Source organism: Macaca mulatta, chromosome 9, assembly GCF_049350105.2.
Source record: "Macaca mulatta isolate MMU2019108-1 chromosome 9, T2T-MMU8v2.0, whole genome shotgun sequence".
Taxonomy (NCBI): Eukaryota; Metazoa; Chordata; class Mammalia; order Primates; family Cercopithecidae; genus Macaca; species Macaca mulatta.
The window spans coordinates 69,315,784-69,437,679 of record NC_133414.1 but is presented as its reverse complement, the minus strand read 5'-3'; the positions used below and the strand labels follow the sequence as shown (position 1 = coordinate 69,437,679).

Genomic DNA, 121,896 nt, shown 5'->3' with positions numbered 1-121,896 from the left:
AGCACAGTTTGAACACTCAGCAGTCTATGAGTGGCTGAAGTATGGCTGCTGGGATTGGCCATGACTCCCCTGTTGTTACAGGCTCATACTCTTAAGTTAGGGTTTCAATCTTGTATACCTATTAAGTTAGGTTATGGTTCGTCCACAAGGACTCAAATAGAGAGCAACAGAGTCCTTCTCAGACCATTTTTAGTTTACTTTCACACTATCTAACTATATTTTTGTACCCATTAACCATCCCACTACCCCCACCCCCAGCCCTACTACCCTTCCCAGCCTCTGGTAAGCATCATTCTATCCTCTATCTCCATGAAGAACTTTATTTCTTTTCCTTTTTTTTTTCTTTTAAAGAGACATGTTCTTGCCCTCTTACCCAGGCTGGAGTGAGTGCAGTGGTGCAATTACAGCTCACTGCAGTCTCCAGCTCCTGGGCTCAGGGCATCTTCCTGCTTCACCCTCCCTACTAGCTGGGACTAGGGGCATGCACCACCACGCCCAACTGAAGAACTTTATTTCTTAAAGTTCCTTATTTCTCTCAGATGACAAGAAATCTGGAGATGAGATGTGCTGTAATGGGTAATATTAGTTTAGCTGCTTGATAAGATCACGAAGTATCCCTTCCCTTCTATCTTTTGCCTCCCCATCTTTAGCATGTTGCTTTTTTTTTTTTTTTTTTTTTTTTTTGAGACGGAGTCTGCTCTGTCACCAGCATGTTGCTTTTATCCTCAGGGTTGCAGAAGTTTTCCAGGGGCTCCAGGAACCATTGCTTCATTACCGGCAGGAAGAAGAAGGTGGGGTAAAAGAATGAAGAGTGGGCCGGGCACGGTGGCTCATGCCTGTAATCCTAGCACTTTGGGAGGCCGAGGCGGGTGGATCACGATGTCAAGAGATCAAGACCATCCTGGCTAACACGGTGAAACCCTATGTCTACTAAAAATACAAAAAAATTAGCCCAGCCTGGTAGTGGCACCTGTAGTCCCAGCTGCTCGGGAGGCTGAGGTAGGAGAATGGCGTGAACCCGGGAGGCAGAGGTTGCAGTAAGCCAAGATCATGCCACTGTACTCCAGCCTGGGCGACAGAGCCAGGCTCCGTCTAAAAAAAAAAAGCAAAAAAACCCCCCAAAAAACAAAAAAAAAAAAGAGTGAAGAGTAAAGAGGTTTCTCCTAAGACTTACCCATTTGTTTGGAGAAGAAGAACCCTTCACTGGAACATCTGCTTATATCTTCTTTGTCAGAAATGGGGACATCTTGTCACTCAGATGAATCACTTGCCAATGAGAATAATATTACCTGATGGGATTAGATCAATTTTTTTTTTTTTTGAGATGGAGTCTCACTCTATCACCCAGGCCGGAGTGCAGTGGCATGATCTTGGCTCACTGCAACCTCTGCCTCCTAGGTTGAAGCGATTCTCCCAGCTCAGCCTCCCGAGTAGCTGGGATTACAGGCATGCGCCACCATGCCCAGCTAATTTTTGTAGTTTTAGTAGAGATGGGGTTTCATCATATTGGCCAAGCTGGTCTCGAACTCCTGACCTCAGGTGATCTGCCCATTTTGGCCTCCCAAAGTGCTGGGTTTACAGGCGTGAGCCACTGTGCCCTGCCAGATCAATTGTTATTTGTCCTTTGAGGCTGGGGTCAAAACTCACTTTTCCTAAAATAGGGGGGGATCTCTGCTGCTCCCTGAACCACTTGGGGTTCTGTGGTGAGGCAAGCATGGAGGGTGGGTAGTTAATTGGCAGTATCTGCTGTAATAGCTACCCATTTTTTTGTTGCTTTACCTTTTCCCCTTGCTTAGCAGGATTGGTAATCCTCTTATCATTTATTTTTACCCACTATTAATTTGAAAGTTTTATAATTCTAAGTAGTGATTGCCTCTCTGTTTCTATCAGTCACAATTAAATCGCTGTTTCTTTGCTACTATATTGCTTGTAACATACTTAAAAATAGCAATGTACTCCTATATATATCTGGAGAATTACTGCTGCCATGCGCATATAGAAAAGCCTGAAATTTCAGTAGATTAATATGATGAAGGTTTATTACTTAACTATTTCACGGTTTGATGTGGGTTGGGTATTTCTTCTGTGTAACTTGCTTTCAAACATTGGCTCATGGATCAGGCTGCTTTTTTCCTTGAAATTCCACCATTTATTTCCAGCTGGGTGGACAAGAGTGAAAATGTGGAGAAGGCACACCAGCTGCTAACTGTCTTAGCCTGAAAATGGCACAACGAATCCCTTCCCTGACATTCCGTAGACTAGAATTCAATCACGTGGCCCCACAGAACTGAAGGGAAGCTGAGGAATGTAATCAGTCATCTGTGGGCTGAGGAAGAGACATGGGGTGGTGGACATTGCATTGTCACTGTTCTAAATTGTCATTCTGGCCATCCACACATTTCATTCTTCTCCTGCCTCTAAAATACACTCACCACCTCTTACAGGGGACGCCTTCAGGTCCCAGCCAGTCACTGCATCCAGCTCAAAGTCCACTGTCTCTGGGGTTCTGCACTCGTCTCCATCAGGTCTGAATGTGCTGAGGAGACATCATTTAAACACCTGTCCCCCGTAAGGCACTGTACACAGTATTGGAGCAGGGTCAGAATACCCACTAAGGAAATGCCACCTGGAGAAGTGGAGAACGTGAAAGTCACAGTCTCCAGTCTGTAGCATTTCTGAAGTCCTACAGGTCAGGACCATGAAGTTTCCCTGCCTTGCAATGAAGATAACTCCTTGAGTGAACATTGACTCCAGCCTGGATGAGGCTTTTTGTCTATAATTCCCCTTGGCCTCCTCTGAAGTGAGTGTTGAGGATCACACCCTCTAGACCAGTGAAGCCTTTGAAACCTGCCTGCTGGTCATCAGACTTGGATGCCCAAGGGCCATTTAAGACATGAACAACCAAAGATTTTTTTAATCCAGGCTCAGAAACTTAGATGGCTTCTGTTTGCTTCCATGTCCCAGTAACGGCATCTAAAATTCTTTTCTAGACATATTTCTCAACTTGACGTTCTTCCTTTGCCCCTTCACCTTTGCGCCTCTCAGTTTCACCTGAAGGACATCTTCCTTGAAGCTTTTTCTAAAAATAAGTGTGAGAGATCACACTTTTTTTTTTTTTTTTGAGACAGAGTCTCACTCTGTCGCCCAGGCTGGAGTGCAGTGGTGCAATGAGAGATCACATTCTTAATGTGGCTGTGTCAGTCTGGTTTCTCCGAGGAGTAGAGACAGGATGGGATTAATCATACAAGGTTTTATTAAGGGAAATGTCTGGGAGAGAAAAAGGGCAGGGAACTGGAGGAGGCTGAGGGAATCATTGCAAGCTTGACCTTGAGTGAAGGAGAGGGCAAGGGACGGTGGGTGGAGGTGTTATAGGTGGTTGTGCAGTCCAGGGAAAGCGATCTTTTGGCAAGGAGGTGGGCGTCTCCTGGGAATGAGCCTGGCATCTTCAATAAAAGGCTGAGCAGCCTCTGGGAAGCAGGGCCTTGGGTAAACGCAAGGGCACAGGAGTTGCGGGGCTTAGTCAGTGATGCTCCCTGTGGTTGAAGGTGGACGGAGCACATCCTCATGGTCACCACAAGAACTTCACAGAGCCTGACCTGCAGGTGCTATGTGCCCTTCATCACTTTATTCACTTTAGAATTTTCCTGTGCTCTGTCATGCAAAACCTTTAAAAATTCCATCTCTTGCAATGTGGGTCCTGCTATATGATGAGATGCTTTTTCCAATCCTACAACATCTCAAATTTCTGTATTTGCTCTATTCCCTTTTCATTTCAGCTTGCAAAGCACTCAGTTCTTTCTTGAATTCGTTTCTTTCTCTTAACATCTTGCCAAACACAGTCACTAGCAACCAACACTTATTCCTCACGTTCTATTTTTCAGCCTCCTCCCTTAGAATGAAAAGTTCAGAAAGCATGGCGTCTGCCTTTGAAGTTACAGTGTCTAGCTTTTAAAGTGAATGTTTTGCTGCTGCATAACATGGATCTCTAGCCTGTTAAATATCACTCACCACCCAACTGCTAAGGCAGTAACACAGTTTATATTTCTGTTTCAGCAGCACCCTGCTTCTGGGATACATTTTCATTTTAGTCCTGTAATCAGCGGAATCTGCTGCAATAGGCAAACTGAGAAATCTCAGTGGCTGAATTTAACACATTCTTATTTCTTGCTAGTGTTACAGTCTGTTGTGGGCCAGGAAGACTCAGGGCCCCAGGCTGCCTCATCTCACTCCACCACCTGATTCCTTGTTTCTAGCCAGTGGACGTGAAGGAGAGAGTGCAGAGCGGGCCCACTATCTCCTAACTGCCTTGGCCAGGGAGTGACACAAGTTTCTTCCTCCAGAGAGTGCTGCAATGTCCCTTGATGTTCTTGTAGCAAAGTCCAAAGTTGTACTGCTCACAACACAACAGCCAATAAGTTGAGAGACAAGGTGTGGGGCAAGGAAAGCAACTTTATTTCGGAGACCCAGCAAACCGAGAAGATGGCAACTAGTGTCCTAAAGAACCTCCTAAGCTAATATGAATTTTGGGTTTCTTTTATGTTAAGGGAAGGGGGAAGAGGTAGGGGGTTGAGATGGAAGGGTGAGTAATGACTGTGGACATCTGGGTGGCAGCGAGGGTAAACTTCTTTGTCCTTAATCAGGTCACAATGCTCTTATAAATTTTTAACATGACATTGTTACTTGTATGTACACCCTCTTTGTCTCTTGAGGGCTTCGTTTTGGGGAGGGGCTATTATCATCCATGCTTTAAACTATACACTAAATTCCTCCCATTGTTAGCTCGGCCTATGTGCGGAGGTAAGCAAAAGCAGTTAACCTAAAAGATATCGCTGCCCGGGGCCGGGAGGTTAGGAGTAAATTGGAGCTAGTCATCCTCGGCCTCCTTTTCACTGTACATTCTCTCTGCTGGAGATAGAGAGCTCAGTCTTGGATGCCCACCCCTGCAGGGTGGTGTGGCTCTTGCATTTCTCTCTAGAGGAATAGGGAGTGGGAGATGGTTGTGGACCTGCCAGCAGGCCAGTGTCTTACTGGCATTCTTTTTGTAGATGACAGTGTTCTGTAGTGTGATGTGATGGTTGTGTACCACTCGGCAGCTTAGGTCATTCCTTACTGATTGGAAATCAAACCTGTTTCTTCTTCCTTCTATTGTGAAGCAGCAAGTGACAAGCACATCCAATGGCTCCTAGGGGCAGATGGCGAGGTCTGGGTCTGGATCATGGGAGAAGGCCCTGGTGACAAGCCCTACGAAGCGATCTCTGAGGAGCTGATTGCAGAGAGGGCGCGGCTGCAGGCACAGAGGGAAGCTGAGGAGCTCTGGTGAGGGGTGCTATGGGGTGTTGGGTGGGGCCTGGGCATGGAAGCTATGCTTAGCCCCATACATGGCTAATTCTTGTATTTTTAGTAGAGACAGAGTTTCATCATGTTGGCCAGGCTGGTCTCAAACTCCTGACCTCAGGTGATGCACCCGCCTTGGCCTCCCAAAGTGCTGGGATTACAGGCGTGAGCCACTGCGCCTGGTCTTAATGATGGTATTTTAATTGAGAAATTCTAAAATCATGTAAACAACACTGAAAACTATACAAAATAAAGAACAATTCACACCCACCCCCTAAGGTAACCACAGTGAATGTTTAGTTAATACATGCTTTGTAAATTGTTTTATTCACACCTTGACAAATTGACTTATAGATCCAAAACGCAACTTAAGATTACTATATGGTACAGGTATTTATTATATGATATGAGAAACCCAACTTATTGATCTTATTGATGGACATTTGGATTGTTTACCATTTTTTATATTATAAAAATCCTCTGGCAAGCATCTTTTACATGCATCTTTGTTTTATTATAAATTTATTATTTATTTATCATTTTGTTTTGTTTTTTTGAGACAGGGTCTCACTTTGTTTCCCAGGTTGGAGTGCAGTGTCATGATCAAGGCTCACTGCAACCTTGATCTCCTGGGCTCAGGTGATCCTCCCTCCTCAGCCTCCTGAGTATCTGGGACACAGGTGCATGCCACCAGACATGGCTAATTTTTTAAATTTTTAGTAGAGATGGTGTCTCACTATGTTGCCCAGGCTGGGCTTGAACTGGCTTCAAGCGATCCTCCTGCCACTGCCTCCCAAAATGTTGGGATTACAGGCACGCACCACCATGCCTGACCTACATGCATCCTTGTACACTTGTGTGAGTGTAGAAAATCTAGGAAACGGGGTTTCTAGCATAGTTTTTCTGGCTTCCAGAACAATTGTGCCGATTTACACTCCCATGCTTGAGACTGCCTGTTTCTCCCCGTCTTTGCCAACATTGGATTCTGATAGACCAAGGAAAAATTGCTCATTGTTTTTATTTCAAGTTCTATTGTCATGTGGTCCTTCAGTTTTTCACACAAGCTTATACCTGTGGTGCTCTCTTGGTAGGAGACAGAAGGAGGCAGAGATCACCAAGAAGTTCCGGGATGCTCTGGCCAACGAGAAAGCCCGGATCTTGGCAGAGAAGTGGAAAGTGGAGATGGAAGACCGCAAGGCAGCCAAAGTCTTGGAGGAACGCATCCAGGAGGAATTCAAGGTGGGCCAGTGCATAGGGCCCCTGTGTGCGGCCAACTGATTAGCCCCGAGACCACTGGGACTGGCCTCTGGTTTGGATCAATCCTTGGCCATTTGTTGGTACTGGGTGCTTTATGAGAATAGAAATCTGTCATGTCTGAGCAGGAAGGACATTGACACACCATTTGGGCCAATCCACTTCTTATTTTACAGATGAGGAAACTGAGGGTCAGACAGAAGAGACTTGGCCAAGTTCACAGGTAGTAGTGGTTAGGGATAGAGTCAGGATCAGAACTGGGGACTTTTGCATCCCAAACCACTGGTCCAGAAATGAGGCCTTGTTTGTAATATTCAGGTAATAATAACACTCTTCTGGAAATATTTATGAGGATTCAAGGAGATGATATAGTCACATTTTGTGGTCTAGGATAAGGAGTTATTGGTCTATTGACAGGTGCTGGTTAGAACAAATAGTAGGTTTTCTGGTAACATTGAGCTTTTTTGTTTTTTTTTTTGAGACGGAGTCTCGTTCTGTCGCCCAGGCTGGAGTGCAGTGGCCCTATCTCCGCTTGCAGCACTGCAAGCTCCGCCTACCAGGTTCACGCCATTCTCCCACCTCAGCCTCCCCAGTAGCTGGGACTACAGGCGCCCGCAACCACACCCAGATAATTTTTTGTATTTTTAGTAGAGACGGGGTTTCACCGTGTTAGCCAGGATGGTCTCGATCTCCTGACCTCATGATCCACCCACCTCAGCCTCCCAAAGTGCTCGATTACAGGCGTGAGCCACCACGCCCCGGTCAACATTGAGTTTTTTAATGGAGGTCTAGAGTCATCCTAGGGACATGACCTTATACTGCTAGAAGCCATGGCCAGAGTTTGATGGAGTTGTTACCTGTGTGCAGAGAGTCATGCAGCTGTCAATATACTCATGGCATTTTCCCATTTAAAAAATTTTAAAACTTTGTTTCGCCCCCATACTAATTAGATAGTGAGGACATTGGCCTTTTCTTTTCTTTCTTTCTTTCTTCTTTTTTTTTTTTTTTTGAGACGGAGTCTCGCTTTGTTGCCCGGGCTGGAGTGCAATGGCACAATCTTGGCTCACTGCAACCTCTGCCTCCCAGTTTCAAGCGATTCTTCTGCCTCAGCCTCCCGAGTAACTGGGAGCACAGGCGTGCGCCACCACTCCCAGCTAATTTTTGTATTTTTAGTAGAGACGGGATTTCACCAGGTTGGCCAGGCTGTTCTCGAACTCCTGACCTTGTGATCTGCCTGCCTCGGCCTCCCAAAGTGCTGGGATTACAGGCATGAGCCACCATGCCTGGCCAACGTTGGCCTTTTCAAATCATGTATGTTGCAAATATTTTTATCAGCATTGTTTTTTTCTTAAATTTGGTTTCAGTATTTTCAGATGTACATAGGATTAAACTTTTAATTGGCTAAATCTATCAGTCTAAGTTTTCTTTCATTATTTGCTTCATGCTTAGAAGGATCTGTGACATCACAAGCTTTTAAAAATCTACATTGTTTATATGTCTTTCCTGATTTTATTTCTCTCCAACTAGTTTTCCTTCGCTTTGGAGGGTATTGTAATAGAGGGCTCTTACTTTATTTTCTTCCAAATGGTGAGCCAGTAGTTCCCATATTATTTATTATGTAATCTGTCTTTTCCCTTCTCATTTGACTTGCTGCCTTGATTGGATTCTTACTTTTTACTTACTTGTGGGCCTTTTTGTGGATTTTTCTTCTCTGATTTATTATTCCTGAGCCAGACTTAATTGTTTAATTCTTGTAGCTTTAAAATAAAATTTAACATCTGTTAAGGTAAGAACCCTACCATTACTCTTCATTTCCAAAATGTCCTTCGCTAATCTCACCCATTTTTTTTTTTTTTCTGCCAGGGAAACTTGAATTATTTTGTCATTATCTCCCACCCTCTTAACAACAAAGACCTCGGTGACTTTCATTAGAATTGCATCAATTTATAGCTGTCTTTGTGAAAAATGGACATTTTTACACTACTGAATCATTGAATCTTCTTGTTCAGAAGTATAATATGTTATTCAAAGCTTCTTTTTGTCTTTGCTAATTTTTTTTTTTTTTTTTTGAGACGGAGTCTCGCTCTGTCGCCCAGGCTGGAGTGCAGTGGCGCAATCTCGGCTCACTGCAAGCTCCGCCTCCCGGGTTCACGCCATTCTCCTGCCTCAGCCTCCCGAATAGCTGGGACTACAGGCGCCCGCCCCTGCGCCCGGCTAATTTTTTCTATTTTTAGTAGAGACGGGGTTTCACCATGGTCTCGATCTCCTGACCTTGTGATCCGCCCACCTCGGCCTCCCAAAGTGCTGGGATTACAGGCGTGAGCCACCACGCCCGGCCTGTCTTTGCTAATTTTTCAAAACACCTTTAAAGGTGCTGACCACCTTTTCCCAAACTTTTTCAATAACTTTTATCTATATACCCATATGCTTCTACTTTTTGGACCTTGGTAAAATTTATTTTCTTTAAATGCTATTTTTCTTTGAGATAGGGTCTCACTCTGTTGCCCAAGCTGGAGTGCAGTGGCACAATCTCAGCTCACTGTAACCCCTGTCTGGGCTCAAGTGATCCTCTCACCTCAGCCTCCCAAGTAGCTGGAACTGCAGGCATGCACCACCATCACACTCAACTATTTTTTGTGTTTTTTTGTAGAGACAGGATTTCACCATGTTGCCCAGCTGGTCTTGAACTCCTGAGCTCAAGCCAACCACCTACCTTGGCCTCCCAAAGTGCTGGGATTATAGGTGTGAGCCACCACGCCTAGCTATACATTTCTTTTTTAGTTAAATTTTAGGTTTAATGTTGGTTGTTGCTATTGTGAATGAGATTGTACCCATTATTTTTAAACCTATTGCACTTGCTAGTTATATATTTGGATCCACAGCCTGTGGTTGAGACCCTCAGTGAACCTGAGAGTCTGGCCAGATGGCCTAGTGATCCACCATGAGTGTTATTATTCTCCTTGTTTAATTTTCCCATGAGTTGTAAATTTTTTAGCAGATTTTCCTGAGTTTTTATTATTAATTAATTAATTAATTTGTTTGAGATGGAGTTTCGCTCTTGTCGCCCAGGCTGGAGTGCAGTGGTGCAATCTCGGCTCGCTGCAACCTCTACCTCTCAGGTTCAAGTGATTCTCCTGCCTCAGCCTCTCAAGTAGCTGGGATTGCAGGCACCCACCACCACGCCCAGTTAATTTTTGTATCTTTAGTAGAGATGGGCTTTCACATATTGGTCAGGCTGGTCTTGAACTCCAGACCCCAAATGATCCACCTACGTTGGCCTCCCAAAGTACTGGGATTACAGGCATAAGCCACCGTGCCTGGCCTCTTGTGAGTTTTGTTTTGTTTTGTTTTGTTTTTTGAGACGGAGTCTCGCTCTGTCGCCCAGGCTGGAGTGCAGTGGCCGGATCTCAGCTCACTGCAAGCTCTGCCTCCCGGGTTTATGCCATTCTCTTGCCTCAGCCTCCCGAGTAGCTGGGACTATAGGTGCCCGCCACCTCGCCCGGCTAGTTTTTTGTATTTTTTAGTAGAGACGGGATTTCACCGTGTTAGCCAGGATGGTCTCGATCTCCTGACCTCGTGATCCGCCCATCTCGGCCTCCCAAAGTGCTGGGATTACAGGCTTGAGCCACCGCGCCCGGCCTCTTGTGAGTTTTTTAAATGGAGTATAATGTGGAAAACAGTATTTGGAAACAGTATTTACCCTCCACACATTTTATTTTTTTAAAATTTCAAACATGAAGAAAAGTTGAAAGAAAAAATAAAATGAATACTCACATATTCTCTGTTTAAATTCACCAATATTAACATTTTAACACATTTGCCTTCTCTCTCGGGCAAATGTGGTAAAATGTTAATAATTAGTGAATTTAAATGGAGAATATTTATATACTCACACTCATATACACTTTGTTGTTGCTATTGTTTTACTAAACAATTTTAATGGAAGTCATGGATGATGATACTCTAACCCAGGGGTTGGCAAACTATTTTCTGTAAAGGCCCAGGTAGTAAATATTTTAGGCTTTGGGAGCCAGCTGTCTCTGTCACACAACTACTCAACTCTGCTGTTGTAGCACAATAGCAGCTACCGACAATACAGAAACAAAAGGATGTGGGCTGGGCACGGTGGCTCACACCTGTAATCCCAGCACTTTGGGAGGCTGAAGCGGGTGGATCACTTGAGGTCAGGAGCTGACATGGTGAAACTACTAAAAATACAAAATAGTAAAAATACAAAAATTAGCCAGGCCTGTAATCCCAGCTACTCATGAGGCTGAGGCAGGAGAATCGCTTGAACCCGAGAGGCAGAGGTTGCAGTGAGTGGAGACTGAGCCACTGCACTCCAGCCCTGGGAGCCTTAGTTTGCAGATTCCTGATCAAAACCTAAGAAGTTCAGCATGCATCTCCTATGAAGAAGGACATTTCCCTCCACAGCCACAAAAGTCATTATCACACCTATTGAAATGAACAATAACTCCATGATAGTATTTCAAATCCAACCCACAGTGGAGAGATACTTAGTTTATGTTGCTGGGTTTTGCATATGATTATTTAAGTCTGCTGGGGAAGAAAAGCAATTATTTTTATCTCTTTCCTAACCATGAGAGCACCTGCTCTAATTTCTGGCCTTCCTCTTCCCCAGATGGGGGCTGAGCTCCAAATACTGGAAGAGTGGCTCTGTGGAGCTGGAGTCCTGGGGCTCAGCTCAGGAGGAGATCATGAAGGGATTAAGGTATGCGTGGAGGTTTTCTGCTCAGTGGTCTCCTTGAGAACCTCAGTGACAGAGTGGGTGAGAAATTGTGGGATGTTCTATGCTGGGGCTCACGAAGGATCACTAGGGCCATCTGGCCAGACTCTCAGGTTCACTGAGGGTCTCAACCACAGGCTGTGGATGTTATTGCCAAGGAAGGTTATGACTATTATGTGTTTGTTTTGGTTCAAATATTAATTTGCTAAATGTGAATGTTTAAACTTTATTAGAAATAGTGATCCTGATTTGGTATGTCTTCATTTTGAAGAGCCTCAGAAATGCCTTGGAGAAGCTCATTAGGGCAGTGTTAACAACATTAGAACAAGCACTGTGCAGTTGAATGGTCCAGGTTCATGAGCGGAGGTATTTTCTGTTCGCTCTGGCTGTAAGTGCACTGCCCTTTTGCTGTGTGGAACTCTTCATCACAGGAAATAGTTAAGCCTAGGCTGAAACATGATCTGAAAGGTTTCTGTGGTAGGTTAAATGGGATTTGTGGCAAATTGTTTGCCCCTCCTCCCTTTGAGAGGTGGGATCTAGTCCCCCTCCCCTTTTGGCTGCGCCAGCCTTATGACTAGCTGTGATGTGTAGAATGCAGTAGTAATGACTGATACAACTTTTTTATTTTTTAATCCGAGATGGAGTCTCACTCTGTTGCCCAGGCTGGAGTGCAGTGGCATGATCTTGGCTCACTGAAACCTCTGCCTCCTGGGTTCAAGTGATTCTCCTGCTTCAGCCTCCCAGGTAGCTGTGATTACAGGTGCACACCCACACAACAGCTATTTTTTGTATTTTTAGTAGAGACAGGTTTCACCATGTTAGCCAAGTTGGTCTCAAACTCCTGACCTCAAGTGATCTGCCTGCCTCAGCCTCCCAAAGAGTTGGGATTACAGGCATGAGCCACTGTGCCCGGACTGATATAACTTTTGAGGAAAGACTATAAGAGAGCTGCAGTTTCTACTTTTCCCTCTCTTGTGATGCTCACTTTTGGAAGCTGTCCTATAAGAATCCCTACTACCCTAGACTACATAATGTAGGGAAACCCAAGCTAGCCACGCAGAGAAGAAGAGACTACATGGAGGGGCACTGATGCACCAGACACATGAGCGAAGCCTTGGTTCTGCCAGCCCATTCCAGTGAATGACCCCAACCAAGTAATTGACCTCAACTGATACCACATGGTGCAGAAGAGCCATCCAACCAAGCCCTTCCTGAATTATTAACCTGCAGAATCATACACAAATAAATGGTAGTTGTTTTAGACCACTGAATTTTCTTTTTTTTTGAGACGGAGTTTCACTCTGTCACCCAGGCTGGAGTGCAGTGGTGCAATCTTGGCTCACTGCAAGCTCCACCTCCCGGGTTCATGCCATTCTCCTGCCTCAGCCTCTCAAGTAGCTGGGACTACAGGTGCCCGCCACCATGCCCGGCTAATTTTTTTTTTTTTTTTTTGAGACTGAGTCTTGGTCTGTTGCCCAGGCTGGAGTGCAGTGGTGCCATCTCCGCTCACTGCAGACACTCCGCCTCCCGGGTTCACGCCATTCTCCTGCCTCAGCCTCCTGAGTAGCTGGGACTACAGGCACCTGCCACCATGCCCGGCTAATTTTTTGTATTTTTAGTAGAGATGGGATTTCACCGTGTTAGCCAGGATAGTCTTGATCTCCTGACCTCATGATCTGTCCACCTCAGCCTCCCAAAGTGCTGAGATTACAGGTGTGAGCCACCATGCCCGGCCTTAGACCACTGAATTTTCTGGTAATTTGTTATTCAGCAGTAGACAACCAAAAACAGCTTCACCAAGGGATTTATGCATGGGTTAGAGATTGGCTTAGGTAACCAACCTTCCTTTCCTCCTTCCTTCCTTCCTTTTTTTTTTTTTCCACATAGGGTCCGGCTCTGTCACCCTGGCCAGAGTGCAGTGACGCAATCTCAGCTCACTGCAACCTCCGTCTCTTGGACTCAAGCCATCCTCCCACTTCAGCCTCCCAAGTAGCTGGGACTACAGGCATGCACCACCGTGCCTGGCTAATTTTTGTAATTTCTGTAGCGATGGGGTTTCACCATGTTGCCCAGGCTCATCTGGAATTTCTGAGCTCAAGCAATCCACCCATCTCAACTTCCCAAAGTGAGATTTTTATTGTGTCTTTCAACAGTAAGGTTCTAACATTCTGAGTTTTGCTTGTAGGAATGTACCAACAACCTTCATTTAATACTTTCTTTTTTCCTGAGAATGTAAGGGGAGGCTGTTTGTTGTGGGGGAAGAGGGGAGAAATAAACTACCGGCTCTCAAAAGCTTACAGGGTGCCAGGGGAGAGAGAGACAACTCCATGAGCAACGCTTAGTCCCAACCACCCCCCCGGGGAGTATAATGGAGGGCAAAGAGTAACTTTAGAGGTCTGGGCATGAGCAAGCACAAGAGACAGAAAGGAGAGCTGTAGAATGATGAATGGTCTGCTGGAGGGAGAGAAAAAAATTTCATGATGGATGGAGCCAGACATAAGCCTGGAAAGGAAGTAGGGTGTGGAGCTCTTAACTGCTACATTAAGGGGGTGGACTTTACTCTGTGGGCAAAGCAGTATCTTGATACAGAGAAGGGTGTGGTCAGATCAAGTTTTAGGAGCACAACTGATGGCAATGATGTGATTCAAGTGATGAGTTTTCAGGCAAGGAGACTAGTTAGGAGATTTTTGCAATGGTCAAGGCCAATGAGCGAGGGTCTGGACAAAATCTATGACAATGAGGAAGGAGAGAAGGGGATGGATATAGCAAAATGGTGGTGGTGAAATCAATAGGGCTTGGCATCAATTAGATGTTGGGGTGAGGGAAAGCAAAATGCAAAGGCATCCAAATCCCAGGCTGGGAGATGGGGAGATGGCAGTATCCTCCCACCATGGGGAGCTGGGGAGGGTGTGCAGGTTTGCAGGAAGGAGAAAGTGCTTAGACTGGCTCCACTGAGGGATTTTTACCCCACAGAGAAGGGAGATAGGTGGAGGCTTGAGGAGAGCTGACAGCTTGGGTGAGAAGCTGGGTGATGGAGAGAGATGGGCTGGGCTCAGTTTCGGCAGCTCATGTTGAGGATGTAGGCAGGTTCTGCTAATTCTCCAGGTCATGGAAAAGGTAATAATGACAACTGCATTCGAAAATGGAAAAAAAAAATTCCGGAATTTTTGTATTGGGTTACAGAGGGAACTCTGAAGATGGAGACAGCTGGAAACCAGTTTTTAAAAACCATTCTGCTGTGGCTGGTGCCATTTGAATGTAATTTACGTGCATATAAAAGTGTTCCTTTAGAAAAAAGGAGATCCTGAGGCCAGATAAAATTTGCATTTCTTTCCCCCATGCTTTCTTAACTCCTAAAATTGCTTCTGGACATTTCTCCTCTGTTCAAGACCACAGAACACGGCTCAATAAACATCCTGTGCTCTCCTTACGCCCGGGGTCCTGTGACCTTCCTTCTCTGCTTTTAATCTCCCTCCCTCCTCCCACGCCTACCTCTTCCCGGTTTTACTCTTAAGGAACAGACGTGGTTGATACTGTTCAGTTGTATATATTTTTTTTCCATTTTCTATTCAAGGCCACTCTCTTTTTTTTTTTTTCTCCTTTAAGTTTGGAGTTCATTTTGGCCACTTAATGAACTCCTATACAACTTTAAAATCGATTACTGCTTTATTTCCAATAAGATTAGAAGTGGTGGGAAAATTTTCTACTTCTCAATTTTCTCTTGAAAAGTTTAGACTTTACCAAAACTTCTCTAGGCAAGGCTGACGCCGACAAAACAACATGATGTGGTGTACCCAGTCCCTCCTGGGGATCATCACAAACCCTGTCTTCTCTTTACCTGATTGATAACTCATGCACTTGTCTGGTCAGCATTTATGGAGCACCTGATATCTGCTGTGTCCTGTGCTGTGAGCTGGCAATGGAGGAATGAACAGCATAGGCTTGGTTCTGCCTATGATAACACTGTGGTGTTATTGGGGCCAGACTAACAACAAAATGAGGATGCCTTTATCACCTGAAAAATGATGAGGTTCATAAATTTGGAAAGGGGAGCTTTACTTCTCATAAAGGGTTGCAGCCTGCAGGTGGCTATTCGGAGAGGCTGGGAAGCGCAGCTTCTGGTCAGAAGCTGGTAGCAGGCACTCTGAGGCAGGGAAGAATGAGACAGGAGTTTATGCTGACCAGGTTAGCTGAGTCTACATATTACAATTAGGCCCTATACATCGAAAGGCAAAGCAGAGGGCATGAAGGCCCTCAGGATGCATCCTCTGTAGACTGGCCAGAACCACTCTGTGGTTGGTGGTCTCTTATCAGGAAGGAAGGCTGGTCAGTTGTTGTGTCAAAACCATGAAAAGGGAGGGGCAGCATCAGGCTGTTGGTTGATATCAGTCTTTCAAAAGGGCTGGTTTCTGTTTAATCCTTAGGGAAGAAAGCCTAATGGGTGGTTACAGAGGCAAGTCTGACCTCCTCTCCCATCATGGCTGTGAACTCAGTTTTTAAAGTTTCTCAGGGGTCCCCTTGGCCAAGAAAAGGTCTGTTCAGTTGCTTTAGGGGGCTTAGGATTTTTAAATTTTTTTTCATCTTCCAGAAAAGGTCTTTGTCTTGATGACATTTTCCACAGGACTGTGGCAGACCCTGGCCTCTGTGGGTTCCTGTGGTGTGCTGTTACTGATGGGTTATGAGGAGAAGGGAGATTGAATAAGCTGGACAGCTCAGAGGGCTTTGGGCAGCCAGAGCAAGGCGATTAATTCCCAGGCAGAAGGGGAGTGTTTGCATATCTGGCCTTTTGGCTGCTAAACCTCAGAAAAATGGACTTTTCTTTCAGTGGTATCCGATGGGTCGGAGAATTCTGATAGTTGCAACAACAATGAGAATTTTTAGGCAATTTCAGCTTTGAGCATTATTTTAGCAAGACCACATGTAATGCTGTTTATTTGTAGTTGCAAAATGTTTTCCTTTGTCATCCCCATCCTTGTGAAGAGCTTGCCTTTATCCCAGTAAATGACCAGTCATTTTCCTCTGAGACGGGTGGTTGCTGTAGGCCTCTGGTTCCCTGGGTGGTGTCCTACTCTCCAGGTGAAGAAGAACTGATTGAATGTGGCCCTACCATTTAACTTGCTGCTTCCTGTTAGTCACAGCCAGTTGAAGTAGGACCACTGCATTGTAATCTGAGGTGGCTAAGGGCCACTTATCCGCCATATACCAGTCATACACTTTCCCACTGTATGCCAGTCATTTCCTGGGCTCCTATCTCCTTGTTATGGGCTGAGTTATGTCCCCGCTAAAATCCATATGTTGAAGTCCTAACGCCTGGGACCTCAGAATGTAACTATATTTGGAGATAAGGTATGTACACAGGTAATTAAGTTAAAATGAGATCGAGTGGGTTAGACCCTACTCCAATGTGACTGCTGTCCTTACAAAAAGGGAGATTTGGACACAGACGGGCACACACTCAGAGGGAAGGCTGTGAGTGACACAGCAAGAAGGCAGCCAGCCAGGGAAAAGGTCCTCAGCATGAAGCCAACCCTGCCACAGCTTGACTTTGGATTGTAGCTGCCATGATTGAGGAAATAGAGTTCTGTCGTTTTTAAGCCCCCTCAATCTATGGTGCTTCGTTATGGCGGCCTGAGCAAATGGATACGTTCCTTATCTGCACAAGGCAGTGGCAGCACGCAGTTGACGTCTCTCTGGCTCTGACAGGCCTTGACTGTATTTTCCCTGAGACCTGCTTCTGCCTGGAAGACCCCAGCGGGTCAAGGGTGGGTCCTTTGGTATATTTAATTGGATCAACAAGCAGATAAAAAGAGATAACTATGCATTTTTACTCCGTTATTTTAAAAATGACAAGATTTTTGTTCCTTCTGACATGACATAGACTGGGGACTTTTCTCCAATTCAATGATTAATTTTTTAATGCTAAAAATAGACAAAATTCTGACTTCCTTATGACCTACTCTCTAAGAGCTGGGAATTAAGGGCTAAAGAAGGTAAGTGACTTCTTCTAATGGTTCACCAAAAACTTTTTCATCTGTTTTTTCCAGGCTACCACCTCCCTCCCTCTGGCCAGAAGAAGAGGGAAAGTTGAAAGGGAAACGTTGGGGTGTTGGGGTATCAGGCAGAGTAAAGGCAGCAGGAGGGAAATGGGGAGATTAAGGAGAGGTCTGAACTCTGAATGGTGGGACCTGCAGCCAGGGTTGCCCCTAGGGTGTACAGAGCTGGCAAATATTTCCCTTTGCAGTCTTTGTTTATATTAAAAATCTGAGTCACATAAAATCAGCCTTTTAGCACTATTTTGGTGACCCAATCTCATGTGATCCTGTGCTAAAAATACTGTGCTGGCCAGCAGGATTCATCTATTTGCTAGGCTACCTTCTGGAACCAGGACCCCCACGCTGGGGCCCAGGATGACTTCATAAATAGGAATCCTGGAGTTCTTTGGGACATCTGCTCAATCCCTTGTTAAGGGAGATGATCAGAGAGCACCCTGAAGGAAAGAAACAGGGAGTCAGGCTCATGTAGAATCTATTCTGGGCCTAGGGCACCTTAGCTGGACACCCTGGGGGTCTGACTATTTCTGGCCAGTCCTGAGGGGAGACTTGAGGAGGAAATTTACAGGAAGGTGCTTTAAAGCATGGGTTTCTGTGAAGCATGGGGCTTAGGCCAGGAGCCCTGCTTGCTGCGGGCAGTCCTGCCTGCAGTCTTTTCCCCTCCAATTCCTGGAATGCTGCGGATGATACCACCCAGGAAGGACAGAGGAGAAGACACTGAATAATCTCAGAGAAAGGGCCTCTAGATACTTGCATCTGAGAGTCCTGCAACATGGCTGGTTCCTCCTACGATTGCCCTAGAGCAAAGTCCTCCTCTCAATGAAGCCTGGAGCATGCTCTCTGAGTTTCCTATTCAGATATTTACTTCTCTCTTGAATATGAATAGTCAGGGAACATCAGACAGCTGGGGAAAACCTTTCACATGTATGACAGGCACCAAATCAAACAAACTTAACCACACGCGCACACAGAGGAAACAGACCTAAATCAGAGTACGTGGGAAGAAAAAGCTCTAAAATCCTCAGAGAAATGAGTTACTGCATTCATAAAACAAGTGCAAGATGCAATGAAGAGAAAAGAACAACCTAAGAATAAGAATAAGAGCTTGGAAATTACACATGTGATAGCTGAAATAAAAAACTCAGTAGAAGGTTTGGAAGATAAGGTCAATGAAATCAACCAGGAAGTAGAACAAAAAAGACAGCAGATGGAGCTGGACACAGTGGCTCACGCCTATAATCCCAGCACTTTAGGAGGCTGAGGTGGGCGGATCATCTGAGTTCGGGAGTTTGAGACCAGCCTGGCCAATGTGGTGAAACCCCATCTCCCTAAAAATACAAAAATTAGCCAGGTGTGGTGGCATGTGCCTATAATTCCAGCTACTTGGGAGGTTAAGGCATGAGAATTGCTTGAACCTGGGAGGTGGAGGTTACAGTGAGCCAAAATTGTGCCACTGCACTCCAGCCTGGGTGACAGTGAGACTCCATCTCAAAAAAAGAAGAAGAAGAAGTAAAAAAAAGACAACAGATGGAAAGCAAGAGAGGAAAACGTAAGGCAGTTAGAAGATCAACTCAAGAAGACCATTATTTGACAAATAGGAGCTCTATAAGGAAAAACAAGAAATGAGAAGAGAAGAAATTATCAAAGAAATCCTAAGCAAAGATGAATTAGACTGGAAAGATAAGAAGCTACAGACTGAAAGTACCCCCAAGTGTCCAACACAATCAGTGCAAGAAAATCCACACCAAGGCACATCATATTAAAAAGTTCAGAACATCGGTGTTAAAGAGACCCCAGGGGCTTCCAGAGAGAAAAATAAATGCCTTGTGCAGAAGAATGAGAATCAGAGTGGTAGTTCTGGATGATAGAAGACAAAGAAGTCTTTAAAATTCCGCAGGAAAATTATTTTTAATCAAATTCTGTGCTCAGCTAAATTGGCAGTTACATGTAAATGTGGCATATAGACATTTTCAGACAAGACTCAGAAAGTGTCTCTATGCATTCTTAGCTGAGAAGTGCTAAATGTTGCTGCAAAATGGCGGAGTGTTCAAGAAAGAAGCAGGGGCTCCAACTCAAGGAAGGTTGAGAGGTGTGTCGGTGGTGGGTGGATGGAGAGGAGGCTTAGGTGGTAACCAGTGCAGATGGGAGAAAAAAAGATGGCACCCAGGGTGGCGTGTCCCTTGGAAAAATAACTTTTGTATTGTCTGTTATAAGAAAAAGCACTTGGTTAAACACAGAGAATGACTTACTATATCTGGGAAAAATTTGGGAAAATTCAATATTCAGCTTCGAGATGTATTAACCCAGGAAAAACCAGAAAAAAGGACTGGAAAGAAAAGGCTTCCATACCTAGCATATTTTACTGAATTTAAGTTACCATTAATAGCAAAACATATAATTATTTAAGAGGAAAAAATTGTTGCTTATTAAAAAGCAAGCTGTAACTTGTAAAACACATCCAAATTTCAGAGATGTTACAAAGTTAAAAAAAATGTACTTTTTGGAATTGATGAAAACAGCATGCTATTTGGCTTTGCAGCAAACTATTTTGATGCTGATTATTGATTTAACCACAAATTATGAGGCAAATTTATTGTGAGGCTGAGGAGAGAAAAAGTATGGAGTATGGGTGTTCACCTGTGGGAAATGTAAGTGCTAAATATGCATGTGCCAAAAAAGAAAGGCAAGATTTAACATCTAGATTGATAAATTGATAAATCAAGGGTTAGCAGCATTAATCAGACATATGGACATAGCCCAACAAAGGAACAGCTAACATAGTTGAAAATGGTGGCCTCCAGCATTGGTTTAAGGTTGGTTGGATTGGGTTCTGGTGAAGTTATTTAGAGACTGCTGATTTTCATTAGCAGCCTGTGGTCCATAATGCACATTTAGCACATACATATTACTTTGATGTAAACAAAGGTAGAAGAAAATACACACAGACACAACCTTTTTAGAGCTCAGGAGTGGGACAGAAATGGGAGATTTAGGGCCCTCAAATCTACTCTCCCTTTAAGATACTTTATCCAGACTTAAGGTTAAGACATAATCATACTCTGCTTCACGGGCTTTCAGGAAGAGACCAGGCGCCCCTCACTGTGTCCTTCCTCCCTCTTCCTCCAAAATGAAAGTACACCTAAGGATGGCACGGAGTCCTCTTTTTCTTTCTTTCTTTTTTCTTTCTTTTTTTTTTTTTTTTACAAGATGGAGTCTCGCACTGTCACCCAGGCTGGAGTGCAATGGTGCGATCTCAGCTCACTGCAACCTCCACCTCTCGGGTTCAAGCAATTCTCCTGCCTCAGCCTCCTGAGTGGCTCAGATTGCAGGTGCACGCCACCATGCCCGGCTAATTTTTGTATTTTTGTATTTTTTGTATTTTTGTATTTCTTAGTAGAGACGGGGTTTCACCATGTTGGCCAGGCTGATCTCAAACTCCTGACCTCAGGTGATCCGCCCACCTTGGCCTCCCAAAGTGCTGGGGTTACAGGCGTGAGCCCCCGCACCCAGCCAGGCTGGCACAGAGTCCTCTTACCTCTGCAGTAAGATGTGGAGTTAACACATTGTTCCACATTTCTTTCTTTCCTTTCATTCCTTCTTTCCTTCTTCCTTCCTTCCTTCCTTTCTTTCCTTTCTTCCTTCCTTCCTTCCTTTCCGTCCTTTCTGTCCTTTCCGTCCTTTCCTTCCTTCCTTCCTTCCCAGGCTGGAGTGCAGTGGCACCATTTCGGCTCACTGCAACCTCTGCCTCCTGGGTTCAAGCCATTCTTGTGCTTCCTGAGTTAACTGGGTCTTGTTTTTTTGTTTGTTTTTTGTTTGTTTGTTTGGTTTTTTGAGACGGAATTTTGCTCTCGTTGCCCAGGCTGGAGTTCAATGGCACGATCTCAGCTCACTGCAACCTCCTCCTCCCGGGTTCAAGTGATTCTCCTACCTCAGCCTCCCTAGTAGCTGGAATTACAAGCAAGCGCCACTACGCCTGGCTAATTTTGTATTTTTAGTAGAGATGGGGTTTCTCCATGTTGGTCAGGCTGGTCTTGAACTCCTGACCTCAGGTGATCCGCCCGCCTCGGCCTCCCAAAGTCCTGGGATTACAGGTGTGAGCCACTGTGCTCAGCCTTTTTTTTTTCTTTTTTAACTTTTATTTTAGATTCCAGAGGTGCATGTGCAGGTTTGTTACAACGGTATGTTGTATGATGCTGAAATATGGGTTATGATTGAACCCATGACCCAGGTAGTGAGCATAGTACCCAATAGACACTTTTTCAGTCATTCCCCTTCTCCCTGTCTCCCACTTACAGTAATACCCAGTGTCTGTCATTCCCATCTTTATGTCCATGAGTACCCAGTGTTTAGCTTCCACTTATAAGTGAGAACATGCAGTGTTTGGTTTTCTGTTTCTGTGTTCTTTCACTTACTGTAACGGCCTCCAGATGCATCTATGTTACTGCAGAGGACGTGACTTCATTCTGTTTTATGGCTGTGTAGTATTCTGTGGCATTCCACCTGTTTCCACCCATTTTCTCCTCACCACCACCTTGTCAGTTAGGTGGCATGATCACCACCACCTTGTCAGTTAGGTGGCATGATCACCACCACTTTATTACTAAAACACCAGGGTTCCATCCAGGTCTTGCTGCTTGCGGCACAGAAAGTCAATCACCTAGATGATGAGTATTGCCCAGGAGGAAGGCTTTAATCAGGTGCTGCAGCACAGGAGATGGGAGCTCAGCCTCAAATCCATCTCTATCTCCCTAACTGACTAAAACTAGGGGTTTATGTAGCAGGTAAGAAATGTAACAATGTGTACAAAAACAGGAACTAGGGAGGAGCTAGGAAGCAATCATCTCATTGAGGGGTCAGGCGTCTCATAGTCTGGTTGTGGTGATCTGGTGAGTTTCAGTAATTTGATACTTTTTGGGAGGCCTGAGGGATCCTTTCCTGAGGAAGCAATTCAAATAAAACAAATAGAAATTTCAAGCTTTAAGACCAGAAGGGACAATTTATGTGTTTGTCCAAAACAACTGTCTATGGGACTACTGGGTAATTTCAATTTCATACATGTAGGGACTGAGGCTGGAGAGGCCACTGCTGCACTCTCAGCCCCACCCACTGCAGAATCCCAGAGGTATTTCTTTCTTGTTTTTCTGAAATGTTGTGGTCATCTCGTGTTGTTCTGTCCCCATGACATTTCAGAGGAAAGAGGAAGAGGAGAGGAAGCGAGGAGAAGAGCAGATTCGCCTCCAGGAAGAGCAGAGGGCAAAGGAGCTCTACTGGACCCTGAAGCGGGCTCAGCTGCATTGCCAAGCCAGTGAGAAAGAGGAGCGAGAGTGGGAAGAACAGTGTGAGTAGAGCTTGTGCCTCAGGCAGGGAGACCAGTTGTGCCTCCCCACCTACCTCCTCCCACTGCTGATTTGCTCAGTCGTCATTTCTGTTCACTCAGCCACCCCATCAGCCTTTACTGGGGCCCGTCTGTGTGCTCAGTCCTGCTAAGAATTTAGAGGGTAAGTTAGGCTTCATCCTTGAAGAGCTTACCTGCCTGTTCGGGATATTTCTTTTGTTGTTGTTGCTGTTCTTTTTTGAGACAGAGTCTTGCCCTGTCACCCAGGCTGGAGTGCAATGGTGAGATCTTGGCTCACTGCACGTTCCGCCTCCCAGGTTCAAGTGATTCCCCTGCCTCAGCCTCCCGAGTAGCTGGGATTCCAGGTGCCCGCCACCATGCCCAGCTAATTTTCGTATTTTTAGCAGAGACGGGGTTTCACCAGTCTCTACTGGTGACCAGGCTGATCTCAAACTCCTGACCTCAGGTGATCCACCCACCTTGGCCTCCCAAAGTATTGGGATTACAGGCGTGAGCCACCGCGCCTGGCCAGGGATATTTCTTGTATTAAAAAAATAAAAGCCTAGCCTGGGCAATATGAGACCCTGTCACTACAAAAAAATAAAAAGTATTAGCTAGGCATGGTGGTGGCATGCACCTGTAGTTCTGGCTACTCGGGAGGCTGAGGTGGGAGGATTGCTTGAGCCCAGGAGGTTGAGGCTGTGGTGAGCCATGATTGTGCCACAGCACTGCAGCCTGGGTAACAGGATGTGACCTTGTCTCATATTCTACCTTTACTGAGTTGCCAATAATTTCCTGGCTCTGTGCTAAGCCCTGGGGATCCAGGGATGAGGAATCACAGTCCTCATCCTGTAGAAACTCATCAAGAAGAGCAGCAGACAGATACATAGACTAAGGGCTTGGAGGGAGGACGTGGCACATACAACGTGGTTGTCCTAGTGGGTCTCCAGAAGGGGTGTCATGAAGTGAGGCTTGCTGGTGACACAGGAATAAGCAAAAAGACTGGGAAGGGGACTTAGGTGGAGGCTCCAGCATGGGCAAAGGCTTGGTGACAAAGGAACATGTCATGCCTAGGAAGTGTGGGGTGGTGAGAGTTTGGGGAGTGTCAGGTTGGTGAGAAGCTAGGTGGGAAAGGGGAGGTGGAGCTAAGTTTAGAGGGCGGTGCTTATGTGCCTGGGATTTGTTTTATTTGGGTATGCAGGCCCAGAAATGAGGCTTGTAAAGGAAGATGTTTTTACTCACAGGTCCCTAGAGACAGGAGACACGGCAGGCCATGCAGGGCCACATGGGGAAGCGCCAGGGTGGGTCAGGAGGCAGAGGGAGTGGGGGAAAACATGGGCAAAAACATGGGCAAGAGTGTTTACTGTGATTTCCTGGGGAAGGGGAAGGGGAGGCAGGCTAGGCAGGCTTAGGATTGGCCAGTGTAAATAACTAAAGTGAGCTCTTGGGTGTAGGGGCTATCTCTAGTTTTGCATCACCTGGCTGTGGGGTGATTAAGGCAGGGAGACAGTGGCTCAGAGTGTGAAAGCCCAACAAGGGAGGTAGTTGTGGGATGGGCTTCCGATTGAATGGTTTGCATATGAAGGTGCACTTGCAGGCAAGCCCTTTACTGTCCCTAGGAATTGGCTATTCCTGGGAGGGGCAATCTCTCCAGAATCAGAAAGGCCTCAGATGTCAAAAAATCAGAAAATACAGAAAATGAAAAGGCATGATTAATACACGTGGACAGTGGGAAACTCCCAAAGGCGAGTGACATGATCTGGCAGGGTTTTGGGAAGAGAGCAAGGAGGCTGTTGTGATGGTACTCTTGAGTGATGATTGCAACTGGGGCCATACGGGGAGAGCAGAGATGTGAGGTGTCTTCTACTGGCCAGCCTTCTGGTCCTATCTTATGCCAGATTCATTAAATAGACTTGAAAATGGAGATACAACTTACATGCCATAAAATTTAGCCTTTTAAAGTGTACAAGAGTATACTAGTGGTTTTTAGTATAGTCAAAAAGTTGTGCAATCATTGCCACTATCTAATTCCAGAATATTTCTATCACTTCAAAAAGAAACTCTATATCGATTAGCAGTTACTCCTCCCCCCACCATATCCCTGGAAGTTACTCATCAATTTCTGTCTCTAGATTTGCCTATGATGGACATTTTATATAAATAGCATCATACATTATGTAGCTTTTGATGTCTGACTTCCCTTAGTGCAATGTTTTCAAGGTCCATTCATGTTGTAGCAGATATCATTCCTTCCGTTTCATGGTTAATAATATTCTAATGTACGCATATACCACATTGTTGTTCATCCACTTAACAGTTGAACATTTGGGTGGTTTTCACTTTTTGGCTATTTTGAATAATGTTGCTATGAACATTTGTGTACAAGTTTTTGTGTGAACATATATTTTCAATTCTCTTGAGTATTACCTATATGCCTAGGAGTGGAATTTCTGGGTCATATGGTATCTTAGTCTTCTATTTCTATAACTGAGTATCTGAGACTGAGTGACTTACAAAGAAAATAAATTTATTTCTTATGGTTCTGGAGGCTGGGAAGTCCGAGGTTGAGGGGCTGCATCTGGTAAGGGCCTTCCTGCTAGTGGCGACTCTTCAGAGTCCTGAGGCAGTGGAGGGCATCACATGGAGATGGAAGGTACACTAACAGCCAAACTGGCTTTTTTTTTTTTTCCGAGTCGGGGTCTTGCTCGTTGCCCAGACTGGAGTGCAGTGGCGTGATCTCAACTCACTGCAACCTCTCTCTCCCAGGCTCAAGCGATTCTCCTGCCTCAGCCTCCCTAGTAGCTGGGATTACAGGTGGGTGCCACCACACCTGGCTAATTTATGTAATTTTAGTGGAGACAGGGTTTCATCATGTTGGTCAGGCTGGTCTGGAACTCCTGACCTCAGGTGATCCACCTGCCTCGGCCTCCCTAAAATGTTGGGATTACAGGTGTAAGCCACCATGCCTGGCCCAAACCGGCTTTTATATAGGCCTGCTCTCTTGATAGCTAACCAACTCCCATGATAACCCATTAATACATTAATCCATGAAAGGATTAATCCATTCTTGAAGGCAGAGTCCTCATGATCCAATCATCTCTTAAAGGTCTCACCTCTTAACTGCCACACTGTTTTCCAAAGTGACTGCACCATTTTATGTCCTTACCAGCAATGTATGAGGGATCTAATTCCTCGGCATCCTTGACAACCCTTGTAATCTTTTGTATTTTTTATTATGAAAGCCTTTCTAGTGTGTGTGAAGTGACATCTCATTGTGGTTTTTATTTGCATTTCCCTAATGACTAATGATGTTGAACATTTAAAAAATGTGCTTTATGGCTGTTTATATATCATCTTTGGAGAAATGTCTATTCCAATTCTTTACCCATTTTTGAATTTTTGTTGTTGAGTTGCAAGAGTTCATTGTATATTTTGGATATTAATTTCTTGTCAGAGATATGGTTTATAAATATTTTCTCCTATTCTTTGGGCTGTCTTTTCACTTTCTTGATAGTCCTTTGAAGCACAAAAATTTTTAATTTTGATGAAGTTCAATTTATCCATTTTTTTGGTTGTTTATGATTTGTGTCTTATCTAGGAAACTATTGCCTAATCCAAGGAAGGTCACACTGGCTTGCACCTCTCTTTGTTCTAAGAGATTTATAGTTCTAGCCCTTACATTTAGGTCTTTGATCCATTCTGAGTTAATTTTTATGTGAGGTAGGTTTCCTACTTAATTTTTTTTCATATGGCCATCCAAGTTGTCCAAGCACCATCTGTTGGACAGACTATTCTTTCTCCATTGGATGGTATTGGAACTCTTGTTGAAAATCAATTCACCAAAAATATGTCTGTTTCTGTACTCTCTCGCTCTCTTTTTTTTTTTTTTTTTTTTTGAGACAGGGTCTCACTCTGTCACCGAGGCTGGAGTACAGTGGTGTGATCTCAGCTCACTGCAACCTCTGCCCCATGGGCTCAAATGTCTATCCTCCTGTTATGCCCAGACTGTTTGTTCCCCAAAGAAGACCACCAGAGTCCAGAGTCAAAGCCAAGCGGCAAGGATCTTTACTACAAGTTCGAACCTGGTCCCTCCTTTACACAGTATACAAGAGGGCCCCGAACAATGCGAGCGTTTGCTTTTTATAGCCCGAAAGTTGCAGGGGAACAAAGAAATTCTTTTGGCTCCTGCGCTTTCAGTAACCTTGAACGGCTGTCCCCTTATCGGAGACTTTCCAGGTGGTGTTTGTACTGGGCTCAGGGAGTTTGAGAGATATATGGTGGTGGGATGGGAGGATGGGATGTGTTTGTGCTAGGCTCAGGGAGTTTTTAGCCCGGGGCTGAGGAATGTGCCCAGCTCCTTTCACTCCCACTTCAGCCTCCTGAGTAGCTGGACCACAGGCATGCACCACCATGCCTGGGTTTGTTTTTTTTTTCGTATTTTTATTACAGACAGGGTCTTGCCATGTTGCCTAGTCTGGTCTCGAACTCCTGAGCTCAAGCAATCTGCCTGCCTTGGCCTCCCTAAGTGCTGGCATTACAGGCGTCAGCCACCGTGCCTGGCCTGTTTCTGTACTCTCAATTCTGTTCCATTGATTTATATGTCTGTTTCTTATGCCAGTATGACATAGTCTTGATTACTGTAGCTTTGTTGTACATTTTGAAATTGGGCAGTATTGGACCTCCGTGTTTGTTCTTCTTTTTCACGATTATTTTGGTTATTCTGAGTCCTTTGTATTTCCATTTCCATTTTAGAATCAGCTTGTCAATTGTTGCAATAAAGGTAGCTGGAATTTTGATAGTGATTACATTAAATCTGTAGACCAATTTGGAGAATATTGCCATCTTAACAATATGCAGTCTTCCAATTCATGATCACAGAATGTCTTTCCATTTATCCAAGTCTTTAAAAATTTATTTATTTATTTATTTATTTATTTATTTTGAGACCGACTCTCGCTTTGTTGCGCAGGCTGGAGTCCAGTGCTGCAATCTCGGCTCACTGCAAGGTCTGCCTCCCGGGTTCACGCCATTCTCCTGCTTCAGCCTCCCGAGTAGCTGGGACTACAGGCATCCACCACCACGTCCAGTTAATTTTTTTGCATTTTTAATAGAGACTGGGTTTCACTGTGTTAGCCAGGATGGTCTCAATCTCCTGACCTCATGATCCGCCCACCTCAGCCTCCCAAAGTGCTGGGATTACAGGCGTGAGCCACCACGCCCGGTGTAAAAATCGTTTTCAATAATATTTTATGGTTTTTGGTGTAGAAGCCTTGCCTTTGTTTTGCTAAGTTTATTCCTAATTGCATATTCCTTCTGATGCTATTGTAAATAGAATAGTTTTCTTAGTTTCATTTTTGGGTTATTTATTGCTAGTGCACAGAAATGCAATTGACTTTTGTATATTGATCTTGTATCCTGTAACCTTACTAACCTTGTTTATTAGCTGGAATGTATATTTTTGTGTTCCTTATGATTTTCTACATACAGGATAATTTCATGTGCAGATAGAGATAGTTCTTCCTTTCCAGTCTGGATTCCTTTTATTTTGTTTTCTTACCTAATTGCTCTGGCTAGAACTTCCAATACTATGTTGAATGGAAGTGGCAAAAGGCATCCCTCTCTTGTTTCTGATGTTAGAAGTAAATTTTTAGTCTTTCACTGTTTTTTTTTTTTTTTTTTTTTTTGAGACGGAGTCTCGCTCTGTCGCCCAGGCTGGAGTGCAGTGGCCGGATCTCAGCTCACTGCAAGCTCCGCCTCCCGGGTTCACGCCATTCTCCTGCCTCAGCCTCCCGAGTAGCTGGGACTACAGGCGCCCACCACCTCGCCCGGCTATTTTTTTGTATTTTTTTAGTAGAGACGGGGTTTCACCGTGTTAGCCAGGATGGTCTCGATCTCCTGACCTCGTGATCCACCCGTCTCGGCCTCCCAAAGTGCTGGGATTACAGGCTTGAGCCACTGTGCCCGGCCTCTGTTTTGTTTTGTTTTTTTGAGACAAGATCTCACTTTGTCACTCAGGCTGGAGTGCAGTGGCATTATCTTAGCTTAGTGCAGCCTCAACTGCCTGGGCTCAAGTGATCCTCCTACCTCAGTCTCCTGAGCAGCTGGAACTATAGATGCACACCACCACATCTGGCTAATTTTTATATTTTTTTAGTGATGAGGTTTTGCCATGTTGCCCAGGCTGGTCTTAACCACCTGAGCTCAAGAAGTCTGTCCACCTTGACCTCCCAAAGTTCTGGGATTACAGATGTTAGCCACCATTTCATATGATGTTAGCTGTGGGTTTTCATACAGAACCTTGGGTTGAAGGAGTTCCATGCTTTCTTAGATTGTTGGGTGTTTTCATGATGAAAGGTGTTGGATTTTGTCAAATGCTTGTTCTGCATCTGTTGAGATGATCATGTTTTTTGTTCTTTATTTTATTAACATGGTGCATGCCATGGCTGAGTTTCATATACTGAGCTAGTCTCACATTCCTGGGATAAATCCCACTTCTTTATAGCGTATAATCCTGTTTATATGTTGCTAGATTCCATTTGCTACTATTTTGTTGAGGATTTTTGCATCTGTATTCATAAGGGATATTGGTCTGCAGTTTTATTTTCTTTGATGTTTTTGTCTGGTTGTGGTATCAGGGTAATACTAGCACAAGCTGGAAAGCACAAGTTGGAAAGCACAAGTTGGAAAGTGTTCATTCCTCTTCTATTTCTCATGATGAACTTGTAAAGAGGAATTAATTTTCCTTGAAACATTTAGTATAACTCACTAGTGAAGACATCTTAGGCCTTGGGTTTCTTTGTGGGAAATTTTTTTGATTACAGATTTAGTCTCTTCACTTGTTATGAACCTTTTTCTCTTGAATAAATGCTTCTTGAATTCCTGTAAGCCTTTGGTTAATTTCTAACAATCTGAGAAAGTTGGTTCTGAGGATTTTCCAGTGTTTTCATTGTTTTATGGCGGAGAGGATTTTCAGAGGTCCTTAATTCACCTTTTCCATTGATACCTTTTTAAGTTGACATGTAATTAATTTGGTGCCAGTCCTAAAACACCCAGAACTTCTGGGACAAATTTGGGGCCATAACTGGGCAGTTGGGAAGGTGGATGGGTGGAAAGTATTTAATTTTGTGTTGAATCTTTTTTTATTCCAAGTGACCTAGCATGTAATCAAATGCTGGAAAAGGAATAAACCAAACAGAATCTAAAAAAAAAATTAAAATTTAAAATTTAATTTTTATTTTGTACAATTTTTGCACCATGAGGCAGTTGCAAATTTTAAGACACCAGTGTTCCTTTTGCTTCTCAGCATTGATGTCCTCAATCAGATTTTCCTAGGTCTCTTGGGCCCTGGCAGACAGAAGGCTGTGTGCCCAGGCCCAGAGCAGAGATTATCCTGTATGCAGATGTCTCAGAGTAGCAATGCCAGCACAGTGCAGTGCAAACTTCATCTCTCAACCAGGCCTTCTGTTTCTCTCTCCTAGGGACTTACTGTTGTATTTACAAAAGAGCTTGAAAACTGGGCTGTCTTTGCTCTCCAAACTCCCTTATGGCTGCTGTTTTCACACATGTTTATGCTGAAGCCCATCGGGTAAAGAAGGTGTGAGCAGCTGGCTCAGGTGAGGAGAGTGAGGGGCCCATGGTCCCTGGCCCCCTGAATCCTCCCCACATCCTGTGGCTTCAGGGACCCCTCTGTGAAACCCTTTGGGCTGTGTGTAATATATTTTCAATACTATTGCCCTGGCCTAGTGGCTGCCTTTAGCTTGAGAATTTTTTTTCTATTAAGGACAGTTCCCTTCCTACCTGAGTGCTGCATTCAGAAGCTCTTTGAATCTATGAAAGCCTAAGAGATTGTGCTATCCACATAGAGCCAAATCTCAGGCCCACCCCAGCAGTGTAAGCGGGGGCCAGACTCCTCTGTCCTCTCCTCCTGGAGCACCAGAGTGGCGAGTCCACCCAGTTCTTCAATTTCTGCTTAATAGCGTGTTCAGGGAGTAGTACTGTCGTTGGTTTGTGGGAGGTGGAAAATGATTGGTTCCCTCTATTTGGAACAAGAATGGAATCACACTATGGAAAGCATGTGTATGCAGTTGAAATTACAGTGGGATTTTGCTTTTAAGTCTCAATTCCTTGTTACTTGGGTATTGGCGTGCCCTTGGGCGGGGGAGCGGAAATGTGGGTGGGGTCTGTTTGTATTCAGGACCATGCCTCCTTTTCTCTGTTGACTACTTCCAGCCTTGGGACCTGTTTCACTGTTACTTCTTCCTTTCGGAGTTAAAATTATACAAGTGCAACATTGTGGTCAAAGCTCATTTTTTATCTGGGGCAGGCTCCTAGGCGATGCCTCAGGGGCATATGCTCAGGAGAGAATGTTCCCCTTGCTTATTGATAACGGCTGGGCAGCTGCTGTTGAACTGTTTCATGCCCATTCACACGTAGGTTGGAGTTGTTTTAAGAATTGCCAAATATTGCTAAAAACTGTGCCCTCACTAAATTCATCTGAATGCCCCAAACCCTGAGAGTTCACAAAGCCTTAGGACATTCATTCTCATGAGCCGGGAACAGCCTCACAGCAGAGCATTGGCATTCCTATTGTATTGATAAGGAAACTCAGGCTCAGACTCAGTAGAGAGGTCGGGGCATCAGGCACAAATGAAGGCTTTTCTTTTTCCTTACTTTTGGCCTAGTGTTCTGGCCTGCAGGTTAGGTATCTCGAAAAGCAGCCTGTAGGAGGGATGTCTTTGGTCATCGGCCTCACAGGCCTCCGGTGGTCCATGCACAGGAAGTTCTTCATGGGTTCCGTCCTGTGGAGTCTCTTAAACATACTGCTGGGCATTCCCAGGACTGCCGAGGGGTGGCTGAGGTTGCGGGAACACTAAGCAGACATTACATTCTATAACAAGTTTGTTTGAAATGACAGAATAAAGGCAGATGGAGGCTCTATCTTTACTGAAGCTCAGTGCTGGTGGTAGCTCAACATTGATCTTACTCACTGAACGTTTCCCTGCAATGCTTCCTCCTGCCGCTTGGGGGATATGCTTGTCATTTGCACCCAGTAAGACTGAGGAGCAAAAGTATATGCTTGGCCTTGGGTATCCTTGGGTTCTGCATCTGCAGATTCACTCAACCTTTGACAGCAAATATTTGGAAAAAACCAACAATAACAACATGACAATAAAAACAAAAACAAAAATACAGCATAGAAACTATTTACATAGCATTCATATTGTATTAAGTATGATAAGTAATCCAGAGCTGATTTAAAGTATATGGGAGGGTGTGCCTAGGCTATAGGCAAACACTACACCATTTTATAAAAGGGGCTCAAGCATTCGCAGATTTTGGTATTCATGAGAGATGGGGAATGGAGGAGGGGTTTCCTTGAACCAATCCCCTGAGGATGCCGAGGGACAACTGTACATCAGTTGAGCTCCTACTGTATGCCAACCATTGTGTTAGACATATTTCCTCCCCTCAAAAATCTCAGCCTGGAAGAAGAGGCTTACATGCCTGAGTTACAGTTCAATAGGTAGATGTGCCAACATAGGTTTGTATAAAATACATGGGGAGGCTGGGCACAATGACTCATCCCTGTAATGCCACGACTTTGGGAGGTTGAGGCAGGCAGATCACCTGAGGTCAGGAGTTCGAGACCAGCCTGGCCAACATGGTGAAACTCCATCTGTACTAAAAATACAAAAATTAGCCAGGCGTGGCTGTGTGCACTTGCAATCCCAGCTACTCGGGAGGCTGAGGCAGGAGAATTGCTTGAGCCCGGGAGGTGGAGGTTGTGGTGAGCTGAGATTGTGCCATCGTACCCCAACCTGGGCAACAGAGCGAGACTCCATCTCAAAAATAAATAAAATAAAATAAAATATATGGGGAGAGAGTGAATCCCTTTCTGAAGGGAGAGCATTTGGAAAGGCTCTGCAGAGGAAATGGCATTTGGTTCAGGGAAAATGGGTGGGCGAAGAAGGTGGGACAGGGTGTCATAGCAGAGCAAAGCAAGGTCATTGTGTGCATAGGTCATGGTACGTGTTGCAGTGTGGTGGCAGCCTGGGGTTCCAGTGATGAAAAATGAGGCTAGAAAGATAAGATGAGAAAGTTAAAAAAGAATTCATTCATTTAAATTCAGGACAAAAGAAGAGGCAGATGGAAAGAGGAGGCAGAGCAAAGGTTTATACTGACAAAAAATCATGAACCATTACAAAGCGGTCACCAGAGGCTACTGCAGTGTGTGGGAAGGAGCACTGGACTGGGAGTCCTGTCCTAGCTCTGCCCACTTACTAGTGTGACCTTGAGCAAACTCTTGCTCCGTTGCTCAGTTTCCTCATTTGTAAAATGGGGTTAATTATGTTGAGCTGAGGACTTTTGGGAGGGTGAAATGAGAGAGAGGAAGTAACGGTGCTTTCTAAGTTGTAAACATCTGTGTTCATGAAGTGCTCTTCTGTTTTAGCTACACAATGGGATGGAAAGTTAAGAGCGGGGCTGGTTTCCCATTAGGGATGGAGAATGGAAATCGTCTGGCCCAGGAGCTGCTTGATTGCGCATTAAGGTTCTGTGTGGCAACTGAAAATGGGAAAGCCTCTGAAAAACAAAGAAGATGTGATCATTCAGGCCCCGTGGTTTTAGTTCCTCATCTTAGCCTTTCTGAAAGAATGATGAGTTAAACTCCAGAGCCTGTCATTCAAATCCAACAAAACCATTCTGCACTCAATTAATTTAATATGAAAGATATAGTGGGCCATTAATCTATGGGGGAGCAGCAGTTTTTGATAAAACACCCAAATTAAATTCTCCAAGTTAGAAAAAAAGGAAATTATCCCATTTAGTATCACTTGAATACCGTTAGTTATTCAGTTCAACAGAGAATTCAGTCAGTTATTCAGCAGAGCTCTGGCTTCTGAGACTCTGAATACATCAGGCAGAGAAATTCATTTCATAGTTTTTCAACTGTGAACTTGTAGGAGTGTGGAGTTAGATAACATCTAGTTGCCCAGAGATTTAGAGATGAGCCAGCCTGACTTGAGAAATGATATTATTTGTAAAAACTGGACATTTGTCATTGCTGCAGTTACTAGGTTAGATTTTGGAGGATTTTGGATAGGATACTAGGTTAGATTAAGCAGGATTTTGGAGTCATTAGAGGGACTTGTGTTCACCTCTGCCTCCTTGACCTGTGTCATTCTGGTTGTGGCCTTTAACCAACAATCTGCACACTGGTTGTCTCGCTTCTTGCCAGGTTGTTGACAGAGCGGAGTGGGAAATGTGGGTTCAGGCCCAGCTTGGGGTCCAGTGATGTGGGTTCCATTCCCTTTCCTCTTAAGAGTGTGCACCAGAGTCGGGGTCAGTGATACTAAACTGCTGTAGGCTTGAGACAGGTAGAGCTGGAAGGGGCTTATAGGGGTAGAGTCTGGACTGGGAGTGGAGTGGGCACAGTAGAATTTTGGGCTGGGAGGACAGCTGAAGGAGAAGACAGACGAAAGGCTTTCTCTATCCCTTCATGGGAATGGGACATCGTGCAGTTTCTCCTTGGACATAGCTGGCTTGAAGTGCTCCTTAAATTCTAGGTGGCACATATTTTTGGTATTATAACTTGGAATAATGCTAGCCTGAGCTCCCATGTGGCCGATTCGTGTCCTGCTTAGGGTCCTCTTTCCTCTTGAATTGCTCAGGAATCTCTGGGGGCTTTATGGTTCCCCAAGCTCGGTCATTACAACATTCATAGGGGTGTGAAGTGCTCTGGTCTTAAGGAACTCCTGCAGTGGCTCCTGGAGGCCACAGGGGGTCACTGTTGGCAGCCATCAGGCATTGCTCGCAGGGTTCAGGACCACAGGAGTGGTTGGCTGCCGACCTCAGAAGCCTCAGATAAGGGTTGAGAGAGCCCTATCTCTAGGCCCAAGTTTAGCTGTGGTCGAACTTTGCTTACCTCATCTTGAGTGCCAAGCCCATTCTTCCACCAAGGGACCATGGCTCCAGCAGGCCGAGTCACAAAAGGCCTGTGTGATTCCCTTCAGCACCTCGGCTGCCTGTTTTCCCTCCCCAGGGGTCTGAGGCTTTTCCTACTCGTACTTGTTTTTTCCATTCTCTGACAGGAGCCTGTGACTCCACACATCCCCTCCGCTCTCACATCACTTCCCCACCTCCACCCAGGGACGGACTCTTTCTAAAGGCGCCATTTCAGCCTCTTTATCTCACAGCAAACACGACAATAACAGACAATATTTAATAAACCTAGCCCATGCCAGGGCTTTTCAAGCCTGCTATGTACTGTCCCATGTACGTCTCAGAGCAACTCAGTCAGGCCCCCACTTTATAGGCAAGGAAAGAAGGTGTAGATAAGGTAATTCAGGTTGCCCAAGATCACACGGAGCAGAATTTAAATACATTCACATTCACATACAATTCAAATCTTTACTGATGCCTTTCCCCATATTATAGGATTATTCATTAATTTTCAGGGACATTGTTCTATTCACACAAGGGATTACTACAAATTAATGTTGCTTTGAAGCATGGAGTTTTTCTGCAGGATGTAACTGGATCATCTGAATTCTGTAGGACACTGAGCTTTTTCGGTCTGGGCAGGGGAGTAGGGTGGGCCTGAGATCTCTGAGCTGACCCGGTTGGTCTGAGTTGGTGAACACGGCTGCACAGAGGCAGGCTTGTAGCTTGGTGGGAGTGTGGTGGAGCTACAGTGCAGAATGATGTGTGGGGGGATGTGTGTGTGTGTTTGTGTGTGCTGGGGAAGGAGCCCACTGAGCTGAGAAAGTAAGGAAAGTAGGCAGGGCACTTCTCAGGGTCTTACCTGGCAGGCCAAGGTGTTTGTATTTTATTCTGTGTGCAGTGGGAGCCACTGAAGGCTTTTGAGGAAGAAAGTGGTAAGATTAGAGCTGGGCTTTAGGAGAATGGGTTTAGTCTTTGTGTGACAAATGGCTCAGGGCCCCACCTGTCTGAATTCCAAAAACCCGGCTCCCTAGTCTGCATATAATTTCCTTCTGCAACCTGCCTGCCTGTCTGTCACTGAATGTCACTGTCTCTCAGGGGCTGTAATTTTCCAAAAGTCATGGTCCTTGTAGGGCACGAGCTTCTAGTTTTTAGTTTGCAGTCAAATGTCTGCAAAGCCCATCCCGGGGCCCCCTGACCTTGTTGGAGCCTTTCGTCACAATACAAGGCAGGTATCATGGTGTTCTTAGGGTCTGGAACTCACAGACCTCCCTTTTGAGTTTCAGAAGCCACAACATATGGATGTCTTCTCAGGGCCACTTGGCAGACACAAGACCCTTCCTTGAAGAACACAAAAAAATGGAAGGCCAGAGGGAGGGGTGTCTTGGAGTCTTGTAACATAAGGAGTGACAAACCACTGAAACCTCAGTTTTCTCTCTGGAACGGCCTCCTCCCTTTTCTTTCTCTGGAAAACTCTTATTGATCTTCCCACACCCAGTCAAATTATTTCCTATGATGTCTGCTGGCTCCCTAGTAGCATGCGAGGCTGCTGCTGCCCCTAAACTCTGACAGTACTTCATTGGTCTCTTTTTTAAATGCTGCTCACTACTTTCCTCATTATGCTAGAGATATTTGTTGGTCTTATTTTCCCAGCTTGCCTCTGAGTGCCTTGAAAGAAGGATTTCCTTCACTATTATCTCTGTATCCAACTCAGGGCCTAGTGCAGCGCTAAATACTTAATTGTGTTCCATCAGTCATACAAAAATATGTATCACCTGCCGACCGTGTTACTAGAATACAGCAATGAATAGACCAAAGCAGACTCTCCACCTGCCCTCGTGGAGTTCACAGCCTAGTGGATATTCTGCATGGGACACCCATGGGGCCACTTCCATAAATACCTTCTGAGGGACAGACTTCATGCTGCCTTCCTCAGATCTGGGAGATGTTCTGTTCCCAGAAGGCGTTCTTTGACAACTTGTGAAGTAGAAATGCTTTCTTTCAGGAACAGGGCAACTGACCTTTATCCTGTGAATACTAACAGCGCAGTTCTTGGTAGGTGCCTGCTATGCATGTGTTGAGTGGCATTGGAGTAGAAACAGACTAAGATTTTACTCTGAGAAGAGAAGGTGACCCACTGGGGCTGGGGCATTAGCCTGGTACAATTAGAAGAACAAAGCCAGCAAGAGGTTTTTGCAAAATAGTTGGATTTTAGAGGCAGATAGGGGCCTGCCAAGATGCAATGAGACTACAAAATAATTGGTTTTAATTCCAGAATTTGCCTGTAATGGGTTTTGTTCCCTGTCCCACATTTTCCTGGTCCCAGACCTCCCTTTGAGATTTAGAAGCACAGATGTCTTTTCAAGGCCACTTGGCTGAGACAGGACCCTTCCTTGAGGAGCACAAAAAGATGGAAGAGGTTGTGCATGGTGGTTCACTCTTATAACCCCAGTACTTTGGGGAGGCTGAGGTGGGAACAAGAGTTCAAGACTAGGTTGGGTAATATAGTGAAGCCCTGTCTCTACAAAAAATTTAAAAAATTAGATGGGCATAGTGGCGCACACCTGTAGTCTCAGCTACTCAGGAGGCTGAGGTGGGAGGATTGCTTGAGCCTAGGAGGTCGAGGTTGCAGTGAGCTGTGATCGCACCACTGCACTCCAGCCTGGGTAACAGAATGAGACTTTATCTCAAGAAAATGAATATATATACTTATATTAATACATGTATATGTGAATACAGAGGGCTAGAGAGCTGGGTGTCTTGGAGTCTTGTAAGCTGTTGGAGTTATCAAAAGATCCTCTTCCCCCTCCCCACCCATACACTCACCTACCAGCTGTCAAGGTCATGGGAAACCAAGAAAGGGCTCCAGAACTGGGACACTAGTGTTTCCAACAACTCATCTTGCAGTAGGAGGAAGGATGGTTCCTGGCCTGGTCCGCTTACCCAGTTGGGCAAATTGCTGTCCTTTCTTGGGCCTCAGTTTCCACATGAATAACATGAGGAGGTTGGGCCAGATGGTCTTTCAATGCTTCTTTGTTTTTTAGTAGGAAAGAGCTCTGGTGTCAGATACACAGGGTTTTAAATCGAAGGTAGCTGCTTGAGTGATGGGGCCATGGAGGGGGGAAAGAACTGTGTGGGTTTTAGAGCCGGGCACACCTGGGTTTCTGTCCAGGTTCTGCTCCTTATTAGCTGATTTACTTTGGGCAAGTTACTTAACCTCTCAGAGGCTGGTTTCCTCACCCATAAAGCAGAAATAGTGATGTGCCCTCCCTGGGTGGTTGGGGGAAGTCCCTTAGATAATGCAGGGAAGGCACCAAACCCAGGGCTTGGCACTGTCAATGAGGGTGACGGTGGTGGTGTCTGGAGATGCTGGCCACCTTGACAGGTGAGCTGAGTGGGCAGAGGATTTGAGGAGCTGCTCTGAGCAGGACACTCCCAGGAAGAAATACACAGGGAGATGGAAATTTCCACTCCAAGGTGGCTTGGCCATTCTAGGATGGCGTCACAGGAACAACTAGACAACCCTAAACTGTCAGGGTATCTTTACCTCTGTAGGGACAGGCTTGCTCTAGGGCTGCTGCTAGGGCTGGGCGGGGCCTGCCTGTGATTCTGGGTTCTGAGCTTCCTTGCAGCCAGGTGAATCCTCAGGTTCTTGGACTATTAGGTTGGTGCAAAAGTCACCGTGATTTTTTGCCACTACATTGCAATTACTTTTGCACCAACCGAATACATCCTGTCCCAGCTGGCCTAGTGCACTGCCTGGGCTGCGGATCTGGGCTAACGCGCTGTCTTCCTGTTTCCAGTGCGCCGGTCCAAGGCGGCTGATGAGGAGAGGAGCCGCCGAGCCCAGCGCGCCCGAGACGAGTACCGACGCCACTCGCTCCGTGCTATCCAGAAGGGCATGGTCGCCGGCCTCAGCTCCATGTTCCGGGAGCTCGGCCAGAGCCATGAGCAGGAGGCAAGACTCTACCACCACCTCCCCGGGCCGGGTCCGCCGCAGCCCCTCGCCCTGCCGGTCAGGTGGGTCGAGGCTCCGCGTTGGCGTGGTTGGGGCAAGGGCCTTGGATTAGGGCATGGGGCACCGGGGTCCCAGTCCCGGTTCTGCCCCAGATTTGCTGTGTAGTTTGGGGCTAGCATTTCCCCTCTGGACCTCAGCCCTAGTCTGGGGTAGGAGAGGGAGGAGAGGTGTGGGAGTTGGAGATTTGTAATAACTTTGGAGTTCTGAGAGCTTTGACCTTTTTTTTTTTTTTTTTGAGACGGACTCTTGCTCTGTCGCCCAGGCTGGAGTGCAATGTTGCAATCTCGGCTCACTGCAACCTCTGCCTCCCAGGTTCACGCCATTCTCCTGCCTCAGCCTACGGAGTAGCTGGGACTACAGGTGCCCGCCACCACGCCCGGCTAATTTTTTTGTATTTTTTAGTGGAGACGGGGTTTCACCGTGTTAACCGGGATGGTCTCGATCTCCTGACCTCGTGATCCGGTCGCCTCGGCCTCCCAAAGTACTGGGATTACAGGCCTGAGCCATCGCACCCCTAGGAGCTTTGACCTTTTTAACGTCAAGGATTCCTTTGAGAATCTGAAGAAAGCTGTGTACCTTCTTCCCCCTCAAATTTGCAGATATAAAGACCTAGAATGTTTGCATACAGTTTGAGACTCTAAGGGCCCCAGGCTAAGAACTTGTAATGAGCCCTTAGATGGGTGAAGCATGGCCGGGCAGCCTGGACACAGGGCTTGATGACCCTGAGTCCCAGGCAAGCCGGTTTTTCTCTAAGTGGAATAGTAGGTTTGCAGTTTAGCATGGTTGGATGCAGGCGGGTCCTCACACACATTTGTGTCCCCTAAGGGTTTGCAAGGGCACTTAGATGACTGTCCGAAATTGCCAGGACCAAAGGTTAAGAGGTTGCAGGGAGCCTCTCTTCCCTCTACCCGCCCCCACCTTAGGCCAGCCCCAAGGTTTGGCCTCTCTCCTCTTGGGTGCTCTGGTCCCCAGATCATTGCTGAACAACCACTGTCCCCAGGAGGGCCAGAGGCTGGGTGGTGAGCACCTGCCGGCTCCCTTAACCTCAGTAATCTGCAGAAGAGTCCAGTCACCCCCAGATAATGAAGGGGTGTCTGAGTTTTGCTTTAATTGGGGTTTGGGGTTACTCATAACTTTATTTTCCCTCTGCCTACAGTGTAGGGACAGTTGATGATGTCTTCATTTCTTCCCTCCCACCTTCTCACCGTTTCCTTTCTTGTCAAGTATAAGATTCCCAAACCAGAAGGTTTAAAAAGGTGTACTGAGAAATGGCTGCCTCCCTCTCCCCCTCCGTCTACTCTGTTCCCCCATCTTCCAGAGGTCACTACTGTTCTTAGTTTTTTATGTATCCGCTCACTTTATTTTTGCAGTTACCATCATGAAAGGCCTTATTCCTCCTTTTTTTTTTTTGGGAGAAAAATTGGCATTTTATGCATGGAGTTCTATACTTTGATTGCTTTCCCTCATTTAACTAGTTTTTAGGAAGGCTTTTCGTATCAATTCTTACATTATCTATTTAGGGGTTTTTTTTGTTTTTTTTGTTTTTTTTTTTTTACAGGTGCATAGTATTCTACTGCACAGTGTGTTGTAAATTATCTTTTTATTGTGTTGTCTTTTCCTTATTGATATCTAATAACTTCTTACGTAAGATTAGGGAAGAGGATTCTTTTGTCTGTGATAAACATATTTTCTCAGTTTGGCACTTATTTTTTGATTTTCATGATGAAATTTTTTGTCGTGCAGGAATTCTTGATTGTTACAAGGTCAAATTTTCTTGTATATTTTCTTTTTTTTTGAGACAGAGTCTCACTCTGTCTCCCAGACTGGAGTGCAATGGCGCCATCTTGGGTCACTGCAACCTCTGCCTCCCAGGTTCAAGCGATTCTCCTGCCTCAGCCTCCTGAGTAGCTGGGATTACAGGCACGCACCACCATGCCCGGCTAATTTTTGTATTTTTAGTAGAGACAGGGTTTCACCATATTGGTCAGGCTGGTCTCAAACTCCTGACCTCAGGTGACCCACCTGCCTTGGCCTCCCAAAGTGCTGGGATTACAGGTGTGAGCCACTGCTCCTGGCCTCTTTTATATTTTCTAAATTTGAGGGCATAGTTAGAAAAGCCTTCTCCCCATCTATGCTTTTTAAAACAAACCTAGAAATTTTCCCTCAGGCCCATTTGATGGAGCCACATGGACCATGGTGCAGCCTGGCTCTGGGCTGGCTGTGTGCAGCCAGTAGGGGAGCAGTGGCCTCACTCCCGAGTGAGCCTCAAAGGGGACAAGCAGCTGTGCACACAGGGCAGCAGGCCCAGGCAGTGAGAAGGTCCAGCCTCTCTCCTGTGGCGGCCCCATGGGATGGGTCCCTATGGCCTCACTGCTCTCACCTCTCTGGTGCCTGCCAGCACACCTCGTCTGTCTGTGCTGAGGGCAGATGCGTGCCGCTGATGGGAGGACAGGTTCAGATTCAGGAGTGAGGCTTTGGGCCAAGTGGCCTCCTAGAATACATATCTAGTATTTATATACTTTTTTTGTTTTGAGTTTTGAGTATTTATTATCCTTATTTTAATAAAATTTATTTAATTGTATATTTATTAGATTTAAATTTTTTTAAACAAAATTTGAGACCGAGTCTTGCTCTGTCACCCAGGCTGGAGTGCAGTGGCGGTCCGATCCCAGCTCACTGCAATCTCTGCCTCCCAGGTTCAAGTGATTCTCCTGCGTCAGCCTCCCAAGTAGCTGGGATTGCAGGTGCGCACCATCACACCTGGCTAATTTTTTGTATTTTTAGTAGAGACAGGGTTTGACCATGTTGACCAGGCTGGTCTCGAACTCCTGACCTCAGGTGATCTGCCCACCTCAGCCTTCCAAAGTGCTGGGATTACAGGCATGAGTCACTGTGCCTGGCCTATTACATTTAACTTTTAATGATGGCTATGTTTAACTGGCTTAGAAAATTCCTGAAAATTTAACAGTCAGCTCTTGTGGACCAATACACAAGCTGTTCACATATCTTTTTACCCAGGCCCTACTCTTTACTGCTGGTATGACTTTGGCTAGTAATTTCACTGCTAGAATCTATGCTAAGGAAATTATCTGCAAATTGGAAAAAGTGCAAAGATGATTATCATAGCATTATTAATAATGGCAAAAAGTCAGAAGCAATGTAATTGTTTAAAGTGAATTTGGGTTAAGTCAATTCATTGGAATGTTTTGTGGAACTAAAAGTGACTTCTTTGAAGGCTTTATAACAGGGGAAACGCCATAGATTAGCTGAAAAAGAAAAAAGAAGAAGTGCAAACTATCTAATTTATATAGAATGATCAAAATTTTAAGGTATATAAATGTAGCATTTATGTTCTGGGGGAGTCAGATTCCCTGCTTAGAAACGAATTCAAATCGACTGCTTAGAAACAGAGGGACAAGAGTGTGTGAATTTATTTTTTGCTGTTATATATAACTTCCTATTGCCTTCTAAGGAAAGCGAGTCCTAGAAACTGGAGGAGTTTTTCCCCACCAAGCACAGCTATTTTTTGGGGGATGCAAATGTGGAGGAAGAGGCTGGGTGAAGCAGGCTGCCCTGCACTGCTTAATGAAGAAGAAAGACATTTGAACTTACTGAGAAGGAAGAGTGTGAGGACTGGGAACATAGGCCGGCTGGCTGTAGGGCTGTAGAGGGTAAAGGAAAGTCCAGAGTGGCAGTGAGTGGGAAGACAGGGTGTGGAGGCCAACTCTACCGATGACGGCTGTAAGCTGCGATGTAACCTCACCCTCTGTCCTTCTGACATCTTTTCTCAAATCTACAGTGTCTGCTACTGTGTGTGTGCATGCGTGTGCATGTGTGAGTGTATTCAGTTTAGGGCGAGTAAAGAAATGCCCTGTGGATTTATTCTGGGCTTGTAAGGAGGTACGCTGAGCACAGTGTCAAAGTGTGGGTACAGGGCAAATACGGAGATCACATGAGAGGACAGCTGACATTGATTTTATGAAAAACAAGGATAACCGTGAATTCTAAATGCCAGTACTATTAGGTGGATAACAACAACAAAATAAGAATTTACCAGGCCCCTGTCACTCAGTTGGAAATGGCGAAGAGGCTGTGGTTGTTCAAGGTGGGCTGTTGCCTTGTTCCTCAGATGCTATATTATTATTATTATTATTATTATTATTATTATTATTTTGAGACAGAGTCTCACTCTGCTGCCCAGGCTGGAGTGCAGTGGCACGATCTCAGCTCACTGCCTCCTGGGTTGAAGCGATTCCCCTGCCTCAGCCTCTTGAGTAGCTGGGATTACAGGTGTCTCTCACCACGCCCGGCTAATTTTTGTATTTTTAGTAGAGATGGGGTTTCACCGCCACTCCTGTGCTTTTGTAAGGCAGCACCAGGACAGTGAACAGAGAGAGAAACCGGAGAACCTCAATTTGCTCTGGAAATGGCTGAGATTCCCTGCCCAGAAAATAAAAAGTATATGACAGAGGAAACGGAGGCAGAAGGAAACAAAACAGCACATTGGTAACTACGGATGGAATGGGTAAGGGACTGAGGGCATGGAGGGCAGGAGGAGGAGGGGCACGGGAAGAATTTAGACGAGGGAGTAGACCAGGCCAGACTGGTCTCGACTTCTCAAAGTGCTGGGGTTACGGGTGTGAGCCACCGCGCCTGGCCCAGATGCTGTACTTTTGTGCCATGATTTCATGCACCGTGGTGTTACTGCATTGTACTTCACCACATAGTTGTGGGTGCCTGTCACGTGTCGTGTGCTGCCAGCTCTTACTATGCTTTCAGTGTAGCCCGAGTGCAGTGGGGTCTCACTTCGCCACAGTCTGTGTACGCATCTGGGAACCGCAGTTCAGACACGAAAACAGTGACGATCTTGGCTCACCTGTGAGAACTTTAAAACGTATCTACTCCCTCGTCTGAACTCTTCCCGTGCCCCTCTTCCTGCCCTCCATGCCTTCAGTCCCTCATCCATTCCATCCGTAGTAACCAATGTGCAGTTTTGTTTCCTTCTGCCTCTGTTTCCTCTGTCATATACTTTTTATTTTCTGGGCAGGGAATCTCAGCCATTTCCAGAGCAAATTGAGGTTCTCCGGTTTCTCTCTCTGTTCACTGTCCTGGTTCTGCCTTACAAAAGCACAGGAGTTGTGGCAAAGGCAGGCATCCCCTCAGAGGGCGGGGAGGGAGAGGTAAGGAGGGGATAAGACCCAGAATTCTTTCTGAGGGAGAGAAGGGGATGGGACACACTCAGTTACTTTCCATCAGGAGCCTCCTTCATCCATGCTGGTATTTATGCCCTGGCCATGCTCGAGGGAAAATGTGCCTTTTCTTTCCCTCAGACACCCCCTCCCAGCCTCTTTTCATTCCCAACTGTGTGGCTGTTTTTTGAAGCAATCGGTAACAGTTTTCTTTTAAATAAACAATAACAGGTGGTACATTATAATCTGCAAAATGCCTTCAAGTACTTGGGCTGTTTTAATCCTCTTTGTAGGCATGGATGTGGGCACCGTGCTTATTCATTCTCTCATGGCTCTCTCCTGCCCCTTCTTCCACCCCCCTTCCTCCTCCTCCTTTTACCTTCCTCTCCCCTTCCTCTTTCCTTCCTTCCCCTCTTCTTTCTTCTTCCTCTGCCCTTTCTCCCTCCTTAATCTTCTGCCCTCCCCACTTTCTCTCTCTTCAGCAGGACCTGGGAGCGCCCGCTGCGCCCAGTCTCCAGAGATGTCATCGTCCGCTGGTTTAAGGAGGAGCAGCTGCCTCGCGGAGCTGGCTTCGAGAGGAATACCAAGTTCATCGCCCCCTGGTTCCATGGTAGGACCATTTTTCTGGGCCCTGTGCCAGATGATTTCCACATCCTTGCCTCTCTCTGGGGTTGGGGAGGGGTGCTGAAGGACTGTTATAATCAGGGGACAGAGGACTTCATGCAATCTCCATTCTGCCCCCGATATCTCCCAGCGGGAGTCCAGGAGGCTGCAGGCCCCAGGGATGCTGAACGAGCACTCCCAGTTCTTCTGGGAAGGGATGACCATGGCTCTTGCCCACTGCCGTCACCTCGCAGCCTCCGTAGCCATCAAGGGCTCCTCAGAGGCATCTTCTTTGTGGTCATAAGACAGTGAGCCCTGAGAGTTGCATGAGTTCCTGGTGTGTAGGACCCCCATCCCCGGATCCTGGCCACAGCCTGTCACACTATAGGCTCCAGATACGTGCTTGTTGATTAGATGACAGATGGCTGAATGAAGAGGTCAGCATCACCTAAACATAGACTATTAGGGCAGGGTGGCTCCCTGAAAGCCCCTCCTTGCCCACCTTATTTCCAAAACTCTGGCCTTTTTTCTGTTCCTCAAACAAGCCATCCTCTTTCCCGTCTCAGACGCTTTGTGCTTGCTGTGGCTCTACTCACGTTTTCTGTTCTTCGGCAGCTCTTTGCATGGCTGACACATTCTCATTTTCCATCTCAAACATCCCCCTCCTCAGAAAGGCCTTTCCTGAACTTTCTTACCTACATCAGCCTTCCCCAGTGTCCCTCAGCTCACCCTGCTCATTTCCTGGAGAGAGTGTGCCCAGTTGGTATTTATCAGATTTTCTTATTGTCTATCCTCCCACCTGAATGTGAGCCTGTGAGGTTAAGGACCTTGTTTATTTTCCCGGTCCCTGGCTTAGTAAGTATCCATGGGAAGAATGGATGAAGGTGGGAAGAAAATGTCTGGGTTGGGATTAGATCCCACGCTTTCCGGTTCCAAAGAACAGCCCTTGCTTCTCTGCATTGAAAATCTAGAGCCACACATGTGAGGGTCAGGCTAGCCTTCCCAGCCGGTCTTAGGCTTGGTGAGGTCAGGGACCTTATGTCTTAGGCATCTCTGTATTCAACCCACACCCCTGCCTCTCCCCCAGGGACCAAGTACAGAAATACCTCCAAGACGAGCTCGCCACCTTCCCCTGTTGCCACTGCTGTTGAGCTCTCCAACCCAGTGAATAGCATCCATGTCACGTAGGTCAGATTGGATATGCCTCGGTCACAAATGCTTCTGAAGTCTCAGTGACCCCCACCAGTCAAGGTTTATTTCTTACCCATGTTACATGCCCTTTAGGAGTTGGTTACAGACTTTAGTCTGGGCCTCAGCCTGAAGGAGCTGCCTCTATTGAAAATGCTGATGGTCGGTCGGGTGCGGTGGCTCATGCCTGTAATCCTAGCACTTTGGGAGGCTGAGGCGGGAGGATCACTTGAGGTCAGGAGTTTGAAACCAGCCTGGGTAACGTGGTGAAACCTTATCTCTACTAAAATATAAAAAAAATTAGCTGGGCGTGGTGGCAGACCCCTGTAATCCCAGGTACTCAGGAGGCTGAGGCAGGAGAATTGCTTGAATCTGGGAGGCAGAGGTTGCAGTGAGCCGAGATTGCAACATTGCACTCCAGCCTGGGCAATAAGAGTGAGACTCCGTCTCAAAAAAAAAAAAAAAAGGAAAAAAGAAAACGGTGATGATCTCACGACAGAGGGAAATGAGGGACTTGGAGAACCACACATTGGCTCCTAAAGCTTTTGTAGGGCACTGACGTGAGGTTGTCGCTCACATTCTGTTAGCCAGAGCCAAAGTGGCGTCCGTGTTACAGTGGATAGTTTTGAAGGATAATCTAGTCTGTTGTGACCACCGTCCACTTTGAGACCTCTTTCTTCTCCCAGGTCACCACACATCTGGAAGAAGGTTGGACTGGCTCTTTAGGGCTCAGAGAGAAGACAGCACTCATGGCTGACTGAGCCGTGTGTCCCTGGAGCTGGTGCTGGGGATTCTCTGCCTCTCCCTTCTATCCCAGTTATGTGTCCCTGTAGCCCCGGTAGAGCTTCCATTTAAGTCACCACTGTGCTTTTTATTCAGACGTTACTATGGTCACGGAAGAGCAGCACTGGCATCTTAGGGAGCTGCGGAGTGTCACTCAGGAGTGGCACGTGGGTGAGGGTGGGCAGCTGTGCCGGGTGCTCCAACTGCCTTTGGTAGCCAGTGGAGAAGGTACGACCGAGGTGCTCAAATTTATTTTTAGCTTTGTTTTCTTCTTTGACTTTTTTTTTTTTTAAGGTAACTTTTATGTTGTCACAGAACCAACAGAACCAAGATTTAAGTCTCATAATTTATGTAGCTAATTTCATGTTCTTCTGACAGTTCTACCATAAAGCGTGCAGAAAAGTTGCTGTTACACAGGCTGGAGCTATTTGGTGACAGAATTTTCATTGATCTGTGACAGAAGGAAAGAAAAAGGCTCACATATGGAGGGTGGCCAAGTAACTTTGCTTAGAAAGGATTGTGTCATATTCTAAGATTATATCCTTTCCTCAGTTTTAGTGTTAAAATGTCCTATCTTTTATGAATTGATGGTGATAGTAAGTCATGGTTAATTTTATATATTGCCTTTGCTTGAAAAAGCAAAAAGTTAGCAACCCAGGACCTCCCCCACCGCTGCTTTTTTTTTTTTTTTTTTTCCAACTTTACTCACTCGTAAAATCCCGAAGTCTGGAACAGTGAGTGTGTTCCAACTTCTCTTTCAATATAGGAATTCCCTGATGGAGGGGTTAGGAGTTCCTCTGTACCAATTCCTACAGGGGCAGGTGGCCTGCACCAGTCTAATTGTTAAGGAGTTTTTGCTGCAAGTTGGCAGGGGACCTGGCTCTCGCTGGGCTTGGTTGGGCATCTCAGCTGGGGCATCTCTGTACCATGGAACTCTTACGCTCTTCCTGGGACCAGTGGGCCAGCTCAGGCGTGCTCTTCTCATGGTGACAGGACAGACATCAGAGAGCAATTGGAAGCATGCCAGGCTCTTGAGCCCTAGTCTTAGAGCCAGGACCTTGTCGCTTTGCCTTAATACCTCACAGAACTGAGGAATGGGAAAATATATTCTGTCTTTTTCTTACAAGGAACTGCAGAGTCCTATGTCAAAGGGTGTGGCAACAGGGAGGGAAGAAGAATTTGAGCCAATAATGTAATCTGTCAGAATCCCAATACAAGTCTTTTCTTTCCTGGATAGAAGAGTCTTAGTTAATTTAGTTAGATTTCAGATGCAGGTTAAACATGACTACTCGGATGATTTCCTTCCCTTTCCTCAAACACATGTGGATTTGTGCCAGTGTTATCCAAACAGCAAGTAGACAGAGAATCTGAAGATATGGGGTCCATTCTAGAACTTAGCAGCTCTGTGTCCTTGGATGTGTCCTTTAAATTCCCCATCTGTGAAACTGGCGTTGTAACATCTACTTCACAGGACACTTAGGAAGACTGAGCCAACAGCAGTGCTTTGTCCACCATAAAAAGCCACGCCAGTGTGTTTCCTGATGTTTCCTGGGGTCTGGGGTCAACCACCAGAGGCTCTACCTCCTTTGGGAAATCAGGTTTGGGGAAATGGGCTCAGAGGGCAGAGTGAGAGGGCACCGGCAACAGGCTTTTCTCTGGGACCACAGGGTTCTAGGTAAAGTCTCCTGGGTTACAAAGAGTGATGGTAACTCCTTGTTTCTCCTTTGTTCATTGTTATGTTCCAGGAATTGTGAGAGAGATTTGTAGTTATAACTACTTGCGAGAAGTGCCAGTACATACAAGCTTGGCTTTGGGGGAAAAAAATCTATTTTCGAAATTTGACATGTATCTACAATTATTAAGAATGTTTTCTGTCAGAACATTGGCTCAGTCAGAACCCATTTCTCTTCCTGAGCTTTACTTCTACAAAAACAGTCACAATGTGGTCTATGATTTATTGTCTGGGCGACAACCTATTGGCTGCCTTGCTGCTTGCCCTTAGGAAGGCTTGGCACAGAATGGGACTACCCGGTGGGTGATGTCGTTGGCATTGGTAAATTATCTCCATGTGACCCTGCTCAGGTGCTGGGAGTAGATCTCACATGTGGCCTCACCTGGGCTTGGGTGGGCCTTTGGCTATCCTCTGTGGGGTGTTAGTGGCATGCTTCTTCACGAGCAAGCACAAAGGGGGGACCCCACCTGGGAGGAGGCACTCCCTAGCCATGTAGACAGTTCAGGGATCCCAGCAGTGATGGGCAGCTTTCCTGTGAGATGCGAGAGTTCCAAAGTAGAATGGACACTTCTTCCCACCTGCTTCCACTGCGACCTCAGAATCTATTCAGAGAAGAATGCTGAAGGTCACAGAGCTGCTGGGGTCTAGAATGGGCCCCACATCTTCAGACTCGTCCGGATTGCTGTTCGGATGACAGCACACAAACAAAACATTGCTGTGTTTGAGGGAAGGGAAGGAAATATAAATCACAGAAGTCATTTTAATGATTACTTCGGGAATGTTTATCTTGGAAAGGAGAAGCTGTGGGGAGGAATGGGTAGAGGAACAGAACCACCCGCTCAGTCTCTGGAGCTCTGTGTTGAGAAAGGGGGATTACTGAGAAGGTCAGAACTGGGCTCTAGGTGTGTGAGGTTGTTTTTGTGTTGCTGTAAACAAATACCCGAGGCTGGGTAATGTATAAAGAAAGGTGGTTTAATGGACTCACAGTTCTGCAGGCTGCACAGGAAGTAGCACCGGCATCTGCTTGGCTTCTGGGGAGGCCTCAGGGAGCTTTTACTCATGGCAGAAGGCGAAGCTGGAGCAGGCACGTCACGTGGCAAGAGTGGGAGGAAGGTGGGTAGTGGTAGGGGCCACACACTTTTAAACAACCGCATCTCATGAGAACTCACTCACTGTGGTCAGGACTGCACCAGGCCATGAGGAATCTGCCCCCATGACCCAAACATCTCTCACCAGGCCCCACCTCCAACACTGGGGATCACGTTTCAACATGAGATTTGCGGGGGACAGGTATCCAAACCATATCACTGGGGATGGATGGGGATTCTGAAGAAACACATTTCACTTTAGTAGAAGAAAGAACATTTTTGATGGCTGCAGCTTGCTATTGGGCAGTCTTGATGGGGACTGCCCCCAGAATGGGGAGTGGAGGGCCTTTATACCCTCTGCTCCTGGCCTCTGCCATGCAGTGTGGTTCTAAGGGCAAACACTGCTGACATTGCTCCACGACTGCTGGCCCTGCCCCTGCCAAGCCACTGAAGTTTGCTCAGGTTGTCATGAACGTTGGAAAGGTTGGCCAGGGCCTGGGGCTGGCCACAGGGTGGGTGCCTGGGAGTCTGTGGACTGAGGACTGAGGATATTCTCCACCCTGTGACTGTCGGACTTCACCTTGCTCATTTCTCTGTTGATGTGTTCATGGTGTAGAAACTGAGGTGTAAGCAATGGTGATCCCCTCCTGGATAATCCTCCCAGGAGCCCTGTGGATGAGGGGCAAACCCACTGGCTGTCCTGCAGGGAGGCAGCCCCCAGAGAGGTGGAAAGGACTGTGTCCTGGGAGGCAGTAGCTGAGTGGGAATGGAGTTGGGGGCTTGGCCCCTCTGACTGCATGCACTGGGAGGGAGGTCACCTCTCTGAGCTGCACGGAGTACGAAGGGGTTGGACAGGCTGGCTGCTGCTGACCTTTGCCATCCTCGGGCATGATGCTGCCACGCAGTCCTGCATCCCATGGCACTGCCAATTACTGCATGAGCTGGTCGTGGTTAGCCCTTCACAGGTGACCCCACTGAGGACCAGAGAGCTTGAGAAACTATCCCACATTTGTCCAGCAGTCAGCAGGGAAGCTGGGATGAGAAACAGGGTTTCTGGCTCTTAGTTTTACCTATTCCATTCTGGCTGTGTCTTTGCATATACTGCCATCCAGGGATGGAAACTGGGATGGAAAAGTGCCCTCTGTGCATTTACAATCCCTTACTATATATTTGGTGAACTTCTTTTAGGCTCGGCCTGGGTTCTTTATTTTAAATCTCACCTCTCCTCATTCCTGACCTTGGCAATCAGAGCTGGCACTGGTTTCCTGACCCAGCTTGAGGGAAAATCTGGGAATGCCCTATTTGGTCTTTGGGATTACTCCCAGGAACTAGAATTTCTGGAGCTAAGAGGGAGAGAGTGTGCCAGTCCAAACCCCTGTTCTTGGCTTCTAGGATTAGTGGGAAGACAGGAAATGCTGGTGAAGATTTGGAATCTGTTGAGAGGTGGGAGTTAAGATAGAGTTTTCGGGATCTTGGCAGTGTGGACTCAGGCACTAAAATTCACGTTTAGCAAGGAATTGCTGAAGACACCAGGAGTGGAGAAAATAATAACACCCAGTTATTATTTTGTGGTGTTGTGAGGATTAAATGTATCAACATTTTTAAGTGTTTAGAACATGGTGTCATGCAATAAATGCTTTGGTTTGTTATATGGAATAGACAAACGTGGCACATCAGGAACCGAGGCACATGCAAGGTCGTTCATCTCTTTATGGCATACAAAGTTATGTCACTGCTAAAACTCAGAAATAAAGAAAAAGACCTGTGCACAAAAGAAAGATGACAATGATTTAGCCTTCCAAAAAACAGTGCAAGTCTGAATTTTCTTCTATTATGAGTATGATACCCATCTTGAAACATTTTTAAAAAGTCATTAGGTGTAACGCAGGGGCCATTTGGAAGGTTGGTTAGCATGTCACAATCCATCATGGCAAGCGAGATTGCTAATTTTCCTCTCTTGGGCAGAATTTAGAATGGAAATTTTCTACCAACTCTGATCTCAAATGCAAAACTTTCTAGAGGAGAAGAAAAAGTAGGTCAGCTGACCCACTTTTCTGTTAAGTTCTTGCTTTAGCGGTTCCAACTAAAAAATAAAGGAATATTTTCCTTCCTTTTTTTTCAAGTGTGTGCTGGCTATCTAGTCTCAAGAAGAGACTACAAAGAAGAATGAAGCTATTTTTGCTTTAGGAAAGCGTAGATTGTAATGGCGTTCCTGAGATTTTAACCCTTTCCTATCAGCTGTCTGTAGTTCCAGTGTCCACTCTGCTTCCAAGCCCCATATCCTGTATGGGGCTGTGTCTGTCTGGTCCACGAAAGTACCTTTTGGATCAGTGGCATCCCTGGGCAGAGGACATCGGACTTTTTACTTCTTGTCAGGTGTACATTGACTGGTATCTATGGGATGTGGTGGTTAGCCTCACCTGTGGGATCACACTGGCTTTTTGTGTTTTAACTAGTAATTTGGGAACACTTACTTTGCACTGGCCTTGTGTCAAGTAAACCTTGAACATCCAGTATTCCACTTACTTCCCAAACAACTCTCTGGACTGGGTAACAATGGTGGCCATTATGTACATAGTGCTTACAGTATGCTGACGCTCTTCTAAACATTTCTCACATGTTCATTTATTTAATCCTATGTGACATCACCAGGCACTTGCTACTAGCATTAGCCCCATTTCACAAATGAGGAAGCTGAGGCACAGAGAGGTGAAGTCAGTTGCCCATGGTTATGTTTATAGTAAGTGGGGGAGGTGGGATTCAAACCCAGGTGATCTGGGTTCAGAATCCATGCTCTTACCCGTGATGCAGTGCAGCCTTGCTGCCATCTCACAGCTGAGGGGAAGGTTCAGTAGCTGTTCCAGGGCACACGGTGCTCTGGGGAATCAGTTCTTTTTTAGTCCAGGCGGTCTCCTTGAGGATGGAGAGGTGGCCATTTTTTTTAGGAGGTGCCCAGCTGTCTCTGGGCTGTGGAGCCAACACTGCCCTGCCTTACTGCTAACCAGGAAAGTGTCTGCTCCTCCTGAGGCCGGTGCCACCCTCATAGAATTGCTGAAGAGTGCCATCTGAGTTCCTATACAGTCTGCAAAGTCCTTATGCAATAATTAGGGCAAAACAGGGAATTGAGTGTTTCAGATTGTTGTTACCTAGACAGGGGCAAGAGAAGGCAGACTCACTGAGTAAAGGCATGTAAATAATTTGTTGATTATTACTGTCAAGCTTGTGTTGAGTGCTAAGTACAGGGTGTGTGGTAATGAACAAAACTGATGCCTTCCCTACCCTCATGGAACTCACATTCACTTGTGAGAAACAACAACAAAAAATTCAAACTGATGTAACCTGAAAGGGAATTTTCAGCTCATAAGACGGAAAAACCCACAGATAGGTCTAGCTTCAGGCTTTGCTTGATCCAGGGAGCTTAGGCTTTTCGGCAACCAGCCTCTCCCCATCTCTCAGCTCTGTTGTTTTCTATGTTGTTTTCATTCCCAAGCCTGAGGTTGCATGCCTGCATTCTCCCAGGCTCAAATCCAGCAGAAGAAAGGGACTGCTTCTGTCTCAACAGCCCCAGTACTAGTCCCAATAGTCTGCCTTGTTGGGTCTGGGTTGGTCACATGTTCACTTCTGGACCAATCACTGTGGTCAGGCAGGTGATCTGCCTTGATTAGCTAGCCCTGGGTCGTATGGTCATGCCTAGAGTAGGTAGATGGAGAACACCCTATTGGAACTGCATAGACTGAGAGTATGTGGCTTCCCAAAAGGTCACAGTTCCCTTGCCAGAAGACAGCCACTGAATGATACTGGGCAGGCAAGACCAATCTATGTCCACCACAGAGGGAAAAATTACCTGGCTTCTGTTCTAGCGAAGCTGTCAGTCTAGTCAGTGAGACTGACATTAAACAATCATGCCATCAATTTATACATCCAATGGAGGTCAGTATTATACAGGATCTTGCTGTAGCCAGTTTCAGAAGTCATTTTCCTGGGTGATACCATTCTCTCATGAACAGCAGCATTGGTGATTAGAACCTGGCGGGTCAGCTTGGAGCAGACATTCATAGGCATGGATATTGCCTCTTGTGCATAAATATATCTGGGACCAAGAAGCTCGTCTAGTGAAACCCTTGTCTCCGCAGTTAGCCATGGTTAAATTTCATTTGGCGTTATAAAAAAATGAAGGCATTTGAGCTCATTCATCATAATCTCTGTGGCTTTAGGACGCTTTGAGATACTGTTGAGAATGAAGAGCTTAATAATTCCAGCCTCCTTAATGATATCGTCTGGAAAGTATGGCGGTAAGAAAGGAAAGTCACAAAAATGAATGAGAAATAGCTAAGTGGTAATGGAGGTGTTGTCAGCCATTGAGGTGTAGCTGCGGTGAAAGCTTTAAGAAATATGCACGTGAGATAAATTGAGATCCATAAAAAGTGAAACGTCGTGGCTGGCCTGCCTGCATTTCTTTCTTTTGAGGGTGAAGTCCTAACTGAGAAATAAAAAGAGCTCATTTGGTTACTCAGGTTCAATTCTGAGCTAATAATTTCAGGGAATGGAATGGAGGTGGAGGGGCTGGGGACAGAATTCTGGGTTGGCTTTGAGGATTTGCTAACTTATGGATTTATGGCTCTATTATTGCAGAGTGTTTTCTGAAAGTATACTTACAATGCCTTTCCTTTTCCAGGGTGCTGCTGATTAGTGCTGATGAAGTAAATATTGTAATAGTGAACGTGAAGTTGTTGGCGCTCTCTGAGAACGTCTGTATGGAATCCAGGGAGACAAATAGGGGAGGTGTCAGGAAAGATGCACCGGGATTTGTGCTCAGGGCACAGTAAAAGAGGAGTTAGGCGCTGATGGGGCCACCGGGGCTGCAGTGGCCTGCCTGTGATAGTCAGTGCTGGCACAGGAAGGGTGAAAGCAAGCCTGGACTTGTCAGGCCAGTGTTCCTCTGCTCTTCTGCATTCCCTGCCTTCTCATCTTTACTCACTGCAACCTGTAACCATGGGAGAGAGGGTAGCTACCCTGAAGGATCTCTGTCCCTGTGTCATAGCCCTGTCCTATTCTGTAGAGGCCCAACTGGGAGTGCTATGGTCAGTATGGCAGCCTCAGGTGCTTGGGCCCGGGGGAGCTCTGGACACCTGCAGATGGGCCCAAATGCGTCTCTCCTGAAGTCTCCATCGAGGCCCCCAATCTAAATGCTGGGCTTCTGCCTCATTTCCCTTAATTATAAGTCTGTTCACTTCTGCCACTGACTTTGGACTTTGTGGCTTAGGCCAAGGCCTGGCTGCAGCAGCCACTGTGGTCCTATCATCCATTATCCACCTGAGATTGTTTCACTTAATATGGCCAATAACTGTGGGTGATACTAATGCAATTCCATCTGACTGCTTAAGAGAGGTTTACGTGTTCAAGATCAGGCCGTAGTGGCAGAGAGATGATTGGAAACTGCTTTGTTTGGCTTTAGCACCAGCTTTCAACAGGATAGTATACTTCATCTCTTAGTCCTTGGGGATGGATTTACCCAAACTGAAAAGACCCTGTCCTGGAGTCTGGGCACACTTCTGTTTTGCAGATGTTTGCAGCCACTCCTTACCTTCCACATCAGGCTTCTTTGGGCATTGCTTCTTGAACTGTGGTCAGTCTTAAAATTGGTCAGGGCTTGGAAGTGCTATCTTGGCTCATCCAAAACAGCAGTCTGCTGAGAGACTTCAGTAGGCTTTGTGGCAGGAGCAGGTTATACAAATCCACACCTTGCCCACACATTCTCCAGGACATCGTGTATGGAAGGCTGATATCGTTGGGCTCTGTGTTCCCACCCAAATCTCATGTTGAATTGTAATTCCCAGTGTTGGGAGAGGGACCTGGTAGAAGGTGATTGGATCATGGGGATGGTTCCCCCTTGCTGTTCTCATGATAATGAGCGAGTTCTCATGAGATCTGGTTGTTTAAAAATGTGTGGCATCTTCGTTTTCACTCTCTCCTGCCCCCATGTGAGATGTGCTTGCTTCCCCTTCACCCTTCCGCCATGATTGTAAGTTTCCTGAGGCCTCCCAGCTGTGAAGGTCATGGAAAATGGCCATGCTTCCTGTACAGCCTGTGGAATTGTGAGTCAATTAAACCTCTTTTCTTCATAAGTTACCCATTCTCAGGTAGTCTTTATAGTAGTGTGAGAATGGATCAGTACAAAGGCTCTGGATGTGGAATCTGGATGTGGGTATGGGGAGGACAGGTTGCTTACAGTCTAATAAGAGTACAAGCCTTGTGAATATGACTGACTTAAAAAAAAAAGGCTGCACCCCATCCCAGCTCTGCCATTTATTAGCTACGAGACCTTGGCAAGTAACTCAATCTCTCTTAGCCTTATTTTCCACTTTACAAAAATGGGGAGAATGAAAGTATCTATCTCAAAGGATTGTTATGAGGATTGAGTGAGCTAGTGCTTATCACACTCTCAGCACAGTGGTTAACATAATGCTAGGATTCCATAAATGCTAGTTATCAGATTGTAATTTTAATTACTGAGTGATTTATTCAACACTCTTTATTAAAGGTCTACGTTCCAGACACTGTTCTAGACATGAAAATGTAGTAGGGGAAAAAAACCCCACAAAATTCTTGTTCTCATAGATCTTGTGTTTGCAAAATTTTGATAATTTTAAAATAAACTCTTATGGAAGCCATGTTTCTTGCATAAATTATACCACACACTATAGTTTTCTTGTTCTACAACTTTTCTTTTTATTCAGTTGTCAATCTATTAAAGAGATTTCTGGTCATGTCCATGTAAGTGATTCTCAACAGGGTGACTGTGCTACCAGGGGACATTTGACAGTACCTGAGGACACATTTGATTATCATAACCGGGACGTGCTTTTGGCATCTAGTGGGTAAAGGCCAGAAATGCTGCTAAACATCCTGCAGTGCACAAGGCAGCCCCCGGGACAGGCAAAATGTCAGCAGTGTTGGGAAACTATGTCTGTATTTTTATCTACATCTCCCTCAGACTTAAATTTTTTTCTAGGAGGAAGTGCAACAGATGGAGCTTCTTATTTACTTGTTTTTATAAGTGATCTCATCTTACTTTGGACCTACATTTCCTGTTGATGACTAAAAATAAATAACTTAAAATTTCCAATTAAAGATAATCCTATGTCTGGTGTAAGAGTCTCAGTTTAACTGTGGTTTTCTAGCAAATATTCAATCATTTTAAGCTCAGCGTCCTGCTTCTCCTTGCTTGATGGGTCTCTCCAATGTCATTTCCCTTCGTCAAATGTTGTCTGGGTACAGGGAAAGCTCACAGCCTTGGGAGGATGCCAAAGAAAGGCCCTGGTCAGTGGCTCATCTCTGAGCTGTGTCCTGTTTTAGCACATCTACTGCTGATGGTCCACAGCTGGTGGAAGGATGGTCTGATCTCCAGTACAGCGGGGGTCTGAGGGTCCCCTTCTCTGCACTAATCATCCCCTAAACATTACCTGACCCTACCTTGACTCCTCCTGGGGTCTCTTTGCTATATAGCTGGGATTACAGGCACGCACCACGAGGCCTGGCTAATTTTTGTATTTTTAGTAGAGACGGGGTTTCACCATGTTGGTCAGGCTGGTCTCAATCTCCTGACCTCGTAATCTGCCCACCTCAGCCTCCCAAAGTGCTGGGATTACAGGTGTGAGCCACTGCACCCAGCCGAGTCTTGCCTCTTTTCTTGGTGGCCCCTTGGGGAGCTGGACCGTTTAAATTATTTCTACCTCTTAAGAAGTCCTAAGTGCTGAGAGTTGAGTTTATTGGCCATCTCTCCCCTGCCCACACCCATGGCTTATTATCGTCAGAAGACACAGGCTGTTCCTTATTAATTTACTTATTCTCCTTCATTTTCATTCCCTTTCCTCTCTAATAAGCAGCCATTCCGATAGGCTTCATGTGTATCCGTTGAAAGGGTTCTTACATATGCATTGTGTATATATCACCCACAGGGAAGTTGTTCTGCTCCTTTCTTTTTCACATGATGATGATGGATGTGATTTGACCTTGATGTTTTCTGTGGCTAATTTTTACATGAAATTAGTTTTCTTGAGTTTTTCCAGTAAAACGAGGGCCAGGGAAGCATTTTTAACTCCATGGTGCTGCTGCTTCTGTTGTTTTTATGTGGTGTTCACAAATAGGGCAGCTTGCTTTCTGGAGTCTCCAGGCTCTGTCCCTTCCCCATGGGTCTAAACTTTTTCTTTCCTCTATTTGCCTGTATTTTGCTCAATTTGGATTTCACTCACAGTGGTGGCAGGTGGCCCTAGGGGGTCTCACGGTGGGCCCCTTGCACTCACCCAGGGTTGGGGAGGGCAGAACTCTTCCGAGTTTTCGCAGCTACTCTCAGTTGGTCTCCTGCTTTCCAGTGAATTCTGTTGACTGCTTTTGGATCCATTAGCCACCCTTGTTGTTTATTTCTTCTTTCTCCTGGGTAGACACTGGTATCATGAAGGTCTTGTGTTAGTGGTTTATTCCCACCACCATTATTATTTGGGGTTTTCTCAGCCCATTTGAGCTGTTATAGCAAAATACCTGAGACTGGATAATTTATTTTATTTATTTATGTTTATTTATTTTTGAGATGGAGTCTCACTCTGTCGCCCAGGTTGGAGTGCAGTGGCGTGATCTCATGTCACTGCAACCTCCATCTCCCGGGTTCAAGTGATTCTCCTGCCTCAGCCTCTCGAGTAGCTGGGATTACAGGCATGTGCCACCACACCCAGCTAATTTTTGTATTTTTAGTAGAGACGCGTTTTTGCCATGTTGGCCAGGCTGGTGTCGAATTCCTGACTTCAGGCAATCCGCCTGCCTCAGCCTCCCAGAGTGTTGGGATTATAGGCGTGAGCCGCCACGCCAACTGGATAATTTATAAAGGACAGAAATTTATTGCCTTACAGTTCTGGAGGCTGGAAAGTCCAAGATCAAGGCTTAGGCAGGTTTGGTATCTCTGAGGGCTCAGTCCCCACTTCAAAGATGGCACCTTGAATGCTGTGTTCCCTTACCACATAAAGGTAGAAGAGAATGAACCTCCTCCTTCATAAGGGGTCTAATTCCATCTATGAGGCCTCCACCCTCACCACTTAATCATCTCCTAAAGACCCCTTCTGTTAATACCATCGCATTGGTGATTAAATGTCAACATACGAATTTTGATGGACATAGACCATAGCAAGGCTCATGAGGATACCACATGACTAGTTTTGTTGTAAACCTAGTCCATGGACTTCGGGTTTTGTTCTTTAGTTGCACTGCCTGTTCTTATTTGGAGATTTGGAGAGATTTTAAAATGATGTTGCTGCCCCTGCAGATATCTTTGCAGAATCTACTCCCCTTACCCCATACTTACCTATGTTTACATGAACAGTGAGGTGCTTTAAATATCATTTGTGTTTCCTTATCTCACTAAGCACCATACAGTTAGACGCATACTGTGTGTGGCTCTGTTATTTCCAACTGCTGCACAGTACTCCACTGGGTGTATCGGCCTAATTTCACTGATTGACTCCCCAAGTCATAGATACTCAGATTGCCCACAATTAATCATTGAGTTCCTTTCACTGGATCCTTATGAACTTGTGCAGTATCTTTCAGCAGTGGAGCTGTTGGGCTGGAGGGTGCATGTGCACTTTATTTAACTAGGCGGGGCTGATGGCTCTCTGGAAGGCTGATCTAGTTTCCACTCCTCCAGCCATATATGAGGGTTGCTCTACCTGTATGCTCCAAATCCCACACTAGAATGTGGTAGAACTCCTGATCCCCACCATTCCTCACTGGAACTTGGTGAGGCTGGGAATCACCATCCTTAGACCTCTCTCTACACATACCATTTCTGTTTAGCTGTGGCTACATTATGCAGGCACAGGGTAACTGATAGACTCTCCAACAGAAACTGGGGTACAGGACATCCTGCTTTCAGCTACCTTCTCAGACTCTCTGGCGTGTGGGTTGCCAAAGAGGGATTAAGGACAGTTCCTCCAGTTCTTCTGTACCTCTTCCCAACTGTAGTCTAGAAAAAGCTCTTTCCTTCTCTTTCCTGTCTGGCAGGGACTTTCATAGGACCTATCCTATATCCCCTCTAGAATAGGTCTATAAAACTCTATGTTCAGATCTCCAAGTATTGCTCTGAATATAGAGGGAGTTTCTAGAATGTGAGAGTCACTTTTTATATTTCTGCCATTCCTGGCTTGCAAGACTACTGACTTTCTAGCCCAGAGTCTCAAATCTGGCTACATATTAGAATCAACTGAGAATATTTTCAGCCATACCACTGCTTGATGTAGCCCAAATAAATTAACCAAACTCGCTCTAGGTGGGACCTGGGCATCAGCCAAGGCTGAGAACCATACTTCAGGGACACAAGACAGCCAGCATGGAAATTGAAAACTCATTAGTGACTCTGTTGTTGTTCTAGGTGGTAACCTGCCCTGCCTCCAAAGGACATTGACCAATTTTGAATGAATGCTATAGCAGTAATGTGTGAGAAGCTGCAGAGCAACAATATTAAGTTATTTTTAATATTAAATATTGAATATTTACCATATATATATACACATATGTGAAGGGCATAAATAAAGCTTAAGTGGGAATAGCACCAAATCCTAAATCCCTCACCTGTGTGCTTCTCTCCATTGTAACCTTCTCTCTTTAACAGATACGATGCCTATGCTGAATATTTTGTCCATTATTTCTTTGCTTCATTTATTGCTATATATTAATCTCCAAATGTTTAGCATTGTGAGCTTTTCAACCTAATATAAATGGAGTCACAGTGTATTTATTTTTCAGTTATTTGCTTTTTTCATGCTTCATTGAAAACATTTTTTTTCTCCTTCCATTTTTCCACCTCTATTATTTGGAGATTTTACCACTCTCAATGTCTATCTTCCAGTAGTTAATTTAGACGATTTAATATGTACACTTAACAGATTCTAAAGTTAATGTGGTTGTCCCTTGGTTTCTTTGGGGGATTGGTTCCAGGAACACCTGTGGATACCAAGATATGCAGATACTTAAGTTCTTTATGTAAAATGCCATAACATTTGCATATAACGTAGGTGCATCCTCCTACACTTTAAATTATTTATAGATGACTTATAATACCTAATATGATGTAAATGCTATGTAAATAGTTGTTGTAATGTATTCTTTTTATTTGTATTTTTAAAATTGTTTTCTTGTTTTTAATTCATTTTTGGTTTTGAATTTTTTTTTTTTTTTTTTTTTTGAGACAGAGTCTCACTCTGACACCCAGGCTGGAGTGCAGTGGTGTGATCTTGGCTCACTGCAATCTCCACCTCCTGGGTTCAAGCAATTCTCCTGTCTCAGTCTCCTGAGTAGCTGGGACAACAGGCCTGCACCACCACGCCTGGCTAATTTTTGTATTTTTTTTTTAGCAAAGACGGGGTTTCACCATGTTGGCCAGGCTGGTCTCAATCTCCTGACCTCAAGTGATCTGCCCACCTCAGCCTCCCAAAGTGCTGGGATTACAGGTGTAAGCCGCCATGCCCGGCCTGTTTTTGAGTATTTTTGATTTGCACTTGGTTGAATCTGCAGATGCAGAGCCCACAGAAAGGGAGGGCTGACTCTGTGTATCTTTACCCTCTCCCTAAACAGAATTTTGAAACTCCTACTCCCTACTGCTAAGATATCATCTGTATTATGGTTCCATCTTTTTCAAAACCTCAAATTATCCATTATTATTATTGTCTTGTAAGTCAACTTTTTTAGATTGACCTACAGTATCTGTGCTCATCATTTGTTCTGGTATCTTAGATTTTCTATCCAGGATAATTTTTTTTCTTCCTGAACTACATCCTTTAGAATTTCCTTTAGAAATCAACCAGCTCAAATTATTTTCTGAAGTTTTTTTTATTTTTTCCTTTTCTTTGAAAGGTAGTTTCATTAAACACAGTTATTTTTCTCTCAGCATACTGAAACTTTTATTCCATTGTTCTCTGGCTTTTATGGTTGCAACTGAGAAGTCTGCTGTAAGGCTAATTATTTATTCTTTGTAGTGATTTGCATTTTCTCTCTGGTTGACAAAAGAAGAATTGAATATCTTTGCCTAGTTTTATAGTATGTGTCTGTGAAAATTGTTAACTATTCACTCTTAAAATATTGCCTCCTCTCCTCTCCTGTGGGGCTCGGATTCTATATATGTTAGACTTTCCATTCCATCTGCCATGTGTCTTAACCTCCTGAGATTTAAATTAAGCTTCTCTCGTGTTAGATTTATATAAATGCCCCATGGATGTGTCATTTCTGGTCCTCACTCTGACTTTTCACTCATCTGGTCCCTTCTTCTCCCTCACACCTCATTACTACTCCTCACTGCTTACACAGAATCTATCCGACCTTCAAGGCCCACCTCACATTCCTGTTCAGTGCCTCCACAGAGCCTTCCCTAATTTCTCAACCTCTTCCTTCTTGTTTATTTCACAGCATTTACCATCCTTTGCATGAGACAACATGGTATAGAGCAGAGAGAGCACTGGACTTGGAATCTGAGGACCTGTGTTCAAATCTGCCTCCACCACTTAATAGATTCTCTGTGAATATTAAGCTCTGTGAATTTGGGTGAATCCCTTCTTTTCCTGACATTCAGTGTCCTCAGTTGTGAACTGGTGATGAGGGTTGGTAGGAAGACCAAAGGAGAAGGGTCACAGAGGCCCCAGATGGTGCCCAGTGCTGGCCGTGACATAAGCGTCTCACAGGAGCTTCAGTGTGTCCCTTTACCTCTATGCCTCAAAATGGAAGCCATTTCTGGGAGGGTAGGGGTCAGAGAGCCAGATATCAATGGTACACTGTGAAATGTAGCCATGAAGCAATTCTTAAGTGAGGAAGCCCTCACTGAGCTGAAATCCTTGGCTCTGAACCATAATCCTTCAATCTATATTCCACACTTGAACATTCTTGTATCTTTCTTCTGTATAGGAAACATCAGTGGCTGTCCACTGCCTTCAGAATTAATCCTTTCAGTGGTGTGGAGAGCCCTTTGGAGCTTGACTGCTGCCTATCCTACACCTCTGGCCGCTGCCCAGCTCCCACCTAACCCCCTGCTCCAGCCACAAAGAGCCATGTGCTAATGACTTTTACAATCTTCCCTCCTTGCCTTGCCCACTCTTGTCCCTTTCTGGACTCAGTCTAACCATCACTTCTGCCCCTGGGCTCCAGAACTGGGTGGGGCGCCTCCCCTAGGTGCAGCCACAGTGCCTGATTCAATAGCTTATGTGGCCTTTATCACCATTGCTTACAGTTAACCTTTTATTTTTATATTAAAAAATTCCCATCAGTCTTCATTTCTGTCCAGAGTCAGAGCTTCTGGAAGGCAAGAACTGTTTCTCATTCACTGCTGACTCCCAGGTGCCCAGCTTGGGGCCCGGCTTCTAGACGGCACTTCATACATATTTATTAAAGAGAGGAAGGAGAAAAGGAAGAAAAGGAAGGAAGTGGGGAGAGAAAATGTTCCTGGAAACTATAGGAGAAACAATGTTTACCATTGTCTGGGAATGAGAACTGGCTCAGAATCCATCTTCAGTTGCATTCTCCAATATTCATTCTAAAATTGTCACCCTGGAGCGTTGGCTGGTTAGGCTGCATCCCTTAGCCAGGCCCACTCGTTAGTAGTGAGAAAGTTTCAAGGACTCTGACAGTATGTTAGCTCCCTAGCTGGAAGGGGTGAGGTGGGGCCCTCCCCTGTTTCCTCAGCCAGGAGGTTGTAGAGTGCTCAGAAGAAGCAGAGGTGGGTGATGATTCATGCTTATTTCCCAGACACTCTGCAGTTGGCTGAGAGGCAATCCAGGGGGAGAGAGAGATGAGAGGGTGATATGGTTTGGCTGTGTCCCCACCCAAATTTCATCTTGAATTCCCACGTGTTTAGGAGGGACCCAGTGGGAGGTAACTGAATAATGGAAGCAGGTCTTTCCTGTGCTATTCTCGTGATAGCAAATAAGTCTTATGAGATCTGACGGTATTATAAGGGGGAAGTTCCCTACAGAAGCTCCTCTCTTTGCCTGCTGCCATCCACATAAGATGTGAGTTCCTCCTTGCCTTCCGCCATGATTGTGAGGCCTCCCCAGCCATGTGGAACTGTAAGTTCGATAAGCTTTTTTAATTTGACTAGTCTCAGATATGTCTTTATCGGGGGTGTGAAAATGGACTCATACACAGGGCAAAGTAAATGGGGAAGGAAAACATAGCTTCTCCTTGCAAGCATCCTACACTAATTCTCTAGAGGGGTTGGGTTTTCTACGGAATACTGTTTGCTATCCTGAACTATGAGGTTATATTACCTTTGGCTTTGTGCCAAATTGCAATTTTGATTTCCAGGCAAATGTGTTAGGCCATTCTTGCATTGCTATAAATAAATACCCTGCCGGGCACAGTGGCTCATGCCTGTAATCCCAGCACTTTGGGAGGCTGAGGCAGGTGGCTTATGAAGTCAGGAGTTTGAGACCAGCTTGACCAACATGGTGAAACTCTGTCTCTACAAAAAATACAAAAATTAGCCAGGTATGGTGGTGCACGCCTGTAATCCCAGCTACTCAGGAGCCTAAGGCAGGAGCATTGCTTGAACCTGGGAGGCGGAGGTTGCAGTGAGTCGAGATCGCGCCACTACACCCCAGCCTGGGTGACAGAGCGAGACTCTGTCTCAAAAAAAAAAAAGAAATACCCAAGACTGGGTAATTTATTAATATATAGAAAAGAGTTTTAATAGGCTCCCAGTTCTATAGGCTGTACAGGAAGTATGGCCCTAGCATCTGCTTGGCTTGCAGTGAGGCCTCAGGAAGCTTCAAATCCATGGTGGAAGGCAAAGGGGAAGCCGGCATATCACATGGCGAGACGGGGAGCAAGAGAGAGAGAGTGAGGGGGAAGATCCTACAGACTTTTAAACAACCAGATCTCACAAGAACTCACTCACTATCCTGAGGATAGCATCAAGGGGATGGTGCTAAACCATTCATGAGAAATCACCTCCCACTAGCCCCACCTCCGACACTGCAGATTACAATTCAACATGAGATTGAGAGAGGACACACATTCAAACTATATCAGCAATATCAAAGAGGAGGCAGAATTCACAGAGACCTGGACAGTCTCCCAGAAATGGCCCAGCTAAGTTTATGGCACAGGCTTGGGCCCCCTAGGAGGAAGTCACCTTCAGCAGCCCATGTTTGAGAGAATTGACTGTGTGTGTGTCAGGGGTTGTGGGGCAGGGGGGACACAGCCTGACAGTCCTATGACCATTGCAGCTACCAGCACCAGGCAGTGTGTAACACTAACACATGTGTAGAATACTTAGTGCATCCAGTGCAGCTAGTTATATTGTATTAGATATTTATTGTGATTTTTAAGCACTGTACTAAACATATTCATGTATTAACTTATTAATTCTCAAACAGCCTTAAGATGTAGCTGTTGTATCACTAACACTTAATAGATGGGACGTCAAACTTGGTTTCAGAGAGGTTGAAGTCACCTGCTCTTAAGACCACCCATGGAGTAAGTCCCTGGGCTATGATTTGTGTCCGTGCTCTTGATCACTGTTCCAGAATCCCTGCCAATGTCCCAGGCATGGAGGATGTAAAGATGAGGTATCTGTGTCCATCAGGTCTTCCGTGAAGCAGAAGAGGAAGAGATTGATTGGAGGAAATGCCTGTGAGAGACAAAGAGGGGAGGGTGTGGGAGAAGGTAGGGAGAGTCTTCAGAACATGGTACACATCTGACACCTGTGGAGGGAGAGAGGGAAGAAGGATGACTGGTAAGGGAGCCTGCTCCTGGAGTGCAGCCCAGAGAAAAATCTTGGCCAGGCTGTTTGAGAGCCCCAGAGCAAAGACTGCCTGCTCGAGGAGTCCTGCCTTGGGTAGGAATGGTGGCTCTAGCACCCCTGTGCCCTGCCCTTGGCTGGAAGCACCCTGGGGAGAGCATGACCCCATGGAGGATCCTGAAGGGCACAATGCTGCTCCCAGAAACAGGTCTCTGTCTTGGAGGGAGCCCTGGGCGGCTTGCTCCCATGGCAGCCACAGGCCCCAGCCTTGAGCTGCTCACAGCCTATTTACTAATCTACTGTAAGGTTTTGGTAGGATGTTACAAAAACCCAAATATGGGCCGGGCGCGGTGGCTCAAGCCTGTAATCCCAGCACTTTGGGAGGCCGAGGCGGGCGGATCACAAGGTCAGGAGATCGAGACCACAGTGAAACCCCGTCTCTACTAAAAATACAAAAAATTAGCCGGGCGCGGTTGTGGGCGCCTGTAGTCCCAGCTACTCAGGAGGCTGAGGCAGGAGAATGGCGGGAACCCGGGAGGCGGAGCTTGCAGTGAGCCGAGATCGCGCCACTGCACTCCAGCCTGGGCAACAGCGTGAGACTCTGTCTCAAAAAAAAAAAAAAAAAAAAACCAAATATGAGATATCCAAGAGAATCTCCTGGGAGATAAAGGATTTCCTGGTCAGCTGAGCAGGTTGTACACTGAACAGGGGGACCTGAGGGGTGGGGATAGTTGGGGATAACAGAGGATTGATGTGCAGGCACCGCCTTTCTCAGTCAAGCTGTAAGCTTTGTGGGTTTGGCCCAGAGAGGCATGTTTTTCTAATTCAATTACTCAGAAGGTCATCTTTTCCTAACTTGCACAAAGGTAGAGTGTAGGCTGCCCATAGCCCATGATTCTGGGGAGAGAAGAGGATGGGGCTTTCGATGAGGAGTCAGGGTCAGCTAGAGTGAAGGGGGCTGGGATGTGGCCTCAGTCCAAGGTCGGCTTGTGGGAAGCAGCCAGTACCTAACAGTGCAATGAGCCCAGAGAGGTAGGTTGAGGCGGGGCATAGAGCCTGCTGTCTGCTGTGCCTGAGCTTGGGCTCTGCTGGAAGTCGGGGGAAGCTGCTCAAGGGTTTTAGGTGGGTGAGACACATGACATCGTCACTTTGGTATTACTGGTCATTTTGGTATGTTAAAAAGTCAAGTCCCCAAAATAACATGTGTTGGCAAGTGTTGGAGGAAAGAGACCCTTTGCACATTCTCTTAAGGTATGAAAATACTTAAAAATTAAAGTAGAAGTACCCTATCATCTCAGCAACCCCATTACTGGATATTTATCCAAAGGATATGAAATCAGTATGTTGAAGACATATCTATACTGCCATGTTGATTGTAGCATTATTCACAATAGCCAAAATAGAGAATCAAGGGAAGTATTTGTTTATTTATTTATTTATTTATTTATTTTTGAAATAGGGCCTTACTCTGTTGTCCAGGCTAGAGTGTAGTGGCATGATCGTAGCTCCCTGCAGCCTTGAATTCCCAGGCTCATGTGATTCTCTCACCCCAGCCTCCTGAGTAGCTGGGACCACAGGCATGTGCCACCATGCCCAGCTAATTTTTATAGATTCAGGGCCTTGCTATGTTGCGCAGGCTGGTTTTGAATTCCTGGGCTCAAGCGATCCTCCCACCTTGGCCTCCTAAAGTGCTGGTATTATAGGCCTGAACCACCACACCAGGCCCAACCTAAGTGTCTATTAACAGTTGAATGGATAAAGAGATGTGGTATATGAGCGCAATGGAATAGTATTTGGCCTTTAAAAAGAATGAAATCCTGTCATTTGTGACAACGTGGATGAACCTAGAGGACATTATGCTAAGTGAAGTAAGTCAGGCCCAGAAAGACAACTACCTCATGATCTCACCTATATGTGGAATCTGAAAACGTTGAACTTCCAGAAGCAGAAAGTGGAATGGTGGTTACCAGGGGCTGGGAGAGGCAGGCACTGGGGAGATGTTGGTCAAAGGACATAAAATTTCATTTAGACGGAAGGAATAAGTTCAAGAGATCTATTGTACAGCATAGTAACTATAATTAATGATATATTGTATACTTGAAAATTGCCAAGACAGTTTTTGTTTGTTTGTTTGAGGCAGAGTCTTGCTCTGTCACCCAGGCTAGAGTGTAGTGGTATGATCACAGATCACTGCAGCCTTGAACTCCTGGTTGTAAATGGTCCTCTTGCCTCAGTTTCCCAAGTAAGTGTGCATCATCATGCCCAAATTATTTTTAAATTTTTTGTGGAGATGGTTGTCTCCACAAAAAGTGTGGAGACAACAATTGTGGCTATGTTGCCCAGGCTGGTCTTGAACTACTGGGCTCAAGTGATCCTTCCACCTCAGTCTCCCAAAGTGCTGAGATTATAGGCATGAGTTATTATACCCAGCCAAGAGGGTAGATTTTTAAGTGTCTTCACCACAAAAAGTAAGTATGTGAGATAATGCATATGTTAATCTTAAGTAGATTGATTTAGCCATCCCACAGTGCATACATATATCAAAATGTCATGTATACCATAAATATATACAATTTTTATTTATCAGTGAAAAAGTAATAAACATTACAATAAAGACACTTGTTTAAAAGAAAAAAAAGTTGAATCGTATTTAATTTGACTGTAGTTTCCCACCCTAGTAACACTCCCCTCCTCTCCAACCCTAGCCCCGCCTATGCCTCAGCTTGAGGTGCTTGGAGTGGGGATGAGGGTTATGTCTTCTGGTCCTTCTTCCTCCCAGGCCCTGGCCCTGCCTCTGGCTCCCCTTACTTATCTCCCTACTGCAGCCTCTTTTAGGGCCCAGGTGTTCAGGTGTTGGAGCAGGGAGGTAGGTGAAGGACAGGGCCAAGTTTTGAGGGATCCTGGACTTTCCCTTTCGGTCCTCTTTTGGCTGTCCCAGCTTTTCTGCATGAAGCCTCCAAGACCTTCGGGGGGGCAGCACTGGGGCGCATCCTCCCTCTTGCATGGGACAGTGTTTATTTTTCAGGCACCCTGTGGCGAAAGGGCTCCTCACCTCCTTCCTTCTCTTACTCTTCCTCCTTTTCTGCTTCTAGAGCTTGGCTGGGGAGGGATGACTGGCTTGGATGCCTCTTGCTGTAAGTCCTGGGCAAGGAGGAAATAGGTGACCCCTGATTGCACTAACTATCTTTAAAGGGTAGATCTTTGGCAGTGTGGTTGCCTCTGTGTCCTCTGCCTTGGGCACAAGGGAAGTCTCAAGTGTGCCCTGTGAGGCCGGAGATTGATGGGAGGGGAGCCTGACTGTGACTGGCTCGGGAGTGGCATTGGGTACTGGGGAGAAGTCACAGGTGTGCAGAGCCTCTCAGGGTTGTGGAGATAGGCAGCTCGGCCACTCTATCCCCATGCCTATCACTGACAGTGTGGAAAGGGTAAGTCCATGGGTGAGCAAAGGGACAGTGTGTTACAATTCACCTCTCCTCCGGAATAACCGATGACAACAGGATCCATCATCTCCACAGCTATTCTCCGTGTATGAAATGAGTTTGAGTCCTTTATTCAACTTGAAAGTCATAACATACCTTTTAAGTATTTGGGTTATGATCATCTAAATGTCAAAGGACATTGGAGATGTTGAGGGCTTGGCTGAAAATTCCATAGCCAGGTCGGCAGAGGTAGGGGGTGGGGGTAACCCAGGTCTTCTGGCGTCCCCTCCTCTTCCCACCTACCTGCCTCTGGAACCTGCTCTACATCACCGCTTTTCCATCACCCAGATGACAGCAGCTCCCTGAGAGCATTTCAGGGGATTGCTACCAGCATATCAATGACTCCAAGGCCAGCCAGACTTCCAAACTGTGATGAAACCACATTGTGTAGGACTGCAAGTCCTTAGAAAGTTTTGATCGTTGAGCTGAAGTGAAGCTTGATTCTATACCCCTATTAAGAAACTTTTTGCCTGGTGTTCACAGGTATTTGGAAGAAATCTTTTTACTTTTTAAGGGAAAACCCTGTTTTTAGGTGCTCATTTATGGTACTAGAGAAATAAGTGAGTTAGTCATCAGCAGCCATTCTGGACTAGTCTTTAAAGCAGGCCTCTTAAGGCTTTTCACAAGCCTGTTGACTTATATTTATAATCAATAATGCTATAATCACAGCTCACTACTAATTCGTTGCTTACTCAATTAATCCAAATCAGCATGGCTCAATGTGGAGGAAAGCGTGCTCAACTCAGGTCCTAATAGAAACTCTGCCCCCAGGCTCACGGCGGGTGGCGCTGGGCCAAGACGCCCTCTCTATGGAAGGAGGAATGTGCTTGGCCAGCCCTTGGGGCTCTTTTCTTTCTGGCATCTTGGACTGTGTGGATGGCATGTGCACTGAGCCACAGGGTGCGGGGCAGGGAAGAGTGGAGGATCATGGGGAGGCAGTTGCAGAACCTGCTGTGTTTTTTTTTTTTTTCTTCCTATTTTAAATCAGGAATTATTAGCCGAGAAGATGCAGAAGATCTCCTGGAGAACATGACTGAGGGAGCATTCCTGGTCCGGGTCAGTGAGAAAATCTGGGGTTACACCCTTTCCTACCGCCTGCAGAAAGGGTTCAAGCACTTTCTTGTGGATGCCTCTGGGGATTTTTACAGCTTCCTGGGAGTGGACCCCAATCGCCATGCAACGCTCACGGATCTCATTGATTTCCATAAGGTATCCCTCATAGGGATACCATTCGGGGCGGGTGGTGGGGCGAAACTGGTGGAAACTCGAGCTGAAGAGAGAGCTAGAGCAAGAGAAGCAAGGCTGCTTGCTGGCTCTGGGCTGTGGGGCTGGAGGGTCTCAGAGATGTAGAGTATTAGGGCAGAAGATACCAGAGGTTGTTCCCACCAGGCCCTAGGGCCCACTGTTCTGCTCTCTGTTTCACTCTCTGGGGCATGCGGGCACCTCTTACCCTGGTCCTCAGGCCTCTTCTCACCTTGGGTACCTGAGTGCTCCCTCCTGTTAACACAAGGACTGGATGATCATCCCTTTCTCCAAGCCTGGGTCTCATCTCCAACTCATTCCCTAGAACATCTCTCATGAAGACCTCCAAGCCAGGCCTTTAGCAGCTTCTGAGAGTTAGCAGAAGTGCAGTAGGCAACCCTGTGATTAGAGAAGCTTTTGTAGTGGTGGAGTTACCATGTCTCTTATTTGAACTCCAGCTTAACCACTTACTTAGTACACGTGTGACCTTCAGCCAGCACCTTAGGCTCACCAAGCATCAGTGTCCTAGCCAGTCAAATGGATGTAAATAATACTTTAGCTTGGACCTTGTGAGCATTAAATGAAGTCAAGTATGTAGCAGCACTTTGTGACTGTGAAGTGCTTATGGAAAGTGTTGTTTCTCGGCATTCTTTTTGTTATTTGTCCTCCCGCCATGGACCCTATATTGGGAAAGATGTTGTCTTCCAAGCAGTGTATGTAGTAAGAAGCAACGTTTATGTTCGTGTGGCGGTTGGCATCATTAGTAACTGGGAGAAAGCTGGAGGTGGAACTCAGTGACCTGGAACGGCAGGACGAAGGATTCCGAGGGGCAGAGTGGTGGTAGCTCAGGCGTCCGACATCTAACCAAGTTTTGCGGGTGTAGATAGTTTCACAGAATGACTTGACGGTCTCACTGGGGTTTTGCTATAATAGGGACTCTTAGGTTTGTATTGCTTTTTCTTCGTCTCTTCATGGAGGTCCCTAGAACTTCAGGGACAGCCCTGGACCTTATGAATAATACCCATGGAGAATCACCCATTCACAGATACTCGGGCACTGGGTGTGGAGTACTGCCTGGAAACTGGACTAACCAGGATCAAGGTTGATTTCTACGTGTTGGGAAGAGCCTTCTAACAAACAGAGGAAAGAGAAAGGGAGGGGATGTGAGGACATTGGCACGTTCTCTGTGTCAAGTACTGACCCTGTTGCTCTACATCCATGCTCTTATTTAATCTTACCAATAGATCTGTGAGGGAGGCATCTTTTTATTTATTTATTTTATTTCTTATACGTTAAGTTTTAGGATATACGTGCAGAACATGCAGGTTTGTTACATAGGTATACATGTGCCATGTAGGTTTGCTGCACCCATTAACTCGTCATTTACATTAGGTATTTCTCCTAATGCTATCCCTACCCCTGCCCCCCACCCCACAACAGGCCCCGGTGTGTGATGTTCCCTGTCCTGTGTCCAAGTGTTCTCATTGTTCAATTCCCACCTATGAGTGAGAACATGAAGTGTTTGGTTTTCTGTCCTTGCGATAGTTTGCTGAGAATGATGATTTCCAGCTTCATCCATATCCCTGCAAAGTAAATGAACTCATCCTTTTTTATGGTTGCATAGTATTCAATGGTGTATATGTGCCACATTTTCTTAATATAGTCTATCATTGATGGACATTTGGGTTGGTTCCAAGTCTTTGCTATTGTTGAATAGTGCTGCAATAAACATACATATGCATGTGTCTTCATAGTAGCATGGTTTATAGCCCTTTGGGTATATACCCAGTAATAGGATTGCTGGGTCAAATGGTATTTCTAGTTCTAGATCCCTGAGGAACTGCCACACTGTCTTCCACAATGGTTGAACTAGTTTATGCTACCACCAACAGTGTAGAAGCGTTCCTATTTCTCCACATCCCCTCCAGCATCTGTTGTTTCCTGACTTTTTAATGATCACCATTCTAACTGGTGTGAGATGGTATCTCATTGTGGTATTGATTTGCATTTCTCTGATGACTAGTGATGATGAGCATTTTTTCATGTGTCTGTTGGCTGCATAAATGTCTTCTTTTGAGAAGTGTCTGTTCATATCCTTTGCCCACTTTTTGATGGGGTTGTTTTTTTCTTGTAAATTTGTTTAAGTTCTTTGTGGATTCTGGATATTAGCCATTTGTCAGATGGGTAGATTGCAAAATTTTTCTCACATTCTGTAGGTTGTCTGTTAACTCTGATGGTAGTTTTTTTTTGCTCTGCAGAAGCTCTTATGTTTAATTAGATCCCATTTGTCTATTTCGGCTTTTGTTGCCATTGCTTTTGGTGTTTTAGTCGTGAAGTCCTTGTCCATGCCTATGTCCTGAGTGGTATTGCCTAGGTTTTCTTCTAGGGTTTTTATGGTTTTAGGTCTAACATTTAAGTCTTTAATCCATCTTGAATTAATTTTTATGTAAGGTGTAAGGAAGGGATCCAGTTTTAGCTTTCTACATAATGGCTTGCCAGTTTTCCCAGCACCGTTTATTAAATAGGGAATCCTTTCCTCATTTCTTGTTTTTGTCAGGTTTGTCAAAGATCAGATGGTTGTAGATGTGTTGTGTTATTTCTGAGGCCTTTGTTCTGTTCCGTTTGTCTATATCTCTGTTTTGGTACCAGCACCATGCAGTTTTGGTTACTGTAGCCTTGTGGTATAGTTTGAAGTCAGGTAGTGTGATGCCTCCAGCTTTGTTCTTTTGCTTAGGATTGTCTTGGCAATGCAGGCTCTTTTTTGGTTCCATGTGAACTTTAAAGTAGTTTTTTCCAATTCTGTGAAGAAAGTCATTGGTAGCTTGATGGGGATGGCATTGAATCTATAAATTACCTTGGGCAGTCTGGCCATTTTCATGATATTGATTCTTCCTATCCATAAGCATGGAATGTTCTTCCATTTGTGTCCTCTTTTATTTCGTTGAGCAGTGGTTTGTAGTCTCCTTGAAGAGGTCCTTCACATCCCTTGTAAGTTGGATTCCTAGGCATTTTATTCTATTTGAAGCAATTGTGAATGAGAGTTCACTCATGATTTGGCTCTCTGTTTTGTCTGTTGTTGGTGTGTAGGAATGCTTGTGATTTTTGCACATTGATTTTGTATCCTGAGACTTTGCTGAAGTTGCTAATCAACTTAAGGAGCTTTTGAGCTGAGACGATGGGGTGTTTTTCCTAAATATACAGTCATGTCATCTGCAAACAGGGACAATTTGACTTCCTCTTTTCCTAATTGAATACCCTTTATTTCTTTCTCTTGCCTGATTGCCCTGGCCAGAACTTCCAACACTATGTTGAATAGGAGTGGTGAGAGAGGGCATCCCTGTCTTGTGCCAGTTTTCAAAGGGAATGCTTCCAGTTTTTGCCCATTCAGTATGATACTGGCTGTGGATTTGTCATAAATAGCTCTTATTATTTTGAGATATGTTCTATCAGTACCTAGTTTATTGAGAGTTTTCAGCATGAAGGGCTGCTGAATTTTGTCAAAGGCCTTTTCTGCATCAATTGAGATAATCATGTGGTTTTTGTCATCGGTTCTGTTTATGTGATGGATTACATTTATTGATTTGCATATGTTGAACAAGCCTTGCATCCCAGGGATGAAGCTGACTTGATCGTGGTGAATAAGCTTTTTGATGTGCTGCTGGATTCAGTTTGCCAGTATTTTATTGAGGATTTTCGCATCGATGTTCATCAGGAATATTGGTCTAAAATTCTCTTTTTTTGTTGTGTCTGTGCCAGGCTTTGGTATCAGGATGACGTTGGCCTCATAAAATGAGTTAGGGAGGATTCCCTCTTTTTTTGTTGATTGGAATAGTTTCAGAAGGAATGGTACCACTCCTCCTCTTTGTACCTCTGGTACAATTCAGCTGTTAATCTGCCTGGTCCTGGACTTTTTTTGGTTGGTAGGCTATTAATTATTGCCTCAACTTCAGAACCTGTTACTGGTCTATTCAGAGATTCAACCTCTTCCTGGTTTAGTCTTGGGAGGGTGTATGTGTCCAGGAGTTTATCCATTTCTTCTAGATGTTCTAGTTCATTTGCATAGAGGTGTTTATAGTATTCTCTGATGGTCGTTTGTGTTTCTGTGGGATCGGTGGTGATACCCCCTTTATCATTTTTTATTGCATCTATTTGATTCTTCTCTCTTTTCTTCTTTATTAGTCCTGCTAGCGGTCTATCAATTTTGTTCATCTTTTCAAAAAACCAGCTCCTGGATTCATTGATTTTTTGAAGGGTTTTTTGTGTCTCTATCTCCTTCAGTTCTGCTCTGATCTTAGTTATTTCTTGCCTTCTGCCAGCTTTAGAATTTGTTTGCTCTTGCTTCTCTAGTTCTTTTAGTTGTGATGTTAGGGTGTTGGTTTTAGATCTTTTCTGCTTTCTCTTGTGGGCATTTAGTGCTATAAATTTCCCTCTACACACTGCTTTAAATGCGTCCCAGAGATTCTGGTATGTTGTGTCTTTGTTCTCATTGGTTTCAGAGAACATCTTTATTTCTTCCTTCATTTCATTATTTACCCAGTAGTCATTCAGGAGCAGGTTGTTCAGTTTCCATGTAGTTGTGCAGTTTTGAGTGAGTTTCTTAGTCTTGATTCTAATTTGATTGCACTGTGGTCTGAGAGACAGTTTGTTGTGATTTCTGTTCTTTTATGTTTGCTGATGAGTGCTTTACTTCCCTATGTGGTCAATTTTGGAATAAGTGTGATGTGGTGCTGAGAAGAATGTATATTCTGTTGATTTGAGGTGGAGAGTTCTGTAGATGTCTGTTAGGTCTGCTTGGTGCAGAGCTGAGTTCAAGTCCTGGATATCCTTGTTAACCTTCTGTCTCGTTGATCTGTCTAATGTTGACAGTGGGGTGTTAAAGTCTCCCATTATTATTGTGTGGGAGCCTAAGTTCTTTGTAGATCTCTAAGGACTTGCCTTATGAATCTGCGTGCTCCCATATTGGGTGCATATATATTTAGGATAGTTAGCTCTTTTTGTGGAATTGATCCCTTTACTATTACGTAATGGCCTTCTTTGTCTCTTTTGATCTTTGTTGGTTTAAAGTCTGTGTTATCAGAGACTAGGACTGCAACCCCTGCTTTTTTTTTTTGCTTTCCATTTGCTTGGTATATCTTCCTCCATCCCTTTATTTTGAGCCCATGTGTGTCTCTGCACGTGAGATGGGTCTCCTGAATACAGCACGCGGATGGGTCTTGACTCTTTATCCAATTTGCCAGTCTGTGTCTTTTAATTGGGGCATTTAGCCCATTTACATTTAAGATTAATACTGTTACGTTTGAATTTGATCCTGTCATTATGATGTTTGCTGGTTATTTTGCTCATTAGTTGATGCAGTTTCTTCCTAGCATCGATGGTCTTTACAATTTGGCATGGTTTTGCAGTGACTGGTACTGGTTGTTCCTTTCCATGTTTAGTGCTTCCTTCAGGAGCTCTTGTAGGGCAGGCCTGGTGGTGACAAAATCTCTCAGCATTTGCTTGTCTGTAAAGGAGTTTTTTTCTTCTTCACTTATGAAGCTTAGTTTGTCTGGATATGAGATTCTGGGTTGAAAATTCTTTTCTTTAAGAATGTTGAATATTGGTCCCCACTCTCTTCTGGCTTGTAGAGTTTCTGCTGAGAGATCCGCTATTAGTCTGATGGGCTTCCCTTTGTGGGTAACCCGACCTTTCTGTCTGGCTGCCCTTAACATTTTTTCTTCATTTCAGCCTCGGTGAATTTGACAATTATGTGTCTTGGTGTTGCTCTTCATGAGGAGTGTCTTTGTGGCATTCTCTGTATTTCCTGAATTTGAATGTTGGCCTGCCTTGCTAGGTTGGGGAAGTTCTCCTGGATGATATCCTGAAGAGTGTTTTCCAACTTGGTTCCATTTTCCCCCTCACTTTCAGGCACCCTAATCAGACGTAGATTTGGTCTTTTTACGTAATCCCATACTTCTTGCAGGTTTTGTTCATTTCCTTTTTCTTCTTTTTTCTTTAGATTTCTCTTCTTGCTTCATTTCATTCATTTGATCCTCAATCACTGATACGCTTTCTTCCACTTGATCAAATTGGCTATTGAAAGCTTGCGCATGTGTCACATAGTTCTCCTGCCATGGGTTTCAGCTCCATCAGGTCATTTAAGGTTTTCTCTACACTATTCTACTTAGCCATTCATCTATAATCTTTTTTCAAGGTTTTTTGCTTCCTTGCGATGGGTTCAAACATCCTCCTTTAGCTTGGAGAAGTTTGTTATTACCGACCTTCTGAAGCCTACTTCTGTCAGATTGTCAAAATCATTCTCTGTCCAGCTTTGTTCTGTTGCTGGTAAGGGGCTGCAATCCTTTGGAGGAGAAGAAGTGCTCTGGTTTTTAGAATTTTCAGCTTTTCTGCTCTGGTTTCTCCCCATCTTTGTGGTTTTATCTACCTTTGGTCTTTGATATTGGTGACCTACAGATGGGGTTTTGGTGTGGATGTCCTTTTTGTTGATGTTGATGCTATTCCTTTCTGTTTGTTAGTTTTTCTTCTGACAGTCGGGTCCCTCAGTTGCAGGTCTGTTGGAGTTTGCTGGAGGTCCACTCCAGACCCTGTTTACCTGAATATCACCAGCGGAGGCTGCAGAACAGCAAATATTGCAGAACAGTAAATATTGCTGTATGATCCTTCCTCTGGAAGCTTTGTCCCAGAGGCGTACCCGCCTGTATGAGGTGTCAGTCAGCCCCTACTGGGAGGTATCTTCCAGTTAGGCTACACGGGGTCAGGCTTCCACTTGAGGAGGCAGTCTGTCCATTCTCAGAGCTCAAGCACCATGCTGGGAGAACCACTGCTCTCTTCAGAGCTGTCAGACAGGGACGTTTAAGTCTCCAGAAGTTTCTGCTGCTTTTTGTTCAGCTATGCCCTGCCCGCAGAGGTGGACTCTACAGAGGCAGCAGGCCTTGCTGAGTTGCAGGGGGCTCTGCCCAGTTCCAGCTTTCCCATCCACTTTGTTTACCTACTCAAGCCTCAGCAGTGGCAGATGCCTGAGGGAGGCATCTTAGCCCCATTCCACAGATTAGGAAACCAGGGCTAAGTTTTCATGGTTAGGACCAAGAGTTAAGCCTCAGACTGTTTGCCTCTAAAGAATGTACTTTTTCCACTAAACCACATTGTGTGCTTTTCCTGTATAATAGGAGCTGCTTTAGCAATGATGAGTTCCTTGTCCCTGGAAGTGTTTCAAGCAAAGGATAAATGCCCCTCACTCAGTTCAGGTTCCAGAGAAAGGCTAAACCAGAGATATCTGAAGATCTTTATTCTCTTCCAGATCAAAACCTTTGAGACTCACAATTTCATTTCTAACACTAAGGAGAGATATCATTTATGCCAATGTGGAGATCTGGTGGCCAACGTCTACAAATTAAAATTTTAATTATACAATTAATTCATGATTACATTCTAAGAAAAATCAAGCACAATACAAAGTGAAAGCCTCATTCGTTTCAAATCTCTGTCTCCATCCTCCACTTTATCAGTTTGCCATGTATCTTATCTAAATATCTCCTGAGCAGCAACATAAAAACTTATGTACATAAGGAAATATATAGTTTTGTTATTTTTCACATAAGTTGTGTAGCCTTTTTTGAGACAAGGTCTTACTCTGTTGCTTAGGCTGGAGTGCAGTGGTGCGATCATAGCTCACTGTAACCCCAAGATCCTGGGCTCAAGTGATCCTCCCGCTCAGCTTCCCTAGTAGCTGCGACTACAGGCATGCACCACCACACCAGCCTGAGTTGCATATTTCCTTACATATAAATGAGTGACTTGATTTTTTAACATGCTTACTAAATAATTGAATGCAGTTTTAAAAAGCATGGTCCCTAAAATGAGGCTGCTGAGTTTTAAATTCTAACTTGTGTGGCCGGGCGCGGTGGCTCACGCCTGTAATCCCAGCACTTTGGGAGGCCGAGGCGGGCGGATCACAAGGTCAGGAGATCGAGACCACGGTGAAACCCCGTCTCTACTAAAAATACAAAAAAATTAGCCGGGCGCGGTTGTGGGCGCCTGTAGTCCCAGCTACTCGGGAAGCTGAGGCAGGAGAATGGCGTGAACCTGGGAGGCGGAGCTTGCAGTGAGCCGAGATCGCGCCACTGCACTCCAGCCTAGGCGACAGAGCCAGACTCCGTCTCAAAAAAAAAAAAAAAAAAAATTCTAACTTGCGTGTTTGACTTTGGACGACTATTTAGCTTTTGCATCTTAGTGAAGTGAGTTTAATAGTAGCACTCAACTCTTCAGGTCACTGTAAAGTTTTAATGAAACATCACTGTGTGAAGTGCTGAAACAATATATCTAACACTTGTAATTTCAGGACATGCTGACTGTCATTCAAATATTTCTATGAGCTTTTCCTATGTTAATCTGTATACCAAACCTTGTAAATGCTGTGTGGTATTCCATGGTATGGATGCATATTACAGTTTAATTACCCATTCTCCTTTTGATGACCACTCTTATCTGGCTTCCGATTTTTCATGATCTTGAACAGTGCTGCAGAGACTTCCCTGTGTGTGTCACTATGGATACATGTGCAGTATTTCTCTAGGATGGGTCTTGGAACTGGAATTGCTGGAGAGAAGAGTATGCACATTTTAATTAGGAAAGATCTGCCAGATTGCCCTCCAAAAATGTGGCGCCAGTTCAGTCTCCTGCCAAAACTATGTGAGGCTGTTTCCCTGCACTGCTGCCAACACTGGGGCCTATCAATCATTTCATTTTTCTCATCAGATGGGCAGACACTGAATCTACTGTGGTTTAGTTTGCATTTGTCTGATTACCACTGATGCTGAGGATCTTTTCACACGTTTCATGACCACTTAGATTTCTTCTGTGAGTCGTCCTTTCATATCCTTTGTCCATTTTTCTATTAGGATGTCTCTTTCTTTTTGATGTGACATTTCTTTCAGCTGCTGAATTGCTCTTTAGTTATGAGCGTTCTGCTATTCAGTTCTTCTGAAATTTTTTCCTTTTAATTTAAATGGTCATGCTTTTGGTTTCCAGGTTCTTTAATTGGTTCTTTTTTTTTTTTTTTTTTATAATGCCCATTCTCGTTTCATGGATGACTTATTTCTTATTCCGCTGAGGAGAGATTAATGTACATCTCTTAAAGCCTTTTCTGTTTGCTTTATAGACTTGATATTTTCCTGGAAATCATTTCTATTGTTGAGTTCAGCATCTTTCTTTTATGCTTATAATTTTGCTTAAATGCCTATAAATTTTAGGCTATGAAGTGATAGTCCAACTTTGAATTTTCTGTCTATCATGAGTGAATATAGTTTTGTTTCCCAAATCCAGTGTCTTCATGCTGTAGGAGTTGGAGCTGACTGTGAGTGGCTCATCTTTTGGGCATGGGACTGTCTGAACTTTTTGGATCTCTTGGGGCTTCCAAGGAACTGTGTGTGTCTCCTCATTCCCCGACCTGCTTGAGGCAAACACCTACTGGAGTCCCTCAACCCTTCCTCAACTTGCTGTAACTGGTGTCCCACATTGACTCCTCTGACAAGCCCCTCCTGCATGTCTTTTGTTTTTCAAGGATTCTTCAATATGTTTCACTTTGTCAATGGCATTTTTTTATTTTCCAGTACTTTTTATGAATTCATTTCTTTTTAAAGGCAGATTTTTTAAATGTCATTTCTAGCAATCTGAATGAGGGGAGACAGATGCATATTGTTAGTTTCTCTGTCTTGAACCACACTCTCTCTCTCATAGATGTGTATTTCCCTGTCTTGATGATAAATGGATTTTCCTTTTTTTCTCTTTTAGGAGGAAATTATCACTGTTTCAGGAGGAGAGTTACTTCAGGAACCCTGTGGACAGAGGGACAGCCCACCAGACTACCATCCATTGTTTGAATAATATTTTTTTTCCTTATCAGTTGGATTCCTTTGGGCATCCTGTTTTTGAACTGAGCTTAAGAACTTCTCAACTCGAATTCTATGGCCTTCTGGAAGATCCACCACTATCCAGAGGAAAAAGTAGATTAATATGTCTCAAGGGATATGACATCTATGGCATAGGGCTACTGGTCTCATCCCAGTGATCAGGACAGAAATTGCTAATAGCTCATGCAACTCTTTCATGAAGAGCTTAGCTATATGACCTTAGAAGACAAAGCCTGTTTGTTATGGCTTCCAGAAACTGAGCTTTTACAGTGTGTGGACCATGTTTTAATAATCCAAAATAATTCCAGTGCCGAACCCTAAATTTAACATATGGTAGACATTCAGTAAATGTTTGTTAATGAATGCACATCTTCTAAAAGTTTTCCAACACAAATTAGCAGTGGTTTCTTGTAAATTATTTCCTGCTCTATAAAATCATGGTGATAATGGAAGATTATGAAGGATTTCTATGGAGAACATAAATGCTGCATCTTTCATAATCTCCATTATTACCCTTATTGATGTTATCATTGGAATTATCTAAGGCGAGCCCCAGTTTCCAGGGCAGCTGATTGACACTGTCCTGACTTCCTTATTTGGCCTCTTCTTTTGTCACTCTCCTCTATCTTTGAATCATATCTTGGCCCTGGTTTTGCAATGGTTTTATGTAATCCTACAGATGTCTTCAAGACCTGGGGTGAGTTATAAATGCAAGAATGGTTTTGAGAAATCTAATGTGGCTCTGCTGTCTGTGATATGGCCCTCTTTATGCAGGTTACTCCAATGATTAGCTCTGTCCTCATTGTCCTTTTAATTCGCTTGTCAACTTAATCTCAGTATGTTCCTTATATTAACAAGAAGACTCACCCAATAACTCCTCAGTAACTCTCAGTGATGGTGTCTATTGGTGCATACTTGTGTTCCACAGTTATAGCCATATACACTGAGGTAGTATATTATGAAGAGAAGATTACAGTCTTTACAGTCAAGAAAACTCGGGTTCAGATCCTCACCCTGGAACTTATTAGCATTATAATGCTTGCAGCATTGTGTTTGGTGAGAGGGAACGAATGAAGGGACCCTAGGGATGTTAGGGAACAATTTATTTTACTTGATGGCTGTATCAAACATCTCCTATGCCCCTCTTCTTCTCTTGCCTCACCTGTTCCTTAGATTCTTGGTCACTTCTCTACCACAAGCCACCAGCACTGTAACCAGTTTTGCATGAGTTCTGCTCTTCCTCCCTATGTTGATCAGTGTCATGTGAGCATAAGCCAGTGGTAGCTTGCCACATGTCCTGTCTCCCGTTGCTGCAGAGGCATAAGACAGAGGAGATGGGAAGTGAATGCCCCATGTGGTGAATCTGGGATGAATGGGAGTCACAGGCTGGTAGATCGCTTTTTCCCCGTTCTTCCTCCTGGAGGAACTATTCTGAGAGGCATCTGTTTGAATGGTCTTTTAGAAGACGGTCCTGCAAGATCGGGCAACCAGTCACGATGAAACCAAGTGGTGGCTGGATCAGTATGACACCCCCCTGCTCCTGTTTGTTCCTTCTTCTCTGCCTTGCCCTGCTCTCTCCTGTTGCTCTGGGATTGCACTTCTGAATGAAGTAGCAGCTTGTAGGCTTTTGCCACTGGCTCTACCTTTTGGGGAATCCAGGATAAGAACCCATCATAGAGAAGTGTTCAATAATATCAATTTTGCAACTCAGCTCCATGGCTTTCCCAGGTCTGCCTGTCTCACTGCATGCATACAGTGAAATGATGGAAGGAACCTCCTTTCTGAACTCTAATGTGCCTTAATTGATTATCATTAAAATTATCATTAAAATTGCCTTATTTCTATGGACGCAGAGGAATGATGTTTTAGTTTTGGCTCTCTGATGATTTACCAACTATGTGACTTTGTCCAAGTCATTTAACTTCAGTAAACCTCAGTATGACTGAAAAGGGAATTTTCTGTATGGCCGTCACTAGGTTTTTTTGCAGGTCAGTTAAATTATAAACATGAAAGCTCTGTCCAAATGAAAAAGGTATTTCTAACAACAACCACGATAACAACAACAATTTAGTCCTTAGCCATGATGTGTCGGGGGATATGATGTGATGATTTTCAAGGTGTTGGAAGAAACTTTTGTTCCAAGAACTAACAGCAGCTTTGAAAGCAGACCAAGATGGGTTGAGGCCCTGAATCCCTGGGCTGTTGTTCCTGTCACCCCTAATTAATATGAGAGAGACAACAGCTGGGTTTTCCATCCCTAACACATTTATTTCATTTTATTTGGGCCCTGCAATTTCTGCATGTCTCATATATTTTAGGTTTTACCTTTTTACCTGGCTTTAAAATAAATCCCTTGTAAGTTGTCCTGCAAATGAAATTACTGTCTGGAAAACTGCAATTTCATCTTGAGAGTTTTATTATGCTAATAAATGTCAGGATTCTCAAATAAAGGAATTGCCTTTTTTTTTTCCCCTGAGCCCTACAAATATAATAAAAAACAGTTGGTCAGTTCCAAGACTCAGCAAAGGAAAAATTTACAATCTATAACTAGAAAGAGAAGTTGTAAAAAAAACACTATGCGACTTAATGGAAAATAAATTTCAAGGAATGAAAGGGTAACTTGGGGTACAGATTTGGGGAGATCCAAAGTATTTTTAGGGATCATCTAAGGGGCATGAGCTGAGAGGTTATGGAGAGTGTTCCCCGAGAGGGGCACATGGGCTTGAAGACCTGGGAGCCTGGGGCATTTGTCCCCCTTTTGTCCCTTTGATCATTATTCTCAGGACTAAATTGTGATCCTAGGTGAATTTCTGTATTTTTTGGACTACAGTTTCTTCTGTCAAATTAGTTCAACATTGCCTGTTTCAGAGAGTGGCTATGAAAATAACAGAAGATTTTGTTATGGTAATGACAAACATTGTTTTAAGCCATGTGTGTGCGTGTGTGTGTACGCGCGTGCGAATTCTCACAGCCATGCTTAAGGGAGGAAATGCTATCATCTTTATCTTGTACATGGGGAAACTGAGGCACAGAGAGGTTCAGAACATTCCCAAGGTAAGGTCACTTCCTTGGGAAGCACAGGGATTGACCACAGTCATGTATCAACCTGAGTGGACCTTAAACTGCGTAAACAAACACATGATGGTTGTTGAAAATGTAGGTTCTCCTTCAGCAGATCTGGGATTGGGCATGAGGTTCTGTATTTCTGACAAGCTCCTGGGTGTTGCTGATGCTGCCAGACTGGGTTACACTTGGAGAAGTCAGGCTTGAAAGCAGGAGTTGGCAAATTATAGCTGCAGGCCAAATTCAGCCTGCTGCTTGTGTTTCTACAGCCTGAGAGATAAAAATGGCTTTTACATTTTTAAATGTTTGGAAAAAAGAAGAATATTTTATGACCTGTGAAAATTACATTAAATTCAAATTTCAGCTTCATAAATAAAGTTTTATTGGAATTCAGCCATACTCATTTGTTTACATATTGTCTTTGGCCGCATATGGCCTGTAAGGCCTTAAATATTTACTTTCTGGCCCTTTACAGAAAAAATTTGCCGATTCCTGCTTTAAATTATGATGCATCTGTTAGGAATTACTCTGCTTTCTTTCTCTGCTTTATCTAAATCTACTCTTTTAACACCATCGTTTATGCTTCAGAGAAATCTAAGTGAATGTGTTAAATTTTCTAGTAGTGTTCCATTTTAATTTTGAATCTCATCTCTAGAAAAAGGAGATTCTCTTCTTTGTGAAAGGATTCTAACCAAATGTAAGTGAGTAGTATCACAATTATGTAGATATTTAACATGGGCATATGATCATTTACCTTCTAGATTTATTATATTTCTTACACATAACTATGTATTTATGTTTTGCCCTGCAGTCTGTGAGGTCCTGGAAATCAGGCAATGCCATATTTATCTGAGTATTTTAGGGTTCCTGGCATAGTTGATACGGATTTAAATCTGTTATGTGTTAGGAACAGACAGATTGTGCATATTTCAATGAGCCGTTTTAACCTTTAGAGGACCCGTATGATAGAAAAGTTCACGGTGAGAATTCTGGCAGCTTTGGGTTGGAATCTTGAATCTAGTACTGCTTTCAGTTGTTAAGACGAATAAACAAACAAGCAAACAACTAAATGAGATTGAGAAAGTGAAAAACAGCTCTGCTGACAGCTAGTCTGAGATGGGGGAACTGAGAATTAAAACACAAATCACATATTGCAAATCTGCTCTGTGACTTGCAAAACAGTTAAACCGAGCCAAGCCACAGCATACAGGAGAAAGTATCTAAACTCAAACACTAACCAGCACATGCAGACCCGTTTTTTTTAGAGGACATCAGACAAACTGATCTAACAGTCATTCCACGTGACTTTTTAAAAAAAAATTGTAGTAAAATATACATAACATGAAATTTACCATTTTAACCATTTTTAAGTATACGGTTCAGTGGCACTGAGTCCATTCACATTGTTACTCAACTGCCACCGTATCCATCCACAGAAAACTTTTCATCTTACCAAAACAAAACTCTGTACCCATTAAACATAACTCCCCATTCTCCCCTCCTCCAAGCCCCTGGCAATCACCATTCTACTTTCTGTCTCTATGAGTTTGGCTACTCTAGGTACCTCACGTAAGTGGAATAATACAGAATTTGTCTTTTTTTGTGTCTGGTTTATTTTGCTTAGCATAATGTCTGCAAGATTCATTCATGTGTAGCATGCGTGCCTTTTTAAGGCTGAATAATATTCCATAGTATGTATACATCACATGTTATCTATCCATTCATCTGTCAATGGACACTTGGATTGGTTCTGCCTTTTGGCTATTAGGAATAGTGTGGCCATGAACATGGGTGTACATCTCATGACTTTGGCGTTCTGTAGATAAAATTACTGACAGTTCCAGCAACTTCCTAGTTTCCAGATTCTGAACAATCCCTGCCAAGAACCTTTAACTCCAGCTCCCCCGTCTTAGTAAGTACGCTTTCCTAACTTTCACCTTTTCATGTTCCACGATTCCTCTTGCATACGTGCTCTCTTGCTGCAACAAGTTAATAACCCTAAATTTGGCTGTGTGTGTACTGCTAGTAGGCGTTAGCTGATAGGCTTTAAGAAGACAGACATTATCTGTGAAGCATGCTGTCCGTAAGAGACACTCAGTAAGACTCCGTGCCTTCTCTTGGCTGACCGTGCTGGACAGCAGCTGTGAAAGCCCTGCTGTGAGTGGAGTCTTCTGTCCATTTATATCCTCATCTCAAGATGAGCTCACGGTCTTGCTGGGCTTATGAGCTCATCTCAGGAGACTGAAGTGGCGTGAGGCGGTAGAGGCAGAGACAGACTCAATAATGGCTGTGCTAGCTGCTCTTCTGAAGGGAACTTTCTTACCCTGGAGGCACCGAGTGTCAGAGGTCACTCAGTCATAGGTACCCCCTGGAGAGAAGCTGAGGAGGAGGAGGCTGGGGGAGAACTCATCCCCTGTAGAATGTGGAGGCTAGCAGAGCTTGTTCATAGCGCACCCATGACCTGTTCGCCAAGAGGCCTCTGCTATTTGTGGACATCTCCTGCTGCTTCCTCACCCCCAGTTAGGAGTAGACAACAGAGTATAGAAGGAAGAGTAGTTCTTGGGGGTCATCAATATAAATCTGAATTTAAATGGCAGAGGAAGAAGGGAAGATGCTTCCAGGAAGAAGAAACAATTGGGATTAGCAAAGATCTGGAGTCATGAAACTGTGTGTGTGTGTATGAATGTAGGCCTGAAATGGGCTTTTTTTTTTTTTTGAGATGGAGTGTCGCTCTATTGCCCAGGATGGAGTACAGTGGTTGCGACCTTGGGTCACTGCAACCTCTGCCTCCTATGTTCAAGCGATTCTCCTGCCTCAGCCCCCTGAGTAGCTGGGATTACAGGCGCCTGCCACCACACCTGGCTAACTTTTTATATTTTTTAGTAGAGATGGGGTTTCACTATGGTAGACAGGCTGGTCTCGAACTCCTGACCTGAAGTAATCCAATTGCCTCGGCCTCCCAAAGTGCTGGGATTACAAGTGTGAGCCACTGTGCCCGGCCTGAAATGGGCTTTTTATACACTATACCCATCCCTGATTGCAGAAACTAAACATTTGCACAACCAAATTCTTCATAAGGGAGACATTCTGTCCAGATTCTCAGCCAGGAGCCAAGGGTTTTGGACACTTCTGCAACCTATGGGGCAACAGCAGTTTGTACTAATAACTTGGTTATTGGCCAGAAATTTAGCCTAGACCTTCCGTAACTTGATTTGTTCCTCATCTGCCTTTCCCTGACTCTTTTAATCACTATTGTATGTTGTTAACTACCTTTTATGTCCTTATGCTCACAAGCCTCTGGTTAATTTCCCGCTTATTCTTACATCTTCATGGGTTTTTATATTTGGCTTATTCAGATTGGCTGCAATTATTGCTTTTCATTCTGTCATTAACAATTCTTTTTTTCTTGGGCAGCTGCTGGGCAATTTGATAAGGCGGGGGAACCCAACCCCTTATGTTGGGCACATGTGTGCTTTTCAGCCTCATATTTCTTATTTTCTTTTTAAAATTTTTAAATATCTTTATATTTTAAAAACATAAGCATTTTTATTTTTTTTTTGAGACAGGGTCTAGCTCTGTCACCCAGGCTGAGTGCAGTGGTGTGATCTCAGCTCACTGCAGCCTCGATCTCCTGGGCTTAAGTGATCCACCTCAGCCTCCTGAGTAGTTTAGACTATAGGTGTGCACCGCCACGACCCCTAATTTTTGTATTTTTTGTAGAGACGGGTTTCATCATGTTTGCCAGGCTGGGGTCGAACTCCTGAGTGAGCACAAGCAATCTGCTTGCCTCGGCCTCCCAAAGCCACGACCCCTAATTTTTGTATTTTTTGTAGAGACGGGTTTCATCATGTTTGCCAGGCTGGGGTCGAACTCCTGAGTGAGCACAAGCAATCTGCTTGCCTCGGCCTCCCAAAGTGCTGGGATTACAGGCGTGAGCCACTGTGCCCGACCCAGCTTCATATTTCAATTGGTAGCTGGTTGTTGAATAGAACCACAGAAAGTTATTTGGGATGATTATGCCTCTTCCCTTATTTCTAGTTTCTAATTTATGGAAGGTTGGAAAAACTTATGGCAAAGAAAATAAACAGAACAACCAAAATATTATACCACAATTTAAAAAATTAGTATTCTAATATATAACTAAATTCATTTAAAAAAAATCTGTGAGCTAATAGCCCAGAGTCTTCCTCTAGCACACTATTTTAGCAATTAATCAGACACCTCCCTGAGTCTACCTAACAAGATATAATTTTCTGTGAACAACTGAGCAATTTGTTCAAGAGGCATGGAATCCCTGAGCAAATGGGCCATTGGAAAACTAATTAATGATGTTCTGCGTTAGAATCATTCTTAATTTTAGAAGCAGACACTAACTCATAGCTGAAACAGAAATGTAAAATCATTTTCAGAACAACTTAACCTTTATTACTTAGTACCTACCAAGGGAGGAATGCTGTGTGTTAAAAGCATTTACCTGACACATATATAGAAACAATGAGGCCCAGGCTAGTGGATAGAACGCACATAGCTGTTAAAGAGAAAATGTCAGTATTCACAATGGAGATTTATGTTCCCAATTAAGCAATTCAATTATTGGTCTAAGGGAGACACCATTACTCCAAACAATTTAAAAAGCCCGTGAACATTAATTTTTAACTAATTGTACTCAAAAGTACGATGGTGACTCAAAGAGGAGAAGTTAGAGACACATTTCGTAGACCTTTGCAAGCTGCTTCTCTTGTCACTGTTTCTTTTCTTCGGGTGGAATCATTCTTCGGTTCCACTGAATAGTAATTTGTCTTTTTCCACAGACCCCTGAGGATGGCTGGGAAGAGAAGATCCAGAGCTGCTGGTGTCCGTACTAGTTACAGCCCTTATAGGAAAGAGGGGGGAGCCTAAAAAAGGGTCGCTTAAGGAGGGTTCATTTAGAAAGTTGGGGTACAGGAGAGTCACAGTGGGAAACCTAGTGACCCAGGGCTTAGTAGCACCCCAGCCTTTACCCCCCTGGCCCATAACAACAAAGGAGGAAACAGTTTAGATGAGAAGAGAGACGCACACAGAGTTGGCCATTTTGGAAGGGCAGGGCGGGACTGTGTCCAGGGACAAAGCCAGCCTCAGCCAACCTTGCAGTGAGGCAGCCAGGCAATAAAGAAGTACCAAACCTCACCTTCTTCCTTCTTTCTAATCTCTGCTGGGCTCTCATTGGCTGAAGCAGCCTAAGGCCATAGGGTTAGGAACTCTTGGCATAATCTATACAGGTAAGCAGAGAAGGAAGAACAATACATCTTGTTGGCGGGCAGGGGGCGGGGAGGGGGGGCGAGCTTAGTCCTATGGTGATTCTGTAAGAAATGCAAAAATCCCCAGTTGTTCCTACTCACATACAACATATAGCACTGAACACTTGACCTCTCATCACCAAAAGGTGTGGGATATTTTTCCCCACCAACAACCAATTCTCCAGCAGACACCAGCTGGATATCCTATAATTTGATTCAGTTCTGACACTGCCTGGAATTAGAGTCAGACTCTGCAGGTTAAGGGCTCAGCCCCACAATACTGCCTCCACTGCAGAGATGCCAGTCACAAGGCCCCAGGTTGTTGCCTGTACTTCAGACCAACCAGCTGTAAATCAGGGTTTCCACGACACTCTCCTTGGGTTGAGCTCATAGACCTCAGGGAGACACTTCCTTACTAGTTTATCGTAAACTACTTGATGAACAGCCAGATAGAAGAGATGCACAGAGTAAGACATGTGGGAGGGGGCATGGAGATTCCCTGCTTTCTCTGGGTGTTCCACCCTCCGGGTACCTCCATGTGTTCATCACTCCAGGAGCTCTTTGAACCTTGTCCTTTTGGATTTTTATGGAGGCTTCATTACATAGGCATGAATTGATTATATTATTGGCCATTGGTGATCAGCTCAATATTTAACCCCTCTCCCTCCCCAGAGGTTGAGAGGTAGGACTGAAATTTCCAACCCTCTAATCACATGGTGGGTTCTGCTGGCAACCAGCCCCCATGCTGAGGCTATTCAGGAACCCACCAAGAGTTAGAACAAAAGGTACTCCTATCATCCAGGAAATTACAAAGGTCTTTGGAGCTCTGTGTCAGGAACCCTCATCAGAGACCAAATATTAGATAAAAGATTCTTCCTAGCATCGCTGTCTACAAAGGTTTAGGAGCACTGTCTCAGGAACTGGGGGCAGAGACCAAATATATATTTCTCATTATATCATAATATCACAGCGTCCCAACTTGTCTTGCCAAACTTGAGTACTCTCAGATACTCAAGAGGTTGTGTCTCTGCCTATTCTCCTGTTTCATCCACCACAGTCACCTTTCCAGGTCTCCTCAGAACATCAGTTAATATGCCTCTTTCTCTTGCTTTTAAGGCAGAATCCATAGCTCACACCAAACTCCAGCATCTAAACTTTGCTGTGGAGTCTACGTGACCCCACCAGGAAGTGACCTTCACCTTTCCCTCCATACCTGGGGAGACAGACATGGTAGTGGTCACTGAACCCTGGGATGACATGCTACCTCATCCATTATGACGCCCTTTGATATGTTGCTTTTGATCCATTTCTTGGTATCCCACTTCGTTTCATTTTTAGCAATGAACTCATTCTTGGTACATTTCTGTTCTAGCTGTGATCATTTGAATAGTCTCTAATTAAAGGTTGATTCCATTTCTTCCAGCTTCCGCCACTCTCCCTATGGAGTGAGTAGATTCTTTCCTTTTTGGTGTCTCCAGAGACCAAGTAAACAACAGACTTTGGAGATTCCTCAGAAAAGGACATAATTGAAGTCAGCACACTCTGAGCTCTCTTGTCTTGGCCTCCCTAGTGGTTCTTTAACTGAACCTGGAGTTCAGGGTCCCTGCCCGAGTCCATCCAGGCTGGAAGTTGGGGCTCTGCTGATAGGAGAACATGTAGACTTTGGGTTTCACCTACCAGAAAGCTCTGTCCAGTTTCTCCATGTAGTTGTTTTATGGTTTCTGCAGAAGTAGGAGATAGCCATTGAAAATGACTGTTGTCATTTCCTAACTGGCTAATTGGAGCATGAGATGAAACTCCTAAGGTGATTTCTGGCAAATTAGAAGGGAGAGGTGAAGTTTAACTATAGTTGGGGTTTCAGGCTGAGTCTGATATGGCCACATTTGAACCTTTGCAAGAACAGAAGGATGGAACACAATCTCGCAAAGAGGTAAAAGATCTTCAGTTGTCTGCTTATGTCTGTGTAGCTGGTACATTGCAGGATTACATGCCAGGTGTGAACAGGAAGATCTAAAGCAGTTTCTCGTTGTACTCACATTAGAATAATCCAAACAAACAAACAACTGTGTTCTGAGTCAAGAGATGCTGATACCATTGATGTGGGGTGGGCCTCTGCCTTGGTGTATTTTAAGGAAATAGGGTGTCTATGTTTCCAAGGTTAAGTGCCCTCTTCTGTGGGGCACTGGATAGTGAGAATAGGGTGATGTCTTTGTGAGGATTATGGCATTTAATCATCAAAACTATGGAAGCTGTGCAAAAAATGCAACTTTGATTTTTTGAACCCGATTTATATCAATTTCCCATTTTGCTGAGAATAAAATTTGGTTATTTCAGGTTAACATCAGCCAATTTGTTATCCCCTCCCCTTCCTAAGGTGGATTTACTGCACTGGGGGATTCACGACTTATCTTGGCATGTGATGGGGCTAAGTGTCTTCCTTTCAGGAGATACTCTATCCTACTCACCATCCACTGATCCTTGGGTTCTATCCTGCTTCCCTGATGGACCCTGGCAGAGGTTTCCCCTCATAGCTCTCAGCCATAGGATTCACACAGTACCAGCCCCATAGTCTCATCACAGCTTCAAAACCCTCCAGGTATGCTCTCTTTCAAAGACATCCAGGAAAGGGCTTGTCTTCTTTCTGGACTGTTTCCATCCAGATGTATGGGGACTGCCTTGGGAGAACAGGTACTTTGGGTACCTCCACGTGGGCTTCCCTTCTCTGCTTTGATGTGGGGGATGTGGGCGGGCTTGCTGTCTACCCTGAGAACCCCAGCCAAGCTGGGTGTGCATGCCCTTCTCAGGGCTCACCCTGCAGGGCTCCAGGTGCAGGCTCCTTTTGGCTCTGTACAGCAGAATATAACTATCTTGTTCTCTTCTCCAGTTCTTTTTCATTTGCCAACTTGGAGGGTCTCTTTCTAGCCCAAGAGTTGCAGTGGGCAAGGGTGAACTGGTTTCTTCTAATTTGTGGTCTTCTAAACAGGTCGTTTACACTTGGACTACAAGCCTTTGACCTTAAAGCCCAACTGTGCATTGGTAATTGTGAAGCTCGGCGATGTGTACTTGGGGGTTCGTGACACTTAAGTCTACTTGTGTATGTGTTAGAAATTTTCTATGGTTAAAAAAAAAGTTTGAGAAAAATTTCAAAAAGGTTAAGAATTTGATCCACAGGTTCTCTTGTTGCCTTGTAACAACATTACTGATGCGTGCTTCATGTCTAGATTTCTGAATGGGGGAGTCTTAGGCAAAAATTAGGAAGTATGCATGTGTCTGTGTTTGCATTTGTGTGTGTCTCTGTTTGTCTCCATGTCTGTGTGTCTCTGTGTGTGTCTATCTCTGTGTGTATCTATGTCTGTCTGCCTGTGTGTATATACGTGTGTGTGTGCTGTGTGTATGTGTGCTTGTGTGCATATCTGTGGCTGTGTGTATGTGTGTATATGTGTGTGTGTCAGTGTGCCTGTCTGTGTGTGTCTGTATCTGTGTCTGTCTGTGTGTGTGTATCTCTGTGTTTGTGTATCTGTGTGTTTGTATATCTGTGTGTCTGTGTCTGTGTATTTGTGTATTTGTTTGTGTGTCTCTCTGTGTGTCTATCTGTGCCTGTGTGTATGTCTGTGTGTCTATGTTTTTGTGTATCTGTGCCTGTGTGTGTCTCTGTGTGTGTGTGTTCTTTGTGTATATCTGTGTGTCTGTGTGTCAGTGTGTGTTCTTTGTGTGTATCTGTGTGTGCCTGTGTGTGTATCTGTGTAGGTGTGTCTGTACATGTGTTTGTGTGTGTATCTGTGTCAATGTGTGTGTATCGGTGTGTAGGTCTGTGTGTCTGTGCCTGTGTGTGTGTCTGTGTGTCTTTATGTGTTTGGGTGTCTGTGCCTGTGTATATGCCTCTGTGTATGTGTGTGTCTCTGTATCTGTGTGTCCGCTGTGTGTGTCTCTGTATATCTGTGTGTGTCTCTGTATATCTGTGTGTGTCTGTGTTCTCCATGTGTGTCTGTAACTCTGTGTGCATTTCTGTGTGTGTCTGTGTCTGTGTGGGTGTTTCTGTATGTGTGCTGTGTCTGTGTGTGTCTGTGTGTGTGTGTCTGTGTCTGTGTGTCTCTTTGTGTGTGTGTGTGTATCTGTGTCTGTGTGTCTCTTTGTGTGTCTGTGTGTTTATGTCTGTGTGTCTCCGTGTGTGTGTCTGTGTCTGTGTGTCTCTTTGTGTGTGTGTCTGTGTGTGTCTGTGTGTCTCTTTGTGTGTGTGTGTGTGTGTATCTGTGTCTGTGTGTCTCTTTGTGTGTCTGTGTGTTTATGTCTATGTGTCTCCATGTGTGTGTGTCTGTGTCTGTGTGTGTCTGTGTACCTGTGTCTGTGTGTTTCTGTGTCTGCGTGTCTGTGTCTGTGTGTGTCTGTGTGTGTCTGTGTGTCTCCGTGTGTGTGTGTCTGTGTCTGTGTGTCTCTGTGTATGTGTGTCTGTGTGTCTGTCTATGTGTCTGTGTGTGTGTGTCTGTATCTGTGTGACTCCTTGTGTGTGTGTGTCTGTGTGTCTCTGTGTGTGTCTGTGTCTGTGTGTGTGTGTGTACCTGTGACTGTGTGTCTCTGTGTCTGCATGTCTGTGTCTGTGTGTGTCTGTGTCTGTGTGTCTCCGTGTGTGTGTGTCTGTGTGTGTCTGTGTGTCTCCGTGTGTGTCTGTGTCTGTGTGTCTCCGTGTGTGTGTGTCTGTGTGTCTGTGTATGTGTCTGTCTGTGTGTCTCCGTATCTGTGTGTCTCCGTGTGTGTGTGTGTCTGTGTGTCTCTGTGTGTGTCTGAGTGTCTCTGTATCTGTGTGTCTCCGTGTGTGTGTGTCTGTGTCTGTGTGTGTCTGTGTATGTGTCTATGTCTGTGTCTTTGTGAGCGTCTCCGTGTGTATATGTGTCTAGTGTCTCTGTATGTGTGCCTGTGTCTGTGTGTCTGTGTCTGAGTGTCTCTGTGTGTGTGTCTGTGTGTGTGTGTGTGTCTGTGTGACTGTGTCTGTGTGTGTCTGTGTGTGTGTGTCTGTGTGTGTGTGTGTGTCTGTGTGTGTGTCTGTGTGTGTGTGTGTCTGTGTGTCTCTGTGTGTGTGTGTGTGTGTGTGTGTGTCTGTGTGTGTGTGTGTGTCTGTGTGTGTGTCTGTGTGTGTGTGTCTGTGTGTCTCTGTGTGTGTCTGTGTGTGTGTGTGTGTCTGTGTGTGTGTGTGTGTGTGTCTGTGTGTGTGTCTGTGTGTGTGTGTCTGTGTGTCTCTGTGTGTGTGTGTGTGTCTGTGTCTTTGTGTCTCTGTGTGTGTGTGTGTGTCTGTGTGTGAGTGTCTCTGTGTCTGTGTTTGTGTGTCTCTGTATGTGTGTGTCTGTGTCTATATGAGTGTCTCTGTGTGTCTGTGTGTCTCCATGAGTGTGTCTGTGTGAGTGACTCTGTGTGTGTGACTGTGTGTGTATCCGTGTCTATGTGTGTCTCTGTATGTGTGTGTCTGTGGCTATGTGTCTTTGGGTGTCTGTGTGTGTGTGTGTGTCTGTGTGTGTGTCTGAGTGTCTCTGTGTCTGTGTGTCTGTGTGTCTCCGTGTGTATATGTGCCTGTGTCTGTGTGTGTGTGTGTCTGTGTGTCTGTATCTATGTGAATGTCTCCCTGTGCATGTCTGTGTGTCTGAGTGTCTCTGTGTGTGTCTCTGTGTCTAAGTCTGTGTGTGTGTCTCCGTGTGTGTGTGTCTGTGTGTCTGTGTATGTGTCTGTGTGTGTGTCTTCGTGTGTGTCTGAGTGTCTCCATGTGTGAGTGTCTCTGTGTCTGTGTGTCTGTGTGTGTCTGTCTCTGTGTGTGTGTGTGTCTGTCTGTGTGTGTGTCTGTCTGTGTGTGTGTGTGTCTGTCTCCGTGTGTGTGTGTGTCTGTCTCTGTGTGTCTGTGTCTGTGTGTGTGTGTGTCTGAGTCTCTCTGTGTCTGTGTGTCTGTGTGTCTGAGTGTCTCCATATGTGTGTGTCTGTGTGTCTGTGTGTGTCTGTCTCCGTGTGTGTGTGTCTGTGTGTGTGTGTCTCTCTGTGTGTCTGTGTGTCTCCATGTCTGTGTCTGTGTGAGTGTCTCTGTGTGTGAGTGTCTCCATGTGTGTCTTTGTGTGTGTGTGTCTTGTGTCTGTGTGAGTATCTCCGTGTGTGTGTGTGTCTGTGTGAGTGTCTCCGTGTGTGTGTGCGTGTGTGTGTGTGTGTCTGGAGATGCAGGAAGATGCTGATGTTGCAGTCCAGTCCGCAGGCCTCTGCTGCAGATTCTCTCCTGCTCCAGGGAAGTTAGTCTTTTGTTCTATCCAGGTCTTCACCTGAGCGGATGAGGCCTACCCATATGATGCAGGGTGATCTGTTTTACTCAAGGTCCATCTGTTTAAATGTTAATCTCATCCAGAAACACCTGCACAGAAACATCCAGAATCAATTTTCACCACATATCTCGGTACCAGGGCCCAGCTGAGTTGACACCTACAATTCATCACTAGAGCAGTCGTCAGCTCCAGAGGCCAACGCCAGTGGTGAGCACTGAACTACAGACGGCATAACTGGTCATGGTGACCTAGAGGAGGGCCTTGCTTGGTGGACCCCTCTCTTGGTGGTCTGCCACACTCCTGGGGCCACCCTCTGTGCCTCAGACTGAAAGGACTCAGAACATTTTAGCATCCCCAAACAGATCTTTGCCAAATCACCCACTCTGCTTCTTCACTCTAAAATGGGAGTGGGAAATTGCCTCCGGCCTCTGCGCTTTCTCTGGGTTTGGCCAATTCCAAGGCACCGGACTAAAATTAGCCCTCCCTCCAGAGGCTGCCTGGAGGAATTCCTCTAGAGCTGTCCCCAAAGGCGCATCTGTCAGCGGCTTATGAGTCTGTCCAGTCCTGCCTTCCACTTGCTGGCAGGCGCAGAGAAGTGAGCCACTGCAGCCACTCGCCCATGTCCTTTGGGTGTTTTATGTGACTTCTGAAAGCCACTCGCATCAGCTCCAGCTTCAGGCCTCTTCCCAGAGGGATGGGAAGTTGTAGCACTGCTGTGTCTGAGAAATCCAGGCCTCTTCCCAGAGGGATGGGAAGTTGTAGCACTGCTGTGTCTGAGAAATCCAGGCCTCTTCCCAGAGGGATGGGAAGTTGTAGCGCTGCTGTGTCTCAATCACTGCTCTGGAGATGAGAGTTCGTTGAGTAGGGGGACAGGAGACTCCACCAGATCCTTTCTAATCACAGGGAGCCTCTGACCTCGGACACACTGGTCAGAACTTGTCAATAATGAAGAGAAGGTAAATCCAGATAGGAATGCCCTTACCCTTGCCTGGTTTCCCGTTCTTTGGGTCTGTCACTGTTCCAATTGCTTCATTTTACACCCTGAAAACCATATGCCCCCACCTAAGCAGCTTTTATTCACTTTTGGGACACTTTCTGGTGGCCTGCTAAGCTCCTGCCCAGTGCCGGGTGCTGGGAACAGAGGCGAGTTAGACACACAGGCAGTGCTGGTGGGGTCTAGTGGGCTCACGGGAGCAGATAGCCTCATGGCTCTGCCCCATCCCCAGGAGCCTGTTTTGCCTTTGCTGCTATTGACACGGCACGTTCAATGGCCCATGGCTACTGCTCCTCTTCAGAGGACTGCTCTAGGGCAGTTGGAGTCACTTTGCAAGGAGATGTCTCAGAATTTATATTTCCACCCTCCTTCTCCAGCCCTGGCTGCCATGAAGACAGGCCATTCAGGTATGGGGTCTGGAAGGCCAGACACTTGCCTTGGGTTGGGACAGTGCTGAGGCATAGCTTACCCTCTTGAGTTCCCCTGGGGGGTCAGCCTGAAGACACTTTCTGCTTGAATTTTGCCTGAGATTATTCCCTGGCTTGGGTCCTCCTCTTCTGGTCCTGCCCACTTCCGCGCTTCCAGCTCCCTCACCATCTTCCCTGGGAGAATGTCCTTCATAAATCACATGTGTGTGACATGACTCCTCCTCTCAAGGTCGGCTTTGGGGAGGTTTGTCCTGTGGCAGTCATAGAAACTTAGAAAAATACAAAACCATGTGACTAAGTTTAGGGGTGCTGGGAGTACAGTTCAAGGACTCGTGTGTGTGTGACACACAGAGGAAGGTGTGTCAGGGAAGGTTTGGTTCTACCATGATGCTCATGGAGCATTGCTGATGGTGGCAGCGCAGGGGCAGGCTCAGCTGGCAGGGCCATGGCATTGGCAGTGCATACACTTGACGGCTTCAGGTGCTTGGAGGTGGTGGCAGAGGGTTCATCCCTGGAGGGTTCTGCGCTAGTCTTGCTTGTGGTTCTGACTGTGCTTTTCTTCATCCTGTCCACTTATCTAGCTGCTTCCTCTAGCCTTTCCGGTAATACTGTGAGTTCTTTCTCTGCCGTCCTCTTTCCGTTGCAACAAAGAGCCCTGCCTAGTTGTCAAGTCACAAGTTTGGCAAGGAGTGAGGGAGGGGGAATGTGAGTGGCATGTGAACAGGCACAGAGTTGCGAAAGGGCACCCTCCTGGGGAGCTGCAGGAGTTTGGCATTACTGGGGATGGAGTCAGGGGTGAGCTGGAGAGGGCTGGCAACTGGTGCAGAAGGATCGTACGCCCTCTACTATGGAGGTAGGACCTAGGTTGTTTCAGTCACTCTTTGCTTCAAAATGTCATCCAGATGTGGACATAGGCCTTCAACACTTAGGGACCTAAACTCTTTGACTGTATAATACATTGCACTCTGTTTTATTTACAAATGGACATTTCTGTAACATCTGCTGCCTCTAACTTCCTGGATCCATGGATACAGAGCTAACAGTGGAGAAAGGGTCTCCATTTATCTTAAATTCCAAGCTCTCTCACACAAGAGGAGCCAAGGGAAGGGGGATGATCATTGTCAAAGCATTTCACATTCTGTGTCTAATCTGGATGTATTATCATCATCATCTCACTTTACAGATGAGGAAACTGAGGCTCAAGTAGCTTGCCAAGCTTATTGAGGTTGCTCAGTTACAGAATATTGATGCTAGTCCTTCAGTTCCACAGCATCCAGTCTTTCCCTACGTGCTCTTAGACGATTTATCTGCAGGTTGTGTTTCATTGTCTGCCTAGCACACATGTGAATTACAGCTCAGCTCCAGTGTGGTGACAAGGCATCAATCTTATTTCTTCTGTGCCTTTCTAGTTTGGATGTGAGAGAAGATGTGCATTCATCAGGGATGACTGAAACCACTGCTAAGGATTCAGCTCTAAACTGACTGTAACCCTTCGGGTTTGCAGCTAAAGGGGGGTCTAACCTTGGCAGCCAGGGACTAATAAATGAAACAATGACATCCGTAAGTTTGAGATGCTGTGATTTACACTTTTGTGTAAATCAGTATCCATATCCAGTATCCACAGGCAGTGAGTTGCTGAAGCCATGAACCTACTGTGAAAAATCCCCATGATGGTGACAGTCACTACTTAATGTCCACTACATGCCAGATACCACAAGAGGCACCTTTATATGCTATCTATACAGTCCACACAAAAGTGCAGTGAGGTAGGTGGGGTCATGCCCATTTTACATATGTGGAATTCAAGGTTCAGTATATTTAAGTCCCTTGTGTGGAACCACACAGCTAGCAAGTGGAAAAATTGAGGTTCACATAATTTGGTCTGACTCCAAAGTCCATGCACTTCCATCTAGAATCTTGCTCCTTCAAGCCTTGTGCATTGCCTGGGGGCTTGTTAGAAATGCAGGATCCTAGGCTCTTCCCTAGGCCTAGCTCACCAGAATCTGGATTTGCACCAGATTCCCAGGTGATGTCTATGCACGTGAAATTTCAAGGCACTGTTCTGGGCTGCACAGCCTCAGCTTCGACCTTTCAGGATCTTGTGGATGGAATCCTGATTGCCATAGTCTCAATTGAGCATGAACACAACGACTCTCATGGAACCTTTCCTTTGCCCTCTAGTGTGGAGAGTTGTCCCGTTTTAGTCACCTATCTTACCTAAGGATCTTCAACCTATGGGGACTGGCCCCAAATCTGTCTATGTAAAAATCAGGAGCTGCCGGGCCTGTGATACTGTGATATTCCGTTTGACCAGCAGGGGGTATCCGCAGCATGTGTCGCGGCAGCCTCTTGAGCATCAGAAAGAAAGCGGGGAAGTTCAGCTTCCTGCCTGTAAGTAGGGTGGCGGTGGACGGATTAAGAACAACGCTGTGAAGGAAAAGCCTGGCTCTCAGTTTGCTCCGTGTGGAGCATCCGGCTTTGCAGAGCTGTGGTGCAGAGGTGGAGCGGAGCTTTTGTCAATGTGTGTGTTTCAGAGTAAGTGATGGATCTAATCCCTAGGAAAAGCCCATGCCCCTCTCTACCAGCTGCAAACCAGCCCTGGGAGGCAGGCGCGTGTGGTCGGGAGGCAGGGGCCTGGCTTCTAAATTTGGTTGTGCCAATAACTCACAGCGGGACTTTGGGACTTGGTTCTTTTTCTCCGCCCTGGTTCCCTGGGCTGTCTGAGAAATAAAGTGCATAAGATCACCTCGAAGGTCTTTTCAAGCGGTAACAGTCTATGAAGTCATAATTAAAATGCCCTAGGAGAACACTCTGTACTTAAAAGAATTTTTTGTTGTTGTTGTTAAACTGTGCAAAGCGAATTATCACTCCTTAATTCGTCTATTTTATAATTTCCATTTTTTCTATTAAGTTTTCTTTTTTTTTGGTGTAAAAGTGAACATTTATTTAAAATACGAAAAGAAAACACAAAACACAAATTGAACAAGCGCCAAATACCACAAACATCCCCAAACCCAGAACGATGACATATTTTTTACAAAATAACTTCCTAACACATCTCTATAAGAACTTTCATCTTCCTACAGTTTTTCTTTTTCTTTTTTTTTTTTTTTGGCTTCATATGCTGTAGTCATCTCTCCATATATTGCAATTTTATAATATTTTTCATACAAAAATTAAAGATAAGGTAACCTTTTCTCTAACAGAGTTGATAAACTTTTGTTTTATTATTGATCATTGTATGCGATTCTGAAGCCATACAACTTCAGATACTGACTACTCACTGTAGTGTTGCTACAGGATTGTATTTTTCAAACAGGAAATCTGAAAATTCATATTTCACCCAATTCCCATCAATAAAGAAAAAAAATGGTGCATTTACAACTGAATACTCTGTGTTCTTGAATATATTCTTGAGAGTCAAGAACTTCCATTTTGACTAAATGCCAGTGAGCATTCCAGATTGTGGAATTAATTGTATATATTTGATGACTTAAAGACGTTTTCACAGATTTAACTTCTGGTTCTGTATATTCTAAGCCTTTTTTCTCCTCCATTCCCGTTTACTTCTGGTGCCAGGTCCAGTGGGACACGTTCCTAGGGCGACAGAACTGGTGGTCCTGTACCTGCCGGCGAGGGTGTCAGGTGAGTCGCCTGGGGAGGGGTTCTGGAAACCATTCCCTCCACAGGCTTGCTCCCTGCAAAGCTGTGCGCGGAACCATCGTCACTGCTGAAGGATTTCTGCCTGCAGGGGGCAGTGCAGGCCACTGGCTGTGGCTGTGCCAGGCTTTGACATTCCCCAGGAAAGGCTGCAGAGGGATGGGTGACTGGAAAATCATCTTTCACGTGTAAATTTTTTTCACCTCTCCTGAGCTGGTTCAAACCTCAGTGTCATTTCCCTCCTCTCTGATGTGTCCTTTGTTCCCATTCACTACTTTTCTTGCCGCATTCTGAAAGTCTAGAACATTCCCAGAGTCCGCTTGGAACAGACATAGCTGCATCCTCTCACTTCAAACCACAAGTTGAGGATCAGCATCAGAAAAGGAAGCTAATGTTTTGTTTATTCTGTTCCTCTGGAGGATATTTCTCAGGTAGGTCTCCCTGCCTGTGAGTCTCCAAGTTTTTTTTTTTTTTTTTGAGACAGGGTCTCACTGTTGCCCAGGCTGGAATGCAGTGGTGCGATCTCGGCTCACTGCAGCCTCAGCTTCCTGGGCTCAGGTGATCCTCCCACCTCAGTCCCTCTGAGTAGCTGGGACTACCAAGTACGTGCCACCATGCCCTGCTAACCTTTGTATTTCTTTTGGTAGCGATGGCCCAGGCTGGTCGCAAACTCTTGGGTTCAAGCAATCAGCTCACCTCAGCCTCCCTAAGTACTGGGATTACAGGTGTGAGCCAACATGCCTGGCCAGTTATCTAAGTTTTTATTTTATTTATTTTTTTAATTAAACCTCATAAAAGGATGTAGTGAGCCAAACCCAGAATGAGGAAAAGTCTGTTAAAAAGGTAAACTGAGGCATAATAAAATTTTATTTTAGAGTTTATTTGAGCAAACAATGATTCATGAATTAGGCAGCTTCAAACCAGAAGTGGTTCTGGACAGCTCCACCGAGGGAGAGGCTTTCACAGGCACATGGAAGTAAAGCCAAGAAAATGTTTGATGGGTTAGTTAGACAGTTGCCTTATTTGGTCTATCCCACTGGAAAGTCCCTCATAACAATTGTTAAGTTTTTTGGCTGTTTCTGATTCGTTGAGCTTCAGTTTTGTTTTTCTTTAACGTAGGCATTTACAAGAAGTAGCCCACGTTAAGTTTTGCTTGTATTTGCAAATCAAACAAGGTTAAAGTCACTTATAAAGCCTAACTGGTTTTGTCTCTGCAGGGATTCTTCAGGCTTGGCCTCCATTTTAATTTACCTGAACAGCTTTATAGGACAAATGACTCCACTTTTTCATAAAGGAAATGGCATGGACAAAAGGGGGTGAGGTGAGGCAGTAACTTTTAGGTGAGAAAAAACTTAAGAGACAGATCACTGAGTGCAATGTGTGGACGTTGTTTGGATCCTGATTTAAACAAACCAATATAAAACGGCTACCTGTAGGCCAGGCGCGGTGGCTCACGCCTGTAATCCCAGCACTTTGGGAGGCTGAGGCGGGCGGATCACAAGATCAGGAGATCGAGACCATCCTGGCTAACACGGTGAAACCCTGTCTCTACTAAAAATACAAAAAATTAGCCGGGCGTGGTGGTGGGCACCTGTAGTCCCAGCTACTCGGGAGGCTGAGGCAGGAGAATGCTGTGAACCTGGGAGGTGGAGCTTACAGTGAGTGGAGATTGCACCACTGCACTCCAGACTGGGCGACAGAGTGAGACTCCGTCTCAAAAAAAAAAACCAAAAAAAAAACCCCCCAAAAAAACCACCTGTGAAACATGTAGGGGCATTTGTGCATGGTCTAAATATTAGTCGATACTGAGGAATTAAGATGGTTAAGTGTGATAATGTGATAGGTGATAGTTTGGATTATGCTCCAGCAAATAGGTGTCACCCTGTACTCCCCTTTCTTAGCTGTAGGGGTTAGACGGGAAGGAGGCAGCAGATGCAAAACCCCAGGGATTAGGTGACAGGGACCTTAGTCGGGGTGACAGTAGGGTTAGTGGGAAGGGGACAGACCACAAAACCATTTTTCTCTCTCCATCTTTCCCATCTTCTCTTCCTCATACAGTTACACATTTTCTTGCGCTTGGGCTTTCCATAATCTGTCGCCCCTTTTCAGGAAGCCCTCCCTCATTTCTTCCTCTTCCATCTTCCCTTAAGTCAGTCAGGACTCTGATTGACTGTATTCCCAGGCCATTGCTCACAGGTCAGCCCTGGGTCATGTGCTCATCTCCCCAGTCGGACAAGGGACTCTTTGAGGACGGGCCAGAGCTGGGTCTGATGTCAGCTTCACACCCTACATCCTGTGTGTTCAGAAAAAGTTCACTGATTGAGACGTCCACCAAGTTCACCAGGCAAACACAAGTTATCTTGGAATATGTCTTTTCTTCGACAGAGGGTGGCCCCAGCAGTGTCTGTGCCACCTGGAAGGGAATTTGGAGGCAGTGGGAGCACCAGGCAGCAACCTGCAGAACCCCTGGAGGGTAATAAGTGACAAGGCTTTATTTCATCTTGTCCCATCCCTGACCATGGTCCTTCAGAGAAGCTGCCTTGAATAATGAGACAGGACTTTTGGCAAATGAGACCCTGGTGGGCTGCACTGCAGTGGCTGTCAACCCTGGCCACACGTTAGCACCATCTGGGAGGGCTTAAAACTCAAGTCTGATGGTGAGCTCTCTGTACCTCCTCCGGACTAATTAAAGACTAATTAAAACAATCTCTGGGGAGTGGGATCCCAGGCATCTCATATTTTCAAACCTGTTGAGATGAGAATGATTGTAGCTGAGGCTGAGAAGCACTGGGATGTGAGAATCTTTGCCCCACTACAGAGCTGGGATTTAGTGGAGTCATTTACAAAGCTACTGGCTGGTCCTTGTTGGCTGTGCCAACAGGGAGAACAAGCTCACAGTATTTTATTTCTATATAATACAGTCAGTAGTCCCAACAGAAAGCAAGGGAAGGTTTGTAAAGCCATATGCTTCGGGAGAAAACTGGAGTGTGGGACTTGCTGCCAAGAGGGGAAATTCAGAGGTATGGGATAGAGACTTGTTTGCAGAAGAAAGAGGGGCTGGACAAGTAGTTCAGAAGCATGCACATTCCTTGTTCTGGGAATGGGATGAGCAAGGGGCAAGGATGTCGGAGGGAGGGAGCCTGAGGAAACATCACTACCCCTTGGAGTCACAGTACAAGGAAGAGCTCTTATCGCCCCGAGAGGATGGGGCTGCCTGGAGCCCAAGGTCCCAACCTATCACTTCCCAGGGAGGGTGAAAGTGTCCCTGTCCCTAGAGGTCCTCATGGAGGCCTCTGTATCATTGCCAGCCCTTGTCCAGAGGATGTGTCCTGTTGGGGGGAAGGCGTGGCATGGCGTAGTGTGGCTGGGAGCTGAGCAGGGCAGGTATAGGTGGCAGAGGGGCCATGGTAGGAGGAGAGAAGTACTAGCCAGCTTGGCCTCTCTCCTTCACAGCACCGCCCCGCTGTGTGACCACTGAGTGGGGAAAAGGTATGAAGTACTTACATGATGCTTAAGGCACAAAAAGTAACACATTTTTTATTCTTTCTAAATGATACACAAACTAGCCCTGAGATTCAGCTCCTGAGGAGGCAGGTCTGGTCGCTTCTGGTCCCTCCCTAAACAAGAACCCTGAGGCTCACAGGATCCACGTTGGCTGCCTGTTTCCTTTCCTTGCTGTGCCTGTTAAGGGCATGGCTTCCTCGAGAAGGCTGCCCTGAAGCCCCATGCAGCAGCCGTTTCCTCTGCCTGCAGCTCGGGCAAAAAAAGCTTTGTTTCCTTTGGGTGCCAGGCTGCCGTTCCCATCTGAGACCTTGCCATCCTTGGAGTGTTGGGCCTGAGAGGGGTTCTGGTTACAACTGGGAGCAGAAACCCAAACCCTTCCCCTCCTGCAGCGGATCTGGAGGGGCTGAAACAACACTTTCTTCAATCTGCGGCATTCAAAGCTGCAAACTCTTCGCCTTTGACCAGCTGTTCCTATTGGATTCACCTGGGGCACTTTAGACTTTAGGAACTGCTGACTGACTCTTACTTCTGGATTTCCTGATTTAATTGGTCTGGGTGCAGGCTGGGCATAGAGACTTAAAGTTCCAGGTGATTCTAATCTGCAGCCAAGGTTGCGAGCTGCTGCCAGCCCAATTCCTCTTCATTAGGCATAGAGAAGTTTCACGGACCCAGCTGTCTGCAGGAAGCGAGTGGTTAACATCAACACAGGATGCCAAGTCTCCCACTTGCACAGATCCAGTGTCTTTAAAAACCTGTGCAGGCTGGAAACAGTGTCTAAAGGGTGGCCCTCAGTGACCAGCATGGCACCACTTACCTGGGTTTTTGAAAACAAAAGCTTACTCACATCTCATCTAGCAAGTAAGGGAAGCCCACGCCATTGGGGCCAAAAGTTCTGGCTGTATTTGAGGCGGAATAAAACACAGCTGTTTTACATCAGGTTATAGTACATTTCTAACAAACCATTCTGCTATAGTAGCTTACTTCTTTGTGCCCACCTTGAATACCAGGTTCCATAAGGCCAGCGATAATGTCTATGAGTTTTCTGCCGTATCCCTACATTACAGGACAGAGTCTGGCACTAAGCCAATTTTTGTCGCAAGAACAGATGAATACCTGAATGGATGGATGGGTAAATGGGTGGGTGGGTGGATGGAAGAATGAATGGATGGATGGGTGGGTGGCTACAGGTTGAGCATATGGATGGATGAACCAGAATCACTGCCTCCTGAGATGCTCTGGAAAATCAGCCTCTCACTCAGGCTTTGTAGTAGTTCATTCTCATACAGCTATAAAGAACTACCTGAGACTGGGTAATTTATAAAGAAAAGAGGTTTAATTGACTCACAGTTCTGCATGGTTGGGGAGGCCTCAGGAAACTTACAATCATGGTGGAAGGCAAAGGGGAAGAAGCTTGTCTTACCGTGGTGGAGCAGGAGAGAGAGAGGGAGAGAAGGTGCTAAACACCTTCAAACAGCCAGATCTTGTGAGAACATTATCATAAGACAGCACTAGGGTGATGATGCTAAACCCTTAGAAACCACCCCCATGATCCAATTACCTCCTACCAGTTCCTCCCCCAGCACTGGGGATTACAGTCCAACGTGAGATTGGGGTGGGGACACAGAGCCAAACCATATCAGAGTTCTTTTCAAATGCCAGAGTTGGCGAGGTACTCCTAAAAGCAGAGCAACACATCAATTCAATTTTAAAAAAGGTGAGAACCCCAGAGCCTAGGAAAGTTTCTTTTTAGCTATTCACGTGGTCACCATTTAAGATTTTGTGAGTAGGGACCACATCAACCTCTCTATCTTGTGATACACACTCCCCATGATTGGGAAGAGAGAGAAAGCACATTCTTAGGAAAGCCATCAACCTCACAGAGTGACCTTTCAGATACAATGATTTATAAGGGAAGAAAAAAACACTGCCATAAAAAGATCTCTTTCTTTCATTCTTTTCCAGCTACTTTTATTCCTAAAGGGAATATCTTTTGAGTTGCCTTTTATTCTATCATTGTATAGGCCTTCTGTCTGCTACCTGTATGGAAAGGAATCCCTCAGGGCTGAGATATTTCTGAGCAGGTTGGGGATGATGGGAGGATTCGAGGTGGCTGTTGTCAATTCCTGTCCTGACCTGGTTTCATTCCAGCTGTTCCTAATTGGCATGCAGGGCCTGCTGGCTTCTCCCGTCTGTCTCTTCCTAGTGAGTGAGTACAAGGTAGGCCTTGCCCCTGAAGTATGCAGCCTCCCATCTTCCAGGGACACTGGATCCAGGCCTGTCTGCAGGACCGTGTCTTGAGTGGCTGTAGGTTCTTTGCTCACTGTGTGGAAACTTTCGGATCTTGACGTCAGGCCTTGAGGACAGAGGGGCGAAGAGGAATGCAGGCCATGGCCTTAATTTTGCTTTCTCTTTGTTTAGTAAGAACTCCTCAGTCAGCAGTTTGTTCCACTACCCTGATCAGCTCTCTCCTCTGACCCTTGCCTGGGCAGGAACTGAGCCCGCCAAACCCTGTTTTTAGACTTTGCCGTGAACGGTAAGCCCATCTCCTGGAGGGGAGTCAGTGCTCTGCCCCCATTCTATGCAGCAAGTGCACGAGAAGATGGCTGAAGTGTGCTTAGTATCCAGCCTGCCTAAGAGGAGCCACTTGGCTGACGTGGCTCCTAACTCAACACAGACAGTGCTGCATGCTAGAACCGGAAAGGATCGGGTGAACCAGGAAAAGGGCATCTTTTTTTGAGGATGTGATCCTTCCTGGGGGAGTCCTGCTCCTGTCAGGTATGACATTCTAAGTACTTACAGATGACCTCCCAGAAACCAAGGGCCAAGACCAGACCTCTTGTTGGGCAAGGTTAAATTGTTTACTACACAACATCCAAATTGAGACGTCAAGTAGACTGTTGGGTATATGAGTCTGGAGTTCCATGGAAATGTCTGAACTAGAACTAAAATGGTTGGGAGCCTTAGACATGAGGATGTTATTGAAATCCAGGGGTAGGTAGAGGAGGCTTGAAGACAAAGCCTGGACACTGTACCATTTAGAAGAGGCATAGAGAGCCCGAGTCAGCCAAGCACACTGAGTGGTAGCAGCCAGTGAGTTAGGAGGAAACTAGACCCTTTCATGTCTTTGATATACAGAGAGATAGATCATTATGGTACAATACCAGAATGGTTAAAGGTGTCAGACTCATAAGTACCAGAGAGTTTGAAAAGAAGAAATATTACTAGTGTTTAATGGAGCACTTAATATGCATTGCATTGTGCACAAAACTTCAGCAGCCATCTACTCCTTTAAATTCTGCATTTTATAAAAATTACTAGTATTTAGTGAGTGCTTAATATGAGTTAGGATTGCTGTTCACATTATGCACAAGACTTTATGAGATATCTTTTCTACTAAATTCTCCATATTACAGAAAAGGCGTGAAGTCTTAAGAGGGTAAAGTGACTGGCCCAAGGCCAAATGAGATTTACTGTATGTCCATCTGACTCTAAAACCCTTTGGTTCAGGACTAGGCAACACTGCCTCTCTGGGGGCACTACGGACTGAGGAAGGAATGAGAGGCCCTCAGAGGAGACAGAGAGCACTTTCTGTAGGGCTATTGGAAGCAGACGTAGAATTGTTCTATGCAGCAGCGGAAGTCAGCCCCAGGGCCATGTTGGAGCTACTGAGATGATTTCATTTGGCACAGGGAAGCCTTTCTGATACCTGTGGCTCTGTGATGCACATGCAGGTAGTGGCATTCCTCACAGCAGTGTGTTCAGGGAGGCGTGGACAGTGCCTTCTTTCCATTTCACCCTGCTGCGCCTTGTGTGTGACAGATTTGCTACTGGGGGCCATGCTCTTTTTCTGAGCTTCCCCCCCGCCTTTTTTTCCATGCTTTCTGGGCCATTAAGTGTAATTCAAATACCACAATCCACTTACTTTTTTCACACCTTACCTCCCAGGTTTATTTCCCATACCTTCAATTTTCTTAAATGAAAATCAGCCAGTCAATAAGCTGCAGTTTAGTGCATGTCATGTGGCTGGCGCTATACAGGACTAAACTGGGCACTAAATGTGTGTCAGGTACTGTGCTAGGCACATTCCAACAACCCAGTGAGGTAGGGATTATGATTCCCATTTAAAGGTGGGGAAACCTCAGAAAGGTGAAGTTGCAGAGCCAGGATTCAAACTTCAGCCAGCCTGGCTCCAGCCCCCATATATAATAACTATGACTTGACCGTGGCGTTACACTTCTTGAGGTTGTCTAGGCTCACGTGCAAGCTATCTTGTCAACCTCACTGGTTAATTAGAGGATTGCTGTGTTTCTCACCATAAGCCATTAGCAGTAAATGAGTAAGTATTGAAGTTTTGGTGAAGGCTCAACATCAGAAAACTTAGCTGAGGAATAACGTGGTTCTTCCTTGAATATCAGCTGTGGGCAATAGGGGCCGGACAGCCACCCACGTCTATAGCTGCCAGTATTTGTGCTGACCCAACACTCAGGCAGGGCTCAGCCTGGGATGTGGGTGCATGTGGTAGGGGAACAAGCACTGATTTCTGCATAATTTGAATCTTTAGCTTCATGCTGTTTTTTTGGCTAATAGTACTTTGTCACTAAATCACTGTAGAGTTTGCAAAGTGCATCCTCCATAATCTTATGTGATCTTACACCTGGAAGCACACAAGGTAGGTGCTGTTTTTCCTGTTTCATAGGTGAGGAAACTAAGATCCAGGGAGGCTGAGCAAAATGCTCGAAATTACAGTCAATTAAGGCAGAACAGGGACTCCCATCTGCTTTCTGCTGCCTTTCCAATGACCTACATCTGCCTACCAGCACCTTGACTGTGGGCCCAGGGAGAGGAGTCCAACCGCCTTCCAGAATTGGAGGGGTAAGTATTGGAGGAGAAAAAGAAAAAAGACAACAGCTATTGTATTTTTCTATGGGAAATGCTGTACAAAATTTGATTATCTCCAGATTCCAAGCCAAACATGGCAGCTGGGCTAGTACCCAATTCTTAGGCTTGCCCACGCATGGAGGAAAATGGGATATTGAAGACATATAAGGCATTATTGCTGCATTAATGAAGGAGCTTGCAGTGATTGCACTGTGAAATTTACCTGGCAGCTCAGCAGGGAAATTGCAGCTAATCAATTTTGCCTGACTTTATGGAAGCCTCCTCATTTTTAATCCTCTCTCTGCTTTATGCCAGAACGTGAGTGAGGGGGATGTGGATGGAAATGTAATCTGTTACTTGCAAAGTAGCTTCTATGTGTGGCGGCCTGGCATTTACTCCATAACCCACCCTGCATTTTCCAGCATAGACATTCTCTTCTCATGGGGCCTGGGCAGAAAGAAAGAGGGTTTCATTCAATTCAGCAGAACTGCAGAGGAATTGGAAATAAGGAATTCAGAGAAGGAAGGAGAAGGGGATTTAAGAGGCTGGCTGTGCAGGTTTGATGGAAAAATTCAGACATTTTTTTTGGAGCTGGAAATGTTCTCAGAAGTCATCTATTCAATCCTGTCGATTCTAGCCCTTCTTGTGAAGTGTGGCAATCTCTGAGTCAGTTTGGACTGTGACCCAGGAAATTGACCTGTAAGAGGTGAGCTTAGACAAGGGCCCATGGAGCGATTATTGTCTGGTGCTTGATAAGGCCTAAGGATTGGGGGTGACATCTGAAAATGATCTGTGGCTGTAAGGACGGAAAACAGCATCTGATCCAGGCAGGTCATTTAGATCTGAACTGAACCATGACTAACTATATCTAGATACTCTGGCTGGTGGAGGGACCCATATTAGGCCAATGTTGGGAATCCAGCCTGGGCTGCTGCACCTTCTTAGTCTTCAAGCTTAGGGAGTGGAGCAGCAAGAGTTCCTCCAGCTGTGACTACATGTCCCCAAGGCATGCCAAAGCCCCTTTTGGGGAACCATAGAGAATGCTTTGCAGATCAAAACCAGGGGCCATCCCCAGGCCTAAGCCATTTTACAGAATTCTCTTTTCTTCTTTTGCTGGACCCTGTCTTTTTTAGTGTTCCCACACTAACGTCATTCTGTTCCATAGCCTGGGTGAGTGGTACTGATATAGTTTGGATATTTGTCACCTCCAAATCTCATATTGAAATTTGACCCCCAGTGTTGGGGGTGGGCATGGCCAGAGGTGTTTGGGTCATGGGGGGTGGATGCCTCATAAATGACTTGATGCCATCCTAGGAATAATGAATAAGTTCTCTGTTAGTTCTCATGAGATCTGATTAAAAAGAGCCTGGCACTTCCTTCTCTCCATTTCCACCTCTCACCAGATGATGCTCTCCCCTTTCCCTTCCACCATGTGGAAGTTTCCTGAAGCAGATGCCAGCACCGTGCTTCTTGTACAGCTTGCAGAGCCGTGAACCAAAGAAATCTCTTTTCTTTATAAATTACCCAGCCTCGGGTATGCCTTCATAGTAGTGCAAATGGACTAAGACAGATAAGAAGCAGGCTTCCCATGTCTCTCCATTCTTGCTGCCCTGGTCTCTGGTTTTGGCCCCCCTTAGGAATGATCTTCTCTAAGCATTTCTTCTAATCCCTCCCTCCCACTTCCACATTTCACAATGACCAGAGCCACAGGTCCCTGGAGCACTTGAGTGTCCCTGTGTGAGCAGCCAGTACCGTGCAGGAGAGAACTTTGGCAGGAACACGGTGCACATCTGCAGCACAGCAGATGGGTTACCAACTTGGCTGAGGCTGGCCTTCAGCCATCTAGAGAAATGGCTGGCCTTCAGCCATCTAGGAAGGGGCATTAGCCTTCCTCTTCCCTTCCAGGGCCTCAGAGGTCAGGAGAAAGCAGATCACCTCAGGGAGAACATTCTGAACTACGGGGCTCCCTGTGCACGAAGCTTCTGGCTACCCCAGGACAACCCTGAGGGAGGCCAAAGGTTTTTACCCATTGGTGTGAATCCATGGGTGCAGGTACTGGGTGGAGAGAAGGGGTATTCCAGGCACAGAGAAAGGCAGAGGCAGGAAGGAGCAGGACATATTTGGAGAAGTGGCTGGTGTGCAGAACACGAAGGGGGTCGTCAAGTAGATGAGTTTATAGTGGTTGGCAGGGGCAGCCACCAAGGCTGTGCTTCTTGACAAGGGACTTGGATTTAGAAGTACAAGAACCACTGAAGATTTTCTTTTTCCTTATTAGATTTTAAAAATGTAATAACTTTTTATTTTACTTTTTAATTATATATTTTTAAGGTGTGCAACATGTTTCCACATAGTAAAATGGTTACTATAGTCAAACAAATCAATGTATTCATCATCTCACATAATTACCCTTTTTTTGGTATATGGCAAGAGCACCTAAAATCTGTTCTTTAAGCCAAAATTCTGAACACATTATGAGCTATAGAGTTGTCACGTAGCATGTTAGATCTCTACACATGTTCATTCTACATGCCAATAACATTTTATTTAGGAGTAGTTTTTAGATTTACAGAAAAATTGCCAAGACAGAACAGAAAATCTCCATTTCCCCTGTGATATTGTGATCTGATTGGAAATATGTATAGGCATACCTCAGTTTATTGCATTTCACTTTATCATGCTCTGCAAATATTGGGTTTTTTACAAATTGAAGGTTTGTGCCAACCCTGTGTCAAACAAGTATATCAGTGCCATTTTTCAACAGCATGTGTTCACTTTGTGTCTCTGTGTCACATTTGGTAATTCTTGCAATATTTCAAACTTCTTTATTATTATTATACCTGTTTTGGTGATCTGTGCCTAGTGATCTTTAATGTAACCATTTTAATTGTTTTGGGATGCCATGAGCCATGCCCATATAAGATGGTGAACTTAATCCATAAATGTTGTATGTGTTCTGACATTCACCTATTGGCCATTCCCCCAGCTCTTTCCTTCTCCCTAGGCCTCCCTTTTCTCCGAGAGGCCAATGAATAATCCTACAATGGCCTCTAAGTGTTCAAGTGAAGTGAGGAGTTGGACATCTCTCACTTTAAATCCAAAGCTAAAAGTGATTAAGCTTAGTAAGGAGGGCTTGTCGAAAGCCAAGACAGCCTGAAAGCTAGGCCTCTTGCTCCAAACAGCCAAGTTGTGAATGCAAAGGAAAAGGTCTTGACGGGAATTAGAAGTGCTATTCCTGTAAACACACAAATGATAAGAAAGTGGAACAGGCTTATTGGTGATATGGAGAAAGTTTTGGTGATCTGAATAGAAGATCACGCCAGCCACAGCATTCTTAAGGCAAAGCCTAATCCAGAGCAAAGCTCTGACCCTCTTCAATTCTATACAGGCTGAGAGAGGTGAAGAAGCTACAGAAAAAGGATTCAAAGCTAGCAGAAGTTGGTTCATGAGGTTTGAGGAAAGAAGCCATCTCCATAACATAAAACACAAGATGAAGCAGCAAGTGCTGATGTACAGGCTACAGCAAGTTATCCAGAAGACCTAGCTGAGATCATTGATAAAGGTGGCTACCCTTAACAGACTTTCAATGTCCAGAAAACAACCTTACTGAAAGAAGATGCCATATAGGACTTTCATAACTAGAAAGAAGTCAGTGCCTGGCTTCAAAGCTTCAAAGGACAGGCTGACTCTTGTTAGAGGCTAGTGGAGCTTGTGACCTTAAGTTGAAGCCAGTGCTCATTTACCATTCTGAAAGTCCTAGGGTCCTTAAGAATTATGCTAGATCTACTCTGCGTGTGCTGTATCAGTGGTACAACAAAGCCTGGATGACAGCACATCTGTTTATATGGCGTGGTTTACCAAGCATTTTAGGCCCACTATTGAGACCTACTGCTCAAAAAGAAAAGATTCCTTTCAAAATATTACTGCTCACTGACAATGCAAGTAGTCACCCAAGAGTTCTGATGGAGATATACAAAGAGATGAATGTTTGCGTTCATGCCTGCTAACACAACATGCATTCTGCAGCCCATGGGTCAAGATGTAATTTTGACTTTCAAGTCTTACTATTTAAGAAATGCATTTCATAAGGCTATTATCATTGCCATAGATGGTGATTCTTCTGATGGATCTGGGCAAAGTAACTTGAAAAACATCTAGAAAGAATTCACCATTCTAGATGCCATTTAGAACATTTGTGATTCATGGGAAGAGTTTGATATCAACATCAACAGGAGTTTGGAACAAGTTGCTTCCAACTCTCATAGGTGACTTGGAGGGGTTCAAGACTTCAGTGGAGGAAGTCACTGCAGATGTGGAGGAAGTCACTGCAGATGTGGTGGAAACAGCAAGATAACTAGAATTAAAGTGGAATCGAGATGTGACTGAATTGCCACAAAAGTTGAACACTTGAGGAGTTGCTTGTTTTGGATGGGCAAAGAAAGTGGTTTCCTGAGATGGAATCTCCTCCTGGTGAAGATGCTGTGAATATTGTTGAAATGATAACAAAGGATTTAGAATATAACATAAATGTAGTTGGTAAAGCAGCAGCAGGGTTTGAGAGAACTGACTCCAATTTTGAAAGTTCTACTCTGGGGAAAATGCTATTACACACATGTGCACATAGAAGGGAACAACACACGCTGGGGCTTATCAGATGGTGGAGAGCCGGGGGAGGGAGAGGATCAGGAAAAATAACTAATAGGTACTAGTCTTAATACCTGGGTGACAAAATAATCTGTACAACAAACCCCCATGACACAAGTTTACTTATCTAACAAACCTGCACATGTACCCCTTAACTTAAAAGTTAAAAAAATGGTGTTAAACAGCATCATATGCTACAGAGAAACTTAAAATGAAGGGAAGAATCACTTGATGTTGCAAACTTCATTGTTGTCTTATTTTTAGAAATTGCTGCAGCCACCCCAGCCCTCAGCAACCACCTCACTAATGAGTCAGCAGCCATCAACATGGAGGTAAGACCCTTCACCAGCAAAAAGATTATGACTTGCTGGCTCATTAGCATTTTTATCAATAAAATATATATGTATTATTATTATTATTATTTTTTGGAGACAGTCTTGCTCTTGTTGCCCAGGCTGGAGTGCCATGGTGTGATCTCAGCCCACTGCAACCTCTGCCTCCTGGGTTCAAGAGATTCTCTTGCCTCAGCCTCTCGAGTTACTGGGATTACAGGTGCGCGCCACCACGCCTGGCTAATTTTTGTATTTTTAGTGGAGACAGGGTTTCACTATGTTAGTCAGGCTGGTCTCGAACTCCTGACCTTGTGATCCACCTGCCTTGGCCTCCCAAAGTGCTGGGATTACAGGCATGAGCCACCGTGCCTGGCCAATAAAATACTTTTAAATTAAGGTATTATAAACCAAAAAAGTGTCTGAGACAGATGTCAATCAAATTAGAGGTTTATTTAGCAAAGTTTGAAGGCATGCCTGGGAAAAAGAGACACAAGTTACAGTAGGATCTGTGGCCTGTGCTTTTTCTAAAGAAGGTTTTGAGGACTTCAATTTTTTTTTTTTAAATTTTTTTTTAGACAAAGTCTTGCTCTGTTGCCAGGCTGGAGTGCAGTGGTGTGATCTTAGCTAACTGCAACCTCCACCTCCTGGGTTTAAGTGATTCTCCTGCCTCAGCCTCCTGAGTAGCTGGGACTACAGGCACGTGCCACCACATCCAGCTAAGTTTTGTATTTTTCATAGAGACCGGGTTTCACCATGTTGTCCAGGATGGTCTTGATCTCTTGACCTCATGATCTGCCCGCCTCAGCCTCCCAAAGTGCTGGGATTATAGGCATGAGCCGAGGTCTTCAATATTTGAAGGGGAAAGAGTGGCAGGAGGGAAAGGGGGGAAGAAAAAAAAAGAGAGGTTAGGTAGTGAGGTAAGTGGCCACATTTTTGTGAGGCTTTGATTAGCACTCACTGAATCCACATGTTACATGTGAAAGGAGGGGGTGGAGGACCAGTCAATTTTGCATTTGTTTCAAACTCAGTAAATCTATATTTTGCATAGGATAAAGTAAACAGAGTAGAGGAAGAAGTCAGATATGCATTTGTCTCAGGATGGGAGGAGGAGTGATTTCTAGTCTTGTCTTTTTCATATTTGTGAAGGTAAGCTGTTAATTTACATTGTCAGGGCGAGATTCGACAGAATTCTGTTTTTGGATCCAGATTTGGGGGCCCACAAAGAATCTCCTTGTGAGCAATTTGTGAGGGAGGCCACCTGGGAAGATAGGTGACCTTCTTTTATTGCAGCTATCTGTTTAGGAACAAAAGGAAGGTAGTTTCTGCATGACTCAGTCCCCAAGCTTAACTTTTCCCTTTGGCATGCTGAGTTTGGGGTCCCAAGATTTTATTTTTCTTTCACAGTCTGCACATTGACTTTTTTAGACATAATGCTATTGAATATTTTATAGACTGCAGTATAGTATAAAAATAAGTTGGGCGTGGTGGCTCACGCCTGTAATCCCAGCACTTTGGGAGGCCAAGGTGGGCAGATCACCTGAGGTCTGAAGTTTGAGACCAGTATGGCCAGTATGGTGAAACCCCATCTCTACTAAAAATACAAAAAAAATAGCTGGGTGTGGTGGCGGGTGCCTATAATCCCAGCTACTTGGGAGACTGAGGTGGGAGAACTGCTCGAACCCGGGAGGTGGAGGTTGCAGTGAGCCGAGATTGCGCCACTGCACTCCAGCCTGGGTGTGACAGAGTAAGACTCCATCTCAAAACAAATAAAAAAATAAATAAATCAATAAAAATAACTTCGATATGCACTGGGAAACCAAAAAATGTTTGTGACTCACTCAATTGTGATATTCACTTTATTGAGATAGTCTAGAATGGAACCCACAACATCTTTGAAGTATGCCTGTATTTGGTCTTTCTTCTGGGTTGCTGGTAGAGCTTCTAAAACCCTTGGAATTTCCTGACTGAAGTGTGAGGAAGATTTTTTTGTTATTCATAATAAGCCCCATTCAAACATACCAGAGTCTATGCTAACGAGGTGACTCTTGGTGAGCCCAGAGGGATCTCAGGATGGGACTGATTGCCAGAGGAAGCAACCATATGATTAGAAGTTTGGACCTTTCAGCCCCACTCCCCAACCTCTAGCGAGGGGCAAGGGACTGGAGGTTGGGTTTAATAACCAATGATTTAATCAATTATGCCTACACAATGAAATCTCCATAAAACTCCTAAAACATGCTGTTTGGAGAGTTTCTGTGTTGGTGAGCGCACTGAGGTGCTGGGAGGGTAGTACCTGGGAAGGGACTGGAAGCTCTATGCTCCTTCCCCCAGACCTTGACCTATGCATCTCTTCCATTTAGCTGTTCTTGAGTTGTATAAACCAGTAATAGTAAGTAAACTGTCTTCCTGAGTTCTCTGAACAATTCTAGCAAATTGTCCAAAATGAGGAGGGGGCTGTAGGAACGAACCCTCCCCCAACTTTACAGCTGGTTGGTCAACATGGGTGTGCACCACCTATGACTTGCAATTGGCATCTGAAATGAGGGTAGTCTCATGGGACTGCTCCCCTAATCTGTGGAGTCTGCATTAACTTTGGGTAGATAGTATCAGAAATGAATTAAATTATAGGATAACCAGTTGGTAGACGAGTTAGAGAATTGATTGGTGTGAGAAAAAGTCCACACACTTGGTTTCAGAAGTGTTCTATGGGTAGAAATTAATCATAGTAGTAGTAGTCCCAGACCCAGTTTCCCCTGTTATTAACATTTAATATGTTATACTGTATGTTTGGTATATTGATCATAATAAAGCACTATTGATTTATCATTAACTTCAGTTATTATTATTAGCTGAAGTCCACACTTTATTCAGACTTCCTTAGTTTTTACCTAATGCCCCTTTTCTGTTCCAGGATCCCATCGGGGACACATATTACATTTACTCATCATGTCTCCTTAGGCTCCTCCTGGGTATGACAATTCCTTAGGTTTTAAATAGGGCACTACATTGTCAGATTGGAGTTTTGGAACACTGGGACTAGAGTGATGAAAGATGGGTGCCCTCTCACACATGGGCCTCAGGGTATAAAGAATGACAGGTAGACTTGCTTGCTTCTGGGTCTGACTCATAATTGGTGGGGCAGGAGTCAAGGGAGGTGGGCTGTGCTGCCCACTGGGGCAGGGCCACACTTTACCTTTTCCAGAAGCAATGTTAACAAATGTATTCATTTTATCTAGATTTTATTAACGTATGAAATGACCTTTGCAAAAACTTTGACAGTGTGAGAAATCCAGCACAGCAGAATCCATCTTGCATCTGACCTCATACACCGTCCTTGCTCATTTCTTGATGTAGGCCAAGCTAACTATGGGAGGAACTTTATTTATAGTTTAACTTTAAAACAAAGATGATAATAGCCCCGTCCTGAAGCTAACCCCCTCTTTGCTTAGGGACTGAAACCACCTTTGTAAAACTAATAAATTGTCTAGAAGGTTAGAATTATGATTCAGGATTTGTAACCTCCCCAATTGCTCCTATAGATAACATCAGTATTATAAAACCTAAATCCGGTGTTTAAGGTATCTTTCAGACCTTGCATTTTGATGGACCAAGTGGTGCCACCTGGACTAGTAACCCATACCAGGAAACTAGGGGGTCTTGTGACTCCCATCTAGGAACTGATTCAGTGCAAGAAGATAGCTTCAGTCATCAAGAAGATAGCTTTGATCCCCTGTGATTTCATCCCTGACCCAACCAATCAGCATTCCCCATTCTGCAGTCTTCTGCCTGCCAGACTATACTTGAAAAACTCCTAGTCTCAGAGTTCTTAGGGAGGTGGATTTGAGATTTATCTCCCATCCTTCCACTTGGCTGGCTCTGTGATAAGTATACTCTTTCTTTGGTGCAAAACCTGCTGTTCTTAGTGCATTGGCTTTCCTGGACAGCAGGCAGAAGGACCTGTTGGCCTGTAACATATGTAGTTGTTTTACTTGTGGTCATTTAATCTGTTTTGTGTCTGTAGATATTTCCTACTTCACTCTTTAGTTTATTCATTTTAATCTTCTCTTTTTTTTCTTGATTAGTCTTGTCAGAGTTCTATGTTGTTAATTTCCTCAAAGAACTAGCTATTCATTTTATGTAATGTCTGTTTTTTCTAGTTATTGGTTTCATTTGTTTTTGCTCTTATGTATATCATTTCTTCTTCATTATTTTATTTTTTGTTATGCCTTTTGCAACTTCTTAAATTGAATGCTTTCAGTGTCTTTTTATTTTGCTTGATAAATTTCTGAATATCTGAAAAGTTCTGCTTTAATTGTTCTCATGGATTTAGAAATGGAGTGTTCGTTACTGAGTTTTAAGTACTTATTAATTTCATTTTTGATTTTCTTGGCCCAAAAGTTATTTGTAATATGTAATCCTGTTTGCTGGTCATAGGATTTTTGACCTAACTTTTTGTTGATAATTTCTTTCTTTCTTTCTTTTTTTTTTTTTAATTGAGACGGAGTCTCACTCTGTTGTCCAGGTTGGAGTACAGTAGCACAATCTTGGCTCAATACAGCCTCTGTTGCCTGGGTTCAAGTGATTCTCATGCCTCAGCCTCCCAAGTAGCTGGGATTACAGGGGCGTGCCACCATGCCCAGCTAACTTTTTTAAAATTTTTAGTAGAGATGGAGTTTTGCCGTGTTGGCCAGGCTGGTCTCAAACTCCTGACCTCAAGTGATCCACTTGCCTCGCCCTCCAAAGTGCTGGGATTACAGGCATGAGCTACTGCACCCGGCCCTTTGTTGGTAATTTCTAATGTCATTGTATTATGAGCAGAGAACATACTCTGTGTGATAATAAGTTCTTAAAATTATTGAGACTTCCTTTGTGGGCTAATATATGGTCATTTTTGGTGTATGTATAACACTTAATTAAAATGCATATTCTATATTTACTGAGTATAGAATTCTCTATATTCAGTAATTCCATTATTCAGATATTCTATATTTTTACTTTTTTCCTGCTTTATCCATTTCTGAGAGGGGGTATTACATTCTCCATATAATTGTTGATTTGTATGTTTCTTTCCATAGTCTGTCTGTCGTTTCTTTACATATTTTGAAATTATATTGGAAGGTATGTAAATATTCATGGCTATATTTTCTTACTCTGCTATTCCTTTTGATCAATAGATAACATTTCTTGGTGTTTTGAATTTAAGTTTGTCAGATATTAAGATTATTCCCTCAACTTTCTTTTGCTCCATATTTGCCGGGGGTATCTTTTCACGATCTTTTATTTTTTAAGGTTTTCTCTATTCTTTGGTTGCAAATTTGTCTATCTAAGACAACTACAGTATTGGTGAATATTGTTTTCTTTAATCCAGTGTGGGAGTCTCATTTTAAATTGGTGAGTCTAACCCTGTAGGAAAAAAATAAAAGTCAAGACCTTCCAAATTTATTATGCAAAAGGGAAAAGTTAAGCCCTGAAAACTAAGTCGTGTAACATGGCTGTTTTTCTTCTTTGGTGCATGACCATTGCTTCCTGGCCTTTTGTTGAGATGTTATCCATTAATGAGATTCCCTCTTCTTTATTCAACCTAGACAAGGCATGATGTTGGGGATAGAGAACATTGTGATTACTACCTCTTTAGAACGAATGTAAGCACCCCCCTCAGAGAGTAATCAATAGTACCAGTGAAATCTTATATCTCTTTGTTAGCTTTTGTATGGAAAATGTTGTATTCTGTTTCACACTTTCGTTTTTGCCTGTATAAATGATCTTCATTTTTCCCCACACTGGGAGCACTGATCAGCATTCTTTGGTGTAGGTGTGTCCCCAGAAAGCTGTCCTCACATTTTGTACTTGAATAAACTCTTTTAACTGGATCCTGAGCCTTTTGATTATTTTAGATTGACAACCCATTTGGGTTTTTTAAATTATTACCATTAGATTAGAACTTATTTATTTCTGCCATTTTATGTCATATTTTCCATTTGTTGCGTGCATTTTTTCTTTTTACTGTGTTTCATTGGGTAGGTTGAGTTTTATTGTGCTGATATAAAAGCCATATATTCTATTTTGCTCTTGTTTCTTTCTCTTGTCTGATTGAACTGGCTCTCATCTCCAGTGTGTATGTTAGTGATAGTGGGCATCCTTGTATTATATCTGACTGCAGCACGAATGCCTCCAGACTTTCCCTGCTAAATATGATGTATACTGTGGAGAATACACTCTTTATACTATCAGAGTTAAGGATAAAACTCATTTACCCCCTTCCCCACATGGCTGAAATGCATAAGGAGTTTAATAGTCATTTACTTTCATACTTAATCTTACTTGCCAGGCCTTCTGAATGAGCACAGATTTTCTTTTGCAGAAACAGTGGTTTATCACATAATAACATTTGTAATAACATTAAATAAAATTGACTTTTTATTAATATTAAACATTTGTGGCAGAGAGTTGTTTACCCTAATATTCATTTCCATTTAAAAACTGTGATTTTCACCAGGGTACACATGGCTGCGTGAAATAAAGACTACACTTCCCATCTTCCCTTGTAGTTGGGTGAGGTCACATGATTAGATCCAGCCAATAGGATTAAGAGGCATTGTTGTATAATACATTTCAGATGCTTTGCTCCTTCCTCCTCCCCTCCCTTCCTTGTTGCTTATAATATGAATGTGACAGCTGGAGATTCATGTTGTATCATGAGCAGGAGGGCTGTCTCCTACAAATGTTGACAGATGATTCTGCAGATGCTATTCCAGCCCCGTCCTGCTTACATTGAAACAAGAGAAACATAAACATCTATCTGGTTTAAGCCACTGTCATTTTGTGTCATGTTAGTTGCAGCTGAACTTAATCCTAACTAATGTAGTTAGGGTTTTGGGGTGTTGTTCATTTCTTATTGCTCAACATTTTATACTATGACTTTTTATGTTTTTATTTTGATTTAACATTTGGTCTGGGAAGCTAGTCTTTGGATTAGTCAGAATATGAGCTTGAATTTTAGTTTTGTCAGTTACGAGCACAAAACTAGGAATATTTTCTATCTTTTTGCCTTAATGTCTTTATTTATAAATGGTTAATAGTATGATTGTTTTGAGATTAAATGTTTGTAGCAAGATGCCTGTCATATAACAACAACTTGATGCATTTTTTTTTTTTTTTTTGCCATTTCTCTCTTTATGTACTCTCCATGGTAAGGAATCATTTCCTAACCCTACAGAATAATATTCCAAAATATTTCCCATAAAAATGATTCTGTTTTGGCACTGAGTGACTTACACCATGATTTCTGCCCCATTCGATAGCTTATCTTGATCTTTTTCTTTTTGTTTTCCTATGAGCTTCAGGGTACCATGTCTCACTTGCTAATGTCAAGGGCAAGAGTTATTCTAGCTCATGATCTATTGCCATTAAATATCATTTTCCAGGAAGATAAAAAAATACATGCTTGAAGTCTTTAATAAGGGGGAAAGAATGAATTTCAAAAGTGTCCTGCAGTGAATTATTAGGTTGGTGCAAAAGTAATTGTGTTTTTGCCATTACTTTCAATGGTTGGTTTCAATAGTTTGGTTGAATTCAGTTCAGTTCATTTGGTGCGACCCACCCTCCAGCTATGTGTTGAAGAGAGCAACACAGTAGTGTTTGCTCTCCAGTAGTTCTGTGAGATGTCATATGTTAAGTAAGTAAGTTTGCTGAAGGCTGTAAAACATCCAGAGGAAGGCTGAGTGCTACGGGGAGAACGGAAGTGTTAGTAAGTGTGTCAACATCAGACTGTACCCGAAGAGGAGTTTCAAGAGGAGTGGAGATTTTCTGGGCAGGTGACTGGAAATGAACTAGGTAGGCCTGGGAAGGGACATTGAGATGGGAGGACAGCAGACACCGAGCAATACAGGTGTGAAACTGCAGGGCTTGCTTGGGTACCCAGGAGTGGCTCTGTATTGCCTGGTACAGTCAGCACAATGCCCATAGTGTGTGTACAGTTCTAGGGAGGATTGATTGAAAGCAACGGACAGAGGTAGAAGGTAGGGGGTTTCCAGGGAGGAAAGTCTAAATTATCTAACTACCACGGCAGCAGAGTTGAATGAGAATTGGATTATGCAGGGGGAAACCACAGACAGGCAGACCAGCTAGAAGCTGCTATAATCATTCGTGTGACAAATGATAAGGGCTGGAGTCAGGTGATGCCATCCAGGGATACAGGGAAGAGTGCATGTTTGAGACCTTAAGGAGACAAAATTGACAGCACTTGGCTCCTGATTGGATATGGGATTTCAGGGCTACCTCCCACTCTCTGGAGTGGGTGGCTTAATGAAAGATGAGGCCATCAATGAGGACACAGAATCCAGGAGGAAGGAGACAGTGAGGGAAGACAACGAGCTCCGTTTTGGACACGTTAAGAGGATGCTTCCTTTTCAGAACCCTTTTCCTCACTACTCAGATCTTGTCTTGATTTTTCATAGGGTGCTTTGTGAAACCAACTATCACTTACGTGCTGCTGTTGTGGGGGCATCCTAGCAGCTCGATTTCAAACATTAGGTGATTTAGGAGAAGTATTTCAAGTCTTAGAAGAAAGCCCAGAGCAGAGCAGCATGGGGGAAATGGCAGAGGATTTTAAGAAGGCAGATGCGATGCATTGAAATCCTGGCTGCTCAGATCCTAGGAAGTTCATACAGCAAGAGCAAATGAGTCTCAGCAGACAGAAACTGAGGAATCCCTGTGTTAGGGAAAGCATATAGGGACAGATAGAAGGAGGAGGCCATGGCTACAGCTCATGCAGGAGAGAACTGAGAGATGCTGGGAGCACGGCCTGTGCCCAACCCCAGACCAGGCCAACCCTGGGAGCAGCAGGAGCGATTTCTCCTTGGGAGCAGCCAGTGGGCACCATCCTTAGCCCAGGCACAATGACAAGGGGATTGACCACTCAGTGGGAAGAATGAGAGGTGGGAACATGAAGAGAAAGGCAAGGCAGTGCTTGGTGCCAGGGGGCATTCCTGTGCTCCCTAATGAGGCTCTGGGTCGCTGTCCCCACAGCCATCCTCACTGCACCATGTGCTGACCTAAGGTTGGCCTCACCTGCCACTCTCATGCCAACTGAACAGACCCCTCTCTTGGCCAAAGGGATCCCAGGAAAACCGTAAAAACTGAGTTCCCAGCCATGATGGGACGGGAGGTCAGAGG

At 44.8% G+C, this 121,896-nt stretch overlaps 1 protein-coding gene across 4 annotated transcripts; it reads left to right on the top strand.

The window, feature by feature from the left end:
• Window positions 1–3,105: 3,105 nt before the first annotated feature.
• On the top strand, window positions 3,106–82,109 carry SH2D4B (SH2 domain containing 4B). Of its 4 annotated transcripts, none has more exons than XM_077946451.1 (7): window positions 3,106–5,316; window positions 6,426–6,573; window positions 22,576–22,723; window positions 38,464–38,680; window positions 44,353–44,477; window positions 69,501–69,721; window positions 79,541–82,109. In XM_077946451.1, the coding sequence occupies exons 1-7, from the start codon at window positions 5,216–5,218 to the stop codon at window positions 79,631–79,633; spliced, it is 1,053 nt and encodes a 350-aa protein (XP_077802577.1). In that variant the 5' UTR covers window positions 3,106–5,215; the 3' UTR covers window positions 79,634–82,109. The 4 variants fall into 4 exon arrangements, with proteins under 4 accessions (XP_077802577.1, XP_077802576.1, XP_077802579.1 ...); XM_077946450.1 differs by having other exon boundaries at window positions 44,350–44,477; XM_077946453.1 differs by lacking the exon at window positions 69,501–69,721.
• Window positions 82,110–121,896: the final 39,787 nt, after the last annotated feature.

What these genes read in the sequence shown, in the direction of transcription:
- SH2D4B (XM_077946450.1), top strand. Translation starts at nt 5,216, where the DNA reads ATGGGAGAAGGCCCTGGTGACAAGCCCTACGAAGCGATCTCTGAGGAG. An exon ending in CCCCTCGCCCTGCCGGTCAG is followed by an intron (nt 38,681 to 44,349) that starts GTGGGTCGAGGC and finishes CTCTCTCTTCAG; the next exon opens with CAGGACCTGGGAGCGCCCGC. An exon ending in CATCGCCCCCTGGTTCCATG is followed by an intron (nt 44,478 to 69,500) that starts GTAGGACCATTT and finishes ATTTTAAATCAG; the next exon opens with GAATTATTAGCCGAGAAGAT.